The following is a 110,877-nucleotide window of genomic DNA, read 5'->3' as shown; positions in this document are numbered from 1 at the left end:
ACTAGTCTAAAAATATCGATGTTTCGCTTGTCCTCGATTGCTTTTGCAACTATCAATAGCTTGAGAAAAACTTGTTAAAAATAAATGTTCCTATAATTTTTGTCAAAAGTAACAAAAATGTGATGAGCAACGATACCTTGCCTATCGACTATCCGATAGATAGGAACTAGTTCGACTTGGTCAATTTTATCTTACATTTTTAGAACTTTTTTAGATAGCTAAAGAGCATTGTTTCGTCGACTACTGCATCATTTAATACCCCGCAGCTTGTCTCACAGACAAAATGCTTATTTATGAATTTATTGAAGAAATAAAAAATATATTATTGGTTAAATAAGCAGCACCTATTAAATAAAAGAAATAGATTCTATTCAACTTTAAAATATTAACACGAATTAAATATCGTGTTTAGCACAGGGTATTCCATAGGCAATCATTTTAAAACCTGATTTTATTTCATTCCGTTTTGTTGGCCAACTCGCTTGGCATTCCCTTAATACCATGCATTTTCGTTGGTTGCATTTCAACAAGGGATGCATACGCTGGCATTGTCTTTGGTGGCTACAGCTGGTGGTGGTTGGATTGTGCCCGGCTGGCCAGCTATCTGCAGCATTGGTGGTGCAGTGGGTGGTGCTCGCTTGCGGTTTGTTGCTTTGTTTCCATTGCATATGAACGACAGCGCTCAACACTTTTTATCGTTGCCATCGCCGCACTGCTTATTATAATTTCTTTTTCTTTTTTTTTTGTGTTTCTCTACTTTTTGCCTTGCTCCGAAGTAAATTTCCATGGGGGCTTAGCCGAAGCTGAACATGTTGTTGAGTTGATTTCATAGTGTGCGAGTGGCGCTTACAAGTTGGGGCATTGGTTTAGTGTGCATGAGCGCGCAAAAGTATGCTACAACTATTCCAAAGTCCCCGTTGCAAAGGCAATCACATTTAAATGTTGTGGCTTATACGGAGTATATAAAATGCGGCAAATAGTTTTAAATACTCTCCAAATATATGCAGCATTACCAAAATTTTACATTAAATTCTGGTCGTTATATCTTGTGCTTCTTAAGCATGCAATTCAGTATAAAACAACAAAATTGGTTACATATGCTGTATTAAATATTTTAATGTTATGTTCTAAGTTATAATTAATAGTTTTTGTATATAACGAAATTATTAAAAATGGCTAGTTATTTTGACCGCTGCAATGAACAGTTTAAAAACTATTAAGAGGTAATTTAAATATATAGTAAATATCCAAAATACCTCGACCTGCGCTTTAACTATTTTGTGCTATAACTTGTTATTCAACTCTTAAAATGTATTCTTCAACCAAAACCACGCCCGAAAATTGCCGCTGGCAATTATTTGTTGGTGATTTTGGGGCTGACAGAGTCAACTCTATTGAAACAATGCTGTCAACGCTTCAGCATAATTATGTCGCAAAAAGATGTTCCATGGTTTTTTTTTATCGTTGCGCATTAAAAGGCTTTTAAAATTTATTGATATTACCGACTCTATTAAATTATGCCAGGCAGCCAACACCCTAGAGCTTGTACTTTATTATTTTTATTTTATTCTGTTTTCATTTTTTTTTTTTGGCTTCCCTTTCTTTATTTTTAATGCCGTATTTTATGAGTGACGTGGCAATGGCAGCAAATTTTCCATGTCGTCAATGGCAGCGACCGATGACTGGCAGCAAAATTGGCAATGCCAAAAGCAGCGACGGCGACGCCGACAGCGACTTTTGCTGTGAGCGAAGCAAACTCAATTTGTGTAAAAAATTCTTTTAGTTGCTGTGCATATTTTAAATATAATACACAGCCAACAACAACAACAACAACAACACCAACGTTAGCGAGCTGTACATTATAATATTTTTTATTTTATACAAAAAAAAAATGAGGCAAAAAATTATAAAATATATATTTTGCGCAGCATTAAGCTTGGCATGGAGTAAATTAATGCATAAAGACAAGCGTGCGTGCATTGAAAGCAGTTTATTCGTGCGTCTGGACACACACACACACACACACACACACACACACACACACATACACACGCTCGCACGCAGTTCACATACACATACACTCGCATACAAACACATGCATGCGCAGTACGTGTTGTAAGCACGTCGCTGGCTGGCATACGTAGCGTATGATTGATAAATTTACACTTTGAAAGGCCACCAAATTGTAAAGTATATTTTATGCGCTGCAAAAATGTACAATATATTTCAGTTAAAATGATGCGCAGATTGACTCTAAAAAATATGTTATCATAAATAAATAGCTTAAATTCCTAAAACAATAAATACAAGCGAAATAATAGAATGAAAGATTATAAGCATGAAAAATGCATACATGTAGTTAATTGAAATTTAATTTTAAATATATACAAAATGTGATTATCAGAGTATGTACATACTTTTGTGGCTAGCACTGTTTGCTATATAGCAGCAGCAATCGATCAAAACATGCTCGCCACAAAAAAAAAACACAGTCATTTTTTAGCTGCTTTTAATGCTGCATGCTTGGCTGCATTTTAAGTACTGCAACAACACATTTCTATTTAAATGTATTTTAGCTAAAATTTCCAACAGTATTTATTTTAATAAACAATTCACCAGTTGCTAAAGCCAAATTTAGCAATTTATTTACTTGCCGGGCCAATCTGGCGTATGAGCAATATCGACAACAAATCAACTGTGAAATCTATCAATTCCTTTTATGAGTGCAATTAGCAATTTATTACCAGAATTAAATCGTAGCCAGATGCAAATAAATAAACACACATAAATCAATCACAACAGCTCAACTATCCTTTGATATATCAATTATATTCGGTTAGCTTAAGAACTTTACTCATTTATCAACATTATTTCTATATTGAACTGCAACCGGATTGTGGAAATACCGCCTAAAGCTCAAACTCACGTTTGATTGCCGTTAGCTAAGTAATCTCAATAGCTGGCCAAAAACTTCCTCAACGCCCAGTTGACAACGCCGACGATTAAATGGACTCCAAAAAAAATTGGAAAAGACATAATCCATTTCCATTTGTATAGTGCCACGCAAGTTGTAGTTGCCATACCCTGTAACATGTCCTAGCTGGAGACTGACAAGGTACTTGATTTCAATCTTGCAAGTCCATATCTAGTTAACCCATAAGTGGACGAACGAACTAATTAACTAATTCCAAAGTATAAAGAAATGATTAACATTAAAAAACCAAGTCCAGCAAATGATATATACACCAAAGCTGCAAATCGGGTTTGAACCGAACCAAACGCGGAATGCAATTTATTTTGTTAACATTCATTTTGGCTATAACATGACAGGCAGGATGAAATCTCTAATACTTATTGCTTAATATGAATAAGTCGCATGCATTAAGAGGGTATCTTCATATCGACTACCTGATTTCATTAATATAGGTTTTTGCTGTGCTGTAGTTTTTCGCTTTCGTCGTGATTGTGCCTTATTTGAGGAAGTCACCCGCTGCTCTGGCTCCTCGGCCAGTTGGTGATTGAGCCGCTGCCTCCGCCACCGTCGCCGTCGCTGCCAGGCGTTTGTATTGTCGGCAAACGCGTGAGTGAGATTCCATGGCTAAGCTGCGGCTGGCAGTTGCATGCAAACTGCAACTTCCGTGGCCAGTTAGCCGTGCAGCCGCAGCTGGCATTATTTTTACACACATTCCAAAAGGGGGACGAGAAGAGGCCAGACCGAACAGAGACAGAATGAGAGAGAGGGAGAGAGAGAGCTGGAGTGCTACAAATTGAATGCAGCCGACATTTCGTTGAGGGCATCAGATTGCAGCTACCGCGTGCTGCATAATTTATGACGGGCAACGTTCGCGTTGCTTGTTTTTCGTTTCGAATTTGTATTTTGCCTTTGACACTGGCCCGCTCTCTCTCTCTCTCTCTTTCTCTCGCTCTCTTACTGCCCTCTCTCTCTCCTTCACTTTTCGAACTTTGCAGTTTTTTCGTGCCTGGGAGTTGGGGATGTTCGTTCGCTTTGCCGTTTTTCAAATGTCTGCGCCATGTGCATGCAAAATTCAAATGGCCTCCACAAAATCTTGGCAGCACGCGTGAGTAGGGGCAAGTGGGGAGAGACACAACTACTCTGTTGGGACAGTGGCACATTTCAGCGATAACCTGCGCTAATGAAGTGTGATGTTGCCCAAATGCTTGGGTTGTGTTTTTTTTTTTTTTGTGATACCCTTTTTTTGCGGGACCTGAGAAAGCCAATGCGTGCAGAATTACAATTACTTGCGCGATTGGAGCATGTTGCAGAGGAGCTCAACTCAGTTCTTGTTGAGTTGCCGAATTCACGGTTAAATATGCAGTGCGCTGGAAAGTAGAATGTCTTGGTTTCAAGCATTTTAATGGAATCGCTTATGCAAGACGAATGGCAAAATATTTATAACGCAGATCTCGCCTATGAGAACCCTGAACACCCTTCTTCTCTTCCAGCAACTACATGTCAAATTTTGTAACTAGCTCTTAGAACCTAAAAGTGATTTGCTCAAAAAACATGATGTTGATATAGATTTTTATCGAGATTAACGCGATCATGCATAAGGACAGACGGACGCACAGAGAGACTGATCAAGAATCTATATAATTTATGGGGAAAAAGATGCTTACTTCTGCCTATTGCGTACATTTGCACAACAACAATATACTCTTTTTACACATTTCAAATAAGTTCAGTGTATAAAAAGAAATTAAATAACACAAGCAAATCAATCAATAATAAAAGACTTATGTAAATCAAAAATATTAAAAATTGTTTGCATGTACAATTTTCAGGTGCATAATAGGCTGGAAATATGCTTCTAAGTTTAATATTGAGTAGAAAAAAATTGTATTTGACTGCTGTATAAACGAATCGAATAGGCAATAGTAATAGGTTTAACAATGATTGATTGAACTAATGCGTAGAGAGAGAGAGAGAGAGAGAGAGAGAGAGAGAGAGAGAGAGAGAGAGAGAGAGAGAGAGAGAGACAGAAATCTAAAAGGCAAAAACACAAAATCAATATTCTCTTGTGTATACAGAATGCGTATTTAATATATTTATACCGGGAATTCATTAGAAAAAAATAAACACACCTCAAATAAATGTTTGAAGCTCACGTCTACACAATTTCATGTTGCTGAGCGAATTATTATTATTTAAGCCGGAATGTTTGCTAAAATGTTTGTTATTTATTGTAGCACAATTGCACCAGTTTAACTACATTTGTTTATAAAACATCTGCCTGATGCTGAAGTTGTCTCTGAGCTAATTAACTGCACTTAATATGCCCACTTTGGATTGCAGGCAAATCCAGAAAAAATATGATTAAAATTAATATCAATTAACAGGACAGCGCTGCCAAGGACTCAGTTCCTTGTCACGGCTGCTGCATCGTTAGATCAAGTGGTTGGCCTGCGCGTCTGTGACTGTCATCAATGCCAATATGCTTAATTATAATGCATATTTTTCTTTTTACCCAACCAGCTCATCCGGCAGCCCGTTCCAAAACAACGTCTTCATTAGCAAGCATTTTCCCCAGGAGCATCCGAGGCGACAGAGGCGACAGCGACATCTTCAACGCTGCAGAAAGGAAACTAATAATTAACACTTTTTACTGCCAAGAGTCGATAATTGAATTACAGAGTGCAGTCAATGGATCTACCAGCACCCCAATTGCCAGCCCCCAACCGCATCGCATTCCCAACAAAAGGGCGGGCTGCCATTTTCATCTTATTTTCTTACTCTCTCTCTTCTACTGCTGCTGCTGCTGCTGCTGCTGCTGCTGCTGCTGCTGCTGCTGCTGCTGCTGTTGCTGTTCTTCTTCATTTTCTTCATTTGCTTGTTCTTGTTGCAGCTGCCAGAAAAATATTCGCAGAAAATGCAATCGGTTGTAGACCAACAACGCAAAAGGCAAAAATTCAAATGCACTTGACAACAACAATTACAACAACAGCAATAACAACAAATATGTGCCAACAAGAGCCCCCATGATGGGGACCAAACCCAAACTGAACCGAAAAATAAGAAAAATGAGTTGCGCAGAAGCCGCTCCAGCATCTTGCATAAAAACGTTTAATTAAAATTCAAGAGGTTTTGTTTTCAAGCTGCAAGTTTTTCTCGCTCGTTCGGTCTCTCTCTCTCTCTCTCCCTCTACGTATGGGTGTGTGTGCCTGTGTGAGTGCGTGTTCGTGTGTGTGTGTGTGTGCATTTGAACGACTTGAGTAATAGATGGCGCTTAAGGAGCGTGGAGCCAAAGCTATGTAAATTGGCGTCTGTTTTGGATCGGCGTTAATTACTTTGAAGTAAAGTGCATGCGACCATTGCCCGAGTGCCGACCCAGCGGGCGCAGATGGGGGCTGTCAAAGATTCGGATTAGACAATGGCAACAACTGCATTGATGACTCGACTTTCGAAAAGTTTAAGCAACTGAGCTTAAATTGTGAAAAAAGTTGAAAGGCTTTAATTAACTTTTGGGCTTTATAGTTTGCGTATTTAAGATTGGTTTATATAATATATTGGTGCGATATGACTCGCATATATATATGAGAATCATAATTTAATGGTTGCCATATCAGAGCCAAATCTGAGACCTAGCATTCCTATGGCAGCTAGATGATATAGTAGCTTCCAATATATGTAATGCCTGCAAAGTGTGAAGCATAGAAACATACCAAAGCTATAACTATATTAACTCGGCTGTTGATGCTGATCTAGAATATATATATATATATACTTTATGGGGTCAGAGATGTCTCCTTCTATGCGTTAGATTTTTCATGACAAATATCCGTTTGGAATATCCGTTTCACATACTTATTTATCTTCTCGTTGCTTTTTCGTGTCACGAAATCGACACGCACCCATTTCTAGTGGATAGCTGCCCTGGCAGCCCTGGCTACCCTGGCTACCCTGGCTGTCCACTTCACCTCGAGGGCAACGCGCTAGGCCACAAATGCTAAGCAAACACAAATTGCGAATGATAAATGCAGCGCTCGCCTGCCGTTAATAATTTTCTATAAATTTTCGCGCAAGTCCCAAAGCAAATTGGTAAACGCCTGTCTGGGGCCTGCAGTGCCTGATCCTGAGAGCAAAACCAAACAAGGAAGCAAATTTCCAAAATCCAATTTGCATTTCCATCAATAACAAAAGAATATTAGACGATGCGTTCAGGGATGTGCTGGGGGCGAATAATGCGACAGCTCTGTGCGCCGCCCGTCAAAAATTTACCAATCGTTAAAAATACTTCCTATTTCCGGTGCGCCATTTTCTAATGCGCCCGCTTGGCTTCCGTTTGCCACTGTAGCGGTAGCTAGCCGTGTTTGAGTAGTCCAATGCTGGCCACGTTCACGTCCGAGCGGCTGCCTGCCACAGTTAGTCATTCTCGTGCTGCTTTATGTAATTTATATCCTTGCTGCATTATCCTTTATTTACTTTACTTTTTAGCATTATGCGAGTATATATCTGTGCGAGTGTTTGTGTCTGTGTGTGTGTGTGTGTGTGTGTGTTGGCGTGTGTCTGTGTGTATGCATAGCGCTGCGTGGCAAAATTTATGTATAAAAATGAGCGAAATTGCAGAACACATTTTTTCCATTACTGAAAATAAATGTCTGAGGGATGTGCTCAACCAAGACCAGCCCAGAATCTGACTGACTGGCTCAACGTGCATATATATATATATATGCATGTAGCTTTGTCTGTGTGTGTGAAGTTGTGTGTGTGTCTGTCTTAGATCAGAAAAAATCGCTTCTCACTGATGAGCTTCAATGAATTCAATCAGAATTCATTTGAATACAGTCCGTGCATACCAAAAAGGCGAGATTAAGTGGCAAAGTCGAACTGAGAGGCCAGTGAAAGTGCGACAGGATAAGACGAATCCATGGCAACTCCTTATGGGCAAGCAGCCATTCGCTTTGACTAATATGCCTTGTGGTCTGGCCAAGGAGTGGGCGGGTCGGCTATGGAGCTTAGCGCATGCCAGGATCTTGCGCTGAGGAATAAGTAATCAGCGCTAAGTTGGTAATTGAAAGCGTAGCTGAGATGCCCCTCCGCCAGGCCCACGGTTGGGACGCCGCAGCTCCTTGCGGTTTTGTTGTTGACTACGGTCAAGTGCGGCGTCGACGTCGCCTCCACACTTGACTTGAGCTGCACACTGAGCAGAGTGGAGCTGCGTGGAGTGGCATGGAGTAGAGTAAAGAGCTGCGAAGTGTAGAAAAGAAAACAAAGTGAAGTGCACCAAAGTTCATTGAAAACTTTTGTGCGGGGGATGCAACATAAAAGAGGGGCGCTACTCAGCGTTGGATTAACTATATGGTTGCCCCATAGCTACCTACTTTCAACAGGAAATAACACGGCGTCTCAGCAAGGACACCTGCCCAGACGCATGTGTGTGTATGTGGGGGGCGAGGTTGCGCCCAAGGCCGTGCCTAACCACAACACAGCCAAAATAAAAGACAGGCCCACCCATAAACGTAAAATACAATATAGATAAAAAGACGCCTGCAAAATTAGCTTCAGCCATAGCAAGGCGGCTTTTGCACTAACTATAAAAACGGCATAGTAAAAAGAGTAATGGGTCATTTTAAAACAATAGAAATAAAAACAAATAGCTTCTTTAGTTTTTAAATCAAGTATATAAACGCCGAATAATTTAATTTATATTAAAATATCAACGAGGAAAGATAGCGTAGCTTCAGAATATTCAATTCCCTAGGCATGTCGGCTTGTTAACTCATTTAAGTAGACCTTAAAGCTCAATTGCTTGCTTTCTTTCATATTATAAAAGAATATTTTAAGCAATATTTCTATACTTCAATATTAAGGGATTTTTTAACGTTACAAAGCGTACCACAAATGCAAGCTACCTTCTCGCATAGAGTACAGCCACACGGATGCGGCAACAACCCCGAAATTGCGTAACATGAGGTTGCAAAAATTATGTACAAAGATTAAGAAAGTAAACCGTTATCTGGGATTGCTCTTGGCAATGTTAACAGCAAAGGAAATGGGAAAGCCCCGTGTTGACAGTTTCTGCTGGTGGGGTTCCGTGTCAATGGCAGGGGTATGGGCGGGGTACGGCATAATGAAATTATATTCAACCAACATTTGTGTGTGAGTGTGTGTGTGTGTGTGTGACAGATGAGTTTTGGTTTATGTGTGAGATTTGCTTGTGTTTTATGTGTGGCATCGTAAAATATGGTAACCAAAAAACCAAAAACAAAATAAAAAGAATTTTAAAAACAAACATTAAACATGTGCTCAACTGAAACGGGGACAAGCAAAGAGCAATCAAGTGATTCGTGGCAAATAAAAACGTACCTGTTCTTAAATAATAAACAAGTATAATTACTTATAAATATACATATATATTACGTACATAAATAATTTGTAGTGATATCAAAGTTATATTGTACGATATAAAAACAAGTTAAAAAAGAAAAAGAATTAAATGGATATTTTTCGAAAAAAATTGCTCATGATTTCAATTTCTTACTTTTAAATATCTCAAAATGTTATCTATAATTAAACTGAATACCAAAAAACTAGTCACATTTACAAATAAAATAAGCAATAAAATATTTAAATATAAACAAAAAAATAAAAAGTAAGCCGATCCTGCCAGGAGTCGAACCTGGAATCTTCTGATCCGTAGTCAGACGCGTTATCCATTGCGCCACAGGACCGTTAGCTACTTCGTCAGCAATTTCAATACTTGAAAAGCAACTTGCTATGCTCAGCATAGACGCGAGCAGCGAACGATCGAACGGGCGCTTATCACAGCTATTTTTAGCTCACAACAAAAACAACACAATAAACGAAACATGAGAATTAAGTGTGAATAAATAAAGCAACAGTCAAAAGCAAACACAACAACACCGTCGCACTGTGAGCTATAATAGAGATAGAGATATGTATATTAAGAGAGAGATAGCTGCATAAGCGTTGAGTCTCTCGAGAACTGGTTAGCGTATATGACCCTACACACAATAGAGGAGGCTTGACAGACAATTTAAGCACTCGTGTACAGTAGAAACTCATCATCAGCAAACGACAAATTCTTGCTTAAATACAATGACAATGCCTCGAACGTCTGTCGACAGGCAAAAATGTAACATGAATTCCGATTGATTTCCATCAAAATCAACTGTCCGATATCCGCTTTGTATGCTTGAATAGCCTGTCCATGTGCCTGTCCGTGAGTGTATGTGAGTGTCTGTGTGTCTGTGTGTGTGTGTGCCTGTGTCTGTCGTTTCCGGTTTGCTTCGTTTGATTCCGATTCTAATTGTTTTTGTCTACCCGGAGTGCAGTACAGTTCCCATTACCAGCTGAAATCGCTTTGCGAAAATTACCTGGCTGCAGGAAAACTTTATCCCAAATGGGCAAATAATTATTCGTGCAAACCAAACCAAATCAAACCCCTAGGCAAAAATTAAGCAAATATCACGTCGATGGTCGAACCAACGAAAATCAAAGACAGGCAGCCAATGAGACTCGGTTCGGATACAACGTAGTCCCGTTACAAAAATTCCTGCTCAAAGTGCGTGTGAAAATCTTTACGTGTGTGTCGAAAGTTTTTTGTTTTTTGTTTTTTTTTGTTTGTGGTAAGTGTAGGTAGGGTCGATATCAGATCGGATTCAGTTTGATTGTTTGAGGTTTTAATTACAGAGAGTGGTTATTTGGAGAAGTTATCGAGTGCATGAGAGGAAGGTTGAACTAATACAAAGCTGGAAATTGGCACAAATTGTGGCTAATCTTTGAAAGGTTTTTCAACCGATGAGATTGCTTTAACTCAGCTTGACTGTAATTGCAGAAAACGTTCATTTTTATAGTGTATATACATTACATATAGCTTGATTAAGACAGCTATAAATAATTTATAAATTGTCTTGCAAGGAATCATAATTTCGTATTTATTATTATTAGGAAAGATTACTTTAAAAGAAAAAAAAAAACGATTATTAAAAAGAGAATTGGCGACTAATTTCGGAAAAAATATTTTTTAGAAATAATAAAAGTGCGAATTAATTTTCACAAAAAAAAAAAAAAAACTTTTACACAATAAACATTAATTGTTGTTTTAACTTACGCATGACATACATACATATGTACATGTGTACGATGTGAACTGGCAAACTGAAGTTGAAATCATTAGAAAACATGCATGTTGTTTGCGCAAACTGTGACACAGCAACTTTTGCGCAAACAAGACATAAGTAACTCCAAGAAAAGCACAAGCTACTCGCTTTAACTTCGTTTCGAACTGCAACGAGTAAGCTAAGCGACCCGCGACCCGCAACCCGCAACCCGCAATCCCGACCATACATGTATCCCTTCCGCCCCGCCAGGCAAACCGTGCGGCGGGGCACACAGTAAGTAAATTGTACAGTTGGCGCAAACGAGTAAAGAAATCGCTCATGCAAAACTGATTGACTGTAACGAAATACAAAAAGCAAAGAACTGTAAAGAGAACACGAAACTTGTTACAGACGCTGCTGATTTTAGAGCCAAACCGAACCACATAAAAAAAAAAAAATAAAAATAAAAAAAAAACTGGAGGGAATACCCAGTGCAGCATGCCCCGTTATCTTTTCTGCGTTTATTTATGTAGTTTGGCTGCTGCGCCCGTACGTATGCAACGTTTTCATTACTTTTACTTTGTGCAATAGCGTGCTGCATAAGCCAGGGCTGCAGAATAAACCAGATCAGTTCATTTGGCAGTGAATCCAAGCAAACGCCAAGCGCATACATATACTCCAATAAGCCAATTGCAATGTTTTCCATAAAACTATTGGCAATTCAATTTTCATTGAAACATATTTTATTTGTTTTATTTATCATAACGTGCTTTTATATATATTACGTATTACGTTTACGCATTGCTTACAGCCCTGGCAGCACTCGCCTGATTTTTATTGAAACGAAAATAACGTTGGACGCCGGCGTTGTGCACGCCTTTTTGTCGGCTGCGCACTTAATTGAAAGGAATTGTTAATTCACAAGTCTTGGCCCCGCACACCCCCTACCCTATTTCTTACTCCATCTCTTTCGCCGATGACTGTACGTGTGTGCGTGTGTGTGTGTGTGTCTCGCTTTGTGCGTGATTGGTCGGCACAAATGGAGCTGCTTAATGATGACTGCCGGCGACTGCAGGCGTTGCCTGTACACGCCCTTTGGCCGCACTCGAATTCTGTGCACAAATTTCAATTATTTTAAGTTTTTATAGGGCTTACGATATGTGCGCACACATTTATTCGTTGACAATTTACAGCCGTCTGTTGTTTTCGTTTCGTTACCCGGCCGCCAGGGGGCGTCTGTGTGGCAGCTGTCAACGCGCTGCCTTTGTCGCCATGTTGATTCCTTGACACTTATTTGTCATTTTTAGCATATAATAGCATTTTGTGTGGATTATACAAAGCCTATAAATATGTGAGCACATGTGTACATATGTCTGTACAATGTTCACACTGTGTGGATTCGTCAGACACTTGCGCTCTGCCACTTAACCGTAATAATTGCTCACGTTCTCACGCCCTCCACCTACAAATGAACACCCCATTGTGGCTTTTAAAACCAATTTAGCAAAATATAAGAAAGCTTATGCATTCCCATTCCAGCCGGCAACCAGGTCAAACACTCTTCTAAGATGTGTGTAATTAGACGTGACTTTTCCTCAAGTTTTTCTGGCTCCTTTTGTGCGCTAGACGCGGGGGTGACGGTTACGGGGAGTCTGTGCGGCTTAAAGCCTTCTTAACACTGTTGTTTCTTAGACATAGGCACGCCCCAATTGTACTAGGGCATGGCCCGTGGTGTTGATGGCGGCGCGGTTCAGATTGAGGTTAGACACCAAATGCCAAAAGCAATTATAGAGTATAAAGTTAAATGTAACGGCATAATGTAACTGTGCTTAAGATTTTACTGTTAAGACTGTAGAGAAACCATCGAAAACAGACTTAATTTATTATGCTAGCTAGCCTAAAGGTTAATTAATATTTATCATATTTTAAAATATTTGATGGCCTTTATATATATATATATCTTGTTCGTATTTTTTAAAAATTAAGCCCAACACTTCTGCAACCCCCAAACCCCAAACCTAGCCTGCTAATCTAATTATCATTTAGCTGTTTCCTTGCAAGGTGCCAGTTTAATTGTAGAGCGGAAATCTAACGCCTCGGAATATGATGCATAGCCCTATCGGCACATCCGTTACATTCGCCAAATACAGTCATCTGTGAGGGAGACATCAGCCTGAGCCCGGCTAGCACAGCCGCATGTTCGGCGTCTTTGGTTTGCGCAAATTGAAAACATGCCAAATAATTACACATTTTTATATGTGAATTTTTCAATTTATATGCCGTCAGGCTAACGCGGCGTGCATATATTTGTTCGGTGACGTGTCACGACATTGACATCCACGACATATTCCCACTACACACATAAAACCCAAGTCATATAGGCCCCGTAGTCGTTAACTTATTTATGTATGTAAATTATGTAAATGTCGACCTTGAAGCCTCCCTCAGCTTTCAAATCTTACAGAGCATTGCAGTCGTTTAGTCGGTACATGAACAGATTTAGCATGGGCACTAACCTAAGCCAAAATCCTGCAAATAGAATGTTAGTGTTAACAGAAACATAAGGCATGTTAAGGGCTAACAAATGTTAACGGCTATTTGAAATTTGGGATAGGTTCATACAGTTCTTTGGCATTTATCCATTTTTATAGACTTTAGCTTAGATCTATACATTGTTTAGCTACTTTATGAAAACTTCAAGGGAAGTTGCTTTCAGTTTGCTGTTACTAAGAATAAATCTAAGATTTTTTTCATATTTTTCTTTATTTATGATCTTTATGTATGTTATTTAATGCGTTTACAAATGTCTCTTGATGCCTGAAAGAAAAATAACACGCACACAGAAATTATATAGCTGACATATAACAATGCTCTGTGTTAAATTTTGATTAAACCCATTTATATATATATATACATATATATATATATATATATATATATATATATATATATATATATATATATATAGCGATCAGTTGACACCCTAGATCAAAGACGACGATCGATTCACATATACATAATATATAAATTAGATATCAAATACAAAAGCAGACGAAATGCATTTTCATACATTATAAATGTACAAAGAAAAAAGAAAATTCAAAAATCATGTTAGTGAAATGATCAAAAAACATAAAGGGGAGAAGGAGAACTAACAGAATGATGAATGGGCCAAAAAGGAAAAGTAGAAGGGAACAGCTTACGGGCTTTTGGGAAATAACTAATTGCATTTAACTAATTTAAACGCTGAGTAACTGGCAGCTTCTTGCGCCGTCGGCGCAGCTGCTGACTGCGATCCCAGTACTCGTAATAGCGTTCCTGTTTTAACCACTCCTGATATTTATACCACCATTCCTCCCATTTGATGTAGTCCTGCCCAGAAACGAGAGATTTAATGGGTTAGATTATACTCATCCTGATTTGGAATATTCACACTTACCTTAAGATCCAAGTCCCTTAAATAACCGCGACTCTTGTAGTACTCGTAACGCACTCGCACATCATCCCACGACAGCATGCCCGACGGTGCTGTGGTGGCCAACTCCTCGGGAAAATGACCAGCCGGTGCCGGTGAGTATGAATAACGACGCGGCGGCGATTCCATACCCTCCTCGATCATCACTTTAAGCGCACCCCCTGCCGAGTCTTTGGTTATGCGCATATTCTCCATATTACTGCGATCGATGCTCCACTGAGCCATTTTGCCAAAGCGCTCGGAGAGCGTTAGACGCGTTGTCGCCGAAAATGAGGGTAGTGCAGGGGTCGCATCGTCGCTATCGGAACCGCCCGAATCATCCGAATCAGATGACGAGTTGGCATTATTGCCGCTGGCACTGGCACTCGTCGTGACCGTCGCACTCGAATGCTTCTTTCGTTTCTCACCTTCGATTTTGACGCGCGTGCGTAACTGCATAGAGGGATTGGTGGAACAGATTATTGATTGGGATTATTGAGAGCCTGGGCTGACATTACTAACCTCCTTTTCCTTCTTTTTCTTTTTGGCCTGCGGTGCTGCTGCTGCCGCTGCTGGTGCTGCAGGCTCTGGTGGCTCTGGCGGCCGATGCTTGAGACGCGGATCCTCTGGCGGCGGTGAATGACGCGACGCGCGACCGACTTTCATATGCGCATCCGACGCTAAACCGCGCTCGTGGCTTATACGCCGCATTTTTCCCTCGCGATATTTGTCAATGCCAGCACTGCCACGCACCGGCGGCGGCGTTGTGGGACGTCCATGCAAGCGACCATGGGATTCAGGCGGCGGCAACGGCGGCGGCGCACCGGCGCCCCGATAATGGCCACGTGGCTTAGGCGGCGGAGAACGCGGACCGCGGGATCTGCGAGCATAAGATAGAATTTAGTGATCACAAATTTATTCCAAAGGAAACAAAGTGCATTATGGTGCAAAAAAGGGTAAAAATGAAAGCAACTCAGAATGAGCAGCCGATGACTGGACAAAGAGACACCTGCTCGACTAATTAACTTTTCGCTGCACCTGGAAATGCTCATGTGGACAAATGGTTATCCATGTTAGTCAAAAACTCACCGAGATCTGTGACGATGACTGGGCGAGCACAGCGAACAGGAATCATCCGAGCTGCTGCTCATGGAGCTGTTGGAACGCGAGCGCATCGAATGCTGCAAAAGGATATGAAATAAATTAAACAGAATAAGCTAGCTAGGACAAGTAACTTACCCTTGGCGGCGGTGAGGGTGGACGCTTGGAGCGCGGCAAAATGTGCGCTGCGCCCATGCCACGTTTATCGATGCCCGACGAAGACGACGATGGCGGCGGCAGCGGTGGCGACCGACGCCGGCTGAGAGGTGAACGCGACGCGTTTGCCGGCTTGCGACGCAGCTGGGATGAGCCAGCGACTGGTTCGGGCGGCGAACGCGGACGACCATGACCGTTGCCCGGACGACGCAGCATGTCGCTGTTGCTATTGTGATGGTTGTTGGGCGAGCGGGGCATACTGCGCGGCGGCATGGGTGGCGAGCGTGGGCGGCCACGCAATGGCGGCGGCCCGTTATGATGTGGCGAAGGCGGCGACATAACCCCCCTGCGCTCCATAAACTGCGGCGGCGGTGAACGGCGTCGCGCATGAGATGGCGGCGGCGGCGACAGCGGCGGTGATTTGCGCAAACGCGAGCGACTTCGCGAATGCGGCGACCTGGAGCGGCCGTAACGCGCGGACGACGACGCCGCCGGCGGCGGGCCAGAGTTGGCCGGTGCCCCCGGATAACGGGAATAGCTGGCCTGTGCCGCATCGCGTTCACTTTCGCCGGAGCTGCTCTCGCCCTGAATGTACATTTTCTTATAGCCGGTGTGGCGCCAGCGATTCGGGTCTTTCTCTTCGGCCTCGATCAGTTTCTTGTCCCAGTAATCGTTGGTGGTGTTGGCACGTGCCTTCTTCATAACGTTATCGATTTCGCGTCGCTTGCCGGCGGGCAAAGATGGATCTGCAAATTCATAACGTAATTGCGTTCTTTTAGCAATATTTACAGGGTACAAATATTATGTTTATTTTTCTCCAGTCCCATCCTATCACCTTATAGTGATAATGTGTGACTTCTTATACAGAAAAAGAAAGTGTTCCCGGAAGCAGGTTACACAGATAAGCTAAGATTATCAGAAAGCATTACGACTTGTTGTCCTAAACCATTTAAAATGTTAATTGAGTGTACACAGTTGTAGAATATTTCAATATTTGAATTTAGCCCCCATTTCATCACTTTATTTTGAAAAACTATGGCTTTAAGTTGTGGAATTTGCACACATTTGGATGTCACATCTCAGGCCCGAAAGTTTCAGAAAGTTTTAAAAATCAGACTATGTGGCGAAGGGCTAGGGAAGAAACGCACCTCGTTTAGACACTGGACACCGCCCAGGGTATCTCCTAGTCGTGCAATCCAGACCAGCTAGTTTCAGACTATATACAACGAAATATTTAGTTGGCCACAGACTGTAAAGGAATAGGAATTTGTTTGAACCTCCAACCGTTGGGTACACCGCGCACAATTTATGTCTCTGCGTCTGCCCACATGATCTGAACAGACTTAAATTAAGTTTTTTTTTTTCGATATTTACAACAATATATCAGCTAAATATATTAGCTATTTTATAATTTGTTGAATGTGTTAACCCTGTTTTGATGCTAAAACTGTTTAAATATAACGGTTTTTGTTTTTAAATTTGTTTTGTGCTACAACAAACTTCGATATATGCCGTATATCGATTTGTCGTCGTGCTGCTTACACCAATTTTACCGAGGGTATTAATCGATACATTTTTATCGATATACCTATTAGGTACCTGTTATGCGTGCAGCTGTCGGCTGTCTGTCCATGTGCAGTTTTGGATTCATTTCGGGGCGCCTGCGCGACGCCATTACGCGGAGCGTACCGCGATCTCTTTCGCGCACGATTAATTTGCTTTTCGGTTAATTCGCGCGCAACACTATCTCATTTTCTTCTTTCTTTTATATATATATCATAAAAAACACATACACAAAAAGCTGCAAATATATTACAATTGATTAAAAAACATGAGAGAAAGAGAGAGGCATTAGAAATGGCGTACAATAACAACAACATCAACAACAACAGCAACAATAAGAGATAGAAAACAGTCCCAGCGTAACAACGTAAGAACGGGAGCAACACGCGCGCTTGGCAGCTTAAGCATAACGTCATAACGTTATTAACCCACACACATAGCTAACGCTTTATGAGCAATGTGTGTGAGAGAGATGGAGAGAGACCGGGTCGCGACAAACAGCTGGAAACGTATGCGACTTGGTACGTGCGCGTCGCGGCTGCCATAATAACGTAGCGTTACCGCTGCCTAAACGAATGGACGCCGATTCTTCAACCCAGGCCGCGGCACACATGGCCATGAAGGCCAATTAAATGCAATGTTTCAAAATTCATTTGTACTCGCGCAATGTACCGACGCGCGCACCGGCTTCTCATCGACATTTGTTGTGCTCCTGACGCACAGAGCGGCACACAACACACACGCACAGACATATGAATGTATGCATATATACATATATATATATTTTTTCTGTTTTTGCTTTGTCAGCGACAAATAATCGACACCGAACACGAACCGAAGATAGGCAATTAAGTTATGTTATGCTAATAAAAACGATAATTGCAGGCACTTAACTAATTTGCTTACATTTGTATACGTTTTGCGTGCACGCTTGTATAGTTTTTTGTTGGTTTAAAACACACAAATGGCAAACACGGCGCTTAATATTTTTCTCACACAATTTTCATGCGACGGCCATATTTGCGCTGGGAACAGTGTGACCAAACTCCAAATTATCTAGAAGCAATGCAAGCGCATCATTTACCAACAGAACTGTTAACTTAATGTTAAATGATATCGATATATTATTATCACGCATCCCTACCACACACACGTGGTTTCTTTTCAACAGCGTTTATAGAGTGCCGCGTGCGTCTGTAATTTGGATTGGTTTGCAGTTGAATTAAAAAGGAAAACTACACACACATAAAATGGGTAAGCCAGGTGAATTGCCCCTAAGCAACGTCAAGCACATTGTTGTGTATATCCAAAGGCACTTTTCCAGGGCCAAAACAATGCAACAAATGCTTAACCTACGAAAGCAATGTGTTTGAATATAATTTAAATCGTTAATGTTTTTTCTTTATAGGTTTCAGTCCTCGTGGTGGTGGTGGCGGTAGAGGAGGCGGTGGCGGAGGCTTCCGCGGTGGCGCCGGACGTGGTGGCGGTGGCGATCGCAGAGGAGGCGGCGGCGGATTTGGTGGTCGTGGCGGTGGCGATCGCAGAGGGGGCGGATTTGGCGGTCGAGGAGGTGGAGGTGGTCGTGGTGGTGGCGGTGGCGGAGGCCGCGGAGCTGGTGGTCGCGGCGGTTTTGGTGGACGCGGCGGTGGTGGTCGCGGAGGCGGCGGCCGTGGTGGTGGCGCAGGCGGCTTCAAGGGCGGCAAAACAGTGACCATTGAGCCACATCGTCACGAGGGCGTGTTCATAGCCCGCGGCAAAGAGGATGCTCTGGTCACACGCAACTTCGTGCCCGGCTCGGAAGTGTACGGCGAGAAGCGCATTTCCGTAGAGGTGTGTAAACCAAGACTTTTGTTTTCACGTTTCGCTGTCATATTGTGCTGTCCATGATGATGTTGTGCAGGGGTACAGAACATGGCAAAATGTGGCCATGAGCGTGCGTGACGTCTGCCCGCCTGTGCGCACTCCAGGTGCGCGTTAAGCAGCTGCGGGTGGCGTCCACGAGACGCTTAGAACTATAGCACTACTGAGACAGCTGATCCTGCAGCCACAGCATATCACTGGGAATTGGCTTAATCTGACATTTTTCTCTAATCCCTACCCACAGACTGGCGGCGAGAAGATTGAGTACCGTGTGTGGAATCCGTTCCGATCCAAACTGGCCGCTGCTATTTTGGGCGGCGTTGAGAAGATACACATGCCACCTGGCTCCAAGGTGCTGTATTTGGGTGCCGCATCGGGCACAACAGTGTCGCACGTTTCGGATGTTGTCGGACCTGAGGGTCTGGTCTATGCTGTGGAATTTTCGCATCGTTCGGGCCGCGATCTGATAAACGTGGCAAAGAAGCGGACCAACATTATACCCATCATTGAGGACGCACGTCATCCACACAAGTATCGCATGCTGGTTGGCATGGTTGACACCATCTTTGCAGATGTGGCACAGCCGGATCAGGGTCGAATTGTGGCGCTGAATGCGCAACATTTCCTTAAGAATGGCGGCCACTTTGTCATCTCCATTAAGGCGTCCTGCATTGACTCCACAGCGCAACCGGAGGCGGTCTTCGCCGCCGAGGTCAAGAAGATGCAGGCGGACAAACTGAAACCACAGGAACAGCTGACGCTGGAACCCTACGAACGTGATCATGCTGTTGTCGTCGGCGTCTATCGTCCACCGCCGAAGCAGTGAAGTTCTATTGCGGAGAATGTGGTTAGGTTTTAAGCTATATACATAATACTTCTATTAATACAGTCGTATTGTATTAAGTTTCTTTTTAAATATACAACAAAAATCAAACAAACCATAGTTAAGTTTATAAACAAATGCAAACTATTTTTTGTAATTGACGTACAAAATATATCACAAAATAACAACAATCAAATGCTTTTAAATTAGAAATAACTTTGATTTGGATAAAAACTATAAACATATTTAATATATTTTTCATATGGAAAAGGAAAATAAAAAGATCACTCTCGCTGCGGACAGGATTCGAACCTGTGCGGGTAGAACCCAATGGATTTCAAGTCCATCTCCTTAACCACTCGGACACCGCAGCACATAGCCAAAGACTGCCAGAAATTGTAGTTAAAAATAGACTGTCTGCACCGCCATCTATGAAAATAAATGTGAAATGCCCTGAAGCGCCATCTGCTGTAAGAAAATAAGTCCAGATGAGACTACTAAGATAAGTTGTTAGCAGTTTGGCGCCGCTCGATTCGAAGCTGCGGTGTCCGAGTGGTTAAGGAGATGGACTTGAAATCCATTGGGTTCTACCCGCACAGGTTCGAATCCTGTCCGCAGCGGGCTATACGAAATTTTTTTTTGTCACACAATTGTGTGGAGAAACAATTGATCTTGATTACATTTAATTAAATTAATTTATTTAGGATTGATGCTGGTGCTGGTTTCAAAATATAACAAAGTACAGAAAAATATCGTTTGCTTTACTGTTGTCGAGCATTTGCTTCAGGGACGAGACGAAACATTTTATCGCTTAAAATTCTTAAAATATTGCTTGCATGCAGATTTTGGTAAAATTTTTGATGATTCTGGCACACACACACATAATACAAATAGGGAACAAAATGGTTAAACTTTAATTCTTATCAACTATCAAAAATCGTGAAATCGTCGCAATTTTTTTTGTATCACCCAAATTGAGCGGAGAGCTTTTACAATTTGGCGCGCTTGGGCACGCCAACAGCCTCAAGGACACCGCAGCTCTCCAAGTGCTGGAACAGCGTCTCCAAGTACTCCTCACGATGTTTGATCAAATGGGCGGCATGCTGTGAGCGCGGCCAGCACTTGAACGTCACCTTTATGTTGGCGCGCTCCCAGTTCTCGCGCACAGCCTGATTGGAAGAGGGCGGCCCAATCGGATCGTTCTCGGATACAAAGAAAAGCGCCGGTGCCTTGAGCAGCGTCGAGTGGAACATCTGGCTGGAACGCATATAATGTATGGTGGCCTGATTGTGGAATGTCCTTAAATGGTAGAGCGTATAGTTGCGCAGGGCGCTCTGCATGCGCTCGTTCTTTGGGAAAATCGATTTCGGCAAGCCAACTGGGATTTCGGTTATATCTGCGGCACTGTCCCAGATTTGGCAAACGAAACGATCCAATATGCTGCCATACCGATCCATATCACGCGACATTTGCAACATTATTTCGCCCATCTGATATGCGCCCACCGAGAAGCCATGCATCACGATCGGTGCGTACGATTTGTTGTTCTCCAGAAATTTCAAAGTCTCGGCTGCGACCATCTGGCAAAAAAAAATAGAAAAACAAATAAACCAGTTGAGAAATGCGTCAACAAACGGCTATTCAATTTACGGCATCATCTACCTGTGTACCCTTGGCCGGCCAGAGCAGCTGCCAGGGTGTAATGTGCACCACCATAACGTCGAAGCCCATTTCCGTATAGATTTGCGCATACTTTTTCAGGTGCTTCTGTTTGGCCATTAGCCAGGCCATCATCAGGACCAGCGGATTGCCCGAGGGCTTCTTAAAGGCCAGCGTTTTGGGATCCACTTCGATGTTCGCCTTGTTGTTCGTATAGAGCGTCATATTTTTGGTAATATCCTTCGAGGATAAATACCGCCGATTCTTCAACGGTGCCATTGCGCTCTGCATAATCGAATTAGATAAACAGCGTTAGTTTCAAATGAAATATAAGTCTATAAGAAATGTTCTTTTGCTGAGAATTTCACCCAAATGAGTGAAATACAAGCGGAAAATGCCAAGCTCAACAAACAAATCAATATCAATTCCACTAATTTTATAAAATCCCGTTGAAATTGTTGCAACACTTCCACACCAGGTGTTAGCTAGATAATAACAGCTGGTATTGCTTGCGAATTGGATCAAATAAATAGTTTAAAGTTATATTTATACAATTCATGCCCAATATTGGCTTGGGGATAGGTCGAGTTGCTTTAATCGATTGCTCGATTAGATACGCTTGCCTCTGAGTGGCACGCCCCTATCAAAATCGCCTGATTGCTTAGCATCGAGTGATTAGATATGCTGCTTAACTGCCTAACCTATAGTATATATATGTATTTATATGTATATATAGTTTTATTCATGTCATGCGAATTAGCAGATAATGTTCTCATTAGTATTTGACAAATCTCTGAGCACAATTTGACCTTGCAGTCAATAAATCCACATGAAGTTCACAGATTTTAACAAATTATTGATAAGATAACACAGATAATACAAGAAGTTACATCAAAATTCGTGTTAGATTCAATTACCAGAATTGCTAATATATCAAATTTGAATACAAATTCCTAGTGTGACTTTTATAGATGTTGAAGATTTATGGACACTGCGAGCGGATATTGTGGACCGTCAGGGCAACAGGTGTGCAACAAACTAAATTTAAACATTCTGCACAGCGCTGGCGTTAATCCCGCAGACGTTACGTCTAATCAATTGATAAGAAGGTTGCAATTTAGATAAGCGTCAAACAAAGTTGTGGGCGAATTTTGAGTGTTATCGGTCGCAGAATGTAGATAATGCGTTTAGGCCAGCTACTGGGCCTTGAATTTTATACATTTGATATTTGAGCACAAGACAGAAATTGCATTTAAGCAAACAACTCACAAGTCTCTGGCGCTTATAGAACTTAAGCACTATCATCAATAATACGATAACTAGCGCAATTTGTATTATAAAATCCATAATTAGAATTATGCGCGACTGCAAAATGTGTGCAACATGTATTTGCAGTTATAAAAGCTTCGATCGACTGTCTTTAAAGAGCTTACAACATGGTGGGCGAGTGCGCCTAGTTTCCAATGCCGAGCCGTACAAATCTGGAAGGCATATACAAATCTGTGTGCGTGTGTGAGTGCAGGGGGATCTGAGTTGATATTGCGGCGGATTGAATTACTTTGCGGCAATGGAAGCGACCACCTTATGGAGCTTGGAAAATTGCTAAAACAGAGAGCCGCACGAGCGAGCTTGAGCCGAAAGCTTGACATTGAGCGCCATTATGATGATCTATCCATCCGCACGAAAGTTGCCCCAATTGAGTGAGTGCAACTGTCGGACGGCAGAGGTCGCTTTTGCATTGATGTAGCCAAATTTATAATTAGGGTTTGTACTAAAGACTCTAAATGACAATCATTTGTTGGTTAAGTTAAGCGGCAAATATGAGTTAGGTAATTGCATATAATTAAGCTCATATATATATACATGTATATTATTAGCCGGCAAATCATTCAAACAACAAACTTAATCATTTTTTGCCGGGAACAAAGTTCACAACATTGCCCGCACAGCTCATTGACCAGCGCGCTGTAGCTTAACATTCAAGATGTTATCGCTTCATTGGAGCTCTGGTAACATAGTAAATGTTATGCTTGCTATGTATGTTGCGGGAGATGCTGATCATGTTATAGACAGTGTTGCCAATTGCCGCTTCAAAACCGTAGCTAAAAAACGCTAAAAATTTAGCTATAAACTAACTGCATTGACAACACTGTTTGTTTAGGAAATTGTTGTTAGGGAAACTGGCAATAATAATGTTATAGAATGTATATGGCTTTTGTTCTGTTAGGTGAAATGCATGGTAATGTTATGTTAAGCGACAGCAGCAGCTGCAAATTGCAAATAAAATTTGATTACACGAAAAAAAAAAAAAATAAAGCGAATAAATTAGTATTGATTGGCAAACAATTAAAGCAAGGCAGAGCAAAGCAAAAAACCAAAATATGCACACATACATATACACATATAGTCAGTCCTAGTCTATACAAATAAATATTCATAAACATTGCGTATGTAAATATGTATTAATGCTTACATGACCCACCAGTTGCGTTTGCAGGCTTGAGAAATTGCGAGCCAGCGGCCGTTGCATTCCCCGGTACTCAGCCAGCGGCCCCTGTAATAGACCATTGTCCTTGCCGGCGGCGATCGGGACGGCGCCGGAGCCGCTAAAGAATCTATCCACATAGACGTTATCATATGGTACGGCGGCGGCACGATTATTCTGTGCTGTAAATTGTTGATTTGTTGTGGGTGGGAGCAGGACAGATACATGCAGTAAATACACATATATATATATAAAGTTAAAACTTTTTGCATTGTGTGTGTGTGTGTGTAATTTTTGGACATTTACCACCAAAGGAGAGGCCCACGGCAAGTGTTGCGGCCGTGCGGCCGGCGGCAAACGGTAGATTTATTGATTTTTTCGCTGCAGTTGCGTAAAATGCAGTGCGAAAGAAATGCGAAGCCATTGTTTATACGTATTTTGTTTATCGTAAACGTGAGGAGCTTAGAAAAAAGAAACGGCATTTGACAACATATTTTTAATATAATTTATAAGCAGCATGTATGCATCTACATACATACACACAGACACACACACATAGATACATTAAAGCAAACGCACACCTAAGTAAGCGATGCACAAAAAATGAACTTTGGACCTGACTGTCGGATGCAGACGAGTTTAATTTAAATTAAATTGGTACATATATATTTATATATGCATGTACAATATACGCAATTGGTGTGTGCGTGCGTGTGTGTGTGTGTGTGCGCGCGTATGCGTAAATGATAGATGCACTATGAAATTTAATGAAGGGTAATCGCATAGTTGAACAGCACTTACGCTTTTTAATCGTCTAACACTTGCTATATTGTTTACCTATACCCAAAAACACACAGACAGGGTCTGAGCACCAAAACGAAAATGAATTACGCCGCTCGTACGCGTCTTTGTTGTCCGAAAACAACAAACACTGTGTGCCTGCAATGCGCCAAATGCAAGAATACCAAAATTATGTCTTATCGATAAATATAGCTCTTGCATGTAATCGATTGTATTGCACATATGTTGGTGCATCAAATTTATGGTGGAAATGTTTTTCTTTAAAAATATCGACTATTGTTTATTAACATTCATACATTTAACTATTTGTTTTTATATGTCCCCACTTCGATAAGTATTTGGGGATTTCGGAATAAGTATCGTTTAAGCTGAACTTCTAGTTGCGCCAATCAAAACAGCTGGTGTCATTCCACTATAAAACTCATCGCTAACTAAAGTTAATCGAATTTGCATAGCTGCATTGTTTAGAGCGCCGTCGCGTTACACATTGGAATATTGTTATTATTTGCTTGCATTTTATATGGCGCAGAGATGTCCTGGCCCTTCAAGTTGGCGGTTGCCTTGCAAGACTTTAGCGCCAGCGTACCAGCACCAGCTGCCGCTGCAAGCAGCAACAGCTGCACCAATCTCTGTAGCTGCAAATGCAAATGCTGCAGCGGCTACATCCAAAAGTACGTAAACTTTGATGCGGAGGCAACAGCAGCCGGCGGACCAGTGCAGAAGATGGTGCGCTTCCGCACCGCAGACATGATGCTGTTGCTACGCGTAGCCCAATCGTGTGAACATTTTTGGAGCAATCAGTATTATAAGGTGGATTTACTGCCGGATTACAGGGCGCTGGGCGCCGCTTTTGAAGCACAGGCGAGCGCCATTAATGTAGCCCAATTGGAGCAAATTATGGATACGATTACAACTGGCTATCGCCGTGCCGTGGCCAAGCTGCGGGACAGTGAGGCGCATGCTGCCCTCAGGCCAACGGCAGCAGCACCTTGCTTCCCGGGTTTGCGTTGTGGCTGCGCTGACTGTGCGCTAATGCCCTGGCGCAGGCTACAGCAGCTGGAGGCACATCAGTGGCTGCACAAGCCCAGCGACAATTGGCACTGCCGCCTATGCTATCGTCGCTACTTTATTCAGCACACGTTGCTTTCGCATTTGAGCAGGGGCACGAGGCGGGGCGAGGTGGGCCAGCTTCTGGCGAATGAGACCTACAAGCTGATGCTCTCGGCTCAGCAGCAACAGGAGCAGGCCGAGCATCAGGAACTGTCTGCACGAGTGGAGCAACTGCATGTGCGCATGCCCAAAGGCACCCATCTAGACTTTGTGTCGGAGTCGGAGGTGCGTGTGCCGCCAGCGCCGCGCAAGCGCTGCATGCTCATTGCTTGCCCAAAGTGCGGTCACAGCTACCTGCACAGCTACAGCCATCAGTTGCATATGCAGAGGCAGCATACGATGATGCAGTGCACCCATCGCTGGCAATGTCCCAGTTGCCCGCGCAGTTTTCGAACGCGTGGAATTTACCTCAAGCATTTACGAAGCGTACGCGATGCCTGTCGCCTGCGTGTGCGTAGATTCAAATGCTCCAGGTGCAAATGGCGCTTCCAACTGGAGCGCTCCCTCAGGCCGCATGTGGCCCAGGCTCACGTGCGCAACTACAGTTGCCTCATCTGCAATTTGCCATCGCAGAGCCGTTGCTGTGATAGACACAGCCGGGAGGAAGCTCGAGTGGCGGTTGGTGAGCACATGAGACAACGCCGCCTGGAACTGGGACATCCTCCACCACCAGAACGCAAAACGCCTTTTAAGGTCTTGTGTAGCACATGCCAAAGGGAATTTCCAAATAGATTTCTGCTCAATATACATGTGAATCGGGTTCACCTGAAACGGAAGGACTTCATCTGCGAAACGTGCGGCAAGAGCTTTTGGAGCAGAAAGGCAATTGAAGAGCATAGGCGAAAAGTGCATCTGATGGCCGACACAGTTTTCTGCGAGCTGTGCAACTTGACGATCAAGGAGAAAGGCAACTATCAGCGCCACTGCGATAGCACTCGTCACGTGACCAATCTGGCAAAGTCGAAGGGCCTTACGTTCATCGAGACGCCTGTGCCAAAGGGGCCGCCCATTTATTGTAAATGCTGCGATCGCACACTCAAGGGACCTTCCACGTTTTACCATCATTGCAAAACCAAGAAACATAAGCGGCGCGCAGCGGAGCAAGACCAGAAACCCGATAATGTCGATAAGGCTCTAAACTAAGTCTACTCAATTAGTATAAAGTTTCCGTTGAGATTAACTCGTTCCTTACATGGCCATCCGTTGGAGTTCTAAATAAGTCAACCTTTGTTTAAGCTGCACTCTTTCAAATGATTCCATTTTATTCTAGCTTTTTTATTTATTAAGTCCACTTGAATATTGCATTAATTGCAAATGTTGTTGCACTATATGAAGATTGATTGTAAGTGAATAATTTCTGAATGTTCACTCGAATGTTATATTATTTATATATAGATATATTATATTACAAATAAGAAAGTTTTGATTTCCGAAATGTAATTTGACTTTGCTTTGGATTTCTCTCAAATGTTGAGTTAATTGTTAATTAAATATTAGAAAAATATAAAACAAAAACTAAGACTGAAGTGAACACAAGGATAAACTGTGAAGAAAACGAAAAGATTGTTTGTAGCTTTGGATAAGACGTTGCTTTGTCAAGAATCGTGGAACGCATAGGATGCTCTTTAAGCAATTTAAGCAAGCCAAAGATTATGGCTCGTATGAGCACAGGCCTTTAGAATTTTCTAATATTCGGCGTGCCGAAGTTCGCTTTTCTTGTCCTTCTATTATACAGGCCAAACATCATCTTTTAGCAAATGATGCTTACTAATTAGTAGTAGTTTTATATTGGTATATTTAACTTTTTTGCTTAATAAAAACAACACATAAAACTAATTGCGATGCAAACTACTGTGACGCCAACTTGGCATCCAATTGCCCCAGATCGACGCCCAGCTCAATGAGGCGTTTCTCCTGCTCCTTGGTGTCCAGTCCATGCTCTTTGTTGTACCTATAGTTGACAGTGAGCTGAACCTCCTCCAAGCCACTTACATGATCGTACAGATTTCCTTCTAGGCGCAGATCAATGTCGCTCTCCTCTCGCAAAATGCAAAAGTAGATCAGAAATAGTGCCAAGCTGGCGGAGATGACGTAGGGCTGATACCACAGGGATTCATCGCTGCCACCGCTGCGAGTGTCGCGGGCACGCCAAGTGGCTGCATGGCTGCCAAAGAATTCTATGGGCTCATTGCTAATTGGCGGCACCTCATCCTTGGCCCCAATGTTGCTGCTGCCGCCGCTGGGCACCTTTTGTGCATAGCCACGAATGCTTGCGGCAGGTATAAGCGATCTGCAACGTGTTGTTATTGTTATGCGACATGAATTAAGCGTTTTGTATATTTATATACCTGAGAGCACGAGCTTTTGTCATCAAACGCAGCATCTTGATGGCAGCCAACAAAATTTCATAACAATTGTCGCAACAGCTGTTTACCGGTCGGCAGTTATCGAAACATATCGATATTTATTGCTTGCCGGCAACACAAATTAGGGATGAGCGATGTATTGACCAATTATATCGCGTTCGCTCGCACACGTGTTGTGTTGGCTGAAAGGTGTAAACACGCGCTGCATTTAAGCGCATAGAAATGGGTGCAACTAAAAATATGGACCTCATAGGCACTATTGAGGATGATGCCGAGGTAGAAAATCTGTCTGAAGACTCGGATGCCGAAGTTGAAGTGAGTATACAATTAAAACAGTGGCTACGCAGCTGCTAACAATTCAATTCTTACGCTGCAGTATCAACCGACCAAGCTACGGCACAAAAAGGTGACCGAGTTTGAGAAGGGTTTTGAATTCGTTTCCTCGGTGAAGGAGTACAATCAGGACACTTGGGATGATCTGATGAAATATGTTAAGCGCAAGGCACGTACAAAGACCGATGACAAAATTGCCGCACGCCTGCAGCAACGAGGTGGCGCCGAGGCTGTGGCCGCAGAGCAGAACGACGAGGAGATTGCGCTCTCCGATGATGAGCTGAAGCACGACAATCTGCGACTGCGTGAAAAGAAACAGAGCAAGAACAAAAAGAAGAAATCCGCCGAAGATGACTTGGACGAGGAGGAAGGCGAAAAAATGCAATTCGATGACACTGTCGAGGCCAACGAGCTGATCACCTCGTTCTATCAAATGAATCTGTCGCGTCCGCTCATGCGCGCCATCGGCGTGCTCGGCTACATTTATCCCACGCCTATTCAGGCGTCTACAATACCTGTGGCGCTGCTAGGTCGCGACATTTGCGGCTGTGCGGCCACCGGCACAGGCAAAACAGCAGCTTATATGTTGCCCACGGTGGAGCGTCTGCTCTACCGGCCGCTAAACAACAAGGCAATTACGCGAGTGCTGGTGCTGGTACCTACGCGTGAGTTGGGTGCCCAAGTCTACCAGGTGACCAAGCAGCTGTGCCAGTTTACCAGCATTGATGTGGGCCTGGCCATCGGTGGTCTCGATGTTAAGGCGCAGGAAACAGTGCTGCGTCAAAATCCTGATATTGTGATTGCTACGCCCGGTCGTCTTATCGATCACATCAAGAATACGCCCAGTTTCAGCTTGGATTCCATTGAGGTGAGCGTACACTGAGATGAAATGCAAAAACTCAGACAAAAGATGATGAATTTTAATCCTTGCGCTCCGAGCTTTTCGATGCTATGCGGATAAAACTCTGGTACTTGCAACTGCGCTGCAGCTGCAAGCTGATTGCCAACAATTTGGGCATCTAAGGTATCCATAATGTCAGGGTAGCTAAAGATTGTTATCTAAATTGCAGGTGCTTATATTGGATGAGGCCGACCGCATGCTGGACGAGTATTTCGCTGAGCAAATGAAGGAGATTATCAACTCCTGCTGCAAGACGCGCCAGACGATGCTCTTCTCGGCTACCATGAGCGAGCAGGTCAAGGATCTGGCCGCCGTCTCGCTGGACAAGCCAGTCAAAGTGTTCGTCAACAATAATCAACAGGTTGCCTTTAATTTGAGACAAGAGTTTATACGCATACGCGAGGATAAGGAGGGCGATCGTGAGCCCATTTTGGCCAGCTTGATTTGTCGCACTTTCCACGATCATTGCATGGTCTTTGTGCAGACCAAGAAGCAGGCTCATCGACTTCACATTCTGCTCGGTTTGCTGGGAGTGCGCGCTGGGGAGCTGCACGGTAATCTGACGCAGCAGCAACGTCTGGAGTCGCTTAAGAAGTTCAAGGAGGAGCAAATTGATGTGCTGATTGCCACCGATGTGGCGGCCCGTGGTCTCGACATTGTGGGCGTTAAGACGGTCATCAATTTCGTGATGCCCATCACCACGGAGCACTATATACATCGTGTGGGTCGAACGGCGCGTGCCGGGCGAGCTGGCATCTCAGTATCGCTGGCCGGCGAGAAGGAGCGCAAAATCGTTAAGGACATTATCAAGAACGCCGAGAGCAGTGTGAAGAATCGCATCATACCACCAGAGATCATTGAGAAGTATCGCAATAAGCTGACGGCACTAGAGCCCGAAATACGTAAGGAAATTTAGCTGAAAGAAATGTACTTCTATTATTTTATTTGCCAATTTTCGCAGAAAACATACTCGACGAGGAGCAGGCGGAACGTCAGCTGGCCAAAACGGAACAGCAGCTGTCTAAAACCGAACGTAAACTGCTGGGCCAGCCCAACGAGAGACGCACCTGGTTCCAAACCAAGCAACAGCGTGAGAATGAAAAAGCTCGTCTAGCGCTCACCTCCAACGACGAGGAGTCCAAGCCAGCGCCTGCAGCTGGTAAGGGGAAAACGGCGGGTAAACGCAAGCGTCCAGAGTACGGCGGCGATGGCGAGGACGGCCCACCAGTTAAGGAGCTAGACGCTAAGCGCAAAAAGAAGAAGAAGGAGGAGCCCAGAAAGAAGACACCAGAACAGCTCGCCAAGGAGCGCGCCATGAAGGAAATAGAAAAGGTATCGCTGGTGCGCGCCAAAATGGCGAAGCTACGCAAACGACCTGGCAAACTGGGTGCTGCCACCGATGCCCCCAAATATGTTGGCTCTACCGGAGGCAAGCCCAAGCGACGTGCCGGACAATCTGCCTTCACCAATGATCTAACTGATGTCAGTCGCAGCGGTGCACTGCGTCTAAGGTGAGTCAAAACTGCCTGGCAATGGACGTTCGCAACTTAAACTTAATAATAATATATTCACCAACAGATCCGAGGCCAATCGGCACAAGAAGATGACTAAAATTGCTGCGAAGAAGAAAACAAGCACTGTGAAGTTAACCAATAAGGCGGGTAAAAACAAATTCAACAAAGGCAAAAACTTTGGTGGTCCACGTTATGCGAAAAAGGATAAAAAGAAATAGTACATATATAAATAAAACAATGAAAAAGTTAAATAACCAGCTTAATTTACATGTAAATAAACATGAATATAATATATCAAAACATATATAGCATATAAACATGGATTATTAATACGCAATTTAAAGGCGGATTAAAGCCAAGCTGTTCAGTGTGACCAGCACAGTTGTTAGTTTCAGCAACTGGTGCATTTCTTGTCTGTGCGCCTTGGCCACACTGCGTTCTAAGCTTTTCAATTTTATTTAGTTTTTTGCTTTACGCTGCGCAATTTTTTTAAGTATTATAATTGGGATGTACTAAATAAAATTGAATTGGACGCGCGCAACTAAAACAACAAAATGACCGACAAATGTATTTTTGGCCCACCGCCGGACTCGGATGATTCTGACTGCAGCAGCTATGACGGCTTTTACTTCTCTGAACCTGTAAGCAAATAACTTGGTCCACTCATTTAGTTGAGCACAAGCCCCTTTTTATTTAGCTGAAGCGGGAGAAGTTCGTTCCGCCCGTGCAACGCGACCAGAAGCTGCTCGATGCGCTGCTGGAGGGCAATTTACAGGGTGTGCGCGAAGAAATCGATGCGCTCCAATTCCATGTGGATGGCACCGTATGCGGAGGCCTCACAATGCTGATGTATGCCTGTCGCGAGGGGCACTACGAGGTGGCCGCTTACCTGGTCAACCAGCTCGGAGCGAATGTTAACAAGCAGATAGACTCCACAATGCCGCTGATGTTCGCCTGTGACTGCCAGGCGAACGACCCGTATGTGGCTGAGAAGCTCGTACGCTTGCTGCTAAGCAAGGGCGCTGTCATCAATGTGTCCGACAAGTATGGCCTGACGCCTTTTATGTTTGCCTGCCGCAGAGGCTACACTAACGTTGTGCGCCTGCTGATCAAAGAGGTGAGCTTCGATGCGACCGACAATCAGGGCTGCACGCCCATCTTTCATGCGATTGAGAACAATCATGCTGACATAGTCAAGTTGCTGGTGGATGCGGGCGTTAATGCCAGCCTGGCCAACAACAAGGGCTACACGCCCAAACAGGTGGCCGAATTTCATGGATTTTACGATCTGTTTGAGCTGCTGCCGCGTGATCCTGCTGCCACTTATATGGTGCCGTCGGAGTTTTTCGTCTACAACACGCTGCGTGATCATGTGCCACGCATTTTTCTGAAAACCGAGTGTCCGGAGTACTTTCAGGAGCTGAGCGGCATCTTAAACTCTGTGGATATGGCAAATATGCTGGAATATTTTGCCAAAGCGCGCACCTCACTGGCCGAATTCCTAATTATGGATGATGATGATCTCAGCAAGATAGGCGTTAAGTTTCCCATCTATCGTAACAAGATCAGGAAGGGCATACTAGAGTAAGTGTTAACTGGGTTCTAAGTCATGTATTTAGTAATTTACGATTTACCTATGCGCTGTAAACAGCTTTCACTTGCATCACTGGTCTAGGAAATCAATTGCACGGGTTAAAAAGGACGGCATGGATAAGTAAATGAAACACATTAAGTTGTTGAGCACACTTTTAATATGGCTTTAAATTGCAGCTTCTATGAGATACTTATGATCACCGCCAATCACTTACAGCACTTGGTTATCATACAAGCCTCGCTGCGCTTCGTCATCCAGAATCAAATGAAAGGGAAACTGGGCCAGCCATTGGAAATGCAGTTATCCAACTTGCGGAGCAATTTGAGAGCATATCGCGGCGTTATAGACGATCTAACCAAGACGGTTAAATATGTGAGCAAGTATATTTATAAGTATATCGAGCCTATTAATAAACGAACGACTTTAACAGCTTGGTTCGTTCAGTCCGGACAAGAGTCCGCTATATATTGACTACAATGAGATTCTCGCCGAGCGCAAGCGACGCAAGGTGCGCAGCGTCTTCAAATACACAACCATTATTTTGGGCATCTCCGTATTTCTTTGCTTAAAATGTAAATGGTTCTTTTAAACACGCACACGTACACAAGCGCAAGCCCAGCACACGAATAATAGAATTTCTAGAATTTCCGTTAATGTTTAAACACAACGCAGTACAAATAACCGTAAACTAATCATTTCGAAATTCTCGAATCAAAATAGGTTAAGTTAAAACGCTTTATGAACTGTTATCTGAAGTTTATGTTTAACAAAAAAAGTGTTAAAAAAAACGTTAATTGTTAATAAAAATTAACAAAAACAAATTTTGGATTTAAATCGAAGAACTGACGTCACAGTTTCTACAATCGATAGGCTATACAAAGACCAGATTATCCATTTTCGAAAGTCGATAAATCGATATTTTTCAAGTGACATCACTAGTTTGTTTACAATGCTTAGTTAAGCAGCGAAATTTTGGCGCCATTATGGAGCCTGGAGTCATAAAAAAGCTAGACGAGGTGGTTGTCAATCGAATAGCCGCCGGTGAAATTATTCAGCGTCCAGCAAACGCACTAAAGGAGCTGTTAGAAAACAGTCTGGATGCCAAATCGAGTCACATTCAGGTAACCATCAAGTCCGGCGGCCTCAAGCTGCTTGAAATCCAAGACAATGGCACTGGCATACGCAAGGATGATTTGTCCATTGTTTGCGAGCGCTTTACCACCTCCAAGCTGAGCAAATTTGAGGATCTGACAGAAATTGCAACATTCGGTTTCCGTGGCGAGGCACTAGCTAGCATTAGCCATGTAGCCCATCTGAGCATACAAACCAAGACGGCCAGCGAGCGCTGCGGCTACAAGGCCACCTACTCGGATGGCAAGCTGCTGGCCCCACCAAAACCGTGTGCCGGCAATCAGGGCACTATCATCACCATTGAGGATTTGTTCTATACAATGCCACAGCGTCGTCAGGCGCTCAAATCCCCCGCGGAAGAGTTTCAAAAAATATCCGATGTGCTAGCCAAGTACGCTGTCCACAATCCACAAGTGGGTTTCGTTCTGCGCAAGCAAGGCGAACAGCCGACACTGAAGACACAAGCGCGCAGCTCGCGTGCGGAAAATATTCGCGCCATTTACGGCGCCGCCGTTGCCAAAGAGCTGATGAACTTTAGCCATAAGGACGATATGTTCAAGTTTGAGCTGGAGTGTCAGCTTACCCAGGTTAACTATGCGGTAAAGAAGTCAACGCTGCTGTTGTTTATTAATCATCGACTGGTCGAGTCGCCGGGTGAGTGGTTGACATTAGAATTGCATCGCTTGCTAATCCTCTCGAGCTTGCAGCACTTAAAGCCGCTGTGGATGCTGTGTACGCCACTTATTTGCCACGAGGTCAACATCCATTTGTTTACATGAGCCTTATGCTGCCGCCACAAAACCTGGACGTCAATGTACATCCCACCAAGCATGAGGTGCACTTTCTTTACCAAGAAGAGATCATTGAGCGCATCAAGCAGCAAATGGAGGCTAAGCTGCTGGGCAGCAATGCTACCAGAAGCTTTTACAAGCAGCTCAAACTGCCAGGCAGCTCGCAGCTGGAAGTAACCCAAACGCAGGACAAAACTCAGCGCATCTACGAAAAGAAATTGGTTCGCACCGATTCCACAGAGCAAAAGCTAGATAAGTTTTTTAAGACGCTGGAGAAAAGTGATTCGGGCCTGTCTTCTAGCTCCGGCAATGAAACGCCAGCGGCAACACAGGACGAAAGCTTTCGGCTAACAGCGGCGCGCAAATCAAAAGAGGTGCGTCTAACCAGCGTGCTGAATATGCAGCAGCGTGTAGAGCGCCAGTGCCATGTGCCACTACGCACCATTTTGAAGCAGCTCGTCTATGTGGGATGTGTGGATGAACGGCGTGCGCTCTTTCAGCACGAAACGCGCCTATACATGTGCAATACTTACGCCCTGAGCGAGGAACTATTTTACCAGCGATTGGTCTACGAGTTCCAGAACTGTGCAGAGATAAGCGTGGTGCCGCCACTGCCGCTGCAGCAGCTGTTGCTTATTGCACTGGACAGTCGTGCCGCCGGCTGGGTGCCGGAGGATGGTGACAAAACGGAGCTGGCTGCGAATGCGGTGTGCATACTGCAAGAGAAGGCGCCCATTATGCGCGAGTATTTCGCTTTGCGCATTTCGGAACAGGGCTGCCTGGAATCCTTGCCAGCACTGCTGGGACAACATATTCCCAGCCACGCACAGCTGCCCATTTATCTGCTGCGGCTGGCCACCGAGGTTGACTGGGAGCAGGAGGCGCAATGTTTTGAGACTTTCTGTCGCGAAACGGCGCGCTATTATGCCCAGCTAGACTGGCAGTATGATGGCGATATGCGCAGCCAGCACTGGTACATGGAGCACGTGCTGTTTCCAGGCTTCAAGAAATTCCTCCTGCCACCGGCGCGTCTAAAGCAGCATCTCTACGAACTGACCAGTTTGGCCATCTTGTACAAGGTCTTTGAACGCTGTTAGCTATTGTTCTTAGGCATAAATTCCAAATATGATTTTAAATTCCCAATTTAATCATAACAAAGAGGTTCAATAAACAATACCTATACCTAGTACTAGCTAACTAATTAACTAAGCACAACCAGCCCTGCAATAAATCGAGTAAAAATATGTCTGTGTGTGTGTGTGTACATTAAATGATGTATTGTATCTGTGTAGTGTTGTGTGTGAATGTGTGTGTAAGGATGATCGAGTGTATATCGTCTGTATCCACATATTCTGCAGCAAGCTTTGTTCTTGTTCAATTCGTCAAACGTAAAACGAAATACTTTGTCGAAAGCGCGAAACCGGAAGGTGGGGGAAGCCACAGGGAAAACCATACCCAAGGCAGACAGCAAGTTTTGTCGCCTTGTTTACGTTTTCCCAACAAAATATTAGTTCTGCCGGTAATAGGTCAGTTCTGGCTGCCGTAGCCGTGTGATCTTCTCCGCATTTTTGACGTGTTGCTTCAGTAGCTTCATGATCTCCGTTTCATATTGCTCAGGAGTTGGCTTAACGCCCGTCGCCCAGTAATAAATATCCCAATCGTTGCTAACGCCATTGATAAGTTCATCGTAGATCGCCGTCTGTTTGGCATCGAAATTCTTGAGGTATTTGTGCGCAAAGGTGCTCAATAGCAGATCATTCTCAAGCATGCCCCGCTTGCGTGATTGATACAGCAGACTGTTTTTGCAAATACATTATTGGAATGGCATCCATTAAGCATCACGTACAAAATACTCTTACCGTTGCTTGCGTTTAGCCAATGGCTCATCCGGACGCTTTGGATACTCGGGCAATGGCAAATCGGGATCTTCGAAGTCTACAATAACATCGTCCTTGGTGCTGCTCGATTCGGAGGCACAGCGTTGCCAGGGCACAGATCGTACCAAATTACGGCACCGCTGTTCCAAGAAAACAAAAAAACAAAAAAAAAGGATGAAATGCGCTTGCACAAATTACGCAATCGAAATGCATTTATTTATTTTGAAGTTTACTTACGAGCAGCTGAGGCAACATAACCAAACACAAATTTTGGAAAATCTTTTCGAAAAATCAAATTTTACGATGAATTTTGTTTTTTGTTGTTTACAGCAACGTGTTCCAAAACCGAATGCTGGATTATTAATATTGCAGAGTATTTGTTGGTTTTGGCGCCGCCTGCTTCGCTTTTAAAAATAAATATAACAGGGCTACTAGAAACGTATAGTACCAGGGCTGCTGAACATTGTTGTGCTAGCATTCAATCAATGATTATTAGGTATGACAAAATTTGCGCCGCCAGTTCATATATCGATATGCATTTGATTTTCAATGGCTTAAATGATTTAAAATGGTAAAAGATAAGAAAACTTTATATATTTGTTGTTAGAAGCTAGTGAACACATTTATGTTCATACATGACTGCTGCGACTTGACGTTGTATAGATGTGACGTAGCTCTTACTCACAGCTAACACTCTCAGCATGTTCTTGCGCAAAGCGTTACCTTCATAACTATGCACTACATGAATCGCTGTGTTTTTACTCAGTCTTCTTTCGGTTTTCTTAGCGTGTGGTGGGACAGCGGCACGCGAGTTTCATTTTATACGCCGACGCAAAAATACATAAATATACATACATATGGCAAAATATATAAAAAAATTATGTAAAAAATAAATATCTGTATGTATGTAGAGGCAACGCCGTGCTTACACTTTGTTTGAGCCTTGTGCCTAATTCCCAGCTTGCGTGTGTTAGTGTTAAGTGTATTGGTGTGTGCGCCTTTGTGTGTGTCCGCTTATATTTGTTATTCGCGCGGCAAAAAGAAAAAAAAAACAACAAAACCGAGTAAAAAGTAAACAAAAAATATCGCTGCCACAATTTGCGGCACAAAAATGCTGAATATATAAACAAAACAAAGTACATTTTAAGCAATAGCTGCTTTCCGCGTGTGTGTGTGTGTGTGTGTAAGTGTGAGTGCGCGCTTTGTTTTTGTCTTATTTTTACGTAAAACAACAGCAGCAGCAGCAACAACAACAACAACAACAGCCGCAGCAGCCAGAGCAGCAGCGGCAAAATGCCGGCGACAGCGAATTTGTGCCTGTTGTTGTTGCTGCTCTTCGTAGTCGCCGTCGTCGCTAGCAGCAAATCGATGCAGCAACAGGAGTCCGGCTCCACAGCAGGAAAAACAAAAACTCTGAGTCCCTTGACTGAGAAAGGTAAGCCTTAATTTGTTGTTAATCTCTGCTGCGGTGCATTAACCCGGCAGCAGTGACGTCGTCGTCAGCATTGAAGTCGCCTGGCGTCGCTTGAGTAAACATATTAATGCGGTCTCGCTCACGCTCTACCGTTTTGGGTACCTTTTTCTCGTTCTTTCGCTCTTGCGTAGGCCAAAAATAACAAACAGCGCCACGCCTGCTTCCCCTCGCGCCTTTACTTTTGTTATGCAAATTCTTTTCCTCGTTTCAAAAATATCCACAAACAAAGAAAAAAAAAAAAGAAACACACAATTTGTTTTGTTATTTTTCTGGATTTGCTTGGAATTTTATTGCCGCAGCAAGTGAAATGTGGCGTACGCAAAATTTTTGCAAGACAAAACAACAAAAGCTGCAACTGCCGATTTAACCCATTGTTGCCCCCCGTTTCCCCACTCAGCTGTCAGCGACTGCATTGCCATGAATCGCACTCCATTGGCTATTTGAATGCCAGCTAATAAGCAACAGAAAAATTTAAATAAATATGCGAATAATAAATAGCTACAATTATGTACATGCCTATAGTACACATATATATATACGTGTAAAAAAATGTGTTAGTGTGTGCAGCGCAGTACCTCAAATGCGGCGGCCCCCGACGACCTGTGGCCGCATTATGCATTCGCATGCTTTAGAATGTCGAAAGCGCAAGAAGAAGCAGAAAATGGGCGGAGTGAAGGGGAAATGAGTCAACTAAACGTTGAGCTCGTTAAATTAGACTAAAGAATCGTAAACAATATACAAATTAAAGTAACCATTTCCTCATTTGGTGATATTAAGCGACAATTGGTCTGGGAACCTAATAAACTTTTATATTCTACATATAAATATATTTATTTAGATATACGTATGCATAAATGTGAACACTTAAGTCCGAGACGAATCAGTCTAAAGTTCTTTGAAAACAAGTCAACGAGTCACATATTCTAGAATTTTAACAAAGTATTCCATTGAAGATCTGGAGATTCAGCAAATAAACAAGAAACAAGCTCATCTTGCTCTTAAAACATAGAAACTCTCACAGATTTAACGTTTTTTTTTTCAATATTTTTCAATACTCAAAAGTTGAAAAAGTTTGTATTTCATAGTTATTTATGTTTTCATTGTGACGCTTGCATTTGGCGAGTTTGCTCAAATATTTTGATACTACAAGAACTTGTTTGTATTAACATGCATACAACAAAATTATAGACATAAGCAAAGCTCTAGATATAAAACTATCCTGACTGACTAAATAATTGACTGACTGACTTACTGACTAACTGACTGACTGACTTATTGGTGATGTTGCTCGCTAAGATATTCCACCCGCATGTATCGAAAAATTGTTACAATTTGGGGAGTGTTTCATACCTTTCGAAAAACTGTGGAAGCTGGGGTCAAAGATTTGGTGGGTTTTGTCCGATTTGCATCAGCTACGAATCCCTATATCATATTGCTGCTAGAGATGGTTCGTCCAAAAATTACGTTACTTTTACACAAAACTTTCTCGTATTTTACGATATCTTAACCGAACTTGGCATATAAGAGCTCTATCTTTATTTACAATTTGCCAAAAATGAATATATAAAAACGGAGAAATATTCCAAAAGTTTTCTTAACATTTTTCTAATCCTTTAGTTCTGCTCCATTGAAATAAGCATTTGGAGCAATCTAAAATTAGTTCAACTGCTTTTTAATTTGATTAGGAAATATACAAAGAAATGTTGAGCTTGACTTTTCTAGATTCCGCAAACCATTCCACGTGCTATGCCTGGTTTCTGGTCAATTGCGCGGCCCATTGCACTCCTGCATACACTTTCCTTCTGCTCAATTCCGTCTTTTGCTCAATTGCGCTCCCCTGGCCTGGCCCATGGTCCCTTTCCGGGCTGCGAACAATCTGTAAACACGCCGCCGCCTCGCAAGGACAATTTGTGTGCTGGGTTAAAATGATGAAGGCCCGTGTGAAGTGGGCCACAGTAAAACGATGCCGCCGCGGGCAGCAGCAGCACCGGCAGCGGCAGCGGCACAAGGGACTGGCTAAAGTATGGGCAGACAAAGGGGACAAAGGTTCTCTCGCTCGCACTTTCGCTCTCTTTCTAGATGCAACCCCAGCAGAGGCGGCGACGGCGGCGGCGGCAGCGGCAGCTGTTGGGTCCATTGCCCTTGCCAACCCCCCCTCTGCAACGCGTGCGGACGGAAATATTGCGGAAATCGTTTATCATGTCGCCAATGGCTGCGTTTTAATAATTGCTGCAAACGCGACAAAACGGCTGCAGCGTCAGGGAGCGAGAGAGCGAGAGAGAGAGAGAGCGAGTTGACAGCCAATTAGTTTATGCATACAAGAAAATGTAAGTCACCTTTGACCAGGCCGAGTTTAACGTACCGATTTCCTATTTTGTTGTGTTTTTGTTTGTTTGTTTGCTTGAGCTGGCGCTGGGCGCAAGTTCAAGAGCAAACGATAACCTGTGCACAGACGATTAAGTAACAACAACAACAACGACAACAGCAACAAGAAGAGCACAAATTACAACAGCAACAAACAAGTCTTTACACACACACACACACACACACATACACGGACATAAGTCACACCTGCTTATGGCCGGGCAAACAAGCCCACAAAATTAAAAAAAAACAACGTCAGGTTGAGCGAGCCACTGGGCGAGTGAAACAGCTATAGATAAGCAGTAAGAGTGACAGAGAGAGGTATGGTAAAAAGTCTGCTGTCGCTTGTGCAAACAAACAATGTTAAGCAAAAGAAAAAAAAATAATAATGCCAAGCAACTGGACAAGCCGGCCGGCTTTAACTCTTGAGCAATACAAGCAACAACAACAACAACAACAACAGCAAACGAGATGGAAAACTCCGCAGATTGAATGCTCTAAGCCAAATTATCTGGCAAGGAAAGTTCTGGCACTACAGAAACTTCCTGAAGCAGTTAATGGCATTTTAAGTGAAAAGGACCCCAAAACGCATGATTCCACTCATTTATATTATTTTTATTATATTGGGCGAGCGGTTTTTTGTTTCGTTTTTTTTTTTTTATTGTTTTTGCTGTTTTGCACATTCCTTCCATCAAGTTTTCTACAACCTCCTAAGATTGGACTTCAAAGGTATTTCAAAAATGTTTTGCCTATAAAAAACGACGCATAAGGTAAACTAGACCTTAAACACCGTTTACATATATTATAAAAATTAGTACTTGAAAGCAGGAGAATATATATATATATAAATGGGATATATGTTTACATACCTTTTAGACTGGAATGTCAGTTCTACTTCCTTAGTGTTCTGTTGTTTCAACTGGCAACTGGTTTAAAAAATTACAACGAAAATTCTAGTTTAATAGCCCACTACGTTTTTGATAATATCTCAGTGCCAATCCAGTGCTATCCAGCACTGTCCTGGAAACCATCCAAAGAGTATGCCAAATAAGTATGCCAAAACAGCTGACAAATTCGCAATACCCGAATCCAAACAGATATGCAGTAGAGCAACTAACAATCGTTTTAGTTGTATGCTTAGCTAGTACATAAATATGTGGATGTACGTTTAAGCCCGTGTGTGTCTGCTACAAATGAGGTCCAGACAAACTGAAGAGGGGCAAATGGAAGTGCTAAGGAAGCGGCGTTTAAGGATATGCATCGGCAAAGCTTATGGGCAAATAATCATAAGCAAACAATTAAGCGCTGACGTTGCTTTTGACCGTGTTATTTGCCTAACCGAAACTTGGCCAGAGAAACCGGGCGTTACGAGTGCTTGGTTTTTGGCCTATTCTTTTTTATTTTCATTAGTTCTTCGAGTTTATTTTGTTGGTATCTATATTGATTTATTGCACAATTCATTGTTGCTGCTCATTGGCTACAACTGGCGGTTGTCTCATTCGTTTTGTACTTAGTTGCAATACATTTATGGTCTGTCTGGGTCCGCGTGACGCACAACGTCTGATGATGGGACCGGTTCGGGAAACAAAGACATTCTCAGCGTCCAGACTGTAGACTTGGTTTGCCCTATATGGTTATGGAAAAAGTAAATGTATCTTTAAACTGTGCTGATTGTCTTTCTCAAGCTGCTATTCGAGTATAGAACAGCAACTAAACAGCGAACAGCTTTACTGAATTAAGCCAATAGAAAAGGAAAGAAGCTGGAAAGTCTACTTTTAGCAATATTTTGGCATATAAATCAAAATATAGCACACAAATATTTATCACTCTTTTGAGTAATTTGTGTATTGACTTAAATAGGTTTTTAGTACGCTTAAAAACTAGTAGCAGTCAGGCCTATTTAATTTAATTTATGTTTGGAAACATGATAATAAATATAATACTTACTTTTAGGTTTCAAAAAACCAAACCCTTTTACTCTTTACAAGTGGGTTAAGAATAATAAAGTAATGTGAACACGCAGATAAAAATATAGACTATATAAGCTTTTTATAGATCTCGAACAATCACAAGCTAGATTTAAAATGGAGCTGTTCTACTATACAGATATACTTTCTTTTGAAGGACCTTTGTTCCTCCAAAAATCCATTTTTTTAATCGTAAATCTATAGAGGGTATTATAATTATCTGTATATACTATTCTAGAAACTACATGACAAATTTGATGCCTCTAGCTCTTAAAACCTAAGAGATGTGCTTACAAAAACAGCATTTCGATTCGAATTTTCTCGACTGCTTAGATAAGAGACAGGTTATCGATTATCGGAATTAAGCTCATACTGGGCGAGGACTACAGAACCAACGTTACAAATCTACTGTCTCTAGTTCTTATAGGTTTTGACATCGATGCGTTCAAACACACGAATGGCTAGCTCGACTCGGCTATTTAACCTTTATACTTATTTTAAATTTTTTACTCAATTTTCAAGATTTGTCTATTTATAGTTAAGGGTAGCGGGTTTTGTTAAGTTATGAACTTCTGATCAGAGCACTACTCTTGACTCTTTTCTTTGTAATTAGCTGGCTTTTTCTTTGGTTCTTTTAGAACTGAAGCAGCTTATGTTGTATTCAAATGCTTCCTGTTGCAATTCTAGCAATTCGTTTTTTACATTCCATTCAACTACTATATGGGTATTCAGTAATATGTTGCTTTCAGGTTTTCAATTAAGGAACTGCAAATAATAAGATGGCAATTAAAAATTCATTGCTTGATGCTGACACACGACCGCCCACACACACATACAGAAACACGCTAATTTGTGAGACTCATCTGAAGTCTTCCACGTGACAGCTTGTAATGAGCTCACGCACACAGGCACACACACACACATACACACATACAAGTTACTTGGTCGCATGGAGGGGTGGGCGCGGGTGGAGGCGGCAAAGTCGCGGCAGGCATTATGACATTTAAATAATTTAAGCTCTACGATGTCGACATGCATTTGCTTTTTCTCTAAACCGCAAAGCACATACGCACACACATTGGAATGTGACTTACTGTGTGAGTGTCAGGCGTCTCTCTTTCTCTGTCTCCCTTTTCTATTTCGGTGCATGTGTGTATGTATGCACACAATTTAGTTTTAATTAGCAATGAGCATGAAATAATTGTACCAAACCAAAAGCTACAAACTAAACGAGCAGCTCAAGTGGACCACAGTTCCGGGCTTAACAGACTGTCCATGCCGTATGCTCTATCTAGCTCTCCCTCTATCCTCCTCTCTCGCTCTTTCTCTCTCTCGATCTCCCTCCCTCTGTTTCCCTACCCGTAGCTTGCAGACTTTTGGCATAATTATTTTTCCCCATTCCCATAATGAAAATATTTGAAAATTGCCTTCGCTCGGTCATTCGCTCGGCCGTGCGCAGAGTATTCGACTTGAGGCCATTTCTTAATTTTTCTCTGCTTCTTTCGAGCTCTTCATCGCCCATTTGGAGCTCGATAAAAATAATTTTAATGGTCAAGCGCAGTTTAGAGGACTTGAAAGGTTATCGTTGCGTTGAGGTATGTGGCCGCAGCTGATAATTTAGTTGAAGGATAATGGAAATCGAGTAGCGTAAAAGTATTCTCGTAGTATTAAGAGTGAAAAATATTCTATGGAAATGCGAATGTGTGGCGTATGCAAATAAACCAATAAGTATTTGAAAATACATGTAGCTTTACAGTTGAGCAGAATAGAAAAACTATGACACTTTGCGACGTTTATTTCATAAAAATGTTTTAAATATAAATATATGAAGATTTGAAAGCGCGTTAGCATCGAGATAACTCATTTTACCCATGCATTCAAAATATATTTGAAATAAATGCAAGAAGCTGGGTTCATTCCAAAACTAGTTAAAATTCTACATAACATGCTCTACTATACACAAGATTTCGTGTACAGCATTTACAAGTTGCGTAATAATAAAGTTAGATTAAAATAATTGATTGTTAGAAAACATAAAATTTAAATATAAACCCTTTGCTATATATTTAAAAGATAAACTATGATACAAACAGAAAGAAGTAACAAAATATTAATAAATTAATAGATAAAAGTAAGAGGGCGCCTTTAAATATGCTATAAAATAAATGAAACTCCAAAATGCCACAACCACAACGAGTTTGGATTCAGCCATGTTGGCAGCTCATAAACTGCTAAGCCTAATGCATGCACTCAAACTAATAGAGCCACACACAACTTGTATTCTTTATATATGACTGATCTTAAATGCTGTTTAAATTCGGTTGCTCACAGGCGGTGCCAATGGCTAACTATTAAATTTACAACCCGTGTGAGTTGGGCTTGACGCCTCTGTTAGACATAAACCCCATAAAAGGACAACGCACACAGCAGCAACATGAGTGCGTACAGCCTTATAAACCATATGCCATAGAACCGGAACGTTATCCATAATACGACCATAATGCTGTAGCATGGGTGGCATTAAAGCCAGTACTCGTGACAGTAAAAACCCAGTATAGTGCTGCCTTTCTCTGTCTCCCTACAAGTGCAACATTTGCTCGATTTAATATTGAAAATCATTTTACATTGTTTGCATTCGCTTACTGAAGTCAAGAGGGGTGTTCAGGGGGAAGCGGGGTTAGAGTGATGAGTACTAAGGCGTTGAGCTTGTCGCAGTAAATGTTTTAGTCATGTTACGACAAGCCGCAGTGCCAAATCCACCCATGCACACACACACACATACACACACATTGACACACTCACACACGCACACGCGGGCAATGCTGTTTAACTGAACACGATAAAGATATAAATTGTGTTTATGCAAATTGATTTTATGAATTTTTAGTTGCTGAATTTACGCAACGACTATTACTAAATCTTTCTTCCTCAGCAATTGTAGAGCAACTAAATATATTGTTTAATATGGAGATTTTTATGTATTTAAACTCTTAATTTATTCATTAAATCAAAAATTTGATCTTTGTATTACAAGAAGAGAGTGTTATGAAATGAAAACATTTAAATGTTATTGTTAACGAGACAGATTTTATTTTACGAGAATTATGAGTAATAATAAATTTTATAATTCGGTATATACGAGCACAAAGTGCAAAGGTGTAAAAGGGTTTCAAGAGCCAACGTATTAAGTATTTTTTATTTCATTCACACGGGCCTATGAGCTTTTGTTCAAAGTAGATTTACAACTAAAATGAAGTTTTTTAACAATCCTTCTCTCGACTAAGCATCGATTCGATAAATTCGACCGATTCCAAGCTTCTCAATTAATTTGGTCTTCCAACCATTTGCATATCTATCTATATAGTCCCTAATTGAAGCTTCTTGTCACCGTAGTATGACCTTTATTAATCGCAGGATTATTGTTAAGAGTATAGAAATTGATTTAACAGAATAGTCTCTAACTCGAAACTTGGTATGACAGAGATATAAGTATTTTAAGTTTTCTACTTATAACAGATAATTATTTTGAAATACACACATTTTATAGTTTTAGTTTATAAACCAACAGTGTTTTTTGTGAGCATCACAAAATGTTATATTTCTGGTTTTTTGTAGGGCTTATCATGATTAGTTGTGTTTTTTGTGTCAATATGTGTGCTACGCATGAACTTTGAATATGGTCACATGGCCGCTGTCATTTGCGTTTAGTTGTTGACTTGGGTCGAGTCGTTTGCTATGCCTGCATATGTATGCATGTGTGTGTGTGTGTACAACATTTATTGCTCATACGCCGCGTTGCAGGCACGAACATTTTACAAAGTAATTTAAGCGACCGACGACAGGCGGACAGCAGGCAGCTGGTGGTGGAGGGAGGGATAGAAGGGTACGGATGGCAACTAAAACGCAAATTAATGATACGCAATTGCGGCAAATCGCACGCTTCCATGTGGGCGCCATTTTGTTTGAAGTGCGCTTCAGTGCCGACAAAGTGAGTAAGGGAGAGGAAGAGATAGCGCGAGGGAGACAGAAAGGGAGGGCAAGAGAGTTGCCTGGCATAAGCTTTTTTGTTGTGCTTGTTGTTCGGGTTTTTTATTGTTGTCGTTTTTTTTTTTTTTGCGTTTGCATATTTGTCTACCTTGATGCAGTCACCGTTTGCTCTTGTCGTTGCTGTTGCTTTTTATGCACTAATTTTTTTCCTGGCTTTTCTTTTTGCGCAACGCCTTTTGTTTGCTGCGCTGTCGTTCCCCAATGACTCGCACTTGTTGTTGCCGCCGCAGTTGCCGCTGCTTCTTCTGCTGCTGCTGCTGTTATTATAACCAAGCGCTCGACGCTTTGGCAAATTGTTTCCACTTCTCGTTTTTACGCAACGCCTTTTGTTTGCCGGCGTTGTTGTTGGTGCTTCTGCTGCTGTTGCTGCTGGCCCGGCCTATTTAAGAAATGGGCTTTTTAGCACTCCACGTTTTTATTTGTGCTTAATGCCCGGTCATCAGCAAATGTAAGTGGAGTATGAAGAAAATGTGATTCTATCGGATCTATCTTTCATATTGCCCCTAATCAACGTCCCTGTTGTGTCACATCCAACTCACATTTGTTGTCAGCCCCGCCGATAAGCATCATCAATAAGATACGCTTCTGTCACAATGTTTGACATAATCGTTGATGCGGCGAGCTTTTCCTAATTTATGACATGTCCACGTTCAGCGCATTACGACGACAGCAAGCCCAGCAAGCTGTGGAGAATGTGCTGGAAATGGGAGGCGGTGGGAGTGAGAGACCTCGTAGTGGAGGCTGCTTATCGGCAAAACAATAAGCGAGCCATGAAATATGAGCGCAGGCAAAAGATTGACAATGAAAATACATCATCGAACTGGAAGAGTTACCGGGGCAGAGGAGGCGAAGCTTAAACTCTGAGCTAATCAAGTTGATTAGAATGAATGATTCATTGCAAGACAATAAAAAAAGACGGATGAAAAATAATGAGGTTGCAAGCTTTGAGAAATAAAATACTGTTCCATAGCATACAGACAGTTCAAGGTATCAATACCAGAGGTTACATGATCAATCTGATCCCGACTTATACTTAGGCAGTGGAATTAGATCTTTTCCTAATTAAAAGTGCAGTATTATACAGATTTTATCAAAAATATAGCTCTAAAAAGCACTTTATTAAACTATTTTCTTTGAACATTGGCAAGCAGTTTGCTCTTCGACAGCATTAAATAGGATATTTATCCCAATTAGCTGCAGACATTACCAGCAATTTTCACCTATATTTGACTTCAAAGCGACCTGGACACATTTCTCAATCACTTTGCATTTTCTTTCAATTTGACTTTTGAGTTTCATGCTAAAAAGGCAAGCTGTTCTTTCTTCTTTTTCTACAAATTCCAAACGAACTCTCAATAACACCTGAAAGCTAAAGCAACAATTGCAACCAATCATAGCAAAAATGTGAGCCATATTCTCTGCAACAAAATAGCTTTATATGTCAGCATGGCAGATGGAATGTTAAGGCTTAATTTTGTGTTTGACTTTAAAGGGAGACGGACAGAAAATTAAAAACTTTTGCTAATCATTCAACCCAAAGCGACAGCTCAACAAAAGTGCTTTAAGACCGCAACTCAGACAGCAGAGCAAATGATTAAATGTGGCAACAACGCCTTCCCCCAAAAAGTTTCCACATTAAAATTGGCGCTAAAACTCACAAAGTTTGCTAGCACTGGAGATGCCCGCCAGAAAAACGCCCTCAAAGTGAGGTGGATGCTCCACATAACCCTAGCCCATTCACTGTTTTTACTGTTGATTTATATGCCAAAATATTTTAATTAGTTTTAATTTTGTTTAACGCCGACTGACTGAGTACTGAAGGCCGCGTACTGGCCTAGGCACAGTTCTTATTTAATTGTTTTAGTGAATGCCGTGGGCTTAATTAAACCATTTGGGAAATGTACGGGGGATGGCCTATAAAATGAATTTAAAATAGTGTTCTACTGATGCTTGAGAAGCTTGATTGTTCGTGCAATTCGACTTAATTACAATGGGAAAGCATATTGTACGCTTAGGAATTAAAATGAAAAACAATAAAATTCACACGAACAGACACCAAACGTTGTGAAAGAAGTGAAATCAAACTTACATAATCAATTTAACAATAAATATCAATTTTATATGTTATTCAAATAAAACTGGTTCATTTATATATTTGTAGCTGTGCACTCGAAATAAATTAAATTATACATTTGTCCCTTTGACTTAACTAAATTGATTTAAATAGCTTAATGTATGAATATGTACGCTATAAATTTTCACATTGCTTATGCGAAACCTGTTAAATAAATCGATGGCTTAAGCGGATTAAAGCGAGCGGGGTCGGGCTTGTGGGTGTCGTGCTCATCAGTTACCTACATCAATTTTCATTTAAAATTCTCATTTCGTATTTCTGCTGCACGGAAAATCAATTTCAATTTGCACTAATCTCTTTGATACACTTTCCGTACATACTATCTTTTACACCTGAATGTCAGATCGTGGGCCATGCCACGCCCTTCCTTTATTTAGTGTACATAGTTAGCCTCCTCCTCATCTTCCATAGCTTTCTGCTTATTGACTCTGTGGCGCTTCAATCAGTGCGCATTAGGTGCTAATTAGCCATGTTAAACAATTTGCACCACAAAACCACTGACCAGGCCAACCACTTTGAGGAATTTTGCACCGTTATTTAAAGGCTTAACGTGTTTTTTTTAATACTTTTTATTCAATTCTGCATTTGATTTTTCACGTATTTAAATAAATATAAATGCATGTGCTAAAATATTTCAATTTAAAATTGAAATACAATAAGCCAAATAAAAATTCCTACAATTTAATTTCGTTGTTTTTAATTTCTTACACCCTTTAATCGCTGTAAATGGGCCGAAGGCTATATTCATGACGAACGTCTTTGTTGACACTTCGATGTCTGATGAATATCTAAAGAGATATTGAATATCCTATTCTGAAAATCAATATCAGGCTTCGCCCATTTCCCTACAATTTTCTTTTAGAATAGATCGAGCTAAATGTACAGCTGGGTACAGGGCATCTTGTAGTCGGGCGATCTTGACTGAAAACACTTTCCTATTTTGTTCTGTTATATATTTTGTTTTATTGTTATTGTTGATTTGTGTAATTTACGCGTTTCATACAATTTTTCAATTTAATCAAAGGGGCCGTGCGCAGGGATCAAAATATATATGTTAAAAAAGTGCGAATTGTGGATTTATGGGAGCTGCGTGGAGATGAAAAATTGACTCGCTCGATTAATAACAACAATATCATTGCCAGACATTTTACAGATGAAATTGTTGGCACTCGACGCGAATGAATTTCAATTTGCACAAATTAATAAATATATACATGCGTACATACATGCATGCTGATGTACATATGTACAGAGGTATGTCATATATATATATGTATATATATATATGTCATATGCGACTGCAAAAACTGTTTCTCAGATAGTCCCGACAATATCAATAATTGACAGCGGGAATAAAAATGCGGAGGGAACTTTAAGCGATATTCATCTGATGGAGTGCCAAATTGACAATTGATTGACAACGTTGGAATTTTGCAACAAAAGCAAAAACTACTACATAATAATAAAAAAACACACGTGTTTGTTTTTGGCTAATTCATAAGAGCTCGACTGAATAATACCCCGTACCCAGCATACCCAAAATAAATGCCACGCAGACAGTCCAGCTGTAATTCTTCCTTTCTCTAGTTCTGGAGTTACGGGTATTCAAATTTGTGTGCACCCAAAAGTAGGGCTATAATTCCAAATGGGATATTTATTAAGTGAAATGTTTGTGGGTGCCATAAGAGAATTGATTTGGAGTTTCTAGCGCTTTGTACCTTAGGTATGCTTAAGAAAACTAGCCTAAATACGATAATTGTTTATCTTAATAATATGAGGGAATTTCATATATTTGAAGTCTACAAATCCGAGGTGTTCATACAAACAGACGTAAAAACTAAGAGGTAGTCAGCTCGTCTTAATCAAAAATATATATTTTTTTGTCAATTATAAAATGTCCAATTATAAATACTATATGCATTGTATCTATATATTTTAAATTGTCTGTCCTGATTGGCAGTTGATAAGCTAGCTGCTTCAAAAAAGCACAGCACAATTCGAAAAAGCTTCTAATCTAGGGGCTCAAAAACCTTTGAAACATCTTTTTGAAAGATGATTTGAGATATGTTCTCCACATTATTGGATATTCTAGTTAGTTTTATTTTGAAAGCAACCACGGGCAAAGCCGACTAATATCTGCTAATATTTGTCTGTTTAGGTATGAGAGTTATAGAGCTTTCCTTTTCACAGTAGCTGTTTTTGATGACAAAAGTAAGTAAGTAAAAGGTTTATAAATTTATGCCTAGACCATTCTATACATTCTTCACATCGATTTTTCAAATATCTCCAAGGGGAGCAACTGGTTCAAAAAATTGTTAGTTTAATTGCTAAATGAAATTTGAAAAAACTATTTGTTTTATCATGGAGCTTTCACTGCAGACAGTCCAAATTGATGGCATGGCATTTTCTCATAAAAATACTAAGAGTTCTGTCATCTCCCATATTTCATTTGTCTAACGCACATGCAAGGCCCAAATGCGGGCGCCCCAGTTACAATAATACGAGAATCCTATATAAATACCCTTTTCACACAGTTACAAAACACACATACATTTGTTTCAACTCGTGCTCTGCTGACAACCCTGTAAAAAGTCACAAAGCCACCACCAAAAAAAAAAAAAAAATAAATAAAAAAAGGGCCAGCAGAACTGTGTGCCCAGTCCGGGCTCTGACCTCGACTCCGACTGCCGCTTTTTGCCCCCGAGCCCGAAGCGACCTACAACCCCGAAGGGCGCACACACGTTAATCAATCTCTGATAATCATTTTCTCTACAAGCTTCGAAAATGTGCACAAATACAAATACTTGCATACATTGTTATATATTTATATATCTATGGACGCGTATATATCTTTCAGCTCACCGCATTGCAATTTATCTCGTGGCGCAGCGCGAACACGTTATAAAAAAAAATTGAATATTATATGTTTTATGTTTGCAATAATTTTTGTTCATTCTGCAGGCGCCCGTAGCCTGCAGTTTCGTTGAATCTTAATACCCTGCGGAAAAAATAAATTTGTATTAAAAAAAAAAGAAAAATGTTTTTTTGTGTTAGGTTTCAGGTATTACTACTAACGAATGCGTGAATTATCAGGCAGTAACAATGCGAGTTTTTGCTTTCATTTAAAATATAGAGCATTATTGCGCTAGAGTTGTTTCATATAAATTTGAAATACTTCAATTAATGGAAGTTTGTTATTTTAATTATACATTTTTAATGGCATATGAATACTAAAACCAAAATTCTGAATATTGAATTAAATCCGTCAGCCAAACACGTATACCAAATTATCAAGTATAAGTGTGTAAATTTTAAATTTGCCGAATATCTGATTGCCTTGTTTACTGTTGCCATATCATTAAAATACAGTTAGACATTTTCCTTACAAACAATTTTCCAATCTGACAACATTTACATTGCATTGTAGTTGCATTTCTTTTGTTTTTTTTTTTCTTTTCAGAAAAATCTTTACATATTTAATTGCTATTGTAGTAGCTTCTTAATTGTTTCTTAAGGGAATCACAATATTTTATTGTGTGCTGATTGCCGTAAATCAATGCAAATTGTTTTTGCTGCGGCACAAAAATTGTGAATGTCAAACAACATTTTTTGGTCACGCTGATAAAGCACGAAAATTGCAAAGTAGCTGATATCTCTCGCTGGCCTTTGACATATTCCGGCAACGAATCGTGCTGTTGGCCTTTAATATATATATATACATATATTTGTATATATATATGTTTTTCCTTCATCTCTCAGCTGCCATGCGCCATGTTGCTCTATTTGGCTGTCAGCTTGTGTGGATGCTTCTGTTTTGTAGTTGTTGCTATTGTTGTTGTTTTTTTAATGTGCAATGCTTGGTAAATTAAAACGCTGCTTTGTTTCACTTAACGCTGGTGCTGTGCATTGTGTATTAGAGAAATTTTTTAATTTCCTAGTCCTTTGTGGCGGTCGGGCAACTAATCTGGCACGAGGGCAAAGAAAACGCTTTTCAGCTTCAGCTTCAGCTTGTTTGTTTTCCTACATCTGAAGGAAACCATTAACAAACAACTGTATGGACAGTAAAGTGCTAGTACACTCGCTCACCTTAAATACACACACCAGCAAATAAACAGCCAGACAGAGAGAGAGAATGTTTGCGATAAGAAGAGAAAGAGAGAGAGAGAGAGAGACCGAGAGATACTAATAAACGGGGCCAGATAGAACAGCTCGCACACATTGCAAGCTTTTAATCTTAATTTTATAGTAGTGTAGTCCTTGCAGTGCTTCTTCTTGCCCCTGTTCCAGTTTCCATCCTGTGCAGTGCAAAGCATATGCACTCCTCCGACTACCGGCTCTTAACTTACCCATCGCCTTCTACGCTTTCCAACTTCTAACACTTTTTAATGCTACTTCGGCAGTTCTAAAAGCTGCTTATGTTTTTCTTCTTGTAGTTGTTGTTAATGTCGTTGTTCCGATTGTTGGCTTTGTTGTTTCGGCCGGAGTTAATTTAATCAGTTTTAAAATGTAAACGGCTTATCAGCAATCTGGCCCCTGCCCAACAGTGCGCCACGCAAATAGCTTCCCAATTAGATTCGTAAAATTATTATAACATTTTGCAAAATTCTATTTACAATGTGTAAACTGTACAGATTACATTTGCTTTCGGTCCATGTAAAGTTGCCAGCTAATTGGAATATAAATGTATTTATTTATAACATATGAAAATTGTGGCCAATATGCCATTCGATGTGCTGATCAATTTCTATTTCAGCAAATGTGGTTTTCATTTGTATATATGATATGAATTTATTGCGTAAAATATAATGATAGTTGCCAGAAAGCCGGAGGCACTTTAGTTTAATTTTATGAAGTGAACTATATATCATGAATAGGATTTATTATTTATGCTCCAGCATTTTGGTGTTGAGTTCAACTCACGAGGGCATTACATTTTCAAATAATTTTATTTTGTAAACGTTTTTCGTAAAGGTTTCATTTCCTGAATTACTACTATGAATAAAATTAGGGATGTGTCATCAAATAAATACGAGATTGCTCTATAGCATTAACTCAGTCGAGAGCTGTCAATTTTAAATCCCTCTACTGCAGAAATATTCGCTTAAACTTGATTTCAATGCTTTCTCTATTAAAGCAAAAATTGTCAACCTTTTGATGCTGCGATCCACGAAAGTGCTTAAACTAGTTAGCCAACAGGTCTTCCTCTGTCTATCTTTCTCTTTTATCCATCGCAATCTCTTTATTCCTCTCGATAACGTTTTACTGTGTGCACATATAAAAGGTCTTACATTGGATTAGATTTATAATTGTTCTTGGCGCGGCATCCGCAAAAGTTTTACTGCCTGCATCTAAACAAGTGCTTACAGCACTGAGCTTCTGCTACAAACAAGTGACACATTAAATTGACTAATTTGAAATGTTCTTGTACCAATCGAATTTCAATTTATGTTCTGTGGAAAAACTTTTTACCAAATGTCTAACACCGCATGTGTGTGCGTGTGTGCGCGCGTGTATGGTGTTGAAAATTACCATTGCATACTTGACAGCATAGTCAAAGTTTTCTACACTTCCCAGCACTGTTTGCACTGCATAGACACACGTCGGTCGCCTTTCCCACTCTCTATGGTTGTCCTGGTCTCTGTCACTGCCAAATTGCCTTGAAATCTTTTGACATGCTACGTCAAGTTTGTCATATGTCCTGTGTTGGCAACGCCGTAGTCGCCCCCGCAGACAAAACGGGAAGAACGCCAGAAAATTGTTTTAAAGTGTGTCAGCATTTCCGTGCGCGCGTCTTGGTAAAGTGAAAATGTTTGGAATTTTAATGAAGGGCGGCTGCCTGGGATCCTACTGCCGGAACTTGACGGGCCAATAGTCCGCACAGATTTGCAACAGCCTCCAGAGCCAACTAGCTTACGTAGGCTGCCGCTGCTTTGCATATTTTTCCATTAAAAGCGATTTAAATACCTAGCCTGGTTTTATTTTTTCTATATGCATACATATCTACATTTTTTACGTACACTTCCGCTGCCAGGTCCAGGTTACTGGCCGCCTACAGATTTGTCCGGCACTTTGGCAAAAGTTCACTTAGCTAACCAAAAAAAAAAAAAGGAAAAAAAAATTGAATTTTATAATAAATTTTGCGGAGACCAGAAGAGTCTTAAGATTGGTTGCTTGGTTGGGCCGTGCCATTAGCCTGGTTCTATCTTGCCTTGCCCATATCTAAGCAGCACAACGTCTGTCGCTCGAGAATTTATGTGTGTGCGGGTTAAGTCGTCAGTAGGTTAGTCAATGTGGCGCTCCACTTGTATTCTCGCTCGCATCCTTGGCCCGTGCTGATGCAAGCTGCAAGTTGGCCTAGAACAAACAGTTGATAATATGGCATTGATTAAAAATGAATTTTAGCTTTTACACATTTTTAGTGAACCCGAGAAAAAGGATTTCGTAAGCAGTACAATTTTAAACCACAATTTATTTTTATAGATATAAATTTGATCAGTTATTGACAAAGCAGAAGCTTTGGTTCATAAGAAAATAGAGGTATAGTATATTTATTAAAAATAAATAATTTATTATGACCGATTGAAAAAATATGCTAGGGATGTTGTAAGCATTTAATTCAACTGTAAATGTAAACGATACTTCTATGGTTTTTGGTTTAGCGAGTCTGAAAGTCGTTCACTTCGTTTTCTGATTAACTTGTCACATTTAATCTAAATGCAACTAAAAAAATAATTTGCTATAATTTTGTTTAAGCCAATTCTCACACACTTCTCTTTCTTTTTTTTTTTACAGGTAAGCAAAACGTACTTTGTATGTATGAAAGTATGTAAGTATATCGTGGAGATTTCTCACACACCCAGCGTCGATATAATCAACCAAAAAATGTGTGGCTTAATTGAGCGCTAAATTTCCGCACATTAAATTTATTTGCCATCGCATATTGTTGCTATTATTATTATTATTGCTATTGTTATTATTGCTACAATAGCATCGGCCCAATGGCAGACAAAGTTAACGACAGCAGAAAGCAAAATAACCGCAAGCTTGCGTTTTATTTAACAAATTACGTATACGCCACAGACGCCGCGGGACCATTGGAAATAGCAGCTACGACGAATGTTTGCTTCTGGATGCTTGTGTGCACGTGTGTGTGTGTGTGTGTGTGTGTTCGTAACAATAACAACAAATGCGCAAATCAAATCAGCTTAAGTGCTATGAGCAGTCAGTCAACCAGACATAACTATACAAATAACATATAAACACATCTGTGAGCTTCACAAGTAAATCAAATCAGCGCCAAAGTTGTAGCTTAAATGATCATATAATCAACAAACTCAACATGGGATTAGCTGTAGCATTTTATATTACGATTTTAAGTGTAACTATGTGTATTCATAATTCAGTTTAGGCTGTTCTGATTTATGTATAGAATAGAATAGAATAATGAAACGCTTTGGATATGAATAGCTGTCCATTCATGTTCATTTGCATGAGCTTAACAGCTGCCAGATTTGACAGTAACTATTCGCAAAATTAAAGGAAAGATATAAGATTATATCTAACCTTGTGTACACATTTTGTAATGTACATAACCAAGCTTCGTTATTCAAGACTTAACAATTTAAACAACTCGACCCTTTCATTACGGAATATATGCATATTCCTCATGTTAAAGATAATGTCGACAGTGATCGCGCTCGCTTTAAAATATTATACACAAAATCATTATACCCTTTTCATAGTCTGTACGTTCCAAAAAACAGATTCATTTGAGAAATTCATTTATGAGTTAAGCAAAAAAAATATTGTTTATAATCGCTACGCCATCAAATTTTAAATTTTATTTAATTTTTTTTTTTTTTTTTTGCTAGGTTAGCGTGTCCCGCTTATGAAAGCTTGTATTTTTTTAAATCCAAATTCGTTTAAAAAGAAAAACTAGGATGCAGAGTATATTTTAGTCGAACATCTGCGTGTAGCTAGCATTTTCACTTCTTTTCAGAGTACTTTATATGTGATATGTTAACAGCTGGGACATATATGAATGTATACTCAGCAAATATTGATTTCAGATAGCGGCGATTTATACAAAAATTGCATTTTCTATTCCGTGGCCTCCTTCGATACATTCGACCATCACGGCATGGTTCGTTTTGTTTACGGCGTGCTTCAATCTTTGTCTGTTTGGCTTTTTTTTTTTTGCGTCTGTTCCGCTTCCGTTTTGGCAATTGGCCCGTCTTGCTGGTTTATGCTTATTTAAAAGTAATGCTGAGCTGTGTTGGCTTTAGGTTTCTTTGTCCTGTGACAGTGCCTCATGTCCACGGGCGCCGCCCAGTTTTGGCATGAAACTTTGGCGCAACATTATGAACGGAGAACTCTTGGAGTTGGCTGTTGAACATTGCCTGAAGCTTGAGTACTTCATTAGCGCGCTTTGTTACTCATTATGTGCGCACATTACTCAAACCAGTAGCCCAACTTTTCATGCACACAAACACATTTTAATGTTAATCCTTTTTCAAAAGATTTCCCATGTACCTTGGCTACCCTTCGGCCTCCGTCAGCCTGACTTGGCTGCCTGGCTGGCTCTGCCTTTCATTTTCAATCAGCAGCACCAACAGCAGCAGCAGCCTGCATATTTTCATTATTAATGCCCCACGGCAGCTATTGCAGCCACCGCAACACCCACAAGCCAGTCAGCCTGTCAGAACTGTTGCCTCTCCTGCTGCTGCGCTCTCTGGTTTGGTTAGGTAGCCACATTTGCTGACTTGGCTTTTTTGTCTAGAGTTGCAACCACATTGCGCTGGTCATGGGCAGACGCTGACGTCGACAACGACGTCGATGTGGTTGCCCTGAGAGTTGGCGTCACGACGACGTCTGACGTCGACGCCCCCATTCGTCTGCGTCTGCGATTTGCTTGTTGGCCGTCTCCCCTTCTTGGCGCCCCGTCTTCTGTCTTACCTGTGCCAAGTTTTACGCCGTTCTGCCAAATCAATTGTTTGTAATGAACTTGCGACTGGCGTTGCTTAATGTCCGAACAGTGGAATAAAAACGACCGAAAATTAAGCAAAATCTTAACAGAGCGCGAACTAAGACGGTAAATATATACACATATTCAGAAATTTATTATAAGCATTTATTAAATGTAACAAACTGAGACCAAACCATAATAGCTGAGTTCTTTCCTAAAGCGCGCTGAGTCGGAGTCTAAGAATTCTGTGACAAAGCAGGATTGTGATTCTTAAATGCAAATATATTTATATAATGCTGGTTTGGTCGATCTTCCACTTGGTAAAGTTAAATATAATTAACAATTTACCAAAAATATTTATCACATTATTATTAATAAGCTACATCAAGGCTGTGTGTTTTGTTTTGCTTTTGGCCGAACTGCGCCCATCGTCTCACTTTTGGATAAAGTATATTTAGTGCCTGGAACCGGCTTCGCAACAATTGAAATTAATTAGAGCTGTAATTTGATTAAGAGCGCAGCGAGTGTCTTCAACAGTCTTATAAATACCTTAACCGGGTGCCCAGACCGCGTATCTCAATCGGGTTCCAGAATCCAGCAGCTAGCCAAAAATTTGTGTTTGTATTTGGCTGTGTATTTGCATTTGGCTTGAAACATTTGCGATGGTTCTCATTAACTAATTGCTTCAGACGCTTCTTTTTGCCATATCAGTGGGGTACGAAGAAAAAAAATGAAATTAAATAAATAATACAAGAAAAAACGACACGTGTTAAGTACATATGTAAATGAAGCAACCCAAAAGACTTGGTAAACATGGAAAACTCCCGAGGCTACAACAAAGTAATACACGAAAAGAAACTCAATCTAATTTAAATGGTGTTTTGTTGTTTTCGCTCTGTGTTAATGCTGGTATTGTTGTTGCTTTGGTTACACAGCGGGCGTGAACTTTGCCGTCATCTTGTTTGGCTCTCACAAAAGTATTAGAAACTTGGTACTGGAACTTGGTTCAGGGACCCACATTGATATCGCCTCAACGGGCACATTTGCATAGCTGCGCTAGGGTACTTCTACGCACCTCTCACATAGCTCTAAACTCATTTCTTCCGTTTCTCTCGCTAACTCCAGCGGTTACCAGTGTTTTCCCCATGGTCTTAGCTTTCGGTTCCGGTCTGTCATGACAACCGACGATATTGTATGTGTTTATGAGTCGACGCCTGGCAATTGCAAATCAATTTGTACGGCACGCGCATAAATCAAATTCGCAAAAGACATTTGCATCAACTGCCGCAGCGAATGGCCTTCAAAAATTGGCGCTCACACTTATTCACATGGCATATGCCGGCTTTCAATTTATTTGCCAAATGAAATAAGGAAGCAATTTTACAAATTTACACAAGGCCACGAGGAAAAAGTTACTTTTTCTTTGCCAACAATAATAATTGCAGCAACAACAACACCGAGCATCAGGCAAATTGCCGCATCAGCGAAAACGGCACTCAGAACTTTGTAGTTGGTACTGAGAAATCGAGCCAAGTATCCAAAAATAAGTAAAACAAGTAAGAACGACTTTTTTCGTTGCCCCGAAGATTCAATACACTTGTGAACCTATGACACAGAAGGGCTTTTATGTAAACACTGAATTTTCTAGCGACTGCTTCTATAGGAGTCGTATAATGAAATAGTTCAATTTGATATGATTTTCAGATATGGTAGAAGAATTACGAACCTCGAAAATACTGATTTGTAGAGCGTAAAGCATAAAATTAGTAAATCCCAAGTTTTGTCAAAATGTTTTAGGTGTTTTTAAGACAATTTTATTCATTTATTGCCGATTATCCCTATGGATGCTATTCTATATGCATGTAGTGTACTTCAACAAGAGTGGAGTCTAGTATGTATTTACATTTTTTTTTTTAAATTGAATTATAGTTAGATTGAATTTAAGAAATAAATAATATTTAATCCGTTTCATACTGCAAGCAAAACTATCCAGCTAGCGCTTTAACATCTTTACATAGGTAATTTGAACGTAGCTTGTGGTAGCTGCATATGTGGATTAATTTGATATCCTACTGCAAAAAGCATGCATAATTAACGAGCGAACAAGCAGATCATATTATATCTATATTTTCAGCTCTAATATACATGTATGCACTTTGTGCTGGGGCTTCCTCTCTGTGCATTATGCCAGGTCGGATGAGAAAGTCTTAATATCCCCGGCAAGTGTATAATGAAGTGAAATACATAAAATATGCGCCCAGTGCGTCAGTGGGTTTATCCGTCTTGCGTTCCTCTGGTCGGTGCCTCAAAGTTTGGCGTATTATTTTCGCAGCGCCTGGCAATTGAAATGAAATGTCTACTTGGCTCAGTTACTCGGTCGGGTCTTGCATGGTCTGGCGGGGTCTGGTTTGGTCTGCTCTGCTCTTTCAGCAGGCACTGTCGAAATCCCCCAATGCGAACCAATTTACGCCTGTGCCGCCGCCTGGCAGACTCTTTGCGCATCCACAGTTCACTGATTTTAGTTGGGTTTGCCTTTGCTTCTTGCGGACTGTGGACCAATGGACTTGGGTTTGTTTTGCTTCTATGACGACGACGGCGGCGACTACGAGCCATTCTCAGCACTCAGTTCACAGTTCTCTTAACGTTAAGCAGCACAAAGTGATTGATGGTTGAATGCATAAATTATTGATGGCAGCCCAGACAATGCGGCTGTGTACAGCATGGAACAGGCCTGGCAATTGGACAGAAGGTTGAAGGGGCAGGAAGGAAGCGGGCGGTGTCAGATGTGCTTGTGATGCGGCGGTCGTACTTTGAAAACTGTTTCAGTAAATGATGTGCTAAAATTGTAGTTGCTGTAACAGTGCGCCAGAGTTGCTCGAGTTACTTAGATATGATGCGAAATGTGGAGTGCTTATTCATTCATAAACATTTCTCGAACGTAAGTAAATTTCTTCTATGAAAAATGAGAAAAGATAAATAGAAAAGTGGAAATATACATATCTTTTTTTTGTGCACAGTATGTTGAATATATAAATTTTGCATATAACTTTACGGGATATTGCGAAATTTGAATAATTATTATTGAAAGAAATAATGTTTAATATATATTAAAATATTTAAAATGTAATTTTCACATTAACAAGAAACTGAATACAATTCTTACGACATACACGAAAGTATTCTAAGTATTCCTGAAACTGCTGATGCATTAATCTACTTATATCATTTATATAACGTTTAAATTTCATGATTAACATGAACTTAAAGTAATGTGCTTTGATGAAACAAAAATAAATAAAGGCACATAAGGGCATAATATTAATTATGCTCGTCAACTGTTACTTATTTTATAGGGTATTGCTCTGTTGGCATTTCAAGATTTTCTACGCCACATCCCATTTTGACCGAATTTAATACTTATCCTCGGGAAACATTTTTTTCTGGATTTGTCTAGAGACGAAAATTCGTCAAAGTTATTTTTTATAAATCTTTGTTTAGTTACGCTAGCAAAGCTGCGTAAAAACAATTTAACCGTAATTTGAGGAATAAGTAAACAGAGGGTCAAAGTCAACAAAAAAAATAAATAAAAATAAAAGCATTTCCACAGGACTGTTGTTGTTGCCATTAAAATGTTGTTTTTGTTGCTGTTGTTGCCTCTGTTGAGTGATGGAACACTTTGGCAGTTTAATAGCCCCACACCGGGTGCCTGTCAAATGCTGCTAAATCATTCGGTAAACGCAAAAATCCCTCAAGCTGCAAATCTTCAAGATGCTCAATTTTCTAGCAATAAACAAATGAATGCGGCAAAAGCAACAACAAAAACGCTAAAAAACAACGTCAATTAAATAAAAGCAATATTGAGCACAGGCAACAATTTTGTTTGTTGCATATATTTGTTTGCCACAAGCTCGAGCTCAATTGAGACTCGCGGCAAGCACCCATAATTGAGTGGACCGAGTGCATATTGAATAGATTTTTGAAGAGTGCGCATCGGGTAAAGCCTCGTGAAGCTGCTCAGCCGCAAACCCCGATGGCAGCAACTGGCCAAATGAAAAGTAGCTACCGAGCTTTATTCATTGATTGTGTTTTTTGATGTGCGACGAGCTGAGCGGCTCAAGTGTGTTCCCTATTGCCAGCTGTTGTTCCCATTGATGTTTATGTTTTTGAAAGGTATCGAACTTTGAATAACATCAAGAATTTTCCACAGCTGTGCCGCATTCCTGGCTAAAGTTATGCACGCGGTAAACCATCAATGGAACAGAAATCGATTCAATATGAAATCGATGCTTCCAAGTTTGTTATAAGCATAAGATAAGAAGGTCGCAACTGGTGCAACAAAATAAAGAGGGAGACAATAAGCAGCCGAGTGGGGAATATAGACATTACCATGTGTCATATGTGGGCCATGTGGGGTGCTACAATGAGCTCAAATTGCTACATAAATATTTATGAGATTTTTGTTCAAAGCGGGGAAATGTTATAAGCATGAGTATGTTTGCCTCTTAATAACTGCGAGTAAAGGCAATTTAAAATTAACTCAGTTGATTAGAATGATTTATTTCCAATTATTTTTTATTTTCCTAATATTTTATGCGGCTTACAATAAGTTAAACATCATTTTATGATTTAAATATTAATAAATAGAGTAACTAAACAGAAATTAAGTAAACACAAATGGGTAAACAGCACAGACAAGAACAAGTGTAAGAAAAAAATATCAAAATTGTTAAAATGGATTGATTTGCAAAAGTTTAAGAAACATCAATAAAAATAAAGAAAAAATGACAGATTAAACAAGAAAATTAGATTACCATTTATGTATAACAAAAAAAAAAAAAAAACAATAATAACGAATAACAACTTTGGAAGTTAAAATTAAATAAAGAAAAGGGAAAGTAAAAACCTAAAAAACAATTAAGAGCGATCTAGTCGAGATTGACCGACTAGAAGATGTCCTGCATCGCTTATACAGCGAAAATAATTGTAATTATACGTGAAAGAACTTTTATATGAAAAAGAAATGGAAAGGCAAATTTTTTCTCATTTTATAAAAAGTATTATTATACTTTTGCTATGCCATTTTCAACATAAGCCACTTGGCATTAAAACGTCATAATTACGTGAGCATTGGCAGAAAAACAAAAACAAATAAATCAAATATTGGAAGTAAAGCAAAACATAATCCCCAAAATGACGCACAAATTAGGCGGAGACTCGATTTACCGCAACGGCTAGACCCAATTTACATGCGTCATAAACTTTCCGTGAACGAACGTGCTTAAAGCTCATAAAACTGCAGTATAAATGACTAAAGTCAACCCAGAATCGTGATGCCAATTAAACGCTTATAATCAAAAGGCAAGGCATGAAAAACAACCCCAGAGGCAAGTCAATCAGTGGGCCAGAGGTTGCGTGTTGTTCTAGAAAATAGTTTCGTATAAATCAAGAGTGATGTACGACTCAAAGATACCGATGGAAACTTCTGAAGAGAGAGTTCGAGTCATTTATATATTAGGTTATTTACACATTGTTAATTAAACAAGACTAAAATACGCCCTTTTCTGGGTTTACAACTTGCGCTTATTAAACTCCTCCTTAAATGGTTTTATATCTAAACTCTGTAGCAGAGCAAACTCTATTGCTGTTTTCAGCTGCAGGTTATAAGCAAAGAAAAACATTTGCTTGTAAACATTGCAAAACATTGAGCCCATGGGCCGACTATCGTTTCCATCTAATCTGTCAAGGTTAATTTGAGCTCATCGAAACAAATAGCCCAAGAAATACCAATCACAAAATGCTTACCAAGAACAGTGAATGGCTTTGTTCCTGTGCTCGTTGTTTATGTTTACCCGAAAAATTCCTCAAGTGCCCCAAATTCAATAGAAAATAAATAGCTATAAGACTGTGCATATCTTCCAATTTTTATAGGGGGTCTTATAATATTTCATGAACTGCGTAGCAAATGTCTCTAATCCTATAAAGTATATACATATATTCTTGACCAGTATGTTTCACTATCTGCTGTTCCTATTAGACTCAACTAGACCCTCAGCATTACAACAGTTATTATATAAGGGTATTCAAACTTCGTCGTGTCAGGGGTGGCCTGTTTTTTTGTTGCTTTATTTAGATTATACTTTGATCAACTTTTTGGTAAGCCCAGTTCAGTAGCCAAATTAAATGTCACACCCAATGTGCCGAATTCTTAATATGCATTTGGAGGGGCATAAAACTTGTCACTCGACATTTGTGTTACAGTTTTCAATGGTCTGCATTTTATTTATTTATTTATTTACTTTTTTTTGGTTGGATGCTCAACGAGGCAGGTAAACGGCGGCCAAGAAATCGGTCTAAACTAGTTTCTCAATTGATAGCCAAAGCGGCTGGGAAGCCGGGGACGGTTCTGTTGCTGCCGGTTAACGACTTTCAAAGTTCCATAAGACCCAAAAGCAACCCACGCAGTCTGATGTGAGTTAAAAACGACTGCAGGCCAAAAAGAAACGACTGCTCAAAAGTTAATGGCTTGGCCCAAAAGATATAGATACAAATCCAAGTGTTTGTGTGTGTGTTTGTGTTGAGTGCGTAAATATTAATAGCATGTGCTATCTGCTGAAATACAGTGGGACTGGGGGGGATAAAGGTATTGGCAGCGCACAACACTTTTGGGAATTTGAATAAATTATTGCACATTTACAGCTGAAATCACATTATAATGTGAGCAGTCACAGGTTTGTCCGGCACGTAGAGCATGTTTGTCCAATCGTTCGATTTATTTTAGATTGATTTTCAATGAGATTAGTTGAGCAGATTAGTTTACAGCGAGTGCTTCAGGTGTGTGTGTGTGCGAGTGTAAGTGTGTGTGTGTGTGGGTATGGATTCTGGTTCGGCCACGGGTCCGAGTTCAGGTTCAGAGTTTTAACCCCCTGGCAGGTGTTGATTTGTCCGTGTGGGCATTTGATATACGAGTATGAGTATGGGAATGTGAGTGTATAAGTGTATATATGTGCGTTTATCGTAAGTTGAAACTTGTGTCTTGGGGGCGGCGAACTCGTTGAAAGTTCATAAATAACACAAGAAGCTGTCGGTGCGCGGAGAGGAACTGGGGGCAAGGGCATTAAGCGGCTTGATGCAATGACCAAAGGATTTGGGCTTGTTGTTGTTGTTCTTGTCAGCTGTTGCTGAGCATATGGTCAAGATAATAAGAACAGGAAGTGTTAAAATTACTCAAGCGTAATGCGAAATAAGATATGATTGAAACATTTCCAATAAAACTATTATAACGAATTAAATTGGGCTTGGGGTAAAATTACTTGCATGTAAAATTTTTATTAACTTCAAAACTGAGCCTTAAATTCAATATAGGAAAGTTATTTAAAGCTATATTTTGAATTTAATTTTGAATTTTAATAAAGACATAGGGTGGCCTACCAAATATAAAATTCGATGTAACTTTATAAATATATATTTTAGCTGTTTCCGATAGATAAACAAGTCTTATTTGCAGTGTGATTAAAATGAAGAGTTAGCTTTTCTTAAGGAGTTTTCTTTTTAAAATAAATATAACCTGTTCTTAGCCCTTTTTAAAAAAACAATAAATCAAGACTAGCTCCGCAAACCGACCAGCAAAACGATAAATTTAAGTATATATTAAAAGTATCTTCAAAAATATATCACAAGTAATTTTTAGCAACATTTCTTGTGTCTTTTGATTGAACCCGGGTTACTTAAGAGATGAACTGCGTTGCGTTCATAATTAACTAACTGTCTGGGCACTAATGACTGTCTGAAGTTGTATCCGCAATGATTTGCAGAAGGGCTGCGCTTCATTGAACCTTTCGCACAAAATGTGCACCGGATGAGTTTTGCATTTGCACTTGCAAGTGAAATACAACAAAGGTAAAATCGTAATGTGGGAAACGCTTTGCAATTGCAATGAATACAAAAATGAGAAGAAAAAATGCAATTGAAGCGATGCCAAGAAAATTGCAATACACGGCTGTAATCAACCACAGAACGCGGTCCAGCTAGGTAACAGGCTAGGGCCAGATCTATCCAACGGCAACGACAGGCAGAGAAACGTGCAAAAAATCAAAGGCAAAGGGGACCGTACAACGTACAATGTGCAACGTGCAACGGCATTGGCATAAGGAAAAGCCAAGGGCAAACGGCTTAACAAGCGTCTGGAATCAAATTTCTTGCATTTCGCAATGACAAAGCCGAAGAAGCGAACGTTGCATCTAGTTGCTAGTTTGCTTAATGTGCCTAAACCTTTGGGCTATACTATACACTCCTTTCCACACCCTCCAGCTCACCTCCCCACATCACAGTGCATCACATGTCCAGGGCGAGGCAGCTGCTGCTGCTGCTGTTGCCACTGCATTCAGTGCGCACAGTTTACAGTGCAGACACTGGGCACAAATGATAAGAGTGCCAAGCGCAGGAATCAAGACAAGACGCAAGTACATACATATATAGACATACAAACAGACATCTAAATATGTATGTATGTATATATATATATACATTTATATATAAATTTATCAGACGTGATTTCTTTGGCTTTGTTGCGGCTTTCTGAACCTGTTCAGCTGCAGCCAGCTACGTTGAGAACGTGGACAACGACAATGGCAAACGACATGTTGTTGAATTACAAAACAAGTAAGAGAACAAGAACTAAACTTAAAGCACATCCGCACCGACATATTGATACACTTACAGTTCACATGCTTTCTAATAAACTGTGGCTATTATTCGGCTTTGCTCGGGTTAAATTTGTTTTCTAAAATTTTACACATCACTTTTCTAACCAACTTTTTTTTAACACTCGTATGCTGTCTGCGCTGTCCATGTATCTCGTTTCAAGTAGAGTTTAGCATATATATATTAAAGAACCGAGTGCGGATTGGATACCGCCTAGACATTCAAAAATGATGAACAACGAAAGTTTGACTTTCAGCAGGACCTTAATCATAATAATAGTACGAATATAAAGTAATATTTCATTTTTATGCTAATGACTGAGGACTTAAATCTGATTTCAAAGTGATATGATATTCCAGAATTTCATTTTCCAACTCCGTGACTAACAAGTATGCTTGGGTTAGTGTATATATTAAAACAAACAAAAGAAGGAGACAGTTAAGCCCGGGTATCGGTCATTTTGTTTGAAGGACAAACCACAGTAGAGTCAGACAATGCTCTCCTCCAAGCGAGCGCGCGATGTCTGTTCGGACGGTTTTAATATGTTCTCGAGGGTGATTCAATTACGTGGATTCTGTGTGCGCTTTTTTCTGCTGTTGCTGCTGCTGCTGCTGCTGCTGCTGCTGCTGGCGCTGAGCAAACATGGTAGTAGAAGCAGCAACTCCGCTGAGATATTAAGTCAGGGCAGGCAGGTGGACGAGTCAACTGACTGTTGTTTTTAATGAGCAGCGTTGGCTGAGCTTTAAAGCTGCTGCGTGTTGTCTGCAGACGGCCAAACAAACATACATAGAGACAGACAGATGGACAGACAGTGGGAGAGCTGGAGAGAGACAGAAGAGATGGGGCATCAGAATCTACCAAGTGAGTGGCCTGTCAAGTGCAGCTGTGGTTACTCTGCGGTTTACCACACAAACGCTGCAACGCTTTTGTATCTGACAGAACCCCCCGTCCGAAACCTGCCCGATTTTATGGCTAAGCGGCAAACACCTCGACTCAATCCTTTGTGGCGCTACTGAGAGGCGCCAAAAACTTTTGGGCCACAATTGGCCAGCTTGGCGTTGCTTCAAGTCGTCATTATTCAATGCCTTGGCGCCACTTGTGGTCACGTTTTTCCATTATACCAGCTGCTATCCTGGTTTGGCTCTCTTTGTTCGCTGTGCGGTAATATTTTTATAATGATGCCAACTGGCCCCCAAGGTCTGCGCAGTGTTATGTTGACAATTTGTTTGCCAACTATGATAAATGTTTCAATGCCCACATAACTTGTTAAAGAGTGTACACTCTGCACATTTCGCATTCCAATTGCATTTGAATGTGATTACTCGAGCATCTGCTTCAGCGCTTACATAAAACATAAAGCTCATTGCCCCCTTATGATGCTGGCGCTCTTCAAACAGCAGCCAGCAGTTTCAAGAGGAACATCTCTATTTGGACTTGCATATAAAATCTTCAAACAGCTCATTTCAATTCCATCCAATTATCCCATTGTGTCAGTTGTTGTGCGTTTGTGTGATTTATGCCACTTGAAATACAATAAAGCACTTAATGTAGTCCAAAAAAAAAGAGTTTCGAGAGGGTCCTACTATGGGATACCCTTCAAAAATATACATAGATAAATAAAGTCGAACAAGTACTTGCTTTATGGTTTCGTGCGGAGCGGGTAAAGCTATCTAAACACTATTTTTTCTGTGCATGCGAGAGTCTTCATAACAAATTTGGTGTTGAGCTCTTATAATCTTTGAGATACTTTGAAATAAACTCGTTTAAGGAATTGATTAAGATTACATACTTGTTACATACATATGAAGATTTGTATTATACCCTTTCATAGCTTTGATGAGCACAGGGTATATAATAAAAGAAGAATGGAATTATATAAAATGAAAATAATTAAAATCGGTTCTGTGCGAGTGCTAATTGAATTTAGTCTCAAGCACTGGCGAATATTTGTGGCCCGTCTGCTGGCACTTAGCTAATGAAAATGGGGGCAGGGTTAAGTGCAACGTATACGCTATTATTCGCTCTTCTCCATTCCGTGTATTTCATTTGAACCATCCACCCCATCCCACAGTCATTTAGGAGCTAATTGAGCCAGGCACTGACTGACAACTGACTGACATTTCACATCTCTCAGCCTGAACGGGACATGACCGTACACCTAAATTGCGACGTAGCTTTGGCATTCACTTTTATGGCGATTTGATAGCAGCTTCGCCTTCTAATAACTTCGCTGCTAGTAGCTAGTGTAGAGCACTGTGGGCTGGATTCGGTCACAGAGTGAAGAAAATATTAATATTTTTGCTATCTGAAAAACATTGCGGACACTATAACTCTATGAAAGAGAGTACATTTATTAGTTCAAATAAATTCATATCGTTACAAAAAGTTTATTTTTGATAATTGTAATTATTATTATTTTTTAATTATAATTAATTTCCAGTTCGAAGCGATCAATAGAATTCTCTTCTGCTTAAAATAATGGAAACTGAAATGCTGAATTATATCAAATCGAATATTACTAGCACATTTTATACTTTTTATACATCAAAATATGACTTCTACTATAACCTGAGCACAGATGTATTGAATATTTTTAAAAACTGAAGATCCTTTATAGATATTTGATTAACTTGTTTTGGCTATAATTTTACGTGTTTCAAAATCTAGCATATTGAAATATATCCATCATATACGCAGCCCTTTAACGCAGTGGATGGCTCAAGCTCTGGAACGGAACAAATATTTTCAATTTCCTATCATATTTCAATTCAGCTAATTTGTTTAGGTCCGCAAATATATTTTTAGGGCCCATTGTGAAGTTGCTTTGCTTTTGGTGTGCGTTGTTGTCACGTGCCATGCCGCTGTTACTATGTGCGTAAAATGTAAAGGAAACGGAAGTGTTGCCTGCCGGCAGTTGAACTTATGGCCTGCTCTGCCACGTCACAGAGAGCGAAGGCCGGTTAACTGCGCCTTAAATCCAAACGGCAGCTTATTGACGTTGTGCCCTGGTGCCTGGGTAGTTTGGTACCTTCGTTGATTATACAACAATGTATGAGGCTACCCAAAAATGCTGTACAACTGGCATACTTCAGTATTCCAATAGTTGTTCTTATTGTAGTTGTTGTTGTTGTTGCGGCTGTAACTATTTTACTGCGTTTTTCATGCTTCGCCACCGACGTCGACGCCAACTCTGGAGAATGTCTTACTTTTTCGTTTATTGCACAAAGTTTTGCAATAATTTTTTATTTACTTGGAACGCTGTTGCTGCTGCTGCTTCTTCTTTTTGCTTCCTCTGGAATTCCGACTGCCGTCTGTGCTGTCTGGTGTCTGGTGTCTAGAGTCCGGACTGCTGCCTCGTTTTATTGCTTGAAGTAGTTGCAGGAAAATAGCAAATGGCAAATAGCAGTAGCTGCAACAATTTCCTTACATTTTGGCACACTCGACGCCCACAATTCAAAACTTGGCACTTAAAATATGCGTTCGAGAGTCAAAAGTTTTTTTTTACTCCAAATTCCCTAGACCCCTCCCCCATTCGCATTGCGCAATAATTTGAAGCATTTTTGTGGCTCACAAAAGTATGCTATGGGGTGATATCAGAGGGGGGGAGTGGGCTTGAGGGTGGATGTGGTCTGTGGATTGACAAGACAATTTCAAAAGTCGATCAGAAAGGGTGACATGTAAATCCATTTAAGTGTGCAGAAGAGTTGCGCCAGATATTCACCCTGGTATTTAAGCCACTTAAAGACCCACAAGAATTATGAGACGCTGGGATAAAGCCAAAGCCAAGTCAAGTTGAGTCAGGCAACAATGAGCTGAAAAGAGGATTAGTTGGGCGCATATACAACATTTAGGAAGCAGGAAATGAATGTGATGCCAACGAGCGATAGAAAAAAAAAGAGGGCGTTTGTGTTCTGTGCGCAACAGTCTGTCTGACTGCCAGCTAAGCCTCGAACTACTTTAATTGACAGCTAACTGTGTGCAAATGCGGCGTATACTTAATATGAACATGTATGTACACATGCAGTTTATCTAGTACTACATATGTCTTAGGTGTGTGGCATAGACAGCTGTGCCAACACGTTGCGTATACGCACTGGTTAACCACAGACTCAAACTTATCAGATAACAAAACACAAAGAGCAAATCGAGCCAATGAAGCGATTCAACTCGAGAGGACAAACCCTCGATAATGACATATGTCGTCTGCATGAGATATTTATTGAGCATGCCAGCCACGGAACATGCTTATATTTAAGGTGTGGTAGGAGACGGGGCTGGGAAAACAAAAAGTGAGCTATTGACTGAAAATCATCGATTGAATGTTTTGCATAGCCGCAAATGCATTGTAGTACTACATGACAATCACAGACAGAACATGCCCCTTCCAAAAGTATCACCAACCCATTGCGGACATGCACTCTCAAGCCATCACGAAGCAACTAAAATGAATTTTCTGCTTAGATATCAACGTTATTTCCTTGTTTTCGTTGTTCCTGTTTTTGAAATCAATGCAAAAAGCATTTAAGTCTTGTTGCTTGTGTTTCGGCGCAGTCATGTGGCAGCAACAGCCACAAAAATTGTCAGCTGAGAAAGATTGATGAGACCGCATCGTGTTGGATATAGCACAAGCAAGGGTAACTTCACGAGTTACGTACTCAAATTTGGTTGTGTCTTTAATTTAAATAAGAATAAACAAAGAAATATACCTAGATATCTGAAACTTAACCAAACCAGTCTATTAAATTAAATGCAGCTATTTTTAAGGACACTAAAACATATTTGATTTTTCTAGAAAAATAAGCGCTTATATTGTGTATACAAACAATATTGAGAAAATAGGTTTTGAAAACCAAGATTTCAACTGAAACCTGGTTTAACGGATGTTGAAATACATGTTCATATGCTGAACTACGGGCTTAAACTTTGAACAAAAACACCGACAATTTTAGTTCTTTTAATAAAAACATTTAAATCATCTTTATAATTAAAAGGCGACCCTCGCAAAATGTCAAAACTTGCCGCAAATGCAGTTGCAACAACAGCAGCAACAAAGATAACGGACTAAAAATTGTATTTATAAACATTTATGAAGGAAATTTTCACAGGAAGCCCTACGGGCAAAGCAAGTCTGGGGGACTTTGGGATTGCGGGACTGAATGTAGCAAGTGCTTTAAGTTATTGACAGGCAAAACTCAAACCAAAACTCGGTAACAACCGACGGCAAACGAAGGCTAAAGTTTGCAGACGGCAAAATTATGCTGTGAATAAAAGTTTTGTTTGCCGGTCTCCTCTCCCAACTTGCAGCACCATCTTATACGAGTATATGCAGATTAAAGTTGCATGCCCTGACGGCTTTTTAAGGATTCTTGGCCTGGCTATTGAAGCGGGAGCCGCAGCGGCACTAGTAACATCTTTCTCCTCCCATCGTCTGGTGTCAAGTGGCAAGCATCTCAGTAGCAATAGCAACAATAACAAGAAGGAAATATCTTGGCATGCGAGATAATTCTATGCAGTAGTCAGTTGCCTCTGCACCCGATTGCTATTATTAAAATTTAATATATTTCTTGGACAAGCTCGAAAAGTTTAAGTAGCCAAAAGGTGTTGAGCGTCATGGCTTGTCATTAATGCAACTTTTCGTATTTGGCAAACAAGCAGACCAAAAACTCGCTTCGCACTTAAATATTTGCCATAAACTTGCAAGCAAGAAATGCATAGAAAAACTTTTTCACTGGGGCAAACATTAAGCTAAAGCAAAAAAAAAAAAAAAGTAAAAAAACAACAAGCTCTGATGATGCTGCAACTTTTTATGGCCCATCCAACGTGCAAAGAACATCTCCATTTTGAGGACCGAATGTGGGTGCGTGTGTGTGTGCGTCTGTTGTCAAGTTGAAGGGCTACGCAAAGTTTCGCAAGGGAACATTAAAACATAATAGAACCATAATATTTTTTATACTCGGCAACGACTACTCAAGCCAATTGATTTAACAGCTTTTCACTGCTTTCAAGACCGGCATATAGGTTGTTGTTCCATCAAAGCTTTTGATTGTAACAATTCAATTACTTTTTTTATAAAATTATTGTTCTTCTGCTTTAAAGTTGTAAATAAACTAGAAGAATAACACAACATAAATTAATTGTGCTAAATATTTATTGATAGAAAGATATCCTGAAGCCCACGCTGAGCTTCACTTTGTCAAATGTATTATTGAAAAGAACACCAACCTTCGTTAAGTTCAGCGTGTGATCACGAGTATTAACATTTCGAATTAAGAGTTCTTAGCTTTATAGTTTCCTAGATCGGTAGGCCAATTGAGAGAAACAGACGGACATGTCTAAATCGAATCAGCTCATCATCCTGCACAGAAATGAATGTCTTAAGAAATATTGTTTTTATTTTTTTTTTAAGTTAACACGTATTTTTATATAGGATGTAGAATTTTCATGATTATTGATTAGAATGTATGTCAGCGATAACAATGACAAAGTATTTGGGTTATTTATTAACAAGATGAAAAAGGCGTGTCGGTCTCCTGAGCCCTTTGATGATTTACTTTTAACAGATTTTCAAATATCCTAAAACCTATTCAAAATATCCACATATATCCCAGGGCAATATTTCCAACGATATCCTCTGATAAGTTAGTGTAAACACTATTTCTAGACAGCTTTTATGAATAAAAGGTCTTAAACAACAATATTTATTTTAAAAAATTTTAAAAGTGTACAATTCATCCCTACCCATGGGAAATTTAACCGATTAGTCCCGTGGCGTCCTTTTCCCTCTGTGTTCACTTAAATATGTAGGTCCTGGCCAAAATATTTTCAGTCACGACCTTTTACAAAAACTGCAAATAATGCTTAAAAAAAAAACAACATTTAACAACTTTGTTTTTATTTTTTTTTTACATATTGCTGGCCTGCTGCGGCTTGTTGTGTATTAAAACAATTAAAATTAATCAACAAAAAGCGCAGCAACTTTTGTGGCGAGAGTTTTAAAGTGATTAAGTTTTTTTCGAGTGGCACCCAGCAGCCAACTCACACCCGCGCCCCGACCTTTGCCCCTCGCCCCTTTTGCCAAAGGCACGTAATAAACTCGATTAAAGTGCACAAAAACATACGGCCTGACAACAAGCCGGGCACGCCAAACGGCAACGTGGCTAGCAAACAAGCAAATGCCGGAAACGACTGTGCCTCTTTGGCTAGTCCTATGTACCCCGTTCCCTGCACTTGCCCTAGACCCGTTGCTATGATGCCAATCCCTAACAGGTCCAGCTTCTGTCGGGCTGTGTACATTTCTGGCTGGATGGCCGTCAGTCAGAGAAATACTGCTGACCGCCCGGTCCCGCGTGCATTTAAAGTACATTTATGTCAATCACGCTCATTATGCGCACGTCAGTGCATTAAATTATACACATAGAGTGACTGAAAAGAGCAGCCGTATCCAGAGGGAAAGAGAAAGAGACTAAGAACGTGGTGACCGTCAATTTAAATGAAAACTGTAGCCACAGTGCAAGGAAGTTAAAACGCCAACGGAAGTCGCCATATTTGTACACGCGGTTAAGTCAGCTGATGTCGTACCCTGCACAACAGCGCAATGGGTATATGGGTCGAACGGGTCTGTGTCTAAACATAAAATGTTCTTGAAATCAAATTGAAAGGAACAAGATATTATATTTTAATATATCAGAAAAAATAAATTAAAAGAAATATTTTCCCAAATGGTGAAGCTGATAAAAAATGTGTTAGAGCATGCCTCTTCCTGATTGTTAATGAAATATTTTTGGCTCTCTTTATCGTATCGTACATCTGGTACATTTAAATAAAACTAATACACATTTGCAATCAAATTTAACAAACGCATGTATGAGACAGAAGTAAATATCTCAGATTCTATATATAATATACATGTATATTAGATAAGGTGAAAGAAGAGTGGATTTATCGATGACCATCTGTGTCTGCATTTAAGCCATTAGATCTTATCCACTAATGTGCAGTAAAATAGAAATTTGGAGTTAATATGGTATATGCCATGTCTTATGTCGGGCTGCTTGTGAACAATACATGATTAACATTTTGGAGCAGACGGCGGTAACAACATATCCAATGACTAAATCCATTTGATACAAGGTATATAGAAGGGCACTTGTTCGGTGAATTGTTTCTTTAGTCGTTAAGCCTCCCGTGATGTTGGTATTGCAGATATGCGCTAAAATGCATTTCCAACCGAGCGTTTCGCGTGTGCTCGCATTGCAATGCCTGAAATTCCTGCCTGGCTATAATTTCCATTGCACCAGGTTTGCGTATAAAAATTCCTTTCGCACATTTATAGTTTCGATTTTAACGGCACTCATTAAAAAAGGATCGTAAAATTTGCTGTGAAAACTGCAAAAATGCTGTGCGAATTTACCGAGCGGTGGGTCATTAAAGTGTGCGGTGCAACCGGGCAACCATTTTTCAGAAAAAACAGCACTTAGCTGCAAATGGTGGCACAAGGGGAAAATATTGCACGGCGCACTTCTTCAATGCCCGTTAAAATTCTTGCCATAACATCAAGTACACGCTTAATCAAAAGTAATGTTATATTTCTTCTTTTTTATTAAAGAGTAAATAAGGTATCTTTTGAGCTGTGAGGTTGAAATATTCGTCCCTAGAGTTACCTTATTACACAATACACTTCCATTATATATTTTCAAGTTTTTCGCTTTATTATTTTCCATTTTTGCAAAAAATCACAGACTGCTGTAATTTGAGGCAAATGCAAAAAAAAAAAAAACGTGGCATATGCAACGGGCGCACGTACCGTTAACTGTCAACGCGTCACTCAGCGCGCTAATTAAGTGAAAAACTATGTTAAAAAGTGCAGCGATGGGGAAGGGGGGGGGGGGTGGTTTGTGGATGGCAAAGAAACGAAGTGCGGTAGACGCACACTGGCGCATCTTTTTGACCCAAAAAACGTGCCAAGTTGTTGACAAACAACAAACAGTGTCGACCCCAACCGGCACTGTTCTGGTTGTGATTCTGTGCGCCTCCTGACAGTGCCAGTTTCCGTGGGCCCACATAATTCGCAACAGTGGCAGCGGCAGATGCAAATGCGCGACTCCCGGAGTCGTGCCCAAAGGCGCTTAACCCGCTTTCGGTGTCGGGTGTGGATGGAAAACAAGCGATGCGCAGCTTAGGCAAAAGTTTGTGTTTGTTTCATGCCACGCAAAAGTTACATCAAAGCACAAATAAAAAAAAGGGAGGGCAGAGAAAATAACAAGTAATAGGATGTCGTATACGAGAAAACACTTGGCGACAATGTGACAGCCAGCCAAAAGCGTATCAAATTAAAATGGCATACAAACCCACACACACACACGCACACACACATACAAATATTTATACTGGTATGGCACGTAGCAGCAGCAAGAGTCAATTAAAATTTCTATTTGATTTGGCAAATGTCAGTGGCAAGAGCGAACACACGGCTATCCAGCGCACAGACCATCCAGCATTTCCCAATGGAGACGCCCAGACACCCGCATGCTCACCCACAGCGCTGCTGACCAAATGCCAACAGCAGCCGGACGAGAGATGAAAATTGGCTACAGGTAGAAAGCAAACAATGGCCAGTAAATGTGTTCTTCATATCAATTTCTCCTCGAAACGGGTGTTTAATATACTTACACGCGTTTTAATTAGGCAAAAGCAAGCTATTACAGTGCATAAACAAATAAATGTAGCCTTAAGTCAAGCAAAACCAAAAATATCAATTGAAGAATTCCTGGTTCAAAACCACACGCATACTTGGTGAAAACGGTTGCTGATACATTAATTTTCATCGATTTCGATAAAAGCCACAATAGAAACCCCCTAATGTCAATTGTTGTTTCATATAGTTTCAATATAGATTTCTACAAATTAATGGATATTTTATATGCTCATAGTGTATTACTTTTGTGTAGCTGACGTACATATGAATATTCTCAATATGCAAGATATTTCAGTGGGACACAAGAGGCGGATTTCGAGATCTTGGAAAGTTTACTGTTTCATACATTTTAAATGTTCATGTCCAAACGAATACATTTTCCTGTGTAACAAGAAATCATGAACATAAGATACACTTATTTAGTTACTTGTACAAAAGGTGAAGTTATTGCGGAAATTTGTTGAAATTGCGGAGAAATCGTTATTGGAATCTCAAACACACCCACACATACTTACAAAAGGGCTGGGTGGGTAAACGAACTCAACTGCCAGACAACTGCAAAAGATGAGCTGAAAGTAAAATAAACTGAAATTGAGTGCATCTCGCAAGGGCAGGGACAAGTTTAAGTATTCAGAGCACAAAGACCGCATTTGACTGCTGACTGGACTAAGAAGCGAGTACTATTGGTAGGTAAAACTAAGGCAAGCATTATTTAATGTGGCCAAATGTTTGTTAATATGCTAGATAGGTTGACCTTTGTTGTGTGAACCCAGGAATAAAACGCATTCAAGCCTCGAAAAGTAAATCAAATTGGCGAAAAACAAATTCCGAATGGCGCCAAGTCGCTGAATATAATTGCAATATTCATAAATTATGGGAAGCACAGATATTAAACAACAATAAGAATAACATGCATTGCGCACAAAAGCACAGAATTTATGATGTTATATATTTTTTCATAATTTTTTTTTTTTACTGTTACCTGCAGCACATGCACACAAAACCAAAACCGAAAGCAAAATAACAACAGAAACACCCATAAAAGTTTACGGGTGCGTTAATAACAATGAAAATAAAAGCGCCATCTATGCGGCGAGCGTGGGAAACCGTTGCCCCAAAAAGTGTGCTACAATAACTTGAATTCAGAGAGCGTGCGATATTTGGATGCACCCGGTAATGCTTATTGTGTTAGCATGCTGTAGTATTATTGCGATGTGGACAATAAATTATGTAATATTACTTTACTTATTTAGTCAGTTTAAAAACATATAATATCTCAAATCGTAAAAGCTGGATAGCCATAAATAGTAAATTCTTATGTACACAGCATGCAAGACTTTAAGAGGAGTTTTCAAACTTGTATAAAACGTTCTTAACGGTAACAAAAATTGTATATTAAAATTTCATAGGCTAAGTAAAATAAGTTCTTTATTAGTTTATTATTTCGGGATTTAAAAAATGATATGCACTTTTTAGCAAAATATTAGTGGAAACGTTAGATATCGCCACGATTCACCCGCTGTGCGCCATTTTTCCGCCTTCTGCTGTTGCGGTTGCGCTTGTTGCCGCCGCGATAGGAGTTGCCGCGCCTATTGTGGCGTCTATTACCCTTGCGCCTATTGCCATTACGTCTATTGACCTTGTTTGAGCCACTTCTGTTGCGGCGTGTATTGGAACGCTTGCCGGCCCGATTATTTGCAGCGCGCGATTCGATCTGTTCCATGGCCTCCAAACCATCAATAAGCTTGGTTAGCTCATCCACGCTGGCATCATTCAACTGATCCAGGTCATTCTTGTCTTGCTCCAGCTGTGCAGCCTCATCTTCAGCCGCATCCAGCTCATCTTCGACAATATCATCACCATCCTCGTCGTCTAGGCTGTATAGCTCATTATTTTGGTAGCGCAGATCCTTGCTTTGCCTCAGCTGCTCTACCGGTCGAGGCTGTAGGGTCTTCGAACGCTCCGCCCAGGTAGCGCCAATGCTGATCAGCAGCACAAGAGTGCAAAGTGTGAGGTACTTAAAAGACATGTTGGAATCTATATGTTGCTCTGGTTGCTGTTTCATCGGCTTTTTATGGGAGTTTTGCCGCTTGACTGCCGGCGGCTGTGTCAACAGTTGCCACTGTGTGTATGTGTTTGGCTTAGCCAAGTTTGTTTGTCCTCCTCTCCCCCCACACGCTGAACGAAAGTAGGCCCGCTTGCAACAGCAGCTTATCAGCAATGGCAAGCTGTAGGAAAAGTTATCAGGAAGCCCGCAACATTTTGACACCTTTTATTTATGCGTTAAGCAAATTTAAATTAGTTTTTATTGTTTACCAGACGTACAGGCCAGGCCAGGCCAGGCCAAGCCACAACCGAGCTAAACTAATGATGCAATGTTTCAAAGTCACGTACACGAACGTTGGCAGCATCGTCGCCAGTTGCTGCCACAAACAAACAACAACAACAACAAGAACCACTAAGAAACTTTTGTTGCTGCTGCTCTTTATGTTAATTTTAATTGTGGGCACGTACAAAAGGCGACAGCTACTGGGCACAACTGGCTACAAACTGCATAAATATGAAATTTGTATTTGGGAGTAGCTAGTAGATACATTTGTATCTAACACTCGCCCGACTCTAGATAAATTTGCTCGCACAAGGCCTGCTCATATACATATTTGCAAGAACTTGTGTATAATCACAAAATAGCAAGCACGAAGTGCGTATGGCAATAAATAGTTGTGTAATCAAGCGCATATATTAAGTTCCTCAATAAGTTATGCCTAATGGATTGCAGTTGCGAGTTATCGTCACAAAATGCAGCTGTATGCATGTTATGCATTTCTACAGGTAAAATGTCTAATAAAAGCATAACGTTTTCGTACGTATATTGCTCAAGTAACCTTTCATAAATAATTGAAGTCCTTAAATAAATTTTAAGCAATTCAAGTCCAATTAGTTTTCAGCCTATTGATTAGCATTTGCGTTGCTATGGAAACTAGGGGAATAAAGGATACAATCCTTGTCCAGGTCTGTGTACATACATACGCAAGCAGACCTTTACATGTGTTCACTTAAGTTAAAAAGTGAGCGGAATAGAATAAGAGCAGAAGAAGGAAAGAAAGAAAGATGAGTCAAATCACGTCAGATGGAGAGTGGAAGAAAATAGCATAAATTATGATGAAAGTAGAAGCATAGATTAAGTTTAATAGATTTGCAGCACATCTTGTTAATAAAACGAGAAACCTGCATAGTAGGGCGATATTAAAAATTGTATATAAATGTGTTTTGTAAAACATACATATACACAAATACACATGTCCAAATATTATGACCGTGCACTTAGAAAACTTAATCTCTCTAGTAATTGTGGTTTCTGATGTGCACTGATCACCCATCGGTCAGTCAATCTTATATATTAATCAGTTTTATATATCTATAGGCATTTTTCTTTTTGTTGAACTTGCGTTCGTTAACTTTAAATAATGGCAACAATTGAGGTTGACATTTTAGAATTGTATACTCTTGATTTACTTCTGTGTTCTAACTGCATTGTGAAAATATTTCGTGTGGGTTTTGTAAATTCTGATGCTATGCTTACAACTGTCTCGTGTGACTTTATTTAATGTTCATGCAAGTTGATGCGATAGTTTTAACATTCTCATTTTCTGTTCAGGTCCCTGTTTGCCCTCGTATTTCACATGCAACGATGGCTCTTGCATACCAATGCGCTGGAAATGCGATTCCGAACCGGACTGCAAGGATGGCTCTGATGAGACTAGCGAATGTGGTGAGTTTATCCCTGGCCCTGGCTAGCTATCATTTTCCCCAGTTTCCATTGCCGCTGCTGCTGCTGCTGCTGCTGTTGCCCATTTGCTGTTGATTGCTATATTATTGGTTTGACTGTTTGGCTGTAAACGTTTTGGACTGGCTGCGCCTAATGACAGGTACAACTGGTCAACGCGCCACAAAATGCGTAAAAGCTTCTACCAAAAACACCAAATGCAATTAGTGGTCCATGTTGTCTGCTCCATGTCCTCCGGCTGCTGTGCACTTAGTCGCACTGTAGGCGCAGTACGAAAATTCCGTTTTTGTTGTCGCTTTAATTCTAAACCCTGGCAAAATGCATATCCATTTTCTGTTGTGCTTTAAGCAAAACCGATGCGGCTGTGCCAGCTCAGCTCAGTCGTTCACCACAGCCCACCAAATTAATCTGTAGACATTTTGCGCTGGATGCCAATAAAAAGCAACAACAAACTTGAATTGGAGAACTGAGAAATGGCAATGTTGACAACAACAGCATCTAGAACAACGGAGCCACAGCTCTGGGCTGGATTGCAACAATTGCCAGCACATTCAACGCCACACTGTCCGGTTGCTGCGAACTTGGACTGTCTCTCAGTTGGCATTTTTAATTTCATTTTATATTATAGGTTTTTTTTTATAGTGGCAACAACAAGAATCGAGCACAGAGCTCACACAACGGGCAACAACAAACAACAAACGACGTCTCTGACGACAAATTGTCGGCAAATATTAATGCAACAGATTATAATAAATGTGGCAGCCACTGCGTCCCCATCTACGTACCATGTGCCAAACTCTTCATGTTTTTCACACCATGTACTATCTCCTTTCTCTTTCACACTCTCTGTCATTTTCCCATCCACGCAATTTCAATTAAAGCTCACGGACTGCATCTGCACACACACACATGCACACATTTATTTTTGCGTATATGTGTGTTTTTATATAGAGTACATCTCTTGATATATCGCATTTAAACTGCCTGCCACGCTGAAAAGTTGTTCAGAGGATTTGCACTTGCTCAAAATAAGTTTTATTAAATTTATGTGCAGCTTTTTGTTTTGTTAACGTTTAAATACTTAAAATTAAAATAAAAGCCCAGCTCTAATAACAACTCGAGCACGGACATATCCATATATACATATGGCAAATTTATCCAACATTTACAACCTATCGCTTAGAAATCGGTTAGATTTGTAACTATAAGGTTATCGGAAGTCAGCTTAATCTGAAGTTTATATTAGCTACAAGATCGTAGGTTTATAGCATCAGCAACCAAATCGAACTGACTTGGAATCCGAATGTTATGTCAGAGCTAAAATATAAAATATATTTTATATATATTGTTGATCTGATTATAAGTTTATTTCTACTAATTAATATTTTGCATAAGTATACTTATTCTTTAACTTAACTGCTTTAAATATGAAAATATGTTTTATATAAATAAGTTCTTTTATTGCCAGATAATTTCAGCTGACTTTTTTACAACTCTCTAGATAGCACAATAATGTTTAACAATGGCTTTATAATGTTTTTTTTTTTTTTTTTTTTTTTTTTGACCAGTTTCGAGGGCCAAGTTGATTAAATAAGTGCCAGCGCCCAGTTCACGCGTCAGGAACTTCACACAGTTGGTTCAGTGTAATGCTCGCTGGCCGAGACCTGTAACCATTTTTTTGCTTTTGTTCTTTTGACATTTTTTGCCACCCCATCGAATCAAATAAAATAATAATTTTAAATGTATACAAAGCATCTGCATGCCCTTGGGCTTATTAAATATTATACGGCACCAGCAGCAGTTGGGCTAAAACAATGGCCACCCACTGCCCCCCGTCGCCTAGCCATGTAAATTGGCACGCGGTTGTGGCTGCGAGGGGTCCTTATGTCTCTAGAGTTTAACCTCTTGGCAGTCCAAACATTTTATTCGGCCGTCCCATGTGTCGCCAACGTGGCTTTTATGGTTATAGCCGGGCGTGGTTATAGCCGGCCACATTGCCCTGGTAGCTGCCTTTGATTTTGACAACCGACTCGGGAGCAGCGCGATATTTGAATTCTTTTTATTTTTCACAAAATATTTTCTCGTGACAATTTGCATTTTTTTAATATTGTCGCTAAAATTAAATAAAACGTGTTGAAAATATGCTGGAAAACGTAAAAACTAGCTCTCGACCCCATTCTTCATTGTATACTTTGTAGAGTGTAAAAATTAACAAACCCATTTTAAATTGAGCCACACAGAAGTATGCTACACGAAACTCTTCTAAATTTATACGATATGGATATATAATATATTTCACATTTCAAATGAGTCCTTAAAATCAAAATACTGAAGTTATTTTGGAAGTCTGATAATGTAACTGGACTGGATGACAGCAGATCTTAGGTCGAAGTAATTCAGATCTTAGCTATGCACGCATCCGATCTTGATAAAATTTTCATAAAATATTCGTATATTCGCAAAAAGATTGAAAGAAATCGTGAATAGTCGCCAGACGGATATAACTACATTAACTCGGATGTTGACACTAAACTGTGTATTTTTACCTTTTATTTTAATCTTAATTGGCAAATCGAGAAGGTATTAGACTATGTTCAAACTTTGTAGTCTACATTCTAAATGTGTTTAACACGCGGTCGACGTTGTGCCTGAGTGTATCTTAAGCTTCTCTTACTTTAGCAGCGCTGAAAATAATTGTTTTTACTGAAAAAAATATAATTTTTTCGGATTTGACGTGCTTCCAGTAGTAACTTATTTAAGGGCTTTGGCAAAATTGTATATCTTAGAAGCTAAATAATAAATTAACGAACTAAATATTCTTGTAGCTTGAACTATTATGTTTAAGAGTACTTGAAACTTTGTCATGCCATAAATACTCACTTATTTACCCCAACCCATACGACGCCTCGAAAAGTCAACTTGTTGTTTGCTTTATTTTGAGTTTTCGCAAAATAATTCAGTGATTTGTATAAAGGCACAGACAGGCATGCCCAATAGAAGAGACCACCCTCTGTATACTCCACCCATAACCAAAAGGCGAAAACCGACGCAACCGCTAACAAACCCTTCATAAATCTTCATTTACGTTATTGTGGTTTCTGTTTGCGCTCTTTTGCAGCCAAGTCGTCCAAATGCAACGAGGGACAATTTCGCTGTGCCCAGAGCCTGAAATGCATACCCAGCAATTGGCTATGCGATGGAGAATACGATTGCGGCAAGGGGGACATATCGGATGAAACGAACTGTAAGTAGCTAAAATGTATGCACTATGCTTATTACCAGGACTAACACCAAACCCTTAACCTATTTACTACCCTTTGGCAGGTCCCGATAGCGTTGCACCCAAGTGTCGCGCCATCGAATCCGAATGCCACAACGGCGCCTGCCTAGAACTGTCGCGGTTCTGTGACGGCCACTGGGATTGTGATAACGATGAGCTGCAATGTGGTAAGTAGAAGTCAGTGCATACCAAATCAAGGGTTATTATCCTTATTTATAAACGCAGATAAACAAAATGTCGCCTGCGCTGCGCTCAACTGCAGCTACAATTGCAAACTGACGCCACAGGGTGCCCGCTGCTACTGTCCAGCCGGTCAGGTGCCCGAGTCCCTCAACTCGACTCGTTGCGTCGACTACGACGAGTGCAGCGTGCCAGGCACTTGTGATCAGCAGTGTCGCAATACACCCGGCTCCTATGAATGCGCCTGCATCTCTGGCTACACCAAACATGGCAGCCGCTGCCTGGCCATAAATGGTGAGCACTGCTTCCAACCATGCCCACTTTTTTCTCCTCCCCACTAAACACTTGCATCCAATCTATTTTTCAGTGCCACCCTCGGAGCCAGCGACACTGTCACTACTGTCCGTTGGTACAATCCGACGCATAAGCACTGCCGTGGATGGTGGAAAACTGCTGTCCACACAGCCGGTGCAGTTTGTGCTCGCCTACGAGGTGTGGCATCGCAATCGAACGCTCTGCATGCTGCAGAAGATGCCCCAGCTGGTCATGCGTTGCCAGCGCATCGATGATGCGAACGTTAATTGGACGCTGCCCGTCTCGGCATTCAACTCGCAGCACCAAAGTGAGTCCCCAGTCCAGTGTTTGGCCATAATTTCGGAATTTGTGTGCTGATGTTTTTGCTTTTGCAGTTTTTGTCGAGCTGCGTTTGGACTGGTTATCGGGCAATTGGTATTTCCTAAACGAGAACGACGGCATGGTCTATCTGTGCACCAATGCGGTCACCTTTTGCCGCCTCATACTGCAGCAGGTGGCGCAGCCATCTTCGTTGGTACTGGACCCCACCAAGGGCTATCTCTTTTACACAGACTGGTCACCCGGCCTGTCACGTGCCCTGCTCGACGGCAGTAATCGCACAACACTCGTCAGTACGCAAATTTATCATCTGAGTAGCGTTACATTGGATTTAGCCAGCGAGCATGTCTATTGGATTGATGTGTACAAGGATGTCATTGAGAGGGTCAACTATGACGGACAGCAGCGTTGGGCATTGAAAAAGTCACCAGATGTGAGTGCCTGACTCTGATATGTGTTGCATTTTGCATTTCAATGGACCCTTTAATGTCATTTTGAATAGAAGTTAGGTTTTGCTTAAAAAAAATAATATTGCAAAATCAACTGAATCAGTTTACCAAATCAAAAAGTTATTTATATTACATTAATTACATATCAGATTCATTTATTCATTAACAAATTAAAATATCATATAGCCCCTAGAACTGATTAGTCGATCATAGCAATAATATTGTTGCTTTTTCTGTCTCGGCTGGTAAAGCCATAGTAGTTGACTGCATTTTTTTTATATTTTAGCTTAAATTCAAGTATTTTCATGAGCTAGTATAATGGGTTAAGTTTTTAAACAAAACCGTAAAAGCTGTTATCAGAAAACCAATCATTGTTTGCCATTGTTGTGTTAAACGCAATTTCCGTTGTTTGCAGTCGCTGGTGCCTTTGAAGACCATCCAGTCGGTGGAGGTATTCGAGAACACAATTTATTTGGCTGCCTGGACGGACAGAGCCGTCGTTGGCCTGGACAAATTTACGCTGAAGGCGCGCGTGCTGTTGGCGAATGTGACGCGTGGCACAAATTTTCGCATTTTCCATCGCCAAAAGCAGCCGGAGGTGGCGCATCCGTGCCGGGAGAATAACGGCAATTGCAACCAGATTTGTGTGCCGCTTTGGACGCGAGGATTTGCGAGCGCCAAGTGCCTGTGCACAGCCGGCTATAAATTGCACAATCAGACGACCTGTTTGCTCACCGCGCACGATAAATTTCTGGTGTACACCGACAAGCGTTTGGTGCGCATCACTGGCGTGCCGCTGGACACCGAGCAGGTGCAGCAGCTCGAACAACTTGGTGAGGAGCCCGATGTAATGGTACCCATTTACAATGTTACCGACCCGAAGGCCATTGATGTAAATGTGCGTGGCAAATCTATTTTGTATGTGGCACCCGACCCGGAGGCATCCCTCAGCTCCGTTGAGCACGTGTATTGTATCAAGAGCCAGTCCCTCAACGGCAGCGTATCGCGTACCCTGTCCACGGGCTGGCGCAAGGTGCGTGCCATTGCCTATGACTGGGTCAACGAGCATTTGTATTGGACAGAATATCAGAAACTGCATGTCGCTCCACTGCGAAACATGAGCAAAGTTCTCACCTTTAACATTGATTGCAATCCCATGTAAGTAGATGCCTCGTCTCGCTAAAATATTTTTCTAATCAATTCTCCAGGTCACTGGAGCTCGATCCCGGCACAGGGCTACTCTACTGGACGCAGTGGTCGTTTCGGTCGTGCGAGGCGGGTATTTACAGCGCCTGGATGGATGGCACACACAAGGAGCTGCTGACAAAATCGTCCGAGGAGCTGCCCATGCATTTTCCGCGCAGTTTGGATGTGGATAGACGCACCAAGCGGATCTATTGGTGCGACTCTAAGCTGGGCACCATCGAGCGCATTAAATTGGATGGCACTGGACGGGAGCTGCTTTTCAAATCGGAGCAGTTTCATCCGTTTTCCATAGTTCAGTACAATGAAATCGTGTACTGGGTGGATAACATCAACTCGACCATTTGGCGGTTTCCTGTGCGTCATGTCCATAAGACAAGCACCTTTAGCTCCACGGTGCATCTGCAGCCCAATGGCAACGCGGTCGATTTGCGCATCTTTGATGTGGCCACGCAACCGTTGCCGCAAACGCCCAGTTCCTGTGCGCTGTCCAAGTGCCCTGGCATGTGCCTAAACACGCCCAAGGGCGCAATCTGTCGCTGCCCGGATGGCTATACGCTAAATGGCACTGGTACCCATTGTATACCACAGCTGACGCCCTCAACGGTGTCAGCGCCTGTTCGTTCAAATTGCACTTCGGGCTATCAGTGCCGCGGCACGCTGCAGTGCATCGACGGCAAGGATCTGTGCGACGGTTTTGAGGACTGTGAAGATGGCAGCGACGAGACTAACGACACGCAGGGTCCATGCAACCCGCAAACCTGTGATAAAAAGCTTCACTTTGTGTGCAACGGGCGCTGCTATCAGCGCGCTCTGCTGTGCAGCTCCATCGCCTACTGCTCGGATGGATCGGATCAGCTGAATTGTGAGCACAATACCTGCAACAGTAACGAGTTTACCTGCGAAAAGAGCGGACGCTGCATTCAGCTTACCTGGGTCAACGATGGTGTCATCGATTGTGGACCCGATGATTCCTCCGATGAGTCATTGGATCTTTATTCTGGCAGCAAGTGTCCGGAGTTTGACTGTGGCAATGGGCGCTGTCGACAGTTTTCCGATATCTGTGATGGCTTGGATAATTGCGGGTAAGTCAACTACATATGATAAAGAAAAAAATGGTTGGCTAAAGAGACTAGTTTTTAACGAGTACCCCAAAGCGATGCATTGCTGACATTTTTATTGAAGCTTTCATTTGACCTGACCTTGCATACATTTTGTTATTTCAGCAATAATGCGGATGAGGCTGCCTGCGAGCACGAGTGCGGACATGGCGAGCGTTATTGTCGCCCCATTGGTTGCTATGGCGATATGCACATATGCGATGGGGTTAACGACTGCGAGGACTTTAGCGATGAGGCTAACTGCAACCAGACTAAGAGTGACAATCATCCACTTAGCGGCTGGAAGGAGCTCGGCGAGTGTGCAACCTTTGAGTTCGCCTGCGCCGATCCCTTCGAGTGTATACCGGAGTTCCTGCGCTGCGACGGCATCAATCATTGCTATGACAAGACGGACGAGTTGAACTGCACTCATATACATCCGACCAAGTTTGACATGAACGAGACGGTCATCTGCGAACATCCGGATCGGTTATGTGGCTTCAGCAACAAGTGCATCACTGTTAGCCAGCTTTGTGATGGCAACAACGACTGTGAGGACACAACAGACGAGGGATTTCTTTGCGCTGATGAGCTTTGCGAACAGGGTCATGAGTGTTCCCACAACTGTCACAATACGCCCGAGGGTTACATCTGTTCATGCCCGCCACATTTGTATTTGCAGCCGAATGGCAAACGCTGCAGCATGCAGCACGCTTGTGAGCATTGGGACACCTGCTCACAGGTGTGCGAAAACAACGGCAAAGGCTATGCCTGTCAGTGCCTCGAAGGCTACGATCTAGCCTACGACAAATTTACGTGCAAGAGCACAGCCCCGGATGAGCCATATGTTATATTTACCAATCGCCAGGACATACGTGGCATTAATCTAAAAACATTGGGCGCCAGCAGCTTCTATAGCTCGCTGCGTAATATTATCGCTTTGGACTTTCTCTACAGCAACGAATCCAGCGTGGATATTTTCTGGACAGATGTCATCGATGATAAAATATATCGCGGCCAATTGGTGGGCGAAAGTTTGCGCAATGTGGAGGCCGTGGTGCATTCGGGCTTGTCCACCACTGAGGGCCTGGCTGTGGACTGGATAGGCAAAAATCTTTATTGGATCGACTCAAATTTGGACCAAATTGAAGTTGCCAAGCTGAATGGCAGCTTTAGAAGAACTTTGATTGCGGGCAACATGGAAAGTCCACGTGCCATTGCGTTAGATCCACGTGAGGGTTTGCTCTTTTGGACCGACTGGGATGACAATTCACCGCGCATCGAACGCTGCAGCATGGCGGGTGAGGGCAGGCGCATAATCTCTACCAGCTGGCAGCTGAGCGCCGGCTGGCCCAATGGCCTGACTTTAGACTATACTCAAAAGCGCGTCTACTGGGTGGATGCCAAGTCGGATTCAATAAGCAGCACCAAATACGATGGCTCCGAGCATCATGTGGTGCTGCGCAACAAGGAGATACTGTCACATCCGTTTGCCATCTCTGTGTTTGAGAACTACGTATACTGGACGGACTGGCGCACCACGTCTGTGATACGCGCCAATAAGTGGAATGGCAGCGATGTGCAGGTGCTGCAGCGTACGCAGACCCAACCGTTTGGCATACAAGTGTTGCACTCGAGTCGCCAGCCCTGGGATCGGAATCCTTGCGGTGACAACAACGGCGGATGCTCCCATTTATGTCTGCTTAGTGGCAGAGGCACTTACAAGTGCGAATGCCCGCATGTGATGCGATTGGATCCGGCTGATGAACGAAACTGTGTGCCCAATGAGCAGGTGCTGCTCTTTGTCATGGGCGAGGAGATACGTGGGATTGATTTACTACAGCCAAATCATCATACCATACCGACCATACGACAGTCACCCAGGGTAAATATCAGACTTTTCTATCTAGAAAATTTGAATAATTTCACCGTTATCCGCTTTTTCACTTTAGCTTGTGGCACCGCAACGCATTGACTTTCTTGTGGAGGACAGTCACATCTATTGGTCCGATATACAACAGAACGAGATCTCCAAAGCGGGCATATCCAATGGACTGATTGAGCCAATTATTAATACGAATATTGAGAAGCCCTATGGCTTTGCCATCGATTGGATAGCCAAGCACATGTACTTCTCCTCGGGTCAAAACGTTGGCACCATACTCGCCAGTAATCTCAAGGGCGAGTATACCACACATATTCATGAGAATCTCAATATGGTCGACAGCATTGCCTTAGATCCAGCCAAGTAATTAGTCTATACACATACATAATGACAGTTTATAATTTCATTCTCTTTTTAAAGTGGTAAAATGTATTGGATACATTCTACTCATGACTCCACGTTGTGGCAATTGGAACAATCGAATCTTGATGGTTCAGAACGAATGGTCATACACGATCACAATAATAGCATGCAGAGTTTGACCATGGACTTTGATTCACAGCGTTTGTATTATGCATACGACAACTCGGGCATTGCTTACTACGATATACCCAAAAATGAGACACATATTGTGCTGTCCGCCAGCCCAATTACATCAATCAGCTCCCTCACTGTCTACAATGGCACCCTGTACTTTCCGGAGAACATTCAAAGCGTCATCATGCACTGCGAGAAGGAGCAGTGTTTGAATATGTCCTTCTTGCGTGTTAATACAAGTATGTATAGCAGATATTTGTTCAAAAACGCGTTTATATCCTTGTAAAAGATGTTACGATTTTGCCATGAAATGATTTACACGTTAAATTAGAAATCATATTCTGGATTTGCATCAATTAAATTATTAAAAATATTTTGAACAATGCCCCAGATCAGATTATCTTAATTATTCTTCAAAGACTTGAGTAAACAGTTTGAAAAATTGGCTTATCATCTCAGAAAAGAATAATATAATAATAATAAATTAATTATTAAAAATTACTTAATTATAATATATTACAAGATATTTAATTCCTCTTGTTTCCTATTAATGATCGTTTTTGTATATTTAATTCATTCCTATTTTGAAATTTGTAGAAAGCATTCAGAGCATGAAAATGTTCTATGCAGATGCCCAAACGGGAACCAACTCCTGCGCTGGTCCCATGCGTGGCGGCTGCGAGCAGCTTTGCCTGGCCATATCATCCACGGATCATGTGTGTCGTTGCGCTCTGGGCTACGACGTAGAGCCCAACAATCCGACACGTTGCATACCACGCGCTGAATTTATATTTTATTCGATTGATGTAATGCAGGGCGTGGAAATGATTGATCCTAGTGAACAGTTTGAGACACCCAAACCGGTATGAAATTCTATAGGGCACACTGAAGCAAATTCAATTAACTTTTTCTTATCTATTTGATAGGCGCTCGTGCCGATCTCTCGTATCAGCTCGGCGAGTTTTATTGAGTATCATGCCGCTACAGATATGCTTTACTGGGGCGACAACGAATTGGGCAGCATCTCGCGCGTACGGCGTGATGGCACACATCGAGAGACCATACTGGAGGCCATCAATCTGGCTGGCTATAAGCAACAGGATTGGTTAGGTGGCATTGCCATTGACTGGATCGCGGGCAATATTTACTGGAGCGACACGAAGCGCAATATAATCGAAGTATCCCGTCTGGATGGCAGTAATCGGTATGTGGTTGTTGCCAATGTAGACAAGCCCACTGCATTGGCTGTGGATCCCGTTCAGGGTCTGCTGTTTTATGTAACTCAACTGCACATTGGACGCACCGGCCTGGATGGCAGTCAACCCTTTGTGCTGGTCAACCAGACGCGCACTAATTGGTCTGTTAGCAGTATAATTGTGGACATGGATGCCACCAAGGTTTATTGGTGTGAACGATATCCCGATGCGCTAATGAAGGTGGACTACGATGGCAATTTGCGAGAGGAGCTCTTAAATGATACGACCAACAAGCCGGTGGCATTGGCCAAGCTGGGCGATTACCTATATTGGGCGGAGAATACGTACAATGAAGGCGCCATTAAGGTTGCACCGCTGACGAATCTCTCCCAATCACGACAAATACTCAAAACCGAACAGGATGCCATCAGAGATCTAAAGATTTACTCGAAGCGCGTGCAACACGGCACCAATCCATGTGCCCAAAACAACGGCGGCTGCGAACAGCTCTGCCTTTTCAATGGCACCAACGCTGTTTGCGCCTGCGCGCACAGTCGGCTTGCTGCGGATGGGACTAGCTGTGAGCCCTATGAAAACTTTTTGTTGTTCAGCTATCGCAGCAACATTGAGAGCATTCACATGACGGAGCACGCCAACAAGAACTGGCCCGTGCAGCTCATATCTAACGGGACGCTGATGCGTAATGTGGTGGCCATCAGTTATAACTACGAAGCGCAGCTGGTTTACTACTCAGATGTCCAGCTGAGCACCATCAATCAGGTGCACTTCAATGGCAGTGGACAGCGTGTGCTGGCTATGCAGCAGGGACGCGTTGAGGGTCTGGCCTATGATGCGGTTAACGCTCAGCTCTTCTGGACATCCAACAACGATGCAGCCATTCGCAGCCTGGAGCTGCAACATCTGTCGCAACAGGCCGAACAGAATCTGCAGCATGTGCGCAATGTCTTGAGTTTGCATAGCAAGGACAAGCCACGGGGCATATCCGTGGAGCCGTGCCTGGGCATGATATACTGGACCAACTGGAACGAGCAATCACCCAGCATACAGCGTGCCTATCTGACCGGTTATGGCGTGGAGCGCATTATACGCACTGATATCAAAATGCCTAATGCCTTAACCCTGGACCTGGAGCAGCAGCAACTGTACTGGGCCGATGCGCGCCTGGATAAGATTGAGCGGGCCAATTATGATGGCACCAATCGGGTGGTGCTCGCCCATACAACGCCCAAGCATGCCTTTGCCATGGCCGTCTATGGAGATCTGCTGTTCTGGACGGACTGGGTGCTGCACGCTGTGGTGCGTGCCAATAAATACACGGGAACGGATGTGCTCTTCCTACGCGAGCACGTAGCTCGACCCATGGGCATCATAGCGGTGCAGAACAGCACCATCAATTGCGACGCAAATCAGTGCAAAATACTTAACGGCCTGTGTGAGGATGTGTGCATACTGAACAAGAACGGATTGGCTAGCTGTCATTGTACACAGGGCGTGCTGGCTCCAGATGGTCGGCGCTGCATTGCACCCGTGAACACGAGCTGTGGCAAGTCACAATACAATTGCCATTCGGGCGAATGCATACCCCTGGAGCTGACTTGCGACAATGTAACCCACTGTCTGGATGGGTCCGATGAGCTGCGCAACTATTGTGTCATCCGGCAATGTCCAGAGAACTATTTCATGTGCCAGAATCATCGCTGCATTGCCCAGGACCAAACCTGCGACGGACTGCAACAGTGCGGCGATGGCAGCGATGAGACCGCCCTTCTTTGCAAGTGCCAGCCGGATCAGTTCCGTTGCGGCAGCGGCGAGTGCATCTCGCGCAGCTTTCTTTGTGATCATATGCGCGACTGTCGCGATTTCAGCGATGAGAAGCACTGCCCCCAGAGGACTTGCGAGCAGGGTGACGTCTTGTTTGAGCACTGCGAAAATAGCACACTTTGTATTATGCCCACCTGGCGCTGTGATGGCGAGCCGGACTGTCCCGATGGCACCGATGAGCTGGGCTGCAACAATAATACGCTCTCCACCTGTGCAATTGGCCAGTTCCGTTGCGCGAATGGACGCTGCATTCCAGGTGGCTGGCGCTGTGATGGCGAAAATGATTGCATGGATAATGCCGGTGAGAATGGCAGCGATGAGCTGAACTGCCGTCCCAGCTGTTTGGTGAATCAGTTTAGCTGCGACAATGGCTGCATACCCAGCAGCTGGCAGTGCGATGGCAAAAGCGATTGCGAGGATGGCACAGATGAGGGCCCGCAGTGCCCAAATCGTCCGTGTCGCGCCCATCTGTTCCAGTGCAAGAGTTCGGGTCGTTGCATACCACAGAAATGGGTTTGCGATGGCGAGCAGGATTGCCCTAGCAACGGGGATCAGGGCTCCGAGGATGAAGGACCGCACTGTGGTGGCGTTGCCCACATACCTGATTGCCAACCACCAGCGTTCCTCTGCTCCACTGGTAAGTTTGAATTAATTAATTTTTATTAATTTGATATTCTTTACTTAACTTGTTTATCATAGGTCAATGCATAGATTCTCATTATGTGTGCGATGGCGACGAGGACTGTCCCGGCGGCGATGATGAGTACGATGGATGTGAACCGGTCTATCCCCCACACGCCTGCCCAGGCGGTTCCTCGATGCACCAGTGCCAGGATGGCCTGTGCATCTTTAAAAACCAAACCTGCGATGGCAAACCCGATTGCGGCGATGGCTCCGATGAGCTGCCTTCGCTGTGCAAGCATACGCGCGCTTGCAATGGCGCCGATGATTTTCGTTGCAAGAATGGGGCCTGCATTAGTGCGGATCTGTTATGTGACAGGCGCAACGATTGTGCGGACTACTCGGACGAGGAACTGTGCAACGTGAACGAGTGCCTCATACCGGATATCTGCGAGCACGAATGCGTAGACAAGGTGGTGGGCTTTGAGTGCCGCTGCCGACCCGGCTACAAACTGCTGCCGAAGAGTCCGCATCTGTGCACTGATATCGATGAGTGCGACGAACAGCAGCCCTGCTCCCAGACCTGCATCAATACGTACGGCTCGTACAAGTGCCTATGCGCCAAGGGCTATGAGCTACGCGATCATCGAACCTGCAAGGCGACCAGCAATGTGACCATGAAGCTTATTTTTTCCAATCGCTACTATATCCGGCAGGTGAATCACACAGGCAATGGCTCCATACTCATAAATGCGCTCTCCAATGCGGTGGCCCTGGATTTTGACTGGGATAGTCAGTGCTTGTATTGGTCAGATGTCACCAGCACTGTGGGCACCATTAAGCGCCACTGCCCGGTGGAGAACAAGACCCAAACGCTGCATCAGGCCATGCTGAAGAATCCAGATGGTCTCGCCGTTGATTGGGTGGCCAAGAACTTGTATTGGTGCGATAAGGGCTTAGACACCATTGAGGTATCCCAGCTGGATGGCAAGTACAGACGTGTGCTCATCAATGAGCAGCTGCGAGAGCCGCGCGGCATTGCCCTGGATCCTTACCAGCGTCACATTTACTGGTCCGACTGGGGCGACAATCCGCATATTGGCAAGGCCGGCATGGATGGCTCACAGCCGCGCATGATCATACGCGAGAATCTAGGCTGGCCGAATGCCCTGACCATTAGTTTCGAGACCCAACAGCTATTTTGGGGCGATGCAAGAGAAGATACTATTTCGGTCAGTGACTTGGATGGCAATCATACACGCCTGTTGCTCGCGCGCAGCATCAATCCGAACTTAAATCTGCATCATATATTTGCCATTGCCGTGTGGGAGGATCGCATCTATTGGTCCGACTGGGAGACCAAGTCGATTGAGTACTGCAACAAGTACGATGGCCAGAACTGTTCCACTCTGATCACAACCATACACAGACCCATGGATTTGCGTGTCTTCCATCCGTATCGCCAGCAGCAGCCAATCAGTGGTAATCCCTGTCTGCAGGCCAACTGCTCCACACTTTGCTTGCTCTCACCGGAAGCGCCCTACTACAAGTGCGCCTGCCCCAACAATTTTGTGCTCGCCGAGGATGGACGCACATGTCGCGCCAATTGCACTGCGGCACACTTTGAGTGCGTGAATACGTACAAGTGTATACCCTTTTATTGGCGCTGTGACACGCAGGACGATTGCGGGGATGGCAGTGATGAGCCCGAGACTTGTCCACCCTTCCACTGCGAACCGGGACAGTATCAGTGCAGCAACAAGAAGTGTATACATCCATCGGCCATTTGTGATGGCGTCAATCAGTGTGGCGACGGCTCGGACGAGCTCAACTGTGATAAGTTCACCTGCTTTGAGAACCATCTCAAGTGCGAGGCAACCGCCAACAGTTCCGCTTTCTGTGTGGACAGTGTGAAGCGTTGCGATGGCGTCAAGGACTGCCCGGGTGGCGAGGACGAGGCCGGCTGCACGCCGCTTGTGTGCAAAAAGGATCAATTCCAGTGCGGCAACAATCGCTGCATGCCCTATGTCTGGGTCTGCGATGGGGATATCGATTGCGCCGACAAATCCGATGAGACGAATTGCGAGCACGTTTCCTGTGGACCCAACGATTTTCAGTGAGTCCATTTAAAGCTTGAAATCAAGCCATGACATGAAAAAGCTTCAACTCTTACAGATGTAATTCGGGTCGCTGCATACCGCTCGCCTGGCGTTGCGATGACGAGGTGGATTGCCCTAATGGCGAGGACGAACCGCCCAGCTGTCACACCTCAAAAGCCACCTGTGATCCCACATACTTTAAGTGTAATAACTCCAAGTGCATACCTGGACGTTGGCGCTGTGATTATGAGAACGATTGCGGCGATGGCAGCGATGAGCTCAATTGCCAGATGCGCAACTGCTCCGAGAGTGAATTCCGTTGCGGCACCGGCAAATGCATCAAGCACGATTACCGTTGTGATGGTGAGATCCACTGCGATGACAGCAGCGACGAGATCAACTGTAACATCACCTGCAAGCCCAATCAGTTCAAATGCGCTGCATTTAATACCTGCATTAATAAGTAAGTTTAGTTTTCTTTTTGAACCAAAATTGCAGCTGTCTCGTCTTGGACCAAGGCTGGTTACCTTTTATTGACAGTTGACATTGTATTGACAGTTGCTTGAAGCTTTAACTCGTTGCGAATTGTAACGCTTAAGAGATAAAGAGTTCGGTATTCAACTGAATGGGTTTATAATCATCAAGAGTAACATACTCACACTTCAAGAATACTTCACTATTTTGATACCCTTTCCTAAGTTTCATAAAATAGCAGAGTCTTATAGGTATTTATTTCTCTTCTGTTTTAGACAATACCAATGTGATGGTGATGACGACTGCCCCGATGGATCCGATGAGGTTAACTGCACATGCCCGCCGGATCACTTCACCTGCGGCAATGGCAAGTGCATTATGTCGCGCTGGAAGTGCGATGGCTGGGACGATTGTCTAGATGGCAGCGACGAAAGCTACGGCACCTGTGCCCATGTCCATTGCCACTACAACGCCTTCAAGTGTGCCAATCTGCTTTGTATACGGAAATCGGCGCTTTGTGATGGCGTCAACGATTGTGGCAACAACGAGGATGAGTCGGATCAAGTTTGTGCCGCGCTGCCAAAGTGCCGGCACGATCAGTTCCAGTGCGAGAACGACGACTGCATCTCGAAGAACTTCCGCTGTGATGGCCAATACAATTGCATTGATGGCTCCGATGAGATGAACTGTCAGCCGCCCGTCTGTGGATTTGGTACATGCTCACAGATTTGTATTGAAAAGAAGGCGGGCCACTACAATTGCAAATGCACGACGGGCTATCACAAGGGTGTGGCCAAGAATGCTACGTGCTTGGCATCCGGACCGGATCAGATCCTGCTGTTGGCGTCGGAGCAAGAGTTCCGCTTCATCTTGCCCGCCAAGCAGGAAGGCACCACTGTCGTTGGCTTCTTCCAGACAGATAGCCTTAAGATCGATGTATTCGACATACTCATCAGACCAAAGGACACGCTTCTCTTCTGGATTGATTCGCATCATGGCAAGGTGCATACCATGAAAATAGCCACTCCCCACGTGGAAGGCACGGGCGTACGTGTACGTCGCGATCTCAAGGAACTAACAGCATTCAATGTAAGCTAAGCGGGGTTTCCAATTTTCAAATCAAATTATATAATATCCTCTGTGCAGATACCCGATCTGGATGATCCCAAGTCCTTGGCTGTGGATTGGATAACCCAAATGGTTTACATCGTTGATTCGCGTCATAATCAAATCATAGCCACTGATATTGAGGGCAAGAAGTACATCTCACTGGTTTCCACGGGCATGAATCCAACGGATATTGTGCTCGAACCGGAGTCCCGTGTCATGATTTGGTCCACCCTAGAGAATGGCATATTGGTGGCCTCATTGGACGGCAACAACAAGAAGAGCCTTGTGGAGCGTGATGTCGGCTGGCCAATTAGTCTCTCGATAGACTATCCAACAGGTCGCCTATATTGGGCCGATTATCGCAAGGGCACAATCGAGACGTGTCGCTTGAACGGCAAGGATCGGAATGTGGTGCGACGCTTTGGCAATCGCGAGAAGCCGCAAAAGATCGATGTGTTTGAGGATTATCTGTACATCAAGCTGTACGATCAGAGCATCATTAAGATGAACAAGTTTGGCAATGACAATGGTACCTACTTGCTAAAGGGCTACCGCTCTTCGGACATTGGTATACTGCATCCCATGAAACAGAATCGAAATAGTGAGTGCACAATTCTGATCACATCATTCGAACTATTATTAAGATGCCCTCAACCTTTTTCTAGTAAGCAATCCTTGTGCTAAGGAACCGTGCAAAGCGTTGCGTGCACTTTGCATACTCTCGACGGAATCGGCGAATGGCTACAGCTGCAAGTGTCCTAACGAATATGTGATGACCGAGGAGGGCATTTGCAAGGCACACACTGATATACCCAACTACTGTCCGCTGCTCTGCAATCTAGGCACTTGCCAGGTGGTGAACCACGTGCCCAAATGCATTTGTCAGCCACAATTCGAGGGCGAACTCTGCGAGCATTACCGCTGCTCCGGTTACTGTCAGAACTATGGCCTGTGCACGGTAGCGCCACAATTACCAGGATTGCAGGAGCCGCCACCGCTCAAGTGCACCTGTCCACCCAACTGGTCAGGCGCGCGTTGCGAGGTTTCAGTCTCTGATTGCCAGAGCCGCTGTCATAATGGCGGCTCGTGTCTGGTCTCCGAGACTGAGGGCATGAAGTGCAGCTGCCCAGACATGTATGTCGGCGACCAGTGCGAGCACTGTCTGAATCTGACCTGTGAGAATGGTGGCATTTGTCGTGAGACGTTGACCGGAGCACCACAATGTGAGTGTCCCGATGGCTATACGGGTAAACGCTGCGAGTTCAATGAGTGCGCCGATTTCTGCAAGAACGGTGGCACCTGCAGAATTGGCGCCAAGGGGCAACGCCAGTGCAAGTGTCCCAGGGGCTACTATGGTGAACATTGTGAGGCGAACTCTTGTCGCGACTTTTGCCAGAATGGCGGCACCTGTACGGACCGTGGCCACAAGCTGACCTGCACGTGCCCCACACGTTACATTGGCGATCGCTGTGAGTCCGATCTGTGCAAGACCTCTATACCGCCACGCTTTTGTGATGTCTCGCTGCTGCCATCGCGCAATCCCTGTACTGGCATTATTTGTGAGAACTCTGGCACCTGTCATGTCATCAAGGGCGTCGCCATGTGCAACTGCACAGATCAGTGGAACGGTGAGTTCTGCACGATGCCCGTGGGCGAGGATAATCCCTGTGTCCGGTATTGTGCCAATGGGGGTGTCTGCCACCTCAATGAGTACACGCTGCCCCACTGCACCTGTGTTGGCGAGTGGCAGGGCGATTTCTGTGAACTGCCGCCGCATTGTGTTGGCGAGTGCAGCGTCTGTCGCACGGGCAGCTCCATCAATGAGTGCTTGTGTGACAACAAGCGGGTTGTGCCCTGCCTGGCTGAAAGTGCTGTGGCTTTGAGTGGAGAACAGGAGCGTAAAGAGTCCGCCAGTTGGGTCTCCGTGCTGGCGGTCATCTTAGCAGTGACCACATCATTGCTTGTGCTGTTCGGCGGCGTCGTTTATTTCCTCAAGTAAGTCAACACTTGAATCGGACAAACTGTTCCAAGTCACTAATCTTCCATCTGCTTGCAGAAAACACCGTATTGCGCAGCCATTTTCACATGCTCGCCTCACCGACAATGTGGAGATCATGCTAACTAATCCAATGTACCGCGGCGATGCCGACGAAGCGCCGCCCTTTGCTCACGAAGATGATAAGGTAATGCTAGCAGCTTCCATTGGGAAAACAGAAATAATATAATTCCCAACTATTTGCAGGGAAACTTTGCTAATCCCGTGTACGAATCAATGTACGCTGATGCCATAGCGGAACCAGCCATTGCTGAAATATCGCACAGCACGGCGCCAGATGAGAGAAAGGGTCTGTTGCAGCACACGCACGACGAGACGCACACGCCGGATATACTCTGATGATTGAGCCGTTTCAGTCATGATCGGGAGCTGTGCTAAGCACAGCCACAGATTGTTGTACACTTAAAACACATACTTTAGCACACATTTAAATCCAAATGCAAACTGACTTGAATACGAACAATGGACTGATAGCGTAGCCATATTACGAATTTTGTAAACATTTTGTTTCCTTTTTTTTTGTGTGGGGTGGGGGGACGGGAGGGGAGTGCGGCCCTACCAAAGAGCGCTAAACCTAATATGCAACTGTGGCGTCTCCTTGCTCCTTGTCTAATGTCCTTAAGAATGATGTCCTTATACTATAACTTATAACACTTCTTGTCATTCTTTTTGTTTAAGCGCCTTTTCTAATTGTCGCAATGTTTACAACAAATTTGCCTTCCCTACATATTGATTTAATTTAAAAAAAAAAAAAACACGTATTTGTGCATTTGTAAATTTTGTAGTTCGTAGACTTAGTTAAAGTTCACGTGCAGCTAAAAGAAACTCAATTTTTGTAAATATTTTTTTAAATATAACGCCCAATGGCAGCCTAGTTAACATTTAAAACAAGCACTAAACGTTTTGCCAATTAGTGAAAAATATTGATATTTAAACGAATACAAATCAGCAATCAATTGTAAACGCAAGCTAATGTTTTGAAACTGAACAGAAATATGTGAAATGCATTTAAATTAATTTATTAATTGAGCACAAGCAATTTTAACGCACAAAAACCAAACCGAAAACAAGAACCAGAACAGACACACGACAGAAATTATAACGATCAAATAACATAGTCTAAATAGCTTAAGGAACATTTCAGATATACATAACTATATTATATTACATTATTTAGTTTGTCACTTTTTAATGCAATCGAACGAAAACGATATCCTGTATAAAACATAATGCTCAGTCAAAAGCCAAATTTTAACATATACAATGTAAAAATTTAATAACTATAGCGTATACACAATAAATGATGTATGTGAAGCCAAGTGCAGAACGTTCATAAAACGTTAGACGTGCACAAAATACACATTCGAAAGCAATTGTAAAAATTAATAAAAATGAATTTCAAACATTTTATTGACGGGAAAAGTTGAAAGCATGCTTATATATATACATTCTGCAACTACGTATATATATATATATATGTATGAGCTGAAGAAAAGCTCGCGTTTGATGGTAATTTTTCTGCACGTTGCGGGTCAATTAAAATCTGAGCCACATTAAAACTGCTTTCTAATAATATATATAAATCAAATCAAAATATTTATAGCTTAGAAGATTTGCTAGATCGAAAATTTAAAATTCTCTAAGCTTAGAAGAGGTTACTTGTAGTCGCAAAAAGTCTCGAAAAATGTTGATGTAGACTCAACTAATCTCTCAGGAAGAATATGACCCAAGAAAATACATATAATATAATATTTATGTTCCCTTTGGTATAACCCTCTCTAAAGCTAAAATTCCGAAATTTGGCAGACAGATACTCATGAGTTCCTCTAAAGATTAGGTTAATATATTGCCTACATTTCCTGAAGTAACTCCTAGTTATAATCGTAGAATGCAAATTACCAAATCAAGAAGTCTTTATCGACTTTAATAGAGAACAGATTATTGTACTGTCGCTGACTCGTTATTGTTTTATTTAAAGACATTTCTTCGGTTGATTAAAATATTGATCAAATATGTATTCAAATTTGCGCCTTATAAACAAACCATTGCAACTTATACTTTTTTCTAAGTTGTAAGTTATTATTTTAGTTTAGTTTAAGTTTTAAGTTATTATTTTTATTTTAGTTGCTTATCACAAGATTTTGTATACAACAAAATTCACTTTTTCTCTTTCGCAGCAAACATTGCCATATGGCATCCGTTAGAAAAATCTCAGCACGAAGCGGAAGTAACTTTCAATTTTCCTCGCTCAACCTTTTTTGTTCTTTTTTTTTTTTTTTTGATATGACGCAGGCGAGGTGCGTAAAAAGGGGAAATGAGCCTGGAAAATCGACAGTAATTTGTTTCCTTTTATGAACCACATGCTTACGGGGAATATTAGAATTTGTAACCACTCAAAATGCAGTTTGTTAATATCCCCATTTTCTATATTTCAAGTGTGCGACGCGTGGGCACTTCCGTTTAAAATTTGTTAGGCCTTTACCTGAAGGACTCTATTGACCCAATGGAGCCTTGTGGCTGGGAAAATGTTCTACCCGATCTCTGAGCTGTGATTGCTTACGCAAAGCTGAAATCTCGCTGCTATCTCACGCATATTTACTGTGGGTTATTGATATGCTCCTGTCTGCATTTCAGATGCACTTGTTGGCCACAGGACCCGAACACGGTTATCAGGGGCCATTCACAGCCATTGGGTCGTGTGAAAAATGCAAGCGATTTGAATTTGCTCGGCACAGGTAGTCGGTAGAATTCATTTCATCCTTTGCTCTGGTAAAAAGGATCACCTTGGGTGTATGTTAAGTGTCGGTCGGTACGTGTGTGTGTGTGTGTGTGTGTGGGAGAATTCCTGTTAAACACCGCATGACTTTGTTGTTTGTTTGTTTGCAAGGATATCTCTATTATAATACAAACGAGATTTTTGGGTTTAAACTGAATTAAACTGTGGGAAAAAATTGTTTGTACCAATGTTTGGCAAGTTAATTACAATAAAATGGGCTGAAAAATAATGCAAACGATGTGCGAATTAGAAACTAGTTTTTATCTCTAGAGAACTACTTGAGTATCCTGTGCTGCCTCGGGGCGCTTCTATTGCGCAATTGAAACCAGTAATTCAGCGCTAGAGAATCATCTATTTTTTCCTCAGTTAACCAGTTTTCAGAAATTGCGCATTTGTCCAGCTGGGCCTCACATGGCAGCCCACTTTCAGGCCCAGAATTCATGCAACAATCAAGCCATTAATTATGCCAAACGAATTTCAATGCCAGCATAAAAAGATTCCCATTCCCACAAGACGTAGGGAAAACGAAATCAAAAGTAAAAACAAAAGTGATAAGCCGTAACGAAGTGCACAGGAATTTCATATAGACAAGCCGACCACAGCAGAGAGACAGATAGAGAGAGAGAGAAAGGGAGAGAGTGAGAGAGAGAGTGTGTGGCCCAGCATCAAATCACAGCAAACACAAACAAAGAAAAAGGATCTACAGAACAAGTGCAATGCAAACAGGCGCAAAGCAAACAGCGAAGCGAGCACAGATAAAAGATCTCGTAAGTGTGTGTGTGTGTGCGTGTGTGTGCGTGCGTATGTGTGGGAACACGACGAACAAGTGCAACGGTGTATGGAGACTGCAAAAGGATAATAGCGCTAAAAGGAAATGAAAATTATGATAATTTTGTTCTTTCTCACAGCAGATCGGATAACAGCAGCCACAGCCGTCGTGTCGCTATGATTGAGTGTGGGAAGTTCGAAGGCGATCGCGGAGCCGAGAGCCGAGAGCCGAGGGCGTCGCCTAGCTGGTTGTGTCGCTCGACAGCCACACGCAAGGCAGCCGCAGGACATGGGGTCGCTGTGCGGAAGTGATTTTGAATTGGAGAAGAGAAAAAAGAGCATTGTCCTCAAGAGCGAAAGGATGTTAACCAATTTTATTGAACTGCAACTGATGAAAGCACTTTTACTTTGATTTCTCGCTGTGCTGCGTATAGCCAAAGAGCTCCTTGAGCAGATTGTAGATAATCATTTGTCGCGTCACTTCCGCCTCATATTTCATATACTCCTTCAGGCGATGCTGCTTGAACAGCTGATCGAGCAGCTCGTATAGCTCCATCTCCAGAGCGCGCAACGAGATCTCCAGCTCTGGTGTGTGTGTGCCCGAGAGCAGGGCTTGCATATAGACATGGGATATCTTCTCTAGAGCCGCATCCAGTGAGTTGAGCATATTGTCCTCTGGACTGTGTGCCAGATGAGCGGCGGGTCCTGCGAGCTTTGGTGAGGCGCGATACCCAGCATTAGCCGCGATCAGCGGCACAAATACCAGGCAAATCAGCCAGAGCTGACTTGCAACTAATTTGGCTTGCATGGCGAGACTTTTGAGCTAGAAATTTGTCAGTTGTCTAAAACTTTATCAAAGATCGAGGCACGCCTATTCAGCCCGTTCGGCTGGGGATCACTGCGTGCTCTGTTGCAATAACTTTTGTGCGAGCTGGGCAATTGTGTAGTCGAAATTGGAGCACGCCGACTCTTTATATACTGGAAAGATCTGGCACAGAACATCGGGGTTATCAATTCAGTGAATCGTTGCAAAAATGACCGACTATGTACTCGAACAAGGTTACTTCCGCCAAATGTTTTCTATTATCAGCGGAAATTTGTGCAAGTGTTGGCTTCCGTTCTGCCATGGGTCAAGGTTGGGATCACATAAAAAATATGTTGGCTTGGATTTAATTCCATGTGGCATTCATTTTAGTCCATTCATGGTCTTACATATCGTTAGGACTAAAATGTGTACAGAAATTAATATAAAACTGAAAAAGAGTCTTACTCTCTGATTTCTCATTCTCTTCAGTTAGAAATAATATTTAAAGAGGAATTAAAATCGTTTTGATTAAAATTTTAATTCTAAATCACTTTTAAAAAAAAATCAATTAAAATATTTCCATTTTCACGGATACTTTAAATCCAAAAATAATTTCAACTAAAATGAAATACCCATTTTTTTTTTTTTGCTTATTTGAAGCAATTTTGTTTATTTTATTTGTTTCACTCAGTTGCTCAGTTGAAATTCAGCTGGAACAAGTCCATAAACTATACTAAAATAAAATATTAATAACCTCTTAGAATCGAAGCTGGAAACGTGAAAAACTTGACGCTAAGATCTACATAACTTAGTTAAAAATTCTTGCAGTTGAAACTTAAATAATGTAATAAAGAACATTTAATATGAATCAAGAATATGCCATGTTGCTAAAATACATAATAATAATAGTAATAATAATAATAATAATAGATAAATGCTTAAACAAATTAATACAAATTATACAAAAATTACACAAAATATACACGCTTTAAAAAATCACAGCTGAACTTAAAATTGAAGAAAGCGAAACATGGAAAATGGAAAAACTTAATGGAAATCTGAATAAAATTGCAATGAAAATAAATTAACAGAGACAGAGAGAGAGGGGGAGCATAAACTTAACATAAAACATAGACAATATTTGAGAGGATGTTGCTGCTGCTGCTGCTGCTGCTGCGTCACCAGGGCCGCCAGGCGGAGCTGGACTTCTCGATGGCGGCGGCCAGGAATTTCTTAGATGATGGTTCGTCCGATAACGAACAATCGCTAGAATCGGCCCGCTCGTGCTCCTGCTCCTGCTCCAGTTCCGCCTCGCGCATCCGCTTCGCAGCGCCACTATCCTGGCCGCTGGTGGAGCTCACCTGCTGCTGTTGCAGGTGCGAGCGCGACGTGTTGCAGGCAGAGCCGCTGGTGTCATGGCTGCCGCCGCTTAGATTCAGGGAGCCGCTGCTGTTGAAGGAGGTCTCCGCGCTGGTGGGCGGCGGCGTGGAGAAGACGCCAGCAAAGCTGTGCTGTTTGGCCAGCAGCAGTTCCGCCTGTACCGCACTCGCTGGCGAGGCAGCACGCGACTCATCGCCATGGCTCTGGCTGGAGATGGATGAGATGGGGCTCAGGGGCGGACTGCTGGTTGTGTTCTTGGCGGCAACTGCGCTTGCAGCTCCGCCTGCTCCTGCCGCCTGCAGTTGCGTCTGGGCGGGCGCTGTCGGCTTGTTGAATGCGCTCAGCCTGAAGCTTTGGGCGTAATCACTCAGATGCGTGGGATTGGCAATGCTGGCCAGCGCAGCACTGGCTGCATTCACTGCCGCTCCTGGCCAGACAAAGGGCGCCGGCGCGGGTGCCGCTGTCGTTGTTGTATTTGGCATGATTAAAGCAAACTCGCCCGAGGGCAGGCGGGAGGGTATCAGCTGAAGGCCGCCCATCTGTATGGCTGGAGCTGCTGCTGCTGTGACGCCCTCGCGGCTGCTGTTGCTGCTGCTGTTGTTGTTCAGATCCTGGGGCAGTGGTGGGAAGAGGGGCGCAGCGGCGCCCGGGAAAATGGCCGGCAGCTGACCGCGATAGCCATTATTGAAATTAGACATCGATCCAATCTGCTCCAGACTGTTGGCGCAGTTGTTAAGATGAGCGCTGAGACGCTGACGCACGCCCGGCTCAATGCCATCCATTTGGCTGACATAGCGATTCACCTCCTCGGCGCACTCAACAAAGCCCGTCTTGAACTTGTGCACCACGCCGGGATCTGTCTGGATGGCCATGTTTAGCTGCTGGCGCTGCACAGACTGCAAATGCTTCACCGTCATCTCGAGTATGTCGGCCTTTTCCAGTTTGGTATGTCGCGCCGGCTAAAAACGGTAGAAGAACAAACAGATAATGATGAGCTCCATGTCGTTCGGTGTTGTTGTTGGGTGTCGTTTTGGCTACACTTGGGACTACTCAAAAGTGGATAACAACTAAAGCAGAAGCCGCCCGGCTAATTGTTTTCGTGCATTGACCAGGCCAGACCAGGCCGGACCAGGCCGGACCAGAGACCCTCAGACACAAGGCCCTATAACAAGTTCAATGCATGGGAAACAAGTGAAACACGTAAGCCAGCAGCCGAACGGCAGCTGAACGACTTCAAAATACCCTATAAGCGTATAATGCTGGAGCAAACTTGTCAAAAATGGCCCAAAAGCTCATGTTGTCAATATAAAACTCATTTCTTGCCAGTTAATGGAACTTTAAGCTAATGCGATTATCTGCAGCTGCTTCTGCGCACCCATCCACACTGCGTGCTGAATCTATATACCCTCTGGGCTGCCAGTTCGGCTATAGGGCACAAGAAAAGTGAATGATGCAGGCGCTTGAGCACGTTTCTTGCCTCATATGTCCAACTATTTGTAATCTACCTCTGTTTCTGTTCTACAGTCCACTCCAGCGAATATCACACGCCCCAAAGCCGTGCGGCCGCTAAGCTCTGCGCGAGGCGCTGATAGGCAGAGAGAGCAAGAGAGAGAGAGAGAGAGAGAGAGAGAGAGAGAGAGAGACAGGTAGACGTGAAGAGAGTGGCCACAATCTGTTTGGCACTTCTTCTGCGTACGTTCGTTTCTGCTGCCGCTGGCTGCATATTTTGCAAAAGTTTCCCACGCAGGTCGCCCGCTTCGCTGCCCTGCCCTGCCTCACCCCCGCTCTGCCGTGGGCCGTCTTCTTGTCATGTCTGCATCTTTTGTTTACTTTTGCTTTTTCTTCAATGTCTTTCTTATTTGATTTTTGGTCGTTGCCTGCAGAATTCTGCTACACTGGCGTCGGCGTCGGCGTCTTCGCTTCGCTTCTATCTCATATTTTTTTATGTGATTCTTCGTTTTTTTTTATTTTATTTTTTTTTTATGTGTGTGTTTCTCACAGCAGGATCTGCTGGTGGCTCCTGTGGAAACAGGTTTACAGTCTCGCTGTCTGAGATTTCTGCGTAATTTCTCGACTTGTTAACACTTTTGGTCTGACTGACTCGCCATATCGTCATCGTCGGCGCTCTCTTGTAATGATCATCAATAAAATTTAATACTCAATTAAACTGTTGGCTCTTTTTTTTTTTTTTTTTTGCTTTTTGTCTGTGCGTCTGTTGTAGGAGTCGTGTATCCTTTTGTACTTTTGCCGACGCCCAGACACACTTGAAATTTCTGAGTTTCAGAAATTTATGTGTTTTATGACACCATTTATAAGGAGAGTGAACAAATCTTGTACATAGTTTCTAAATCAGTGGACGCCTCTCTGCTTCTTTCCTACTCCACTTATGGATACTTACGTCTTTCTTCATTGCCTCCAGGATCAGCGATTTGAGCTCGTTCAAACAGTGATTGATACGAGCGCGACGCCGTTTTTCCATAATGGGTTTGTTTGTCTGTAAAACAGAAATTGATAACAAAAAGTAAATAATTTGTACTTATCAAAAAAAAATAGGATATGAATATGATATGAATGTGATATAAATCAGAAATTGTTTTAGCGGATATTTAGAAATGTCTTGAAAAATTGGTGATTTTTTTTTATAATATCGTGTATATTTTTATTTTTCGAATAAAAACTGAACAGAAATCCCACTAGCTTTAAAAATTTAAATATCGCATAAATACAATGACAATTATGTATCTAATTTCAATTAAAACTTTTGAGAAACAGGCTCATTTTTTGAAAAGTTTTTTAATAAAAAAAAACACAAATTTTTGGAAAGTTTCTCAAAATTGTATACAATTCTTTTGCAGCCCATTTGAACTGGGGAACTAGGAACTTTGGTTCAGAGATTTTGCACAATTTCAGTGTAATAATTTATCAGACTAATAAATTCTGCTGTTCTAACCCTATTCATCCTATGAAGTCGACTAAAACTCACCTTTCTCAATTCCGCCTTGGACAGACCATTTGGATTGGCCAGACGGCCATTGCTGCCAAAGCTCTCGCTATAGCCATTGGAGCAGTCGAAATCATCGTCCGAGTTAAGATCGTGTTTGTAATCCATTTTTGTTTAAATGCTTAGTTGATAATCCAAAAGTATAGTATGATGGGGGAGAGAGTTTTCTTAATCCAATCAAATGACAAGTTCTGTTTTTAAACACAACACTAAATGTTTCACAACACAAAAACTTTGGTTGAAGTACGAATAAAAGTGTCAACAAATTATTGCACGTACTTTATTGAAATGTCCGAACGGATAAAACTTAACAAAATGTTACGCGCTTCGATTTAGTTCATTTGAAACGTTTCTGAGTCTTATATAGGTTTTTACTGTAGCTGCGTTTCAGGACGAGCGGCAGACAACCGCGCACACGGAACGCCAAAAGGATACTGATCCTCGTCAGAGCTAGCGCGTTGTCTAAAAACGATACGCGACGAGGGCAAAACGAGTCCGAGGCGACTCGTTTACCTGAGCAGCGACGTCGACTGAAACGGCGACGGCGACGGCGACGGCAACGACGGCGCAGGCGCAGGTAGCCATGAGAGCCGACCGACCATTCGCTCTGCAGCGCATTTGGGGTGGTTCTGCAAGCGCGCAGGCGAGAAATTCCAGCGCAGGCAACTTAATGCTCAAAAATGCAAACCACTCAAACGCTAACTGAGTTTGAGCTAAATTGTGTGAGTGAGTTAAGTTGGTACTCAGCAGAGTTGTCGAAAAGCCCAATCTTATAATAAGAATATGTTTTAAAACCGAATTTAACTGAACCATTTTATGTTCTGCAAATTAAAGCAGATTTAAACTGTATGCATAGCTTTCAAAGCTACAAATTACTACAAATTTCAATTATTATATTATATATATTTATCAAGTTAGTCATTTTGCAATTTAAAATTTTGGTGAACTTACATTTAAGATATTTTCTTAGAATCAGTATTTAAATCAAGCATTCTTAATCCTCCCATCCCATTATAAAAACCTGCTTTAAAATTGTTAAATATTCAAATATTCGTTGAATACTTTCTTAAATTTTGTTCTGTGAATGTTTCAGCTGTATCCAAACAATCGGTCTTCGTTTCTGCTGCATCCAGGTACTCATGCGAATTAATTTTCGCCAGCCACCCCTCAATCAATGTTGATCATTGGGCGCAATTCATTAAAAATTCCTTCATAATGCTCAAAGTTGTCTTGCGCCCAGACTGTCGGCCAGGCTGGCAGGCAGCTGTCTTGGCAGACTTTGAGCAACCCCCCTTAAGAAATTTTCCTTTTCTAGGGGGTTGCGATATTCAGCCTGGTCACGGGTCAATCATTAGTTGAAGCTTACCTGACATGTCAGTTTGCGCGGGGATTGCTGTGTACAACACCCCAAAATCGTAGGGCTCTCGTAGGAATTTATTGCTTTACAATGTTGGCAGGATTTAGATGCACGACAATGCAAAATTGTCAATAACCCGATTTTGGGCCATGCGCCAGCTGACAGCTGACAGTCTAGCGGCCGCTCGGTTAGCCAGATTTAATGGCACCCGTCATAAAAATATTGCGCCGCCTGGCAACCCTGGTTGTGCAAGCCAAGCAACCCGATTGCACTCAGCTGGCGTGCTAGTCAATTTTTGAGTGTAAATCCCTTGTCGCGGCCCGAGTCGTAAAAGGGGCGACAGTTTTGTAAATTGAATAAGCACCGCATTTGACTATGATCGCTGGGTATATGCAAATGTATACATTTATTGTCTCTGTGGTTAACCCCATGTTGCACATGCTGATCAAGAGTGATCGACTAATCAGTTCTCTTAAATGTTATGTAGCGTTCTTCTTAATAAGCTGCATTTAGCTGCAAATTTGGCAAACTGTTTCCCACGAGCAAACTCAACAAAAGTCATGAGCTGGCAGAACAGCAAAGCAAAAGCTAAAGAAGCAGCCGAACCGCAGACTCATCACACATATGGGGGGTTGTAACAGTCGGACTCGCACTTGTGAATGTGGCTCATTTGGTCTTGTCTGGGCCAAACGTGCCGATCGCACCGGTCACACACTCGAGAGTCGCAAGTCGCCAATCTTGAGAAAATGAGAAACGGAGAATGAAATTCTATAACGAAACGCGCTGCATAAAAAATCAAAGTTCAATATCAGCCCCAGACCCAGTCCCAGTTCCAATCCAGATACCAGTGGCAGCAGTGGCAGAGTTGCTTTGGCTTCCTTTTTTCATACGGTTTTTGGGTTCGATCTGTGGATCAAGGTAAATGCCGTTTAGTGTGGCACGATCGCTGATCGGTAGCCGTCTGTGCTGTCTGTGCTGGGGCTTCCTTGTGCCTTATTCTTGGTTGCGTTTTGGTTTTCGTATTTTTTTTTTTTTGTTATGCCCCAACGCACGATTTACACATTAAAACACTTTAATTTTTATTGCATCGAGCGATTGCTTCCCTTTTCTTACTCTCCTTAATCAATCCAGCAGCAAGGTAGCATATGTGAGACCTTTTGCAACCTCAAATTAGTGCCTGCGGCTAAATGCTGGGGCATATATTTTTAGCTGCGGCTTTTTTTTCTGTGGGAACTGCAGTTATTATAGGGTGTGCTACACCCACACCCACACACACACTCCGATAACTCTCCGCACACCCCCTAAAACACGCATATAATGAGCATGAAAAATATGAAACAGTAGCAAATGTGTGAAGTGCAGGGGATTTGGTCCTACAGCTGGGATGCTCGGATGGAAAGATATATGTTGATTTAAATGAATTTTTTGTTGATTTTTATGGCGCCTTGTTCGGCTGACTGTGGCGGGGGATGGTGGTGGGGGTTAAATTTGAGTGAAGTGTGCGTCGGGTGGCATTAGAAGTCGTGACAGGCGCGGAGTTCCAAAGGGAAACTCTTATATTACGTTTATGAATTTGATAAATGGCCAGCGCTAGTTGGGCTAATAACTGGAAACTTTTGTGACAGATGTGGGCGGTATGAAATAAAAAGACGCTGCGGCAATACCTGGGAACCATTTACGAATCGATTTAGAATAAGTTCTCAGGGGACCAAAAATATCCGAATATTTTTATTTTGTTTGTTTTGAATTAAAGAAAGAAAGAATCATTTTATTTAAAAAGGTGCAAAATGAAAAAATATAAGAATATTAAGGTACACATTGTAAAGGTAGATTTTCAACTAACACGATTATTAATTTATTTTGTTATTATTTTTTATATTTAATATTTCTTTCATTTTCGGATAAGTTAAGGCTAGAATATCATTTTTATTCAACAACAAGCTACATTTTCTATAAAAGATCGCATATATGCAAACATTTATAATTAACTTCAATACTTTTATCTCACATACAAAAAACCGACTAGGTCACTTCTCGAAAAAATGTCAGCTAAAAAGTGTAAGAAACTACAGAAATGTTGTTGACATTTAGAGTGCTTTAATCGCATAATATGCGTAGAAGCAGAATTTGAAGATAATTGAGTATTTTGGGGGTTGTCAGTGTAACGGCTATCCAGCATATTGGTCAGCTGCTTTATGGGAGAATGTCAACGATTGCGCCTCGTGCCGTGTGCTGAAAGTTGGCACAGCTGCCGAGTACGCCGAGTACGCCGAGTACGTTTGGCCAGGAGAACAATGGCAGGGGATTGGGTCCGGAGCTGGGCTAGCAAACGGCGCTAAGACCTCAACTGACTTTCAAGGGACATGCGGCCTATTGCTGCGCCTTAATTGTT

General features: G+C 42.0%; 13 protein-coding genes and 3 non-coding genes across 21 annotated transcripts; 7 read left to right on the top strand and 9 right to left on the bottom strand.

Annotated features, from left to right (window-relative positions):
* Positions 1–9,617: 9,617 nt before the first annotated feature.
* TRNAR-ACG (transfer RNA arginine (anticodon ACG)) lies at positions 9,618–9,690 on the bottom strand. Its single transcript has one exon. It is a non-coding gene; the product is annotated as a tRNA-Arg (tRNA).
* A 4,397-nt stretch (positions 9,691–14,087) lies between these two features.
* LOC6626057 (basic salivary proline-rich protein 2) lies at positions 14,088–18,407 on the bottom strand. Of its 3 annotated transcripts, XM_002049576.4 has the most exons (7): positions 18,263–18,407; positions 17,393–17,594; positions 15,776–16,539; positions 15,626–15,717; positions 15,059–15,416; positions 14,522–14,989; positions 14,088–14,454 (listed from the first exon to the last, which is right to left on the bottom strand). In XM_002049576.4, exons 2-7 carry the CDS (start codon positions 17,466–17,468, stop codon positions 14,317–14,319), a joined length of 1,896 nt encoding a protein of 631 aa, XP_002049612.1. In that variant the 5' UTR covers positions 17,469–17,594; positions 18,263–18,407; the 3' UTR covers positions 14,088–14,316. The 3 variants fall into 3 exon arrangements, with proteins under 3 accessions (XP_002049612.1, XP_015029417.1, XP_015029418.1); XM_015173931.3 differs by lacking the exon at positions 17,393–17,594; XM_015173932.3 differs by lacking the exons at positions 17,393–17,594; positions 18,263–18,407 and adding an exon at positions 16,942–17,020.
* Positions 18,408–18,458: 51 nt separating this feature from the next.
* Fib (rRNA 2'-O-methyltransferase fibrillarin) lies at positions 18,459–20,154 on the top strand. Its single transcript, XM_002049577.4, has 3 exons — positions 18,459–18,610; positions 18,765–19,186; positions 19,461–20,154. The coding sequence occupies exons 1-3, from the start codon at positions 18,607–18,609 to the stop codon at positions 20,040–20,042; spliced, it is 1,008 nt and encodes a 335-aa protein (XP_002049613.2). The 5' UTR covers positions 18,459–18,606; the 3' UTR covers positions 20,043–20,154.
* Positions 20,155–20,330: 176 nt separating this feature from the next.
* Positions 20,331–20,412, bottom strand: TRNAS-UGA (transfer RNA serine (anticodon UGA)). The gene has a single exon. It is a non-coding gene; the product is annotated as a tRNA-Ser (tRNA).
* A 165-nt stretch (positions 20,413–20,577) lies between these two features.
* Positions 20,578–20,659, top strand: TRNAS-UGA (transfer RNA serine (anticodon UGA)). The gene has a single exon. It is a non-coding gene; the product is annotated as a tRNA-Ser (tRNA).
* Positions 20,660–20,715: 56 nt separating this feature from the next.
* l(2)k09913 (lethal (2) k09913) lies at positions 20,716–25,131 on the bottom strand. Of its 3 annotated transcripts, none has more exons than XM_002049578.4 (5): positions 24,985–25,131; positions 24,490–24,644; positions 24,172–24,365; positions 21,702–21,983; positions 20,716–21,619 (listed from the first exon to the last, which is right to left on the bottom strand). In XM_002049578.4, the coding sequence occupies exons 2-5, from the start codon at positions 24,605–24,607 to the stop codon at positions 21,029–21,031; spliced, it is 1,185 nt and encodes a 394-aa protein (XP_002049614.1). In that variant the 5' UTR covers positions 24,608–24,644; positions 24,985–25,131; the 3' UTR covers positions 20,716–21,028. The 3 variants fall into 3 exon arrangements, with proteins under 3 accessions (XP_002049614.1, XP_015029415.1, XP_015029416.1); XM_015173929.3 differs by having other exon boundaries at positions 24,181–24,365; XM_015173930.3 differs by lacking the exons at positions 24,172–24,365; positions 24,490–24,644; positions 24,985–25,131 and adding an exon at positions 22,968–23,060.
* A 287-nt stretch (positions 25,132–25,418) lies between these two features.
* On the top strand, positions 25,419–27,819 carry LOC6626871 (GDNF-inducible zinc finger protein 1). The gene has a single exon (XM_002049579.4). The coding sequence runs from the start codon at positions 25,516–25,518 to the stop codon at positions 27,235–27,237; it is 1,722 nt and encodes a 573-aa protein (XP_002049615.1). The 5' UTR covers positions 25,419–25,515; the 3' UTR covers positions 27,238–27,819.
* Positions 27,820–27,869: 50 nt separating this feature from the next.
* LOC6626872 (uncharacterized) lies at positions 27,870–28,594 on the bottom strand. The gene is made up of 2 exons (XM_002049580.4): positions 28,443–28,594; positions 27,870–28,384 (listed from the first exon to the last, which is right to left on the bottom strand). The coding sequence occupies exons 1-2, from the start codon at positions 28,475–28,477 to the stop codon at positions 27,943–27,945; spliced, it is 477 nt and encodes a 158-aa protein (XP_002049616.3). The 5' UTR covers positions 28,478–28,594; the 3' UTR covers positions 27,870–27,942.
* A 20-nt stretch (positions 28,595–28,614) lies between these two features.
* Positions 28,615–31,512, top strand: Rs1 (Dead-box helicase Rs1). Its single transcript, XM_002049581.4, has 5 exons — positions 28,615–28,775; positions 28,837–29,661; positions 29,864–30,596; positions 30,656–31,205; positions 31,273–31,512. The coding sequence occupies exons 1-5, from the start codon at positions 28,683–28,685 to the stop codon at positions 31,424–31,426; spliced, it is 2,355 nt and encodes a 784-aa protein (XP_002049617.1). The 5' UTR covers positions 28,615–28,682; the 3' UTR covers positions 31,427–31,512.
* A 119-nt stretch (positions 31,513–31,631) lies between these two features.
* Positions 31,632–33,584, top strand: Gasz (ankyrin repeat, SAM and basic leucine zipper domain-containing protein 1). The gene is made up of 5 exons (XM_002049582.4): positions 31,632–31,849; positions 31,906–32,792; positions 32,860–32,922; positions 32,979–33,174; positions 33,233–33,584. The coding sequence occupies exons 1-5, from the start codon at positions 31,763–31,765 to the stop codon at positions 33,389–33,391; spliced, it is 1,392 nt and encodes a 463-aa protein (XP_002049618.1). The 5' UTR covers positions 31,632–31,762; the 3' UTR covers positions 33,392–33,584.
* Positions 33,585–33,731: 147 nt separating this feature from the next.
* On the top strand, positions 33,732–35,968 carry Mlh1 (DNA mismatch repair ATPase Mlh1). The gene is made up of 2 exons (XM_002049583.3): positions 33,732–34,587; positions 34,641–35,968. Exons 1-2 carry the CDS (start codon positions 33,786–33,788, stop codon positions 35,819–35,821), a joined length of 1,983 nt encoding a protein of 660 aa, XP_002049619.1. The 5' UTR covers positions 33,732–33,785; the 3' UTR covers positions 35,822–35,968.
* Positions 35,851–36,999, bottom strand: LOC6627010 (succinate dehydrogenase assembly factor 2, mitochondrial). The gene is made up of 3 exons (XM_015173928.3): positions 36,839–36,999; positions 36,584–36,741; positions 35,851–36,520 (listed from the first exon to the last, which is right to left on the bottom strand). The coding sequence occupies exons 1-3, from the start codon at positions 36,854–36,856 to the stop codon at positions 36,232–36,234; spliced, it is 465 nt and encodes a 154-aa protein (XP_015029414.1). The 5' UTR covers positions 36,857–36,999; the 3' UTR covers positions 35,851–36,231.
* A 375-nt stretch (positions 37,000–37,374) lies between these two features.
* On the top strand, positions 37,375–99,808 carry LRP1 (LDL receptor protein 1). 2 transcript variants are annotated; one of them, XM_002049586.4, is made up of 21 exons: positions 37,375–38,036; positions 79,605–79,718; positions 82,852–82,977; positions 83,058–83,180; positions 83,239–83,487; positions 83,561–83,815; positions 83,883–84,259; positions 84,691–85,433; positions 85,484–86,563; positions 86,705–88,463; positions 88,531–88,826; positions 88,884–89,239; positions 89,598–89,863; positions 89,927–92,675; positions 92,738–94,775; positions 94,835–95,221; positions 95,508–96,321; positions 96,379–96,943; positions 97,008–98,337; positions 98,399–98,525; positions 98,585–99,808. In XM_002049586.4, exons 1-21 carry the CDS (start codon positions 37,895–37,897, stop codon positions 98,735–98,737), a joined length of 14,049 nt encoding a protein of 4,682 aa, XP_002049622.2. In that variant the 5' UTR covers positions 37,375–37,894; the 3' UTR covers positions 98,738–99,808. The 2 variants fall into 2 exon arrangements, with proteins under 2 accessions (XP_002049622.2, XP_015029814.1); XM_015174328.3 differs by lacking the exon at positions 79,605–79,718.
* Positions 77,279–77,994, bottom strand: LOC26530922 (eukaryotic translation initiation factor 3 subunit C). Its single transcript, XM_015174778.3, has one exon. The coding sequence runs from the start codon at positions 77,973–77,975 to the stop codon at positions 77,442–77,444; it is 534 nt and encodes a 177-aa protein (XP_015030264.3). The 5' UTR covers positions 77,976–77,994; the 3' UTR covers positions 77,279–77,441.
* A 2,481-nt stretch (positions 99,809–102,289) lies between the features above and the next one.
* Positions 102,290–102,878, bottom strand: LOC6627013 (uncharacterized). The gene has a single exon (XM_002049587.4). The coding sequence runs from the start codon at positions 102,748–102,750 to the stop codon at positions 102,346–102,348; it is 405 nt and encodes a 134-aa protein (XP_002049623.1). The 5' UTR covers positions 102,751–102,878; the 3' UTR covers positions 102,290–102,345.
* A 540-nt stretch (positions 102,879–103,418) lies between these two features.
* Positions 103,419–107,611, bottom strand: dpn (deadpan). Its single transcript, XM_032436922.2, has 3 exons — positions 107,111–107,611; positions 106,526–106,621; positions 103,419–105,086 (listed from the first exon to the last, which is right to left on the bottom strand). The coding sequence occupies exons 1-3, from the start codon at positions 107,234–107,236 to the stop codon at positions 103,926–103,928; spliced, it is 1,383 nt and encodes a 460-aa protein (XP_032292813.1). The 5' UTR covers positions 107,237–107,611; the 3' UTR covers positions 103,419–103,925.
* Positions 107,612–110,877: the final 3,266 nt, after the last annotated feature.

The sequence above is a fragment of the Drosophila virilis genome, chromosome 5 (assembly GCF_030788295.1).
Source record: "Drosophila virilis strain 15010-1051.87 chromosome 5, Dvir_AGI_RSII-ME, whole genome shotgun sequence".
NCBI lineage: Eukaryota > Metazoa > Arthropoda > Insecta > Diptera > Drosophilidae > Drosophila > Drosophila virilis.
Note: the sequence above shows the minus strand (reverse complement) of the source record. Positions and strands in the feature narration are given on the sequence as shown.

Coding starts and splice junctions, on each gene's coding strand:
- LOC6626057 (XM_002049576.4), bottom strand. CDS start 17,468: ATGGCGTCGCGCAGGCGCCCCGAAATGAATCCAAAACTGCACATGGAC. Junction 14,990..15,058: donor AGAAAAAGAAGGAAAAGGAG/GTTAGTAATGTC, acceptor CCCTCTATGCAG/TTACGCACGCGCGTCAAAAT. Junction 14,455..14,521: donor TAAGGGACTTGGATCTTAAG/GTAAGTGTGAAT, acceptor GTTTCTGGGCAG/GACTACATCAAATGGGAGGA.
- Fib (XM_002049577.4), top strand. Junction 19,187..19,460: donor AGAAGCGCATTTCCGTAGAG/GTGTGTAAACCA, acceptor CCCTACCCACAG/ACTGGCGGCGAGAAGATTGA.
- LOC6626871 (XM_002049579.4), top strand. CDS start 25,516: ATGTCCTGGCCCTTCAAGTTGGCGGTTGCCTTGCAAGACTTTAGCGCC.
- LOC6626872 (XM_002049580.4), bottom strand. CDS start 28,477: ATGCTGCGTTTGATGACAAAAGCTCGTGCTCTCAG. Junction 28,385..28,442: donor ACAAAAGCTCGTGCTCTCAG/GTATATAAATAT, acceptor AACACGTTGCAG/ATCGCTTATACCTGCCGCAA.
- Rs1 (XM_002049581.4), top strand. CDS start 28,683: ATGGGTGCAACTAAAAATATGGACCTCATAGGCACTATTGAGGATGAT. Junction 29,662..29,863: donor TCAGCTTGGATTCCATTGAG/GTGAGCGTACAC, acceptor TCTAAATTGCAG/GTGCTTATATTGGATGAGGC. Junction 31,206..31,272: donor AGCGGTGCACTGCGTCTAAG/GTGAGTCAAAAC, acceptor ATTCACCAACAG/ATCCGAGGCCAATCGGCACA.
- Gasz (XM_002049582.4), top strand. CDS start 31,763: ATGACCGACAAATGTATTTTTGGCCCACCGCCGGACTCGGATGATTCT. Junction 32,923..32,978: donor AAAAAGGACGGCATGGATAA/GTAAATGAAACA, acceptor TTTAAATTGCAG/CTTCTATGAGATACTTATGA. Junction 33,175..33,232: donor TAACCAAGACGGTTAAATAT/GTGAGCAAGTAT, acceptor CGACTTTAACAG/CTTGGTTCGTTCAGTCCGGA.
- Mlh1 (XM_002049583.3), top strand. CDS start 33,786: ATGGAGCCTGGAGTCATAAAAAAGCTAGACGAGGTGGTTGTCAATCGA. Junction 34,588..34,640: donor TCGACTGGTCGAGTCGCCGG/GTGAGTGGTTGA, acceptor TCGAGCTTGCAG/CACTTAAAGCCGCTGTGGAT.
- LOC6627010 (XM_015173928.3), bottom strand. Junction 36,521..36,583: donor TTGGCTAAACGCAAGCAACG/GTAAGAGTATTT, acceptor TTGCAAAAACAG/TCTGCTGTATCAATCACGCA.
- LRP1 (XM_002049586.4), top strand. CDS start 37,895: ATGCCGGCGACAGCGAATTTGTGCCTGTTGTTGTTGCTGCTCTTCGTA. Junction 88,827..88,883: donor ATTGCCTTAGATCCAGCCAA/GTAATTAGTCTA, acceptor CTCTTTTTAAAG/TGGTAAAATGTATTGGATAC. Junction 95,222..95,507: donor TTTAATACCTGCATTAATAA/GTAAGTTTAGTT, acceptor CTTCTGTTTTAG/ACAATACCAATGTGATGGTG.
- LOC26530922 (XM_015174778.3), bottom strand. CDS start 77,975: ATGTCTTTTAAGTACCTCACACTTTGCACTCTTGTGCTGCTGATCAGC.
- LOC6627013 (XM_002049587.4), bottom strand. CDS start 102,750: ATGCAAGCCAAATTAGTTGCAAGTCAGCTCTGGCTGATTTGCCTGGTA.
- dpn (XM_032436922.2), bottom strand. CDS start 107,236: ATGGATTACAAACACGATCTTAACTCGGACGATGATTTCGACTGCTCC. Junction 106,622..107,110: donor CCAAGGCGGAATTGAGAAAG/GTGAGTTTTAGT, acceptor TCTGTTTTACAG/ACAAACAAACCCATTATGGA. Junction 105,087..106,525: donor TGGAGGCAATGAAGAAAGAC/GTAAGTATCCAT, acceptor TACCGTTTTTAG/CCGGCGCGACATACCAAACT.